At 41.5% G+C, this 144179-nt stretch overlaps 1 protein-coding gene and 2 long non-coding RNA genes across 7 annotated transcripts in view; 1 reads left to right on the top strand and 2 right to left on the bottom strand.

The window, feature by feature from the left end:
- Positions 1-3385, top strand: part of LOC147650684 (uncharacterized) — a 3449-nt gene extending 64 nt beyond the window's left edge. The window contains exons 1-2 of the long non-coding RNA XR_015275924.1: positions 1-1168; positions 1242-3385. The exon at positions 1-1168 is cut by the window's left edge and continues 64 nt beyond it. This is a non-coding gene — a long non-coding RNA (uncharacterized LOC147650684). The remainder of the gene's footprint in view (positions 1169-1241) is intronic.
- A 22312-nt stretch (positions 3386-25697) lies between these two features.
- ARNT2 (aryl hydrocarbon receptor nuclear translocator 2) lies at positions 25698-121425 on the bottom strand. 5 transcript variants are annotated; one of them, XM_086849541.1, is made up of 20 exons: positions 121172-121406; positions 98118-98229; positions 92484-92531; positions 89449-89493; positions 86679-86892; positions 84585-84798; positions 67454-67556; positions 65394-65459; positions 64941-65026; positions 57842-57918; positions 55795-55929; positions 54938-55012; positions 50835-50986; positions 44951-45023; positions 44670-44793; positions 40609-40708; positions 37898-38036; positions 35292-35457; positions 32608-32744; positions 25698-30228 (listed from the first exon to the last, which is right to left on the bottom strand). In XM_086849541.1, the coding sequence occupies exons 1-20, from the start codon at positions 121200-121202 to the stop codon at positions 30130-30132; spliced, it is 2196 nt and encodes a 731-aa protein (XP_086705667.1). In that variant the 5' UTR covers positions 121203-121406; the 3' UTR covers positions 25698-30129. The 5 variants fall into 5 exon arrangements, with proteins under 5 accessions (XP_086705667.1, XP_086705668.1, XP_023789678.1 ...); XM_086849542.1 differs by having other exon boundaries at positions 87891-89493; positions 121172-121230; XM_023933910.2 differs by lacking the exon at positions 121172-121406 and adding an exon at positions 102534-102624.
- Positions 121426-134804: 13379 nt separating this feature from the next.
- LOC147650683 (uncharacterized) lies at positions 134805-136818 on the bottom strand. The gene is made up of 2 exons (XR_015275787.1): positions 136659-136818; positions 134805-135745 (listed from the first exon to the last, which is right to left on the bottom strand). It is a non-coding gene; the product is annotated as an uncharacterized LOC147650683 (long non-coding RNA).
- Positions 136819-144179: the final 7361 nt, after the last annotated feature.

The following is a 144179-nucleotide window of genomic DNA, read 5'->3' as shown; positions in this document are numbered from 1 at the left end:
GGGGAGCCCCGGCTCGGCTCGCCCTGGGCGGTCGCACCTGCGGCGGTGGCTGCCCTCGTGAGGGGCTCCCCGTGGCCCTGAGCATCGCTCCTCGAATCGCCCGAGATGTGCGGCAGTGCCAATGGAGCTGCTCCTCCGCAGTGCCCAGCGCTCCGCTCCCCGGCTGCCCAGAGAGCTGCGCGTCCCAGGCTCAAAAGCTCTGAAGGATCTCTGAATTTGCCACTGGTTTCAAGAGATACCACGGAAAACTTAAAATAGTGCAATTGCAGAAGCCTCATTTCCTTAGAAAAATCGGGGTAATGATCCGTATCCCAAATAATTCGTTGAATAAATTAGCAAATTGCTTAGAGCGTATGGCAAACCCCATGGATAAGTGGTACTGTATCTCCAAAGTGTGCTTCGACCCTGAGAGCGGAGAGCAAAGATTGTAGCAAATTATGTTTATGTGTAACATTCTCTTGGTAACACAGGGTATAACTACACCACTTAACTAACCTGCTTTGCATGCTCACTGAAAAAGTCACATAGCCCAAGTGAAAATATAAGGAATATTACACCTCTGCGTTTACCCTGCAATCCTTACTAGTGTCCTGACTTGAAACATGGTGAGCAACCTTTGTATTGCTCTCCTATGGTTTGGCCATTTCCCTATGTGCTACCTATGAGGAACAAAGTTTCAAAAACTCCAGGACCGGGAAAATTTCATAAGTTACAAACCTGAGGTGCCCTTCCCTTTCATGTTCGTTGGGTAACACTTGCCAACTCTAAGAAAGCTCAGTTCAAAACCTGCGTACAAGAAGTTGGTCATGTGTGATACTCCTTTGTCTTTGGAACTGGAACGTCAAAAATGAGCTCAGCCCCTATCCACAGCACTCTTTAGTTTTGCTAACAATGAGAATTTTAGAAATGCTAAAATCAGCCAGCAATAATTGCGTCTATGCTGACTGTTAAGGGACGAAATGAAAGGGAGAAACGCTGGGTGGGAGTGTTATCTCCATACAGCTTGAACTTGTGGCCTCTGGCATGGACAGACTGTTCCTCTAGAGAACAGAGAATACCCAGTTAATTACACGTGTATCAGGCATGTCCCACTGAGAGGGTGACAGGGTCCACAGATCAGGCAGGGCAATGAAACATGTCCCACCTACTTGGTGCTGGGTTCCTTTGGGTGGCAGAGACAGCCAATGCACCCACACCCGTGTATGGGTCAGGAAACGATGAAAGGGCCTCCTACTCCACAGACTGTGATAGGAAAACACAGAATAGATAAATGAGGGACCCTGTGAAATTCCTTGAGGATGACAAACACCCTCAAGCTCCACCTCAGCTGTTACAAGAAACACTATTGATAATCTGTGGGAAGACTGATACAACCCTGAGAAAACCCCAAATATACCCTGAGAAGTGATTTGGCTGAGGAGAGGTGAGAAGAGCCTGTCTAGTGCTGCCACTATGCATCCCTCTCCCTGCACATACACTGAAATTCAGATAAGAGCTGGAATCTGGGCATCAGCACTAAATGAAACTAGCGTTTCTCAGAACCCTTTCGAAGGTTATATGACTTGCCCAGAGCCAGACAGCAGAAGTTGTTATATTGTAAATAGATTGCTACTCCAAAGAACAGGGAATTAAAAGGACAATATTTCCCATGCACCACCCTGGCCCTTCCTTCGGTCATGTTTGCAGTAGTGAACTAAAGAATTAAAATGTCCTCCTTCAAACAAAGGGGAAGTGTTATGAATTTTCTCCTTGAGCTAATAAATGTGCAAACCACATTTACTATCAGCCTTTAAGTCATTTTTGATGGACCTAGAAAGATGCCTCAGGTGAGCAGGGAAGATCTTCAAATAGCTAGCAAAAAGGCAAATACAGTAAACAGAATACCCTGTAGCTGGTTATGTCTTGATTATTTCCATGTCCTGTAGTCTCACCATGCCTGTTGCAAGGGCAGAGCACTTCATACCACACTTCCTTTTCCTGAACACTGGATAGACAAAAGAATAGGCCAGAAGACATTGAGACTGAAGCCAAAGAAGACAACACCTGGCAGCAGCTCTGTGAAGATTATGTATCCTAAACATTAACCGTGCCTGACTTCCTGCTGCCGCTGGCCGACTGTATAGCTGTCACAGCTGGATAAACACTCCACATCTCACACCTGCACACCTGCAACTGTCGTCTGCTTCACGACTGGTTACAAACACCAGACTCAGACCAGGAAGTTCCTCAAAGCATTTTTGCTTATTTTCTGGACAAATAGTGCATGAAGAGCGCAAGTATTATTTCTTACTGCTCATGTAATTTAGTAGCTGTGTATCCCAGGCCTGTTCTAAGATATGTTAAAGCAATAGCAGCACTGACAAGCAATAGATCTGTCAGCTGAAACACAAAGCAAGAGATCACACTGGAATCTACCAAACTCAGGTGCAGGGCAAATAATGAAGCACTATTAATGAGCATACGTGGCTGTGTTCTCATCAGCCATGTCACTGTCAAGTTCTTTGCAGTCTCTGGAAAAATGTATGCTTGAAGGAAGTATTTAAAATTGAAAAATTAGTTTGCTTTGGGAATGGAAGAAGACCCTCTCAAACACAAGAGAACCAAATGTAGTGGGAGGTGGTGTGTCTGGAAAAGAACACATGGGCAACAGAGGGTGGCATCAAGAGCTTACTGGAGACATACCCCTCTGGTGCTAGTGAGAAGATCATCAAATTAGAGTCATTTAGGCTGGAAAAGGCCTTTAATATCACAGAGTCCAACCATAACCCCAGGACTGTCATGTCAGTCCCTAAAACATGTCTCTTAATGCCACGTGTACACATCTTCTAAATAAATACCTCCAAGGATGGTGACTGAACCACTTCCCTGGGAAGTCTGTCCAGTGCTTGACAACTCAACCCCAGGGAAGAATTTTCTTTTAATATCCAATCTGAACCTCTCCTGATGCAACTTGAGGCTATTTCCTTTTGTACTATTATGTGTTAGTTGGAAGAATAGGCCAACCCCCACCTGGCTGCAACTTCCTGTCAGATAGCTGTAGAGAACAATGAAGTCTCTCCTGAGCCTCCTTTTCTCCAGGCTCTGCTCCCTGTATAGTCCAAACTTGAAGATGTAACACCTAAATTAATCACCTAGGGTAAGCAAGCTAAATACAGCCTTCGGTAGATGGCCCATACTTCTGTTTTTTCTGCTGGGTGTATCCTTCCCTACATTGTGCCAGCAGAAAGAACTTGGATTATTTATTTCTCTTTCTGCAGCTGAGCAAGACTGTAGCAATTTTCTGCCACATAAACCCATGTAGCAATAAACTTATGGGTCTATATGGACAAAAATGTATCAATTACTTTACCAGAATGAATAAAATAAAGGGAAAATAGAAAACTCATGGAGCTTGAATGATCAATTTCTTCAGAAGTGTGAGTCTGAGACAAAAAAACACTCTTCAGAGTTTAAAACAGCTTTCTTCTAGGTTTGCAGGGTTTTAGTCAAGACTCAGCTATCCTCAGATTTGCTGTGAATACAGTATGAGAAGAATGTGGAAAGGAAAACAAAGATGTACAAGCATCAAAACTTATGGGAGGGGTGGCGGGGGGAGGGTGAAGTGGCAGCTATGTGATAATACACAATGAGGGTTTAGAGTCTTGATTTTCAGTGACTGCACTTCATGCCTGTCACTAGCAAATTGACATTTTAAAGATATGTTCTTGACTGCTTTTTCTTGTCAGTATCTTTGTTCAGGCTATATCTAGGCTGATGAAAGGAAATTCAATTAAGGATGAAATCTTTTCCATACTGTATTGAAATGCACAGGGTGGGAGCAGAGGGAGAATGGAGCAATGAAAGCTCTATAGAGAGTTCTTTAAGGCATCTTGCTGACACAGGACAAGATAGTTTAAGAATGCCTGGGGCAGTGCACTCTGTAGTGGTTTACTGCGCCTTTACAAAGAAACAGTGTGCATTCACCTTGGTGCCTACTGCCTGAGGCCACATATAATTCAAACAGGGGGCTAAGGGTTTAATAAATCCCAATCCTCAAGTGAATAGCAGTCTGGAGTCATTCAGGAGTGGCAGGGAGGGTGGCCACATAACCTGTCAGGAAAAGGCTGATTTTCACCCTGTGTGTAAGCAGGATCCTGGGAAATGAAAGGGGTTATAAATCTGCATAGTGAAAGCCTTGGGGAAAAGAAATGTGAAAAACAGTAAGACATGGATATGAAGACAGCTCATAAGAGAGAGAGAGAGAGAGAGGAAAAAAGAGAAAGACAATAGAAAACTGAGAGCAGGGGGGAAAAAAGGAATACTAATTGCAGAAAACCACATCAAACCCACTTTACCCACCTACGTTGCAATCGCCTAATATTTGGGGTGAAAAACAAATTAGCTCCCACTGAGCACTTTCACAGAGATGTATTTCTCTTTGCATGCTTGTCCTTGTCCATCATTTTCAAAGCCTATGTCATGGTGAGAATTTTTAGTTTGCTGATATATCCAGAATGCTCACCCAGCCCTTCCAGCTGGGCTCCAGCTGTCATGGTGACCTCCAGAGAGCAGCTGAGCCACACTCCACTCCCACCCGTGCATTCAGAGTGGGTGTAACAGGGGCACTCCAAAGGCTCCTTAGAACCTCTGCATGCACCTGTCAGCCTTCATTCAGGTCTGAAGCTGGGCATTGAGGTGTTACTGCTCAACAACATCTGGACAGAGGCAGAGCTCTGTGTCACTGTAGCTAGACCCATAATCAAACTATCAATTAAAAGTCAATTTGTGTATGTCTACAGCACTACAGAGTCATTAATGTGACTGAGGCATAGACATACATTTCATTTACTACAATAATTCATCTATTAAGATGATCTGATTGATCAGCAAGAGCCAGAAAGACTGTACACATGGTTTACCCATGTCCAGTTTTTCAGGGCTGAGGCTGTCATATATGAAATCTTGATCTGAGCATTTGTGTACAGCTACCAAATCCCATGTATGTTACAGGAACTGAAGTGGAAAACTGCCAAATTCTCTTGCAATAATGTGGGAGCTCTGATGGTGTATCACACTGTTCCCTGAAAAAAATTAAAACCAACTGTTTTCTGTGTTTCCCCACTTTCCAGAAATCATCAGAAAACATATGCTTCATTTCATCATAAACCTCCAAGGCATTTTCAAGGTCAGTGGAGATGGAGTTCAGGCTCCCATTCATGAGTACTGGTCATGTAATTAAAATAGAAAAATGTATTTTGGCTTCTGCATGCTACTGTGTGCCAGAAATCAGCAATGCTTTCTTTAAGCATGTAGACTCTTCCAACTGAGTGTCAGTCTTCACATCCAAAGTCTGAACCATATTCTTCAGCTGGAATAAATCTATGATAATCAACTTGAATTTAATTTTTTAAAAGCACAAGCACAGAAGGGCCAGTGGTGATTATTTAAAATCTATGGAGATCTATCAGTTGGGGTTTATTTCAACATCACTTGAACTTGGTTTTCAGAAATCATACAAACCAAAACCAGCATTAGTCTGAGACCATCCCTCCACTCCCTGAGAGATGTAAATTTGAAAAGCAGGTCATATGTTTTCACCTGAAACATGCATTTGAGACTGAAAACCAGACAGCCCAATTCTCAAGCATTACCTACTCCTCCTTCCTTCTCTTTAAGCTCTTATCTCCCCTATTCTCCATAGAAATCCTGGATAAAGCCTGCTGTTCTGTTAACATGCTTTTATCAGTGTATGAGGAAGCAGAAAACTGAACTGGGGAATATATTCTCTCTTTGTTGCTGCTGGGCATTACTTTACCAGTCACTGGATGCTGGTAGAACTTTTTGCCTCCTATGGCAACAAAGCTGCCTGTCCTAAGCGTAATCTTTGATTTTGTAGCGCTCATCTGGAATTCTCCACCCTGATGTTTTGAAAGCAAAAAGGGAAAACTTTGAAGAGACACCCTGTCACAACCAGTCTGGAGGGAAGAGGTGAAGTGACCAAAACTGCTGCAGTAAACCAGCACATACTCCATATGCAGCACTGGCTGTGTGGACTGGGTATGTGGGGCCAGTGGAAGAAGTAGGGTTTGAGACAGATGAGCAGAGATGCTCCTTTCTGTGAAAAGAGTGGTAGGAGACAGCAGAAATGACACATTCTGGCTTCAGTCCTCACCAACTGCCTACAACTATTACCATTACTTAAAATCAAATATTGTTCCTTTTAGCTCAAGGACAAATTCTGAGAACAGAAGAAGATGAGACAGTGAGCTGAAAGTCCTCTGTGCTGTCTCAGAGTCATTTTGCGGACAAACTCAATTTCTCCACATTGCCTTTTAGTCATTGTGGTTTCCAAAAGGTCAGACCCTGATGTTCCTAGTCTAAGGGAAATTTCCTAGAGAAGAATTCTGTTTGGTCCCTAATGTCTAAAAAGCAGTACAGTTGCATCAAAGCAGAGAAGCCCACCACTGCTTTTCCTAAATTGATCTTCAGAATATTTTCTATTCCTCTTTACTGCAGTTATTTACATATTAATCATTTTCCCTATTCTGTAATTTCTTCAGATTTTTGCAGTTCCTTCTAATTTTTCCTTCTTCAGTTTCTGAGTCATTCTTGTTCTTCTCTCTCAAGCTGACCCACAACTATTCTCAAATGCTGCAGGCTAGATATGGTACCCAACTGTGGCCTTACTCATGGTGAGCAGAATAGTAGGATGAGCTCACAGCTTGTAGACTGCACTTTCACTGATCTACCCCAGTATGATATTTGCCATTTTTTTTTCTTTTTTTTTTTTTTTTTTTTTTTCTGTTTTAAGTAAGAGCTGCATGACACTGCTGGTTCCCATCAAGCCTGCAGTTCTCTCTCCTTTACCTTTTCAGCTAACTCCTGCTTGCTCTATTGGCTCTTTACTCCATTTCTTTGCAATTGATTTATCCTACCAACACACAGACCATGACTGTTGTCCTTATCAGGTTGCAGTTACCCACTTCTAACACAACACAACACAACACAACACACGGCATCTGCAGAGCTGCAAACAAACACTGAGCACAGATCCTTGGTCAAGTCAGCCCGGCCTTTTTAGGAAGCACTTCATATTCTTATTTTCAGACCCCTTGTCTACAGAGGACAAGTGCTGCCATGGCTGTTGGCCAGCCAGGATGACTGAGAATGTTTCCCTGGGAGCCCCTTATGCTGCCATGGGTGGGCAACTGCTGTGGGGCAAAGTGCCAGCCTTAGTCCAACCCATATCCTGTGAGCCAGCCCTCTGCTCCCGAGCTTTAAAACATGACAGGCAGAAACAAATCTTACATTTCTCCAAAGAGAACAAACATTTATTTTCTTTTTGACTCACAGGACATGAAAATAAAAAACAAATCATAGAAACTATTTATCATCTGATGAAAAAAAAATAACTATTTTTCAATTTTTTGCTGAACCTGTGATTCAGCATCTGCCGATATATATGGGGTACTTCAGGTCATATGTGCTTACTCAAAAAATTGTTTTTTCTGATGTGTATAAACCTTTCCACAGATTTGTCCCCCATCTTCCAAAATCTCACACTGTTTTGTATGTGTGCACACATGTGAGGGCTGGCAATACAGAACAAGCCTCGTTGTTCTTCATACGTTTTTGTGTGACAGGGACGTTTCAAGAGATGTGCTGCAGGAGTCTGGGTATGGAAGTACAAAGAGACTCATTACTTACTGGTGAAGCAGCAGTAATGAAATCCTGTGACAGTGACGTGGAGGCTAGACCCAAAAAGAGAATAATCCAAGCTACTGTGATAGCAGATTGATGTTAAGTATGTAATTAGAGAAGGAAAATGAATGAAAAAGGAAACAGATGTAAACCAGCTTAATAGTTATTTTGTATCTTCTTGCCAAACATATCTTATTATGCTTCTGTTACTGCTGTTTTTAAATCTCTGCTGAACAAAATGTATCAGATATTGAGAGCTATGACATTTTCCTTCAGGGTTACAACCCTGGCTGTTCTGCCAAGCTCAGCTCCTTGGAAGAACCTGCCAGGATGCTAAATAGTTAATGAGGTAACAGAAACTACATTTATAAGAAAGAAAAAATGGTAGATGGTCAGTTCCTTTTGGTTGAAGTCTTTAGGTTTTAAAAATTAACACCAAGGTACTGATAAAATTCATGGTAATTTCCTGAGGAAAGATTAGAGGCTTGTGTGGAAGATAAAACCCCCAAAGCATATGTTTCCCTGCCTGGGCTTTCACGTACTAATCCTACCTATATGGATTGATGGTGTAATTAGAACAATTCTGTGACAGTCACAATTTGATGAGCACCATCCTATAGCTAAGTACATATTCCTTATTCTCCCAAGACCACAGGTATCCAAATATCTCAGTGCTTTCACTTTGTCCAGTATTAAAAGGGCGTTTGGTGCTCATGTCTGTCAGCAGGTAATAAAGATTGGATTCCACAAATGCCATAAGAAATGATGCCTCACAACCCTCTAGAGCTGTGACCAGGCTGACAGATCTTTGTGCACTGGTAATCATGAGATGACCCTTCCTTCCCACAGCTCTCAGCCTGATTCACATCAGCAAGGCTTTCAGTGACTGCACTAATGACAGAGCTGCATCCTAGATCAGCCTCGATCAGCTCTGAAGTGATTTCTGCAGTGAAGGCACTGTCAGGAGATGGTCCAAGACTAGCTCATTGCTCTGTGCATTTGCTGGTCCAACTGCACCATCTCTTTTCAGTCTGACCAAGGCCACTCTTGGCTGGCAGGACAAGTACTGTAGAGCTGGAAAGCAGAGGAGGAAGGTCTGACAAGTTCAGTAAGATACAGGAAAACTTCCCTTGTGAAACAGCATTTGCCTCTTCCTGCACATTGGTCACTCAGGGAGAACAGAGGAAAAAAACCCTTTGTCTGAGTCATTCACACTATACTAAGAAAAGCACTTGGAACTCTACTCCAGAGAGTGGCATTACACTAGGATAACAGTACTTGGGTGAAGTCAGGTTCCTTCATTTTACAGCAAATATCACTACCTGCTGTTCATTTCCAGGCATTTTGGTGATTCAGCCAGGGAGGTGTCTGTGTTCACAAATTGCAATAATTTGCTATATTTCAAAAGGGAAACTGATACAATGCAATGCTTTAGTTGCACTGAAATGGGATTAGTTTTTTTCTTACAGAAATTGGATGAATTTTAGCTCTGATTAAGTACTTAATCTGGTGCTTAGCTTGAAACAGTTCAGTACTTCCACTGGCATGAATAAAATTGTCCACATCCAGTTAAGTAACTTCCCTGTTTTTCTTGACTGTGTTCTTTTAGAATTGAATAGTTAGCTTAGTAAATACTAGTCTAAGCATAACAGTAGTCTAATCTAAAAAGAAAGGGTGTTTAAAGGGTAGATCCTCTGGCTTCTGTAATTTTTGGTTTTTTTAAAAGAAAGCTTTCTGCTTTCCACTTTGGGCCAAAATGTAATTGTTCAAAGTATGGAATTCCTCTCTCAGGTTTTAAATTTCAACAGTGATGGCAACATTTGCAGTTTTGTTTGCAGTGATTTCTAACAGAAGGATTACTTCTCCCTCTTGGATCCATTTGTTTCTTGTAACACTTGATGTAGTACATCCATTTGGCAATAAACCCCTCATTGGGGAATTACAATCTGTTGGGTTTCTTTCTGTCTGAAGTTTCTCAAACAGAGTAAGTCCCAAGTTATATTTATCTGAACCAACATTAGCATGATTTGCACTGATGTTAAGTCACCAGACCCTCCTTTTCCTCACAGCACCTCCTAGGTGTTCCTCCTACAGAAACCAATCATAAGTCTGCTGAAATTGGGGTGAAAATGCAGCTTCACATGTCAGCAAAAAGGCTCCTCTGTTAAGAGAGAGCTGAGGTAACCTCCCGCTGAAGCCTCAGTGTACATGATGGATGGTGACCCACTTCTCCAGCTTGGGAGGCTTGGCCAGTCTTCACAGAAATCAGTGAAACCAGGTCAATTAACTGCAGTGAAAGAACTGGCTAAAGGACCAAACAGGATGGAAAAGGGATAAAGTGATAAAGGAGCTAAACACAGCTTGAGCTGAAGTGTTCAGGGACCACAATTCATGTGGCCAGAGGATAAAGGTGAAGTTCAATGACAAGGTTCCCTGGATCCTCTCTTTCCCCATCTGCGCACTCTTTAGTGTGACCCAATTTCCCCTTGGCTGTTGGCACTGGGTCCATTCTGATCAGGATTTTATTTCTAACCCCACTGCACTGAAAGGAGTCCCAATTTACACTGACAAGGTAACTGGGCCCTTGGGGTTAGATGGGGGCTCAACACCCCCTTTCTCTTCCCAGCAGCAGATAGCTCAGCAGGAAAATGGTAAAACAATTGGCTGGGCTGACAGATGTTCAGTCTGACTTCAGATGATGTACGAAAGCCTGGATCTGCAGATGTTGAGAGTTTTCTGATTAAAAATCCTCTACTGACATACAGATAGATTAAAAAAAATAATTCTTTCAAAGCACAGCAAAACATTGATTTATATATGCACACAGGAAAGTTGTCACCAGCTTTGATAGGCATTTCCTTCCCCAGAATCCCACCGACTGTGCAGGGCAGAGATCCAGCCTGTCTTCCACATCAGGGAAATGCTGGGATCTCATTACAGCCTCTCAGGTCGGGGCACTGGGCAGTGCCTGTCAGTCCCTGCTTCAGCACCCTGACAGGAACTGCTCTGCTGAAACCCAAAGATGATTGAAATGTTAATTGCTTCCAGAACAGTGTCAGCAGCCTTGCCTGGCTGAAAGAAAAGCCCCAGGGCATTTACCTGAAGGTAGCCGAGGATCCTCCTTATGCCAGGTCAAAGCAGACCAACTCCATTAATTTCAGCCAAGTCTGGGCTTTTTCCCCTGGAAAAGTGAAAGCTCAGAATCTGTTCTGAGTTCATTAGTACAGCCTAACATGGAGAAACCAACTCCACAAGATGGGAAGTTAGCCATGAAATGCACTGTTAATATAAGGGAGCAATGGCAGACATCAGAACTACTCTGCTATGCTTATGTTCTGGGAGATGCAAAATCCCAGCAGATCATTAGCAGGGGGAAATGAAGAAGTCCTTGAGCAAAATTTTGCCATTGCTCCCAGTAATTGCCTTTTAAGCAACTGGGAGTTTTTAGGTGAAAGGTCTTGTACAACCAGAATGAGCAGTTCGTGACTAAATTTTTCTGACTGTAAAACAGAAGCACTGAGACCCCAAACACTCATGGTTTTGCTAATGCTAACAGAGCAACACGGTCCTTCAGGGGCTGCTTACCGTTATTTTGGTTTATGTTGTACAGCCAATAGACAGATCACACCAGCTTACTGAAAAAATATATTTTCTTATACACAGATGGTATTAGAAAACAACTCTGTATATAAATTCTCCAATACACAATGAATTAGTGATCTGATACACAATAAATTAGTTTTCTGTGCAATCCTCCAAACAGGAAGCAACGTATGTCCAGTGACTAAAACCAATATTATTACTTGCTTAAATAGAGCAATGCATCCTGTTGTTGTGAAGGATAAGCTTTGATTGAAAAGGGCTGTTTTTGCAGCTTCAAATAATTCAAAACACTTTTTTTTTGTTTTAAAAAAGAATAAAAAAAGTAAAAAAAAAAAAAAAAGTTTTATTCACTTCTAAGCAGCAACTCTTGGCATATTTCCTTACAGAAGACACTGTTGTGTCCGGCTATTACTCAACCACTAACATTAGAGACATTAAAGTTGCAGGAAACACAGTTCATCTTTTGCGTAGTTAGAAAGGAGTTGGCTTCCCAATTACCCTGGAAACTGGACATGCTGCTGGGCAGAAAACCACAATTCACAGCGGAAAATAATAGTTGATATATGAATATCTACCTAAAGGCTAATCAGCAAAAGAAACAATGCATGAGGAAGATGACCCACATGACGTTGTTTGGAGGAAATTAGTCATCAGTATTCTCTAGCTTCCTTTTGTTTTAAAACATTTAATCACTGCTCCTCACCAGTTTAGATAAGAATGGGTTAATACAATCTGTTGAGGATAAGAAATCAAGCTGTTTTCAAGGGCCAGGCTGTATTTTACAATCGCCTGCTGTTGGCCATGTGCCTGTCGACTTCCAAGGGTCAGTGCTCCAGGCTAGTCTGTAATTCCAGATGTTACTGCACCTCATGTGGTGCTCAGGGTCCCAACAAGCATCTCCACCATGAAAGACAGGAGAAACTGAGGGTAGTAGACTTGGATCAAGTTGGTGCATGGTTCCAACATATCTTCTGTGGTTTCCTGCTGAGCATACCTTTAAAAGTTTTCTTTTCTCCCACTTCCAGCTTCACTGCACACTATTTAGGGAGGATAACCAGGTAAAGAGCCCAGTGAGATAAAACTCCATGGATCAGAGGTAACTGCAGTGACTCTGATTGACTTCCAGCTTAATTACACCAATGCTCAACCAAGAGCAACAGTCCCTCTGCAGCCAGCTGTGTGATGTAGAGGCAATAACTCTGAAAGGATATGTTTGCTTCCTTCTCCATTGAGAAACTACGCACAAAACATTCCAGAAATCAAGCACTAAAGGACATGCTTACCAAACAAACAAAGAACGCCATGAGTCCAGGACCCACTGATGTCAATGGAAGTTTTTGCTGCTCATTTCACCTTAGCCAGTGGTTTTCCTGTCCCCAGTCCGCACGGAAAGACAGGACAGAATGAAGCTGATGCTTGGGCCTGCTGGATGATGTGACTTCTCCTTCAAGGTGATTAACTCCTGTTTATTTTCAAAAGCCAGTGCATCCCTAAGTTGTCAATGCATGCTGCTCTGAGGCTGGTAGCCCCTTTGCCACTTACATTTTAATTAGGCTCTAAGTTCTATCAAATAAGCTTGATTGCAGATGTCCACGTAAGATTTAACTAACACATTGTTACAGCTTTCTGGCCGAAAAAAAAACCAGATCCAGACTCACTACTAGGCTTCCCGAGATCAACACATAAGCTCTGGTGGCTTTAGGTAGCTTTGCCCTATGCCCACAGTGCAAAGGCATGTGGCTCAGACTGAACTGGAAACTGCTGCCAAAACAGTCATTTTGATGTGTAAACCAGAAGAAAGATCACTGTGCTGAGGAGTAGACAGGCACCAATACCAGTGACGTGTGCAGGAGCTGGAAAAAGCATCAAGCTCTGCGGGTGAATAGGATGACAGGACAGTCTGGAGCAGGGCCACTTTGGCCAGTCTCACCCACCAGCCCTACACTGCTTTGGGCTACCTGGTATGGACAGTCTGAGCAAAGAGCAGCTCTGGAATAAGTTTGGGGGTTGTCAGCCACTGGCTTTTGTTTTCATGCTTTTTTAAAATGTAACTGTTTCAGTGAGAGAAAGAGAATACCCAAACAAAGGAAGAATCCTCAATCTAAATGTTAAAACTCTGTTTTAAAACTTTGAGAAAAATGCTACTTTCTTCCCCACCGCAGGAAGTGACTCAGTTCTAGAGAAACATCCAAAAAAACCCAGCTTGTCTGTTAGTGTAAAAATCAATTAAAAACCCCCAGAACATGATATGAGCAGCTGGCTTGGCTGAATGTGTCTCTCAGCAGTGGTCTTCCCTTGTCTTGCCTGTTTCTCCTTTGGCCTCCTACCCCACAGCTGTATCTGCTCTGCTCCCTCTCCTTCCAACTGCTACTTCTTCGAACAAGTCGGTGCTACTGAGTCATGGAAAGGCCAGGCTCCTTTCTCTCTCTCTTTCACCTCATCTCCTGGTGTCAGAAGCTCCTGTGGAGCTGCCTCTCTGAGCTCGTCTCCTCCTTCCTCAGCCACATCCCCCAGCACTGGAACCACAGTCATCTCAGTCCTGCAGGAGCTCAGGACAGACTCAGGGCTGCTGCCAGCAGCCCTACGGGAACAGGACCTTCCCAGTTTGTCCTCAGGCCATGATTTGCCTGTCCCAGCAGCAGTCTGTCTTTAGCAACTACTTGCTGGTTGTACTCCATGGATATATCCTTTAAACCCCATGATTTTCATGGCCTGATAAACAATGCAAATATTTCCTGTGATCACAACCCACCCAACATTTTCAGCCTCAGCCATCCACCAGCCCCACACAAGGCTGGGCAGGATCACAGCAGTCCCTATGGATCAGCATGCTCCCACACCGTGCTGTGGCTGGCTGTGCAGGGATAGCTGTGTGTGACTCGTGCAGCCACCACTGCTCCACACAGGGCCCTGGGGAAGGGATGCTCTGGCCCAAAAGAGACCTCTGGGAACGGGTCAGGTCCTTGCCAAGTTTGGCAGCTCCCCCAGCAGCTGTAGCTGCAGACCAGGACAGCACATCAGGGGTAATGAGCTTGTAGCAAAGTGTGAGTGTGCATCTGGTGTGGATCACAGGCCTGACTTCATTTCCTTCCTCCTGGCTCCCTTGTCGTGCTCTGCCTGGCCATTTGGCCCAGGCCTGGCTGTTATCCAGCCGCTACCTAGTTTCATCAGGGCAGAGCCACAGATAGCACTGGCTTCCCAAGGTGTGGGACAGCTAGTAATCTCTCCAGTGAGCCTTCATAAGCATATTTTCTTTCTCAGGAGCCACCAGGTCTCCCCAATGGCATCTGGAGAACATCCAGAGCTGATGGAGCAGTGAACAGGCACTTCCCTGTTATACCTGCCTGAACTGGAGACTGCAACCAGTACAACAGAGAGGAAGATTTCCAGTCCCTTGGCCCATGAGGCTCTCTTAAAAGCTGGAGACAGGAAACATTATCTGTTAGGCACTGATCAGTATTTGTACTGCAGTGGCTCTGGAGGCTCCCACTGACATCCTGCTCCTGTTATTCTGGGCACAGTCACCAGATTGAAAACAGTCCTGGCTGCAAAGCCCTTGCAGTTGAACTCACCTATGGGTAAAAATCAGACTTATCCAACCAACAGACCTGCAGCTAAGGGCTCAGCTCTTCCTTTATAGCCAGGATCACCAGGGATCTGTGGAACCTGCCCAGCCTATTCCAAGCCCAATGTACCCATCCCCAACCTGGAGGATGCTACTGAGTACCTGGAAGGACAGCAGCAAAGCTGAAGGAAATGCAGCCTCTTTCAGCCCTCCTTTTCCTCCCCAGCAGCTCCTCATTTGATGGATGTTTTTTACTCTTAACCCCACCAGCTTTAGTAATTCCCACAGGTAACAGTGTGAGACAAACAGGGATGGGAGAGAGACAAGGACCTTAGCTCGAGGTCACAGTGTCCACAGCACGGCCAAGGGCTGTACCCAGGTCATCTGAAACTCAACCCTGTGCCCAGCCAGCTGAGCAACACCACTTCTCATGCTTTTTATTCTTGTGTTTAAATGACAGAAAAACTGTTTCACCAAAGTAGTTTTCTGGGGTTTTCAACTTGGAATAAGAAGCTTCCAAACTTGCAGACCTGCCTATATGGAACTTCTTGTGCTTGAATGGTGAAAATCAAGTTAATTGCCAGGAAGTGGAAACTGTGCTATAATATCTTGGCAAAAGCATATATGATGAAGAGAGTTTGCTCTGTTGGACTTGCAGTGTTAATAACACACATGTGTCTGCTGGACTCTGAGTCAGCAGGAGTCAGCAGGAACTGGACGACCTGCATGGTGCTGGATCAATCATTAATCAAAACCTGGCAGCCGAGCTTGGGCTGGTGCAGTGAGGAATCGGCTGGGACAGGCAGAGGGATGTGCAGAGGGATGTGCAGAGGAATATCCAGAGGAATATCCAGAGGGATATCCAGAGGGATGTGCAGAGGCTCTCCACAAACCAAACGCTGCCTGTGCTGATCCATCCCTGCAGGCAGCACCAGTGTGAGACAGATCCTGCGCGCACACACACCTGGGACTGCCTGGATCTGGCATCCTTCTCTGGACTGAACAAGGACACCAGGGCAGAAATACCTGACCTTGGGATCAGTCAAGAACATGCATCTTAATTAATAAACTGTAACAAAGTGCTTATCAGTCCCTCATTAGTAAAGATTATTCTCCAATGTCTGCACCACTTGCAAAACCTGGAACTGGCTGGGTTTGTTCCTCCCTTATTCTTCCCAGGAGGTATACGTGCAGTCAGCACTATTTAACCATTCCCAGGAAGAGATGAGCTTTCCTGAAAGGAAATCAGTGTTTCATCTCCACCCAGAAAAATCAGCAGGATTGGATAAAATTCACAGTCCTGTAAGTAAGCCCAGGGGCACAGCTAGCGAGCAAGGCTTGTACAAGCACTTTTGGTCCAGATGAAAGGTTCATGAAAAAAGACTTAAGCCTCTGAGTTTCCGTACTTCCAGTGTGAAACAGAGGATGCCCAGCCTGGTTCTACTCCCCTTGATCTCTTTCATTCTCCTTGGCTTCCTGCCATTGTCTTTGGCAGAGCTAGGATGGCTGTGGGAGCGCAGGGAATGGGGGCATTTTCTTCTCTTGCCCATCACAGCAATTATTTGTAGCCCTTTTAGGTATTTTCCAGCTCAAGGGGAGCTCAAGTGTCCATATAAACACAGACATATGTATACACTTTTATACATGCACACACACCTACTTTAGATATAGATTCCTGCACACATTTTTATGGTGACCTTGGTCCATCAAAAAGTGTGGCAGACTCATTTCTGCCATGCTCATGTAATTCCATCAGCAAGCATTCAACTCCCAACGCTTTTCCTGCAAAATGATGACGCAGAAGGACAGGATGAACACACCGTGGGAGTGTAGCCAGCCCAGTGCTGCCTTACACACTGACAAACATGAAACTGGGGGGAAATGGGTGGCCAAACTGGTTTGATGGCTGTGAAACACAGCTTGTCACAGCTTAGCTCCTAATTGCTGTCCCCATCCAGGAAGGACTCGGAACACCTACATGACTTTTGCAACAGCCTTTAGGCCAGGCTCTGGGCTCATTGGGGCATTGCTGAGTGCACCTGAGGGCCCTGAAGCAGCTTTCAGCACCCTCCTTCCCCTTTGGCAAATCCTAGAAGCACTTCAGCTCCTGGATGCTGGTTTTTTTTGTGGCAGTAGCTTCAGTCCCCTCCACTGCTTGTACATTCCATGTTTTGGTGTCACAAACATCCTTTCTGGGCTTTTCTATTGCTTGGGAGATGCTGGGTGCTGGAGCAGGTTCCTGTAACTGTGGATTTTCAGGCAGCTGAGGTTGGTTTTTCCTCCCTTTCCCATTCCTGGGACAGGCCAAAGCACCTGGCTTTCATTAGTTTTGGTGCTCTGCTCTAGGAAGCAAATTCCAGTTTGAGAAAGTTTTTCATATCTTGCTTTGAAGAAACTACTGTTTAAAGAAAAATGTTTTCTCATCCAATGTCATCACCGATAATGCTGAAAGGCTGCTTTCAGCCTGCCGGAAACCGGCCTCAGGGAGACCTCAACACCTGCTAAAATCCTGCCCTGAGCTGAGGCCTCTACAAAACTCCTCCACCACAGTCCTCGTCAGCAGAATTCAGAGCCAGTCCATCACCTCAGACAGCTTACAAGGCATCTCTTCCTCCAGCCTCAGCATCAGGGAGAGTGGAGGAGCCCCATGTGAGAAAGTCGTGACAGAGGGACCCACCTGCAGCCTCACCCAGCTGCCAACAGCTGCCTGCTCAGGACAGGGCTGGGGAAGCATCTCCCGTGAGCCCGGCAGGACTCCCCAGCCTGCCCGCTCCATGCACAGCTCATCCTCACTCCTGCAGAGTGGCGAGACCCAGACTGCCCTCCCAGGGAGCAGAACACCTCTGGGGGTGCACCGGGGCCAGGAAAGAGGTTAATCCACCTCCCTGCTATCGCTGTCAGCTCCGAATCTCTGTACGTGGGGCAGGTACCACACTCAACACATCCACAGAGGCATTTTCTCACCCACCGGGTGGGGTCATCCCCTGGAGAGAAATCCAGCCCAGGGAGGGCTGGGGATGGGAAAGGGAAGGGCAAGGAGGAAGGGGAGAATCGTGGAAGCAATGGTCCCAGCAGGAAACACAGATAAGAAATAAGTAATGAGAACTCCCTACACATGATTTGTTCTGTGAGAAATATCCGCTCTCAGCACTGCCAACCCGGGCGTTTTCTTTAACGTCCAACACTCAAACTTTCTTCCTGCCTGTACCAGGCATTCCTGCTTCATTAGAACACCTGGAATTTCTGAATCATCTGTGATTTCTTTCACTGTGAGAGTGCCTTTTGATTTCTATTATCCACTGCCCAACATGATAGCATGAGTGGGAATTGCTGGCTCCAACACGATCCCCTTGAACAAAGAATAAAATAATTCCTTATCAATGCTCAGAGCCCCAGCCTGAGCTGAGCTGTGCTTTTTGCAGTGCTTGGCTCATTACTTACTGCTGTCATTTAGTCTCCAGCCCCAGAAAACCTCTGTGGACCTTGAAGATTGTCAGACAAGTTTTCTGCAGGTGACACAGCAGGTGAATGTTTCTCTTTCCTGCTGTCACTGTGCAGTCAGCAGCAGAGGAACAGCGTTGGATCTCCAGCCCTGCATGGGTCCACCTCCCTGGGGAACCTGGCTCTGCATGTAACTGCTGGAGAGGAACAGAGAAAGTACCACTGATAAGCACTGCAGAAACAACATGATACATATGTTAAGAGCAAAGCTGAGAGCCAGTCTGCTCCTGTGGTGAAAGCATTCCTGTGCTGTAGAGCGGAGTGTGGGGCGGTGGGATCAGGGAAATGCTGTCACTTAGCAACTGCATTAACACCAGAACCAGGACCAAACTGTCTGAAGTGAGAAATGACACTATTTTTCAGTGCAGCTGTGCCCACATGCTGGAGCAAAGGGAAGTGATTTGAGTCCTGGGATGCTGGTGCCACCTACACAGCCAAGAGAAGGGCCCATAACAGTGAACAAGGCAGGGAATGCAGCAGTAGTTTTCTTTTTAAGATGCGAATCCCACTACAAACTGAAACATTTTGTCAGAGGAATCACCCCATGCAAGTTCTGAGGCACTTTACTTACCCAAACCCACAGATTTCATCCTTTTATCCTCAGAGTGGTAGTAAATGGCAACCCATCCTCTGTTTTTTTATAACAAAACCCAGCAAAAATTCATTGTACTAAATGCTGCTACAAATGTGTTTGGGAGAATGGGTAACATTAGTGTTAAATGCATCCCTTGTTCTTCTGCATCCTGCAATGCACAGACAGAAAGAGGCATTTTAATAAAAGAATAAAGATTGCTTGTTGGCTGTGTCCTACAGCAGGCGAAGTTTTGTCAAAATACAGGCAGAACGAGAAAACACAACACTGAGCATTGAGAGTGCTCAGACTCATTAACTGATAGCTCTGATTCTTACAGCAATACATTTTTAATCAGGGGTGGTCATCAGCTGAGGAAATCTCATAAGGTGGAAAGAGGTGCCTTTCCTACCCAGCCCATCTGTCCCCAAAACCAGCTCTCAAATCAGGAACCAGGCTGGAAAGCAGAGTCTGGTAGAGAGGAAGAGGCTCACTGTTCCAGAGGAAATGAACTTGGTCATGTCACCCATAGCCCCAAACATCAACATTTTCTGTAATGCTTTTGTTTTTCATTTCCTTACTTTTTGTTTGTGAAAATATCATCCTAGAGGAGGGATTTGGGATTTGTGCTTACAAATAAAATAGACTGTAACTTGCCTAACGGGAGCAGTTCAGTTTTACATGGTTGTCTCTTGACATGTTTACACAGCTGGCCAGATACATTAAAACACATTTTCTCAGGAGGCAGTGTGGTCTAGTGGAATGAGCACGGGCCTAGCAGTCAGGAACTCCCACGTTGTAATTTTGGGTCACCAATGGTTTGGTTTGGAGCACAGTCATCTAACCCCTGTGTGCATCAGTGTCCCAAAATGACAGCTCCTCATCACATGCTGAAGTGTTAGTTCTGGGGTGGGAGAGATCAGAGCCCTGATGTGGCACCCAGGGTCAGAAACACACAAATAAAGACTGGAGAGGGATGGATTGGAGATGCTCCTCCATCTTCACCTCTGGTGGGTTTGGCTTAGGCAGTCCCTGAATTGGAAATGATGTATTTGACATGGTCCTGTGCAGGTTGTCCTGATCCAAACTGAGACCATCCATGAGCTCTCTGCAGAAGTTTGTCCCTCTGCCCTGCAATGAGCAAAACCTTCTTGGAGAGACCCACAGAGCTTTGCAGATCTGTGCAGAACTGAAGTGAAAAAGTCAACAAACAGCAGCGCTAACTTTTAGTTCAGGAATATTAATGGCTAAAACCCATCAATTTCCAAAAAGCTGATGAGTCTATCAAATATTACACCTGAAAAGGAGCTTGTACAGCAACAGGATTTTAAGTACCATAGAATGACTGGCTGTAGTTCTAGCTCAGGTGGTTAAAAATCAAATAAAACCTAAATTGATATAATTGATAGTTCAGTGATACTGAAGTAGGGCCTACACTGTGACACCACTGAAGGTACAGCCTTCCTTCTTACATTCCTTCAATCCAGGATACTTCTGCCACAGCATCAAGGTTACAGAGTAGCCTTCACATTTGTCCTACAAACTGCATGGACACCAATCCACAGTTCTGGGTGATGATCATGGAATTAATCCTATAGGAAAACATTTTATCTGGTAGCTAAATTGTGTTCTTACCCATTAAAGATCCTCCTTGTTTACTTCTCCCACTGGTCACCTGTGTTTGTGTTTGACTGCTGTTAAAAGGGGTTTTATTTGATGGGATATTGGAGATTCTCCAGCAAAACAACATTCCAAATCAGGCAACAGCCATTGTGCTATATCAAGATGATGTCTCCTTTCTCAGTGTCTAAGGGCCTGTAATAAAATGTTGCAGAATTCAGGGGCTGGCTATGCTGAGAGACTGCCTGGGCTTTTGTCAACAACTTGAGTCACTTTAGAGAGCTGGTCTGCTCTTTAAAGAAGGATGGGTGTGAGAACAGCTCAGCAGCAGAATATAAGACAGGTGGTGTGGTACAGAGAACTTTCTCAGGGCTTCTGGATATGAGGAAAGGACGAGCCAGTGGGTGAGGAGGTGGTGGCAGCCTGACTCTTGTGGCTGTGGATGTTCAGTCCTGGGGCAGCTCTGCCATGGGGACCTTTTAACTGGCTCAGGGTCAGTGACCACGTCAGGGTCATCGTGCTTCTCTGGCACTGTGGCTGTGCTGAGGACTGGAGCTGACCCCACTGAATCCCAGGCACACGAAGTACAGCACATGGAGCTCCTGGGAAAACAGGGCTCTCCCCAGCCTGAGACCTGGTCAGCCAGGGCTCTGTCCAGCCATGGATGGAGACAGTGGGACCTTTGGGTGCCTTTTCCCACAAACTCTGATAAAAGAAGTCCAAACTGCATCTCCTGCATGCTCAGAGCTGTGGCTGCAAAGCCCTGCTGTGACCTGCAGCTCAGCAATCAGACCCCCTCCCCCTCCTCCTCCTCCTCTGCCCAGCCCCACGTCGGGTGAGGAAACAGCTCCAGTGTTTGAAATGGCTGTGAAACATGCTCCTGATGGGAGAACAAGCACAAAACCAAGAGGAAAACAGGAATCTGTTATCTGGTATTCCCACCTCTGCCTAATAAAGTTCTCTTTTTTAATGCTGGAGTCTTTTCTGGTGTTAAAAAGAGTCTTGTAAAACTGGCTTGACACCTTATCAACCTTAGGACAAAAATCCACCCACTCTTCACTGTGGTGCAAGGGACAAAATGGGGATTTTACAAACCTGTCAAAGGAAATCTGTTGCCTGAGCTCAACAGTTCTGTGATGAAGTGTTGTGTATCTATAGTGATCTATAAATATCAAATGTTACCTTTCACTGAATTATATAGCCTTATTTATATAATCAACACTAGCTTCAGTGGGTTTGCTCCAGTATTTCATTACCAGCTGATATATCCAGGTCAGCCTTGGCAGGTTAGTGCAGAACCCCACTCCCTCAGCAGGATCTGAAAATTTAGGTCAATTCGCATAACTTTGATGAACCTTTAGAACTAAAATGATTAAAGTGACAACTTCCATTGACTCCCTGCTGAGGTCTCTGACCTTAAATCACAGAGGTCACAAAAAATATGTGAAGAATCTAAATAAACTCCAATTCAGAACTCCATTAGATTAAGCATCTCTGTGCAGAGCCATCAATATGGCTTAAAAGAAGTGCACAATGCTTTATAGTTTCTTAATAATTAAAACTTTTCAAAGGAATTTCACAAATTTCAAAGAATGCTTCTTTTTCTCAACCCCACCAAATGCAGTTTTTAAACAGACAAAGATAAGCACTTCAAGCTACCAAAGTATTGATTCTGCAGATTTTTCACAGAACTGTAACCATCTACTTTCAGGGTTTCACAGATTAAAATCCAAACATTATTCAGTCAGAGGGCTTGTTAGTTTTCCGTGCCATTTGTAAATGGATGTAAACATTCAGTGTTTGAGTTTTGTGGGTACAATGACAAAGATCCCTTCCTACATCACCAAATAAATCATCAGGCAGGAACTTCTCCTGACTCCACAAGGCAACCACGATGACACACGGGCCTGGTATTGAAGAGGCCACGGCTCCCTGACACTGCACAGAATCACTGTCCAAACCCAGGCTTTCACTACAGCATCGTTTTTTCCATTTTGGAACAGGAGCTGTGCTGGAGCTCTGGTGGGCTGAGCAGTCACATCCTGGAGAGCACTGGGGGGAGGTCCAGGAATGCAATCCCACCTCTGCAGGCTGTGCCAAGGGGATGCTGTGGGGATGTCATGAGCTGGTGTTTCCAGGTACCTCGTATGCAGTAAGTGGCATGTGCTCCATGCCACTCCCATTTCCCAGAGCTGACTCCATCTGCCCCTCACATCCAGGAACCAGACTGAATTACCTCAACCAACTCTAAATTTTCAGAGTACTCTGCACTCTCTTGGTGGCTGGAGAAGGCAGCAGCAGGTAACAGAAGGATGGGACACATTCACCAACAGTCCCATTTTAAAATGAAATATAATTTAATGCAGCAGCACTGTACAGTGTTGCCTACTGATGACTTTTGCTCTGAATTACGTGAACCAGAAACAATGTAACATTTGTTTGAGTGTGATTTACATTAAGGAAGGAATCCCACAGCATTTACAATCCTCTGTGAGTCAGGTTTTGGTATTCCTGGTCTGTCACATCCAGGAGGAGCTGAAATGACATGCAGGGAGAGGAGGGCTGCTTCTGAGACAATTCCACTGGACAAACTCCTGCACTGAGTGGGAAGTATCATTATCCAGTCTTTGTCCCCTGCTTCATGCACTGCAATGAAGGCAGTGGGTTGTGTTTACAAGTGCCAGGGCAGTGTCTTCTCTTGTCTGCTCATTTAGCAAATTGAAGGCCTCAAACAACAAAGCAAACAGCAACTCAGATCTTCAAAATCCGTCCTCCTCAGGCCAGTAATTCCAGTGCTAAATGGAAAATAACTATCCTGTGCTTTTATTTTGTAGACTGAACCCATCAGGGCCACACACAGAACTGCACTGAGCTCCAAGGAGGGGTCATTAGCCACAGCACAGCCAGGGATGGGCAGTGACTGGGGGGAGGCTCTGAGAGCCACCCAAAACACACTTGGGATGACAGAGTGCACCGAAGTAGTTCAACCTTGCACTGCTTCTTGTTTTTATAAATGTTCCAAGAATTTAAAACCTCACCTTCCTCACCTTAACTGAACAGAGGTATTTGCTATTTTTAACAGGCAGCAGGACACTGAAGTGTTGGGGGATCTCTAACAAAGGGTGTGAGTACTGGGGAAAGCTCCAAAGTTGGAGCTGTCTTCTGTCCCCAGGCCCCATCTGCACAGTTGTCATTGCAGGGGTGTGGGTACAGCCCTTACACTTTTGTCTGCAAAAGCCATGGCAATGCACTTCTGCATTGTCCAGGGTGAGACCAGCAGTGACATTTTTTTCAACTGTGTCCCAAATGGCACATTTTGTATATTAGCATTTAGTGCCAGCCTATAATTAGAAGATAATTTTTTCCAGAGCTAATGAAAAGATGCCCTACCAACCCCTGGATATGATCCCAGATCCACTAATACAGCTCAAGCAATTCCATTTCATTTTATGTGGGACAGACCATGAAGTCTGAAGAAAGATGCTGCCAAGTATTTTCAACCAGGAATATGCTGAAACTTGGTAAAAAATGATGGAAGAATTCATCCTGTATCTATCCCTGTTATATACAGCTTGGAGAGAAACTGGGAAAATTAAATGAGTAATACTTCCTGAACAATGACGGTATTTTGACAGAAATGTGGCTAAGAAATAGCTCCCATGGAAAAATAAAGAAAAATGTGTTTTTATCACCATAATGAAGACTTGACCTGTTGTTCTGATTCATTAGTGCCAGTGGGTAGAGGCAAAGACAGTGAGTGTAGTGACCCAGTGAGCCATAGCTGCATTTTTTCCCTGGATGGATTTCTACCACGGTGTCCTGCTGAGACCATCAGTGACCATCAGCCACCAAACACCTGGCTCCATTCCACATCCAGCATCTCCAAACCCAGATTCCACACCAAAATCAGTATCCCCCAGCACTCCCACACCCAGCTGTCACCACGGTGCCCAGAAGGACTCTTGGTTTAGCACGTGAGTGCACAGCTAATGATGACCCACATGAAAGGAGTGCTAGGAGGGATCTTAAAACAGCCCAACCACACTGTACCCTGCTTGGCATGGGTGCAACACCCATTCTCTGTGTGCCTTTCAGTTTGGATAATGTTCTTCAAAAGCAACTACGACCCTATTAAAATGCACCGGAAAAGCAGCAAAGAGCTGCCAGGATGGAAGTGGCTGCACTTCCAAATGGGGCTCAAGGTCTGGCACGTGCCTGCTCATCCAAGATGCCCACCAGCACCTGAGCAAATGCCAGAAGAACATCACTTCACTGAAAACCCCAATTTTCACAGCAAAACAGCACAAAAGGCCCATTTTCAGTGACCAGCCTGTGTCTCTGGGGTGAGCACAGGGTGAGCAGGGCAGAGCAGAGGGGGCTGCTGGCTGCATCTGATTAATCCCATCCCAGTGCCCCGTTCCCAGCAGAGCCCACACCTGTTCTCCACTGGCAGAGCCCAATAAATGGAGTATGAGCTGTGGAAACAACACCTACCCTGTGCCAGGAATGCAGGCCCTGGAGCACTGTGTCCTCAGCTCCTGCCATGGCACAGTCACCAGATTTTGGGTTTATGAGCCAGGTAAATCCTGCTCACAAAGTATCAAGAAGACAAAGAAGTAACAATATATATGCAATGAAAATCCACAGTGAAAGGCAAATGTGAATTACGTAGGCAATCTGAAAAGGTCACCAGAATGTTTGTGGCAAGGATACAAGAATTTTTAACTTTGAACAGTGAGACCAAAAGGTAGACAAGGAAACCACTGTGATACCACCCCAGGGAGTGAATAAATACTGCCCCAGACCATGAATTAACTCTAAACCAATTGTGTTCTAATGAAACCCTCTACAGTACAGACACCACTGCACACATCTCAGCATCATCAGTAGAACAGGCTGTTAATTAATGTTTTTCTGGAGCACTTTTAAAAGTTGAGCTCTCAAACTATCATTCCTCACCTGCTCCCTCTGGACAGCCTTTACAAGACAGATAAAAGGGGAACATACTGTCCCCAACCACACAGAACTGGAGGAGATTTCAAAGACAAAGATCAATGCCTCATCTTCTAATTTTTGGCATGGATCTTATAATTCAGGGTTATTTCTTACTTGACAATTCCCAACAGCATATTTTACTTATTTACAGAAAGACAGGAATTAACAACAGCTCATGACATTTTTATTTTAATGAAATTTAAAAAGGCAGTTATTAGTTATACATACACACAACTGATTCTGTACTTGTTAGTCATAAATATAGAACATTCAAAAGTACAAAATACACTTTATCCACAGCACAATTTCACATCAATATGAAGAGTTTAAACAGATACGTAACCAAGTGCCTAACAATGACAGAAGCCCATTTTTTGAGTTGTTTTCTTCTTATTTTTCTTCTTTCTCTTTCTTTTTTAAAGACCATTAATCTACACAGAGTAATCAGTGCCCACAGTTGTCAGTTTCATGAAATGCACTCTGGTTTAGAGTAGGAAAAGACTGACCTTTAAAAGACAATTAGATGCCATCACCTTTTCTTTGCTCCATTAACAGCAACAACCCCAAGCCCACATTCTCTTCTTCTCACAGTTAACAACTGTGAAAAATGGGGCTCTGGCAAAAATCACCTGAAGCCAAACTTGAGCACTGCCAGGAAAAGTGAAAACATCTGAACTAGAAGTTAGTCCACTCGATACCTTGCAAACGAAGAGCAACAGCAGTATGACACCGATAAGGCATTAATGACAAAATGGCTGTATTATTCTCGAAAAAAGAGTACACCTATGTATAAAAATATATGTCATAGCAATTGGGTAAATCCAACACTATTTAACACTGTGCCAAAAGTAATTAAGAGTTAAAAAGGCAGTTCTGCAAGAAGTATTTACAGTTTCATACTGTACTTCGAAAGAAAAGAAAAGGCAACAAAGCTACAAATGGAACTATCTGGTTAAAGCATCACTGTAGGTACTGCCAGTAGCACTTGTACAAGTAATGTGATGGAGTCTTGGACTGTTTGACTAAATAAACAAATATAAATATTTTAGTATTTAAAACTGTCTCAGTCTACATGTCTGCTCCTTGAAATAATACCCAGACCATCACTATTTGCAGTTTCTTGCTCCATCAGTTTAAAACCCAAAAGATTCAGTTTCAAGAAACACTGTGTTTGCAACAGTTCGATCAGAAATCACAGCTTTATTTCCAGCTTAGAAAAAAAACCACAAAAGGAATGAGAAATCCACCACCTATGAAATTCTGGAAATTGGAAGCCAAAGTGCCAACAAAGCTACACTGACAGCACGTAATAAAAACATCAGCATTCCCAATGCACCTTATAACTGCAGCTATAGGATAAGTTAAGTGGCTTTAGTAACCAAACACAAGATACAGCACAGCCAAGGCTACACAGCTCTGTCAGCCACAGGACTGGGGCTGTTTGGGAGGAGCAGGCACGGACACAGCAGGGCCAGGGCAGCACCAGCAAAGCCTCACCTGTAGCATCTGCTTGCTCAGAAGCACAAAGTTGCCAAACTCGTTAACTGCTCCTCTCTGCTGCTCTGGAATGGCAGCCCAAGGCCTCCCACCCAGGCTGGGGAGATGGGATGGCCAGGAATGGGAAAGGAGCAGGGCAAGGCTGGAAATGCCAAGAATAAAGTGCTGGTTTGGGATGGCACAAGAGAAATGGCTGGCAGGGAAAACCCAAACTGGCACTATCAGACTGCCCTGAACAGAGCAGCCATCACCTTCCCCAACCAGAAAAGCAGGGAGTCCACAAGGTGAGAGAGAAGCAGTCCATGCTCTGATCCCTCAGATGTACTGACTTCAAAAAAACAACAAGAAAAAGAGACATGTGCTTGAATTTCTTCTAACAGTGCACTTTGAACTGCATGACCAAAATCTGTACACGGGAAGCCTTCTCCAGTAGTAAAAAACCCACAACACACTGAGGAAGTCACCATTGCTGATGTCAGGAGAAAGAAGATGATTTTAAAAACCTTATTTTAAAATTTAATTCAGGAAGTAAAATAAACAATAAATATACTTAGAGCAGTTTGTTGGGTAAAATAAAACAGGAGAACAGTACTTTTTTGCTGAATTCATTATTCACTTTATGAAAAAAATTATAAAAATTTCAGAAGAATTGACATTTGTCATGTCAAGCATCTTCTGTGCAGAGACACAAACTGCTCACCTACTGCTCCCTTGCTCATAAGCAGCCCCTTTCAAAACCCTGCACAGACATTGAGCACTGATCACTGGTGCAACATCCAGGCACCTCTTAGAGACACCAGTGAACTTTTCTCTGAGGCAGCAGAGCTTTGCCTCTCCAATTCCATGAGCAGTCATTCATTTGAGCAGCGTGAGGGGAAAGGGAGATGGCTCCAAGAGAATAAATATCCACGTATTTAAAAGAAAAGTGTGTAAGCACATGGCTTGCTTGCTTAAGATGGCATTTTCCTGATCTCTGGGGGAGAAGAGATAGGAGATATTTTGTTTGTTCTCAGTGTGATTTGGTGAGGCAAGTGCAGACCAGGAGATCTGGGGCCTCTCTAATACCACATCTAGAGATATACAAAACTGTCCTAAAAAAAAGACTCCCTAGCCCCATTTGCACACAGGGTAAGGGATTGGTCCCAGGTTTAGTAAGAGAAATAGTAAGAAGGACTTTTCCTGGCTACTGAACACCACATGCTGACGTGGGAGAAGGCTGGGACAGCAATGTCAGATGAGCACAGCCCCATCTGTGTCCCTGGGCCACGCTCACCTGAAACCTGCATGGCCAGAGTGGGCTGTGGGGCAGGGCCTGCCTGCTCTCCAGGGTGTAATCCCAGAAATATGGACTGTGGTGATGTGCACCGTGTCCCCACTCAGAGACACCCCAGAACTTGACAGGGGCTAGGAGAAGACAGAGCTTAATCCTGTGAAGTCTAAGGATTGCTGCACACACTGAGATCTCCTGGATGGGGCTGTGCCCTGGGGCTGCTCTTTTGAGGTCTGTGATGGCCCCAGAATGTCAAGAGCTGAGGGAAGCTGCCCCCTCCTCCTCTGCAGAGGCTGCCTACCAACACCCAACCTCAAAGGTTATCAACAACCTGCAGGAAGGAACTTGGGGCTTTGTGAGTGATTCCAGAAGAAATGAGCAGGATAAAATCCTTCCAATCCAACCTCTGTAACTCATCATGCATATGAAATACTGAACAAAAAGATTCCTACCACATCTCTGATGAAGACACAGGGCAGGTGATTTGTCCAAGAGGAAGGTGATTAACTTACCTCCATGGGAAAGCATATTGCATTCAGAGCAGTCGAGAGTCCTCAACAAACTTGGTAAGCTGAAAATCCCATATTTAACAGAACAGGATTAACAGGGTTTAACAGAAGCATTTGCTTGGGAATCCAAGCAAAAATTCAAGTTATCACTGTGTATGCAGTGGACAATAGTCCAATCAGTATCTGTTACCAACTCACTCTAAAAAAATTATACACTACAAAACCATCTCAATGCTTGCAGCAAATGAGCTTGAATGATTCCCTAGTAACAGGCCACCACCTTGCACTGTTAAAATGTGAGGTTTCACAGTATAAAAAAGTACTTCACAGACAAGAAATGCAGCTAATATAGAAAATGCAATCTTGATGTGTTTACAGTAATTTTTTAAGAGGCAATATTTTTGGGAAAGCAAGAACAATTATAATTAAAGCAGCCAGTGAGAAATGTACAAGGTTATAGGCCTCAATTCAGTGCAAAACCAGACTAATAGCTTACGTAAGTAAATGTTTGTTCTGAATAGAGAACCACCTGAATTAAAAGTAAGAACACCTATGTGAAGTGATGGAGACTCCCACGATACTCAAATCCTTCACATACATCATCAGCCTTTTCAGTACACTCCAGAATGGACCCTTTGTAAAGGCAAAAGAAACCAGTACAGGATATCACTTCATACAGCACAAGATATACATAAAGTACCAAAATGTACACACATTCAAGTTTAAGTTAGAAAAGGCAGAGCTGAATCTTCTGGTGAGAGAGGCCTACATTATGTTGCTTAATCTCAACATTCAAAGTGACCTAAAACCTACAAGAACCAAAGAAAACAGAATACTGTGTCTGCTTTCAGAAACTTAAGCTTAAAGCAAGGCATCGAAATTGAGCAGTAGGCACTGTAACAAGACGTGACCTTACCTTTTCTGTTAGTCTTTGTTACTTTGTTATCTACTGAAAAATTACCATTCAAAGGAAATATTATGTATCATTCACATTCAAATATTTGAGACTCAGAGATTTTTTTTTTTTTCAAAAACAAGCAAATTTTTTATCTCTGAGGTAGATGACAATAAAATAAAATAAAAAAAAAGCCCAGCAAAACAATGGAGCTGTCAATGAACACTAACAAGTGCTGGAGCTCCTCTGTTGGCACTGACGCACCCCAAAGAGGAGAGAGCAAGCCCTACACCACTATCTGAAATGTGAGAAATGTGTCTTCTGGTTTAGTTGCTTCTAGAGAAATGCAACACAGAAAAAGCAGCGCCAAAATTACACTGAAATGGCCTTGGAGAAGAAGAACTTCCATTTCTGCTTCGCAAGCTACTCGGAAAATGGTGGAAACATGCCCAGGTCAGCAAAATCCTCAATGTTGTAATTGCCAGTACCCTGTGTCGGATCCCCCGGCATCGGCAGCATGTCCTGCACGATAAGGAAAAATCAAAGTCAAGTCTCAACTTGCCAACATGTTATCCAGACACAAACTGTTTCCTGTTCATCTTTGCAGTGTAAAACCAGGAAAGGCCAAGTTTAGATAATTAAGGTGAAAGGCAGACCTGTGCAGAGGGCTGGGCTAAGGTTTATGTGTTACTTATGTTTTGCTGAAGTGTTTCTGAACAAGAGGTGGGACTTAAGCAGAGCAGAAGTTTTGGATTGCTCCTCTGAAGGAAAACACATTTGAGCTGCCTCCTACTCCTCCCAGACTGAAACAGCTCCCCTTGGAGCAGGAGCTACGTATGGACAGAAGCAAACTCCCTGGTTTCACTGCACGGGGAGGATACAACATCTCACACACTGGAGCTCCAGCTGTGTCAGGATGGGTTTGGGCAAAGTCTCACCTCCTTCCCAGCACTCTCTAGGTGAACACTGCTCTGTGGAACAGTCAAACTGGACATTCACCCCAGCTAACGAGGCGCCCAAGCAGCCTTCATGAATGCACAGAGGCAGAGGAGTTAGCAGGAAATTCTCAGGAGAAATGGGATTTCGTGGTAATTGCTCTCATGTGTCTTGAGCCAAGTGAGGTCTCTGCAGGAGGCTTCAAAAAACACTCAACCTTTCCTCTCAGCTGGTGACTGAAGCCACAGGGAAAAGATATCCCTTGCTGGGAAAACCAGAGTTTATGCTTGCTTTTCCTGTCAGTCCTTACAATAATAAGCTCCTACCACAAAGCCAAGTCTTGCCAGGGATGGCTCGTTATCCTCACAATAAAACAAAACCAAAAAAACAAATAAGAAAGCTCATGGGATCTGCTCTGTGAAAGAACTGGGAGCTGCTGCATACTGGGAAGTTCCTCCAAAACAAAGACAGATTAAAATCCATCAGAAATCTTCACAGCATCCTTGTCAATGTGCTCAGAGAGACTGTGAACACAACTGGCACTGTCTGAGCTGCCAGGGTCAGCCTTCATTTTCTGACCAAAACTTGGACTTATCTGATGTTTTCCCACATTCTCTCCCAGCCAAAGTGAAGCTGTAGCTGCCCCCTCCTGTCTACATTTCCATCTCTGAAGGCATTTCTGCTGCTGGGGCCTCTGCGGCAAAGTCTCCTCAGGCACAGATCCAGCAAGCTCTCCTCTTGACTTTGCTCTCTCCAGCTAACCCAGGGCTGACTTTGGGCACAATCAAAGAAACTTCTTGGAGTCCTTTAAACTCACCCAAGTTTCTTATTCCATCTAGCTGTTATCCTAATTCCATCCAAAGGCATGCTCAACTCCAAGAGCTCTGCAGATGAGCCCAGCTCTCCTTTAATCCCATGGTCCTCCTTTCCATTAACTTCATGAGAAGTTTGTTAAGAAACAAGCAAGACAGTGCTTGGAGCCCCATGTCTGTGCTGGCCATCAAAGCATGCTGTCACCAGCTCCACTGGAGTATTACCCTGAATATGCTCTTGGATAGTGATTAACCCTTGCTAACACAAAGAGATGCAACAGACCAATCTTGCCTGGGCCGTGGGCTAAGAGCACACACACAGGCATTTATTCCAGATGAAGTGCTGTTGTTTGATCTTGTGTGAAAGCAATGGTTCATCCACACAGGAATATTCCCATGCTCACAGCTCTTCTGCAGTGTTCTTGCGAGCAGCCACACACGAGCCCAGTCTTGCAGGTGAATTTACTTTCCAAAAGACAAGGAGGCGCCCCACTTCTAAACCTTGCTTGGGGCTTGAACTGTCTTTCCTGCATTTATCTGCATTGTTTTCTTGTAAACTGTCTTCTTCATCTCATTTAAAAACCAGTTATACAAGGACAGATATGTTATTAGTCAACTTATGAAGTCCTACTCTATAGCAGGACTTTGCTATCTGCAGTCAAGACTCAGAATTATACTTAATTAAGTAGCTGAAGACAATTGTTTTCCATCTATCTGGTATCTGACTGGGTTTAACCTTAAAAAATTATGGTCCACTATCTTCTATGCAGGATCAGACTCCTTTCCTGCTTGAACTGTCGAAGAGAATGACATTGATATCTAATTGAACTTGAGATGTCAGAGGCCAGCACCAGGATAAGAAAGACATTCCACTTGGGAATGAATACTTCATGGGTTCTCTGCAAAAGATGAAAGCCCTAAGTACAGGGTGCAGAGAGAAGGGTAAACAGCATTCTACATCAGCAAAGATGGTGTTGTGTGGCAGAAACCCAAACCACCTCTGTAGCTAAGGGCAGCTAAGAGCAGTGTAGGCCTGTGCAGTGTGCAGAGAAGTGCTCCAGGCTCTGCTGCACCCTGTTCCTCCAGGGCCACGGCTCTAACTCAGAACTGAGGGATCATCAGAGGGACTCTGGGCTCCCTGAGCACTCCTCACCTGGAACACCTCGGTCTGGTTGGGCTGTGGGTGCGAGTGCTGGTCACCACTCTGCTGGTTGTGGTGTTGGCTCTGCCACTGCGACCACACCTCGGAAGGTCTCCCCTGGAACTGCCCACTGCTCTGGCCACCTTCAGCTGGATGGGGAAGAAAAGGCAGAATGGTCAGAGAGCAGCTCCTCCAAAACATCTGTTTGCTCTGGGCTGTCACCCATCAGTGCCTGGATTTGCAAAGAAGCCTTGGAGAAAGCCCTGAGTGACAGCAGCCCTGGGAGAGAGGAGGAAGCTGGAGGGAGTCTGAGCCCCAGAGCAAGGCTCAGGGCCATGGCTGCACAGCCATCAACTGCCCAGAGCAAAACGCACCGTGACACCATGAGCAAGCACTGGAAGACAATTCTCAAGCATCCCCCATCGTTTTTTAATCAATAATAAGGAGTATTTTTCATTTCACTTAAGAACCGAACTTCATCATCTGAATGCTGTTTCTCTTCAAAACACTGAATTCTTGCAGAGCAGTGAGTGCACAGTTTGCTGCTCATCTAAGAAGCATGTAAGCAGATCCAGGACTTGTGAAAGCAGATGTAGAAACAGTATGATCAACAGACAACAGCCTAATTAAATACAGGCACTGCGGGACTGTCTTGTCCTGCAGTGATACATCTGAAAAGTGAGTTATTTAATATGCAGTTTTCATAACAAATCATTATCCTGTGAGTATGGTTATACTTTCCTAAAAGTTTCAGGCCATTTACATTTGACAGAGTAACTCAAATAGCAAGGCTTTATTGTAAATACACTTAAAATTATGATTTCAAGGATATTAATTTCTTCTGAATGGTCTACCAGAAAAAAAAGCATGTTGTCACACATTAATTTGGTTACCTACAACACATACATTTTTCTTGAGTACACTAACAGGTAACACTTCAGCAGGACTCATTTCACCCTGAATTTCTACAGACTGCCACTGAATTAAAATGTTTTTGGATACATTTCCATTAATTAGTTAATTAATTAATTTGCATCTCCTTCTAAGAATTATCATTTTAGAAAGCTTGCTACCAGGCTTATGCTTCTCCTCCAAGTATTTTTTCCTCTTTTTTCTTGTTAATATTTTTCTCTGTAACTGCTCCAGCTATTTTTGCCTGTTTCTTACAGCAGAGGATCAAGCTGTGCATGTCTGGTTCTTCCTGATCACCAGCATCCTCTGCCGAAGGTGCCAAATTTCCTGTGCCAAACTTCCACACCTGTGCTGTGCCAAGTCTTTGACAGCCAGACTCAGTCATGTCAAATCAGCCACTACTTACAGTCATGACTTCAGAAAATACAGACACACATACTTGGCCCAATACCTTTGGCTACCAGCTAAGCCATGTAAAACAGATAAAGGGAAGGTTTTACAGGAAAGTAAACAGGCTGTAGTGATGCATTCCTATCACATCCAAAGCAGATGATTACAGTTCTTCCCTTACTGACATTACTACTACCAGCAATTCCACTAACTCAAAAACCCTGCAGACATTTTAAGAGCCAAAATAAAACTCATGTGAATTACCCCTTAAAAGCAAGCTGCAAGATTGTTTTGGTTTGTTTCCCTCCTCAGAACAACACATTGAAATTAACTGAGTGAAGTAAATGATGCTTCTTTTCAGCAGAACAGCTCTGGCCAGCCGGCGGTGGAAGCCGCTCGTCTCCGTGAAGGCTGGGTTATTAATAGCACCCAAACTGATGTAGGTCAGGAGATGTTTCTCATTAAGTGAAAGGGCTCTTGCCAAGTAGCTTAAGCCTGAAATACAAGGCTGTCTCATAAACAAATGTACAATGCCTGGTGGAAAAGGAGGGAGGAATAAGCAGTGTGGGAAGAGCTCCATCTCAATGCCCTTTTTCTAGGCACAGGTCTGTGCCAGACCTGCTCCCCAGGGATGGGAGCAAGCAACACACGTTAGCACACTGCTACCCCTGCAATTTGGGATTGCACATTACCATCACCCAGTGACATTTTTCATGGACTCCATTATGTTTTTTACTCTTGAGTATTATTCTTCTGGTGGAGCGCAGAAAACTTGCCAAGGGGTTACCCACTGGGTCACGGTCTGAAAGCCACCAAATTACCATGAAATAGGAAAAGAAAACCATTTCAAAACATGGTACCTACTCTGATTAGGTTAGTAGCACGGGGGATACACAATAAATCCTGTTGTCAGCCAAACTCCAACATGCAATCTCAGTGCAAGAGATGAAGAAGAAAAAAATAAAAAAAATAAAAAAATGGGGAAAAAAATGCAAATTTGTGCCTTTTAAGTATTCTCCTGAGAAGTAAAAATAAATTGAACCAGCTGACCACAATTTGGGAGGATGGTTACTAGTGATATAAGTAAATTTTGAATCTTTCAGTACATCATTTACTGGGAAAATATAAAAAAAGTTCCCTCATACTATAAAATGACAATATTCTGAAGTGTGTTGGATGTGGAAGATATGCAGCATGGGGGGAAAAGGTCAGTTCTGCCCTCTCTACTCAGCAGCAGAAAGCAAAAAACCCTTTCACCACCTGGGCTTCATAACTGACCCACCAAAAGAACAATGAAATTTTTACTGATTAAACGTTGGAAGATTTTTAATGATGTTAATGCTGAAGAGGTTAATTTCTAGGTGCATTTCTGTGTGCCACCATGTAAAACTCACCAAAGCCTGCACTCCGGTTGGCTAAGCTGGAGTAGGCATTCCCACTTGGAGAAGAGGTGGCTGGGCTGGACAGGGGGCTGTATGATGATGGATCAGCTGGGTAGGTGTGACTTGTTCCAATGCCAAAGGGAGACGACTGAGCCTTGCCAGACTGAGATGGAATTTGCTGACAAATTAAGCATAAGAGAAAGAAAAGGTTTTATTATTGGGGAACAGCACAGCAGAATCACTTTTAACAACACAAAACAAAGACTAAATAAACTCTGTGGATGCTAACAGGCACGTTTCTCCTGTCTCAGCCATATTTCATTTCTGTCCAAGCCAGGTTACTGCTGCAGAAGGAATACAACACACTATAAACCATCACTTATAGCTCTCCTCTGATTAGCTCACATGTACTCTGTAACAGAGCTATTTGGAAAACCAGGATTTCCTTCACCACTATTATGAGGATTCATCTTAAACTCCACAGGTATGAAGAATTCATCTTTATTTTCCAGGTGTATTGATTTCGCAGGGTCACAGTAAAATCAGTTATCTGAATGTCTTGCAGGGCACATGAAGGTCTCAGATGACCAGAGCCTCCAGTGCTTGGGACTAAATGGCTAAAGATGTTCCACAGGTAATGAGCTGCTTTCTCTCCCTGCCTATGAAATACAGGCAGCAGTTCTTTGGCCTTCTAAAAGGCTTAGAAGGGTGAATCACCAAGTCCTGGCAGAAGAGAAGAAACAGTCTAACATTGCTTTAACTGGGCAGCTGAGTTAATTCAAAGGTACTAAAATCCAGCTTGCTGTCATTTCACCTACATAATGTCTCTGTCACAGGATCTCCCAGAACATTACACAAATGATTAAATACTGCAGAGGTTGCTTTGAGACATGTACAACTGGTACACTGAGACCAAAGGGAGTGAAGTGTTCCATCCAAAGTCATGTGCTAATGTATGGTGCACAGACAGAATCTGATTATAAACCATTTCCCACGTTATGAGTAAGTCCAGCAGTCCCAAGAAAAACCCACTGCCTAACCAACCCCACAAACAGAAACTGAAGGTGATGTGCACTGTTACAGGCAATCAGTGCATGCAAAGGAAGCTGTTCCTCCCTGGAAGAGAGGGACAGGGAGCAGAATGAAGCCCCCACAATCCAAGGGGAAAAGGTCAAACCTGCTACACCACTCAGACACACTCAAGTGCATGGGCTGGGCAGGATCCACCCAAGGGCACTGAGGCAGCTGGCACAAGTGCTCACTGAGCCACTTCCCATCATTTCTCAGCAGGAAAAATCCCTTCACCAAAAGTGTTGTCAAGAACAGGAAGAGGCTGCCCAGGGAAGAGACTGAGTCATCATCCCTTGAGGTGTTTAAAAGCTGTGTAAATGTGGCACCTGGGGATGTGGGTTAGTGGTGAAATTGGCAGCACTGGGTTAATGGTTGGATTTGATGACCATAAAGGTCTTTTCCAAACTTAATGATTCTATGATTTTTGGGCAAATGCAAGGGAGCTGGGGGAGGAAAACAGATCCCAACAGGCATATAATATGTGGAAGATGCTATTAAGTCTTCAGTTCAGTTCCAAGCTAAGAAATTTTACATTTCTGAAGGTTTCCACAATGGAAGTGGGAGCTTGGCATGTCACTTTTGCAAGGTTTAGCTCCATTTTACTTTATTAAGATGGAAGAAATAGTTCCAATTTCCTTACACTCACATACAAACTCGGTTAACTTGGACAGAATTTGAGTAGTAAGAGGGATGAGTAATTTGTTTTAGTCATTTTCAGCACCTTTCATATCATTTGAAGAAATGAGATAATGTTGTGACTGGATTTCATTAACCAGGTGTGACAGATAACCATGACACTCTGAGGGCTGGGAATTATCAGTGATTAATGTGGAAACAATTCACTTACTGAAAATTTATTTAGTGACCACCCCAACACACCATTCCAGCCTGCCAAACAATGGCAACTCAGGAGGGATTAAGAGCAGCATTATTAAGATTGAACTTGATTATTTCATATTATTTGTCTTTTAATAGAGTTTTAAACCATTTTTTAACTGTTACATAGAACAAGAGGTGATTTCTGGGCTAACACTGACAAGCACAGTGCAGCTGATGGAGGTATGTGCTGCTTCCTCCAGCACACAACAGTGTGAGCTCCACTGGGCAGAGCTAATGGAGGGGCAACAGGCTGAGCAGCCTCTGCTCTCAATCTGTGCCTGGATTTGTACGTGCCCCTCCTGCCCACCCTGGAAAAGGTGGGTAACACTGCTGGGTGCAAGGTCCTGCTCTAAGACAGATTTCATTCACAGGCTTAATACTAAAGCAGAAGATGTGCCCTTTTTCCTTCATCCAGTGCACACATAAAATAAATGCAGGACAAGACCTTCCAGTGGGGTTTGGGTCAGTGCAGCTGCTGCCACCTCAAAGGCCACCATCCCACACCAAGTGCAGCTACACACAGGGCAGCTGCTCACATTGTCACAACTCCACCCCAACCACACATAAATTACACTGAAATTATAAATGGGTTTACTAACACTTTTGTAAAAAGCACTCAGAGTGCAAATCTTCAATGACCATGAAAATAAAGCACTTGAACTCAATACCTGTCCTGGAAATGGTGGGCGGTTTCCTGTCCAGGCCACCTGGCTCTGGTTGAGCTGCCGGGATATTTGTGTCAGGTTCTGGCCTGTTGAGGAGGAAGACTGGATGTCGTTGACACCAGGAACATGCACCACAGATGAACTAAGGGTTCAGAACAGACACAGAGCCTCGTTTGTAGGGTGTATTCTCAATGCACAAATCCCAGATAAAGAAATATTGACAATACATTAAAACTAACTGTTCAATCTGTCTTGACTGAAAACCATCACAAAAGTATGAAACACACTGGTGCTCTAAATGTCTAATAGACACAGTAGGCAAAATTATTTTGAATTAGCTTCAGCAATCTCTTGGAAAGAGTTTCTAAAAATAAAAACCATCTCACACAGGGTGCATACACACTTAACCCCACACCAGTTTAACATTTAATGCATTAAAAATCCAGAGTGAAGAGAGTATTTAAGTAGGTACTTCCTCACAATTTGTGCTTAAAGTCAACAGTAGTTAAGCATTTGCTTAAATGCCATTCTAAATGAAGATGGGCAAAAAAGATGATACTTGTAAGCACTTCCTTATTTGTTTCCTGCCTGGGAAATGAAGAATTACATGCTACAGATTAAAAGCAAGGGCTTTTAAATCCTTTTTTCACCAATTGATTCTAAAGAAGAGCAGGCAGTTATATACCCAGGCAAAAGAATAATCAAGACAGGAACTTAAACTCATGGAACACTAATAATAATAAAAAATAGTATATTTAAGGAACTTTTTTTATATGTTAGCTGTTTGCTACTTACTGAATTTCACTACAAAGAAATACCCAAAATTTCCTAATTATAAGAAATTATAAGAATTATAATAAGAATATAAGAATTATAGTAAGAATTATATGAAAAATTTTATGAAGGAACTGCTCCACTTCACCATTTTATTCTCATGGAATTCTTGAGCAACAGAATCTACACAACCACACATTGTGACTGTACTTTTATATATAAAACCGTATTTTTTCCACGTCATATTTAAATTAATTTAAATTAAGACAGCACACAAAACCACTTTTGTGGATCCACTGAGACAGCTTGTTCACTTCTCTAATCCCTTCTCTATTGTTTATTTTCACAATCTTACAGAGAGAGAAGAGAGCAGATTGGCAAAAGAAGTAAACAAGGCTGAGCAGAGAGAAAGCAGGAATTTGAATCCTCAGAGAAGGCTGACAGAATCCCTCCCAGAAAGTAAGCAAAATCTGAATACAGAATAAAAATAAAATTTGAATACAGTAAGCCATTTGAATACAGAAGTTGTTACTCTCCATTTCTTACTGCCTAAAAGCAAAGTGTATGTTTAGAAATTCTTTGTAGAGTTTTCTATTTTTTTTTTTTAAATCTGTTTTGTTTTTATTTTATACTATCATAGAGTCTCCAAAGAGGGAAATGTAGACCAGAAAGTCCATCTAAATCTATCTGGAGCACACAGCAGCTGCTGGGGAGGGCTGGCCCTACTGCCAACACCTTCTCAGCTGGATTGGCAAGTCCCATCATCTAAGGAGCTTGGACTGTATCTGGAACTGCACTTTGAAATCAGGATTCTGCAGAACAGTGCCTAGAGACTGCCCAGCCTCAGTGACTGAATGGGCCAGGCTGGAGATTATACAGAGGACAGTTCACTGAGAGTGGAAGTGCTGGCAGAAATACAAGCCATTGCTTGATGTAACAGAACAGCAGTGGGAAAAAAGCTGTAGTTAAACATCAGGAATTAGCAAAGGAAATGAATAGAACACAAGCCAAACCCCCAGATGGCAAGTCAGTCACCCAGTAGTACACAATATCCAATTAAAAGACATTTCAAGTTACTGTCACATCTCCCCAAGTTATACTTGGTTTTAATTTGACAAAATACATTCACATGGATCTTATTTCTCTTCACTGAGATTATTAGCAATTAGGACTTTAAGAGCACATTGGTTTAAATAAAATCAGTGTTTGCCAATGTTTTCCAGTTCGAGGAACTGACTGAGTGGCTGTTCCCTCACTTTCACAGCCTTGACTAGTTGCAACAGGAGAATGAAACTCCAGTAAGACAGTGGTGATATCACAAGGCACTAAAGTAAACACCACTGCTGTTATCACACTCTCCAAAAGTAACTGGAACCTGTATTGGCAGGCAATGACACACACTTAGAGTAACTGAAAAATGCCTTGGAATGTGCCAGACCACCACCTTACATGTATTTGGAAGCTGCCTTAGAAGAGTATTCATGTCCCTGTCCCAGTCCTCCCCTGGGACTCCAGATGCAGAATCCCTCTGCTCCCTTTGATACCCACATCAGTGCCCTTCAAGGCAGTCTGCAAGAGTAGTGACAGCTCTAAGTGCAAAACAAATCTTTGCACCTTCCCAGCTTGGCTGAATGTTCCTCAGATCTCTGACCCTGTCCTGTCACCTTTCAGAGTTATTTCCCTTCAGAGATTGTCGCTGCTTCTTAGCTTTTTTCCAATTATAATATCACAGCAAAAAGTACCTACTTACCAATCAAGATTTTTAAGAGAGATATCCAAATCATCTCAGCATCACCAGCACTGAAGTGTGCACAAAATAAAATCCATTCATGGAAAGAAAGCTCTTGCACCTTGGGTTGGTTTTGTTTCCACTGTACTGAAGGGAGACAGACTCCCCCTCTCAGACAGAAACTGATCCATTTAAGATCTGCATTAAATACCTGAAAGTCTTTCCCGAGTGTCCTGGCTGGAATGGGCTTCCCTGGGAGTAAAGCTGCTGGTTTCCTGCTGTGGATGCAGAGGCCATCATTTTTTTATCTGCTGCAAGAGAAAAACAAATCACAGAAAAAGAATTAATTTAGGGGATGAGATAAATAAGGAAAATTATTTAAAGACAATTGCAATGTATGATTTCTTCCCTTCATTAAGCTTCATGAAGAGGCCCTGTGGAACACATCAGGAATGACACAAAATGACAATTCAGTATGAAACCAGAGGCACAGCTGGTTTGTGTCTCCTTAATGCCATTGTTTGCATGGAACATTGTGCTGGTCGTGCCCTCTGGCCACACAGCCCAGACCTGCTGGAAGCTGCTCCTGACTGGACAGAGCACCAGCCCAGGTGGGAAGTGAGGGGTGCCCCCAGGCACAGACTGGAGAGAGCAACAAAGCTTTTCTGGAAGGAAGGTGTGAGGGTCTGCCCAGGGGGATGGAGGGGTGGCACACGAAACAAGCGTGGTCTGATGGGTGTGATGCACGTGCAGCCCTGTGGCTCAGGTGAGGGTGCATTTCTGGCACCAGGAAAAGTCCTCCAGCCCCACTGCTGTTACCACAGACTGTCTGCACTGAGGTGGCAGCTGAGGGCCCCCACCCTGCTGGGTAAGAGAAGCCAAGGAAGGGTGTCCAAGAGCTCTCTCCTAACCAGCTGACACTGCCTCCCTGGACAGCCCAAGGAGCACCACCTCCCCAGAGGCACTGCCTGCTCATCTTGGGGTGACAACCTGCAGCCCCACCTGCATCACAGGTGCCTGGAGCCACTTTGCTTCTGAGTGGCTTAGACATCTGAGCTGGCAAGGCAAAACACAGGTCTGTTGTGGAATTTGCTGTCCTTGTGTGGCTTGAGGGAGCCATGAAATAGGATGGGGAGCCATGAAATAGGATGGAAGCACCCCAGAGGGGTGGAAGACCAATGAGTATAGCGAATAACCTGCACAAAGAGATGCCATTAACTTTTATAGTCTACCTTTAATGTGGCAACTGGAGATTGATCTCTCATTGAACGGAATGAGACTGGGTGAACAGCACCATTTGGTCCCTTAATTTAATTTTCTGGTACTGGATTATTCCAAAGCCCAGGGAAATTTCACTACTACTACTCTTAGAATAATCTGCAGGTCTGCTACACCACCCTTTATTCACTTTCTCCATCTCTCTTCCAAGTGCAAAACACCCCACAACTCACTGATGGTTTTGCAACCATTTGTTGCTATGTACCTGACAGGCCTGGAAATCGAGTCTGCCCCCTCATTCTCCCCTTTGCCCTTTTCAGATTCCCACTCATTTCACAAGATGCTCTCTTGGACAAAAGGCCCACTCAACGCACAAGTAACAGAAGTATTTTTTAGGTGTTTAAAATATTTTTAGCTTTCCCTAGAAAGAGACCTCCTGAGTGTGACTCACCAAAGGCCTCCAACACACACCAGCTCTTCTCTGTTACCTAAGTTGTTCCTACATTATGTTCCTAACAAGAACCTAAGCTTGCCTCTCTAAAGAAAAAAGTCACCTCAAATTCCCTCACAGGAGCCTCAGAGGGTGAGTGTGGATGCCACTGATGCAAACTGGCATTGCTTGTCCCTTGTAATGCAGAAATTTGTAGGAATTGCTCCCTGGCTACCTACAGACAAGGCTGTAAAAAACTATGCTCTCATATTAAAAAAAAGCAACATGGAGAAAAAGGGACAAGGTATAGAGAAGGCTGTGTATACAGTAGGAAGAACAGAGAATGGGTTGGCAGATCTCTGAGAAGAGGAACAGATGAATATGGGTTTTTTTCTGCAGTAATGTCATTCTTGCATGAGATGCCCCATTTTCTAAGGCCACCCTTTGCAGGGACACCAAACTCTCAGGGCTGGAAGAGACTGAGCCAAAATCCTGCGGGTGCTTTAGATATTGGAGAACAACTCACCAGAAAAATTGAGAGTGCCCCAAATGAACTGGAATTCCTCAAGTGCAGCAGAGTTGCCATGGCAGCTACCAGGGTCTGTGCCACAGGATGAGGCCAAGACAAAGGGAGCAGCTAAACCAATAGCAAGCAGCTAATTCTCCTTCCTGAGTTACCCTGAATGCTCTTTAGCCTCTGAATCTGGCCCACATCTCTCCCAGCTGTATTCCTACCCAGGATTTTTCACACAACTCTCTGCTCTCACCTTTGGTACAGCACTGTTTTTTGGGATTTTTTTTTTGTGAATTTTTGTACATGACTGTACTGGTCAATGATGGATTTCCAGTATTTCTGCCTCTTGACTGACTCTCGCTCAGAACTGCAGCATCCCATGCTCCAAATCACTTGCATGAACCAGTAAAGTCAAGCTTCCTCTCCCAATTTTTGGGGTTTTAATTAAGTGTGGCCACTACAGGCAACAGCAGCAGCAATCTCCCTGTGTCAGCCCATGTTCTTACGGAATGAGATCGGGTATCAACAACGCAAATGTCTGGCAGGCAGCACGCAGGCTTGTCAATATTGATTTTGGACAGGGCATCTTATCCCTAACTGGGAACCATCCTTTATCATTCAGAGGAGACCTTGATCACAGCTCCCATGAGAAATTCAGAGAGGGAGAATGTCCCAAAAAAACCCACAGCCTGTAAATTGATAAGAATGAAAAGAGAAATGGCATTTCCAAGAACATAACCTCCCAGCTACCTCACAGCTTGCGACACCCTTAACCCTAACCCCTTCCCACAAACAGCTGAGAGCTGCCTGAAAGCAAGCCAGTAAGGCAGCCAAAAAGCAAGATGTTCTTGCTTGGAAAAACACATTCTGGTGTTTAGGGTTGGAGTCTTGCTACCTTCTAATGGACCCCTTTTATGGCCTCAGCTGTTGACTCCACTGTTCATGTAAACAGACAAGGATGAACAGGGATAGCAGAGAAGTCCTAGCAACAGGAGGACAGAATATCAAGTATATATTGCAGTCACAATGTCTTCTCCAATTGAAAAAGCCAATCCAGACATAAGAAACCAACAGTGAGGTCACCTTCCAACACCCCCGGAGTCAAACCCTGTGGGTTGTTTCCTCCCTGCACTGCATGACACTTGAACATTGATTTATTTAAAACAAATGTAAAAATTCCTCTTTTTTAGTGAGGACAGCTAAGAACAATAAACAATCAATGAGCTCTTCCACAAGCCATGGCATTAAGGAGCCTGGTTTCCTACAGATTTATTTCAGATGATCCCTTCAGCTGCCAGTCTTAGTGGTTCTGTCTGTTAGGGCAACAGGCAGCACAGGCCAGGGCTACTTTGAGACAGCTCCATCTGTCTGACTGACAAATTGGCTGCTACCTCTTAGAACAGGGCTGGGAAATCCTTTGGAAAGGGCATCACTGAAGGATGTCCAGGAGGATTCTGTCCTCACAGTAATTTCCAAGGAATATAGAACAACATATTGTTTCTGAGACTCCTATCACCCTTAAAAGAACTTGCTAACAAGTTTAAAGGCTGTGGGGAAAAAAGCAAGGACTCCTCACAACCAGGTAACGTGACTGGAGATGCCTCAACTGACCAGAGAACAAGTATATTGTTGGCAGCATATGACTCTGAAAGTATCAATACAGAAGCTGGTGATTTGATAAAAAAATGCAGCCCATCTTAAGACTATATGGTCACTTTCTTGACGTTTTTTGGATAAATATGTCCCTATTTAGAGAAATAAATGTACATATGCTTTTTAAGAAAGAAAACACACACTTAGAAATGCAATGTTCTGCTCAGTATATTTAATATCTAGGAGCACTGCCTAAGGCATCCCTGTGAAATGAAAAGAGAATCAAAACCAGGCAGCTCTGGTGACACAAAAGCCATCCTTCCCTCTTTGAATTTACTCCTATCATATTTAGGGGACACCAGCTAATGACAAATGCTAGGAAATGTCCCAAAGACCAATACTTAGAAAATTATCAGCCACACAGCAGTTTCTCTTCATTCTCTTGAAGCTGTGCTCTACATGATGTAACCAAGCTTAACACAGTATTATAAATTAAACATCAGGGACATTCACTTACAAGCAGTTATTCCAGCAAACATCTCAGCAAATCTAGGATCTCTCTCTTGGGAGAAGATAGCATCAGGCTTTTCCACAGACTTTCCACCCTCGTGAACATTAGCTGGTATACTTGGAACAGGCACCTGTTGAGAAACACAGAGGAAGGCAATTCCCTCTATTGTATTTGATAAAAAGGAATACAGGGACAGTCTCAATGTACTTTCAGTTTTGCTGAAATCTGCTGTTGTTTTACATCTTAAATGATCAGAGGCACAAAAAGAAAAATCTGAGAAATTTCACCTGAGACAAGTCATAGGATGACAGCCCATCTCTTTGATGTACTTCAAGTTCTGCTTGCTGTTGCTGAAGTTGTCTGCAAGGGAGACAAAATTACTTTCTTACAAAAAACCAATTAAGATACAAAAAGGAACAGTCACGGTCTCCTATTTTACACTCCCAGTGAAACGTGTCTCAGATGATTTACTAAATCCTTTCCTGTGAGATCCATCTGTTTTTACAGCTTTCTCACTGAGAAAACCTGCACCACAGGAATCCAACAGGGCACAGGAAGAATTCTGCTGTGATAGCACAGAAGTGGAGGTGGGTAAGTAATGGAGGATGGAACACAATCTCTTTATAAAGGATTTAAAAATCAACTTTTCCTAATTCATTGTCTTCCTCATGTTATTGATGAACACACCAGGCCCCCTCTCTGATTCTGCTGAAGGAAACAATAAGCTTGCTCTCCAGGAAGATACCTAATGACAGAACACCTCAGCAGCTGGAAGGTCATCCAAATGTTTTACACCTCTGATCAACAGTCACTTTCTGTTGCTTGGTCTCAAGAAGCAAGAAAATTTCTGGCCTGGAGATGTATGGGTAGAACACTCATCTTTGTGGGGCTCTTAGCTCAGTTAGCAAAGATAAACCCCCACAAATATTCTAGAGCTCAAAGATTAGGACAGGATTGGAGCTGGACTTACAAAAATACTTGGATTTGATACTTGTTAATGATCCTTGACTGTACTCACAGTTTGTGAATGTTTCTGGCTCCTTTCTGAAGGAGAAATCACACAAAAGATGGGAATTACACACCATGTGTGTCTTTCCCCAGAGAAATGGTACTTGGACAGGCAGGAATAGATGAGATTTTTGCAAAACAGCAAGATCATGGATTTGAAACTCAGGAAAACTACAGTGTATTTTTAGCCACAGGCTTAAATTTTAGATTTTCATCCAAATATTTTTTTAAGTTTTGAAATAGAGTCAAATGCCAAGGGACTGAGATACAAACTTGCAGACAAAGTCAAATGACAAAGTAGACACAAACTGGTGGAAATGTGAGGAATCACTCATGCTAACTACTGGAGGAAGTAACAGATTTGGCTATCCCTTGAAGCCTTTTCAGAAGTTGCTTCGGTGAGTTATTATGCTCCATGGCAAAAATCTGTGTCCTGCAACAAACAGCAGGTTGGAGTAAGTGGCCAAAAGCCTTGTGCAAGCCTTGTGATATGAGAACACATAATGCAGGGAATAACTTTTGTTCTAGCAGTGCAAAAAAGGCAGTCCCTCAAGCCATTAGAGCCATGGATTTTCCCTATTATTTTAGCAAACAGAAAATTCCTAAAAATTACCTCTGGAATGAAAAGACATTCTTTGTTCACAAGCATAAAATGCAAACTTTTCCAACAGAACTACAGGAGGCAATTTAATCGTGGGGAATCTATGGGGAAGTTTCTAAATACCACCCCGTGGACAATAAACACCCATTAAATCCCGTTGTTAACGTGAAAGCTAATTACACTGTTTCATTTGTTTTTATTACCACCGGCTTGGTGCGTGTGTCAATAAACAGCACATTAGGTTCTCCTCTGTTCCTTATAAAGAATGTTTTCTTGATCCAGCCATATACATACAAATGAGCCAAACCAAACAGCACACTCACTCGTTATTTGTTTTGTAGGCACTTCTCTAACTTAGTGCTCCTTCGCCCCTCTCTATCTTTCATCTCTAATACTCATTAAGCTGCAGTACAATATAAACATCACATTGTGTTAACAGCACTGAACTTTGGGAACAACCTCCCAAAATCCATTTCCTATAAAAACCAAATAGTTGCGTGTATCTTTACTGAACTCTGTGCAAGTTATGCTGCACTTAATTAAGACTGAAATGCAAAGCCAGGGTAGCATCTCCTGTTGTTGTTGGCTGTTACTGCATAAATGTCTTAAATGGTGTTTGAAAGCTGAAAGAAACTGTGCAGCAATTCATGGAGCAGCCAAGCAGGGAGAGCTCAGTGCTGCTGCTGTGGCTGCTCCAGACCCTGCCATCTCACCAGCCCTTCTGACAGCCAACACAGGCACGTCCCTTCAGTCACCCAACTGCTGACAGTAAAAATTAAACAGAATATGGGGTTGTCATCAGTTTAGGCAAAACTCAAAGCTGCTTTCTAACTTTGAACCCAAAAATTGTCCTAGGTTTCACTTTCAGTTTCAGGGGTTCGAGGAGTAAATGAATAATTTCTTGGTTCCACAGGATACCCAACACAGCAAGTGAGGCATTCTCTGGGTCAACAGTGGATTCTGTCTGTACTGACCCACAGGTTCAGTATGAAGCTCGGAAAGGCTTTGGCTTGGACAAGGAATGGTTCAGAAAATCTGAAGGCTTTGACAGTTACTTCAAATTTACTTTAGTAAATACACATGGGGGAAAAAGGAAGATAGTGTGGAAGTTATGACATTCGAGAGGATGTTAAGCTCTCTCTATGAAAACTGAAGTCATTGGTTCCTTTTCCAAGCATCAGAGTAAACAAAAAGTAATTTTAAGTTTGAAATTAACAGGCTCTTTGGTAGGAGAGAAATAACAGTATTGCATCCCTACCAAGCTATTTTTATATAATACAGGCACACTTGTTTCCTGTGTCTGGTTGGACAAAAGCAGAGTAGTAAAAGCCTTGGGGCTGTGGTTGTAAAATTCTCTCTCAGAAATTTTCAGTATCTCCCTCTTTTAGCCTAGAGCTTCAACTCACCCCTGCAAAAGGGTCTGTTTAACACCAGTGTCAGACTGACCACAGATGACACGAGAGCACGAGAAAGTCTTTACTTCACTACCACCAACTGGAATTTCATCAGGAGAGTTGACCTCTTTGGTATTTTGGCCCACGAGAATCCAGAGCAGAAAGCATCTCTCCCACAGGCTGATTCATCCAGCAGGCTGCTTCCAGCAGTGACCTGTGCCAGCTCACTCCAACACAAAAAGTCTCGAGACTCAGGACAACCACAGGACTCATAAATCCACACAGTGCAGCACAGGATTTGCAGCTTCCAAAAATGAAACATCAGATATTCCACACAGGTCAGAAAAATACATCTCTTCTTTATTTTGGTGTATATACATATAAATATATATACATATAGGACCTTTATATAACCTGTCACCACAACATTATTTTATTCAAACACTGCTCTATCTGTATAATAAATAAACATTGATAATGATATTTTTTCTCTTTGGAACTCAAGCAGTCCCAACTACACAGGAAGACGTGGTCAAACAGGGGACTCTTCTTTCCAGCCCAACACAGCACAAATGTGAAATGTTAAATGCTTCATTTCTCCAGGAAGTTTCTCTTGGATGACTACACACAAGTGAAACTGAGAGAAGTTTTTTCTTTTGCAAAGAACTAAGTGAACATTTGAACCTAATGTTTCCTTATCCTTCTGTACCAAAAGCAAGTTTGGACATTTGACTGTTTGAAGCTCCAAAGGAGTATCTTTATTTAAAAAAAGAAAAAAAAAAAGAAAAGAAAAGAAAGAAAAAAGAAACACAAAAAGAAACAGAATAACCAAACCAAGCCAACAAATAACAGTAAAAATCAATTAATCCCTCCACAACTGGAATCATCACTGCCCTCTACAGTCTTTTGGAAAAATGCTGTTCACTGCCCAACTTGAGCTTTCCATAACAGATGCACACACATGTAGGTACTATGGCTTTAAACTATCCTCAGTTAAAAACGGATTTAAACCCAGCTTTTTTTGGCTACATTGCCTTTACAATTTCATGCTGAAGTTTTAACTACTTCAAGCCTGTCTTTTATGGGGTTGCCTAGGTTACCACAGTGATAGGCAGAACAAATCTCCCTGTGCCTTCAGCTGGGCAGAGCAAGGCACCCCTGCCTGGTCTCCATGGGAATCACCTTGCTGGACCCAGAGCACCTTCCAGGAACACGTAAGGATGGCCACACACACCAGGGCTGCTGCCAAACCACCAGTCCCAGCAGCAGCTTAATGAGGAGTTGGAAATCACCAGCTACACTATGATGTACAACTCTTCAGGACAGCTAGGAAATCAGAAGTAAAAACATGACCCCAAATGTGTGTGTGGGGGGAAAAAGATAAAAAAAAAAAGCCAGAAACAGGCAGGAACTGCAGTACTTTACAGTAAGCCCTCTTTGGAAATCTGAGAACTGGGAGAGAATAAGAGGAAAAACAAAACCAGTCTGAATAATGCATTCTTTCTACTATTCAAAAGCAGGAGTATAATGGGCTGTATCTTGCCCATTTCAGAACATTTTCAACATGACAGAAAAGAGGGAACATCCTCTGTCAAAGTAGCAGCAGGCAACTTCCATATTAGGTCAGCATTTCTGGGTTGTTATTCAAAGCTAGCAAGAGAGATGGAAGCAGAGCCAGGAGCTGGCACAGTCCTATTCATCACAGTGAGTGCTGTGGTGCCAAGCTGAACTGTACAGAGCAGGCTCAGAAAAAAGCATTCCCAGAGTCAACACAACATAAGCCTCCAGCCCCACTTTTTCATCCGTGGCCTCTTGGGAACAAAGAACAATTAAGCCAGCCTGGGACAAACCTCAGAAGATGTTTTTTACTTTGCAGGCCTGGTTTTGCATATACAAATTATTTGGAGAAGTGTTATTGGATAGCAGAAATGTGGAAATAGCTATTTTGATGCTCAGTGCAGACAAGCTGTCTGATTTCAAGACACATTTGCCTGTTTTCAATGAGCTTGACTATACAGTTTTAGCCCAACTTTTTGGGTATGCAGAAACAAAAGAGGAAAACAACTATGATGCTGGGTTTCATGAATGTGAATGCACAGCCCTTGCAGTCCAGGTATGTTCCATGTCCGAAGGAGCAAGACAAGGAATGCCCAGAGGCACTTCCAAACTCCAGTGCCAAAGCCCCAGGGGTTTGGTTTTCAGTGGAGTTCTCAGCAGGCACCTCCAGCAGCAGACTGCTCGTTCAGCATTTCCAATATATGGTTTAACAGGCTGAGATCTCAAACCCAGCAATTTCCTCTCAGCTAAAGACTTGGCAAAAAATCTCTGGTCAGGACCAGAAGCAGATTTGGTTTTAAGAATAGATTAAGTTTATATTGGAAAGAAGAAACATTCATTGAAAAACCTCACAATATAAAGCAATCAAGGCCAGATTAGGTTCTGTGGTTACTGGCTGAGAACTCAGCAGGTCCTAAAGCATCTCTGCTCAGTCCACAGAGATCACCATACTCTCCACCTCCACCATACTCTGAGTGTGACCTCCTCCTAAGAAGCCAAATGAAAGATTTTTGAAAATATTAATTCCAAAACAAGATGATTTAATTTCCCTCTTAAGATAAGGAGTTGGATCACTCCCATACTTGGGGATATTCTATCAAATCTAAACTATCAGGAACCCTTCCCAATCAAACCTGACAGAAAATAATTCTGCCAGCTTCATTAGGTCCTAAGAATAGACACAGCTCAAGCAGAAGAGCCCAGAACTACAGAATGGTATGACCACAATGAACATGGAAATAGAATTTTCTTTTGGCTCAGGAGTCAGGCTAACCTTCTTCCAGTATCAGGACAGCTTCTGTGCTGCTGGAAGCTCTGCATTAGTTCAAGGCAGCCTGGACTGAGATCAATGGCCTTGTCTAATGACATAACAGATAAGTGACGTTTCCCCCCAGTGCAGCCAGGCCCTGGAAGCATCACAGGATAATGACACAGAGAAACAGCTGCACTGGGAGATCTCCTGATGCAGCAAAACCCTGTTACAGCCTTCACTGTTAAAGAGAAACAAAAGATATCTGTTAAAAAACTGGGATGTGCTTTACAGCGAAAAAGAATGGTTACAGTTTCTCCAGAACCACAAGCACAGAGATGATCACCCAGAAAGGCACATACTTTACGTTAGTGTTGGTGCAGATGATGTATTCGATCTCATCAGAGTAAGGATTCTGAAATGTGAAGCTGCTGGTTCTGATCAGCATCCACTCCCGGTTTTTGGTGCGAAAACGATACATCACAGACAGGACTTGACCTTTCAGTTTCACCACCTGCAAAGCCATTTGGAAAGGTTAATAACAGGAGATTGCTGTCTGCAGTGCAAATGAATAGTCAACAGCAGCAACTGGTGCATTTTAAACTTGAATTCCAGAAAACTACGGGCACAGCAGAGAAATTTTTATTTTGGAGAGAATATGCAAAATCCTATCCATGTTTACAGCTATCTCCTTCAGAATGAAATCCTCATATAAATCCTCATTGTCATATAAAATGCCAATTTCTAGCCTGCTTACAGAAAGAATATAGACTCAGGACAATCATCTGGTTGTGCTGTTATCCCAGCACAGAAACTTTAAGAATGTTTTAATGTGAAACACTTATCAAGAGATTGACAGAAACCAAACTGAGGATCTTTTAAATGTTTATATGGAAACCATAAACCAATCACTGCAGCTAAACAAAAGCCTACAAGGAAAGCCATTTTGAGGTTGACTGCTTTTCTGCTTGGACACCCAGCTATACAGTTAATATATGTGATAAATCAGCATCAAAATTTAGGGCATTGCTTAAACACAATAGTGTTTATTTTCTGTTTTTTAGAAACCACCAGAGCTTGGTTCCCCAAACATATTAAAAGACTCCCTAGGATGGCAAAATGCTAACAAGAGACACTTGCTTCTGGCTTTCAGAAGACAGAAGAGTGAGCCAGTGTTTGAACAGAGAGAACACCGATAAGCCACTGTCCATTTTAGTAGTATATATTCCTTGCTTGCACAGGCTATTTGTAACTAAAAATTCATATGTCTGGGTTTGGTAGCTGAAGTTTTGTTCAAATCAACAGTAGGGCACCAAGTGAGGATTAAGAAGCAGCCATCTAAAGTACATTCAAAGCAATCTTCTCACACTGGCCCTGCAACTGCATTTCATGTGTTATCCAACAATCTGGGGTTAAGCCAGAAAAAAACTTTCATGGTTTTAAGTCATTCAGCTGGCACTTACCTGCCTATCTCTGTTTATATTTTACAGCTTTTCCACCAGGCTATCTCAGAGTTGCCTCAAGGAAGGAAAGGGAAGGTCTACTGCAAATAAACGCCACATCTTGTGGATTCTTAATCATTAACATCTGGAATTTACTTTTTATTAGCTATCTGCAGCGTGTATTCTCCAGAAGTCACACTATTTACCCTCTGTCTTTATTGACCAGCAATTAGATTAAGAAAAATGTCCCAATCCTGTTTTTTTTCAGAGGTTTGCACTTCAAATTAATCAACTGGCTATAGGACTAAATGGAAAGAATGCAAATAGAAAACAATGCAAATAGAAGACACAACAAGCTTTAGCAAAGTCCAGGAAATCATACTGAAGTAAATGACTTTTGGTTGGTTTTGTTTGGGGTTTTTTAATGCTTTTACAGGGTTTTTCTGAGCTCGCTGAGCAACATTCTTTTATCAGCAATTTTCTACTACCACACCCAGGGTAGAAACCACAGAGCTGGTGTAGAGTGCACAATCTGAATCTACTGGGTATCCAATAGCTGTATACTGGACACTTTGATATTAACCTGTATTTGTTGGTCTTAGCCTTGAAACTATCTTATTCTGGCCTGATTTTTCCCACCCTGATGAATGAATTTATCTTCCCAAGGAAATAAAGCTCCGAGATAGATACTGGCAATTGACCAAAAATTGCAAAACCCACCCTCCTCTGTTATGCACCAGCCTGGTTCTGATACTGTCAGCAAATCAGAAGTGATAAGTTCTCAGGTTTTAGGAAAAAAAGAAAAAAGAGTTCATTTGAAATCACAGTTACCTTTTTAATTAAGAGATTTCTAACTCTGAATTAACAATAATAACACAAATGGCAGTGATCTATTACCCTGAAACCCTGATTAAGCAAACAGTAATTCTGTAATAATATATAAAGCAGAGAGATTGCTGGTGGGAAAATCCTGAACTGTCTTAAGACAGAGCACACAAACAAACCAGCACAAAAAAATTCAAAGCTAATGATTAAACTTTACTTTCTTATACTCTTTGGAAATAAAAACCACCTGGTGCAAAGGCTTGACTGTTTACTTCAGTCTTTTATTGCGTGATGGGAATAACAGCCCCAATCACACTGCTACTGTACTGAACAAAAATACACCCAAGAAGGCATTGCCTGCTAAGGAAACAACACAATATTTTCACAGACTGGACATAGATTGAGTGAGCAGGAACTTTCACTTCTAATTGTATTTTTTCCTGCTGTCTTTCTCTATGACCTTAAGCAAACCATGATCAGCAAATCACTTATGCACATGCAGTGAGTGGTGAGTGAATCCCGAGCTCAGGGACACGCTGGCAGCCTCCCCCAGCACCATCTCCCTGGCAGTGAACACAGGCAGGACCAAGTCATTAACTGCTCCTTAGTCAGCCCTGCTGAGACCCAGGAAAGCCCTGGATGGATTCACTGCAGATGGATGTTTGATGGGCCATTATCCAGCAGCTCTCTGTCACTGTCTCTTGGACAGATGAGTGGAATCAATCATTTGGGCAGCACTAAAAAACAGCATATGTGTTCTCACTGCTCCTGCGCTGCTGATGCCATCAGGCACCAGTTCAGGGAGCTGAAGCAGCCCAAAGCTGGAAGTTCCATGCAGAAGGATTTAGTGCCTCAGCCCTCCCAGCAGGGCCAGGGCAGCGGGTGGGTGGGGAGGAGGGCAGGCAGCAGAGGAGAGGGGAAGCAGGAACTGACTCCTGGTGACAGACCCTTATCATATCAGGAGGGTTCAGCTGCAGCATCACACCCCCAGCCAAGGTGGGGCAGAGATGTTCTGGGTGTGGTGACCTGTTTAAAGCATTGAACTCACACAGACTGTGGATCAATACCTTCAATTTAAAAAGGCTGCTGTTTTCACTCAGTCTGTGCAAGGGAACTGGAGGCACAGTTGGCCAAGGGGCTGGCAGTCCCTCTTGAAGGGGGGCATGGTGAGGAACAGCTCAGGACTAATATCTTACACTATCTCCAACACTTCTGCAGAGACCAGTTTCACAATCTGTTCTAGGGACAGCATTTAGTTGTTTTTTCCCAAGAGGCTCTGTCTGTGCATGCCACTCCTGAACAAACAGTTGGCTACACAAATTATTAGGAAGTCACTTCATATCCACATTTTACAGCTGAAAATACATCTCAACATCCAATGCAAGACGGATCAACACAACTTGGTTGAGCTATTGGCTGTTGTCAGAAAATCTGGAACCATTTAGGTCAGCTGAACCTCAGCAATCAGGTTAAACATCCTGTGCTGGGTGTTCTGGTGCAGCAGGAAAGGCACTGAAAAGCCCAGCAGTAAGAAGGCAGCTTGTAGAGAGCCCTGCTGATGCATGTCCCAGACCAAGCTGAAACAGTAAGCTCTGCAATGGAATAAATGTCACTGATTCAGCTGATGGAAATGTGGCCCACAGTAAAAATGAATCCAAAGTAAGCCTTCCTGTATGTTGTATTTCTTTTGTTACTTCCCTGTACATTTCCATTTCTAATAGAGAAAAATGGCCAAATTACCTGTTGATGTACAGTGGGGTAACTCCACTAAAGTACATGAAAAAGCAAATCATCTATGCTAGCAGAGAACTCAGTTACAAACAACCCAGTGGCACAGAGAGATGTAACTAATTCCTAATCAACAGCCCATCTTGGAAGTTAAATAATTTTGGTTACCACTTAACAGAGTGGGATCAATGCAGACATCTCCAAAACCGTTCACTCTGTGCAGTAAAAAAACAAATATATAACTAGAAGATTTACTTCTGAAAATGCTGTCAATCCATACTGCAGTTTAAGCTACCACTTATTATACAGCTTAACCAATTGATAACTGACCAACAAATTATTTTGTATCTTGCCACTCCTTCTCCTCCATAATAGAAAAAAATACCTTGAACTATAAAATAAAAACTACTTCTGTGGTCAAAATAATAACAAAAAATAAAGTGTGGAACAAAAGGAGCAGGACACAGCACCTGTTGGAAACTCTCTCGCAAATGGCTTTGATCTTCAGGATGGCAGAATTCTAAAATATCTTTCCCCAGAAGATCCTAGAATAAAACATAAAGCTATGTAAAAAACCCAAACCACAACACAAATCCACGTGCAGACCTGCAAGTAATTCTTGCAAACACAAGATCGGTAACACTTAATGGGACTAGTTAATCAGGGAGGAACCACACAAACAAGGTTTGTAGGCATCATGCCCCATGTTTTTACAAAAAAATTTAAGTCATTTTCTAATACCTGTGAAAAGGTGTCTTATAAAGACTAACATCTGCTACTACAGCTCATTTTACAGCACTAATTTTTGTAAAAACACTTATTATAAAGCAATTTAAAATAAAAAAATACAAATAAGAAAGTGAATAAGGAACTACTTCTGCCTCTAAATTGCAGCTGCTGGGAGTTATCTGAGGGAGAGCTGTGGTTCATTTACTATTCTACTCAGTTCTGTACTAGCCTCTTGCTCAGAGGAGCAGATGTAAGCCTAAAGGAAAATAGATGCTGTAAATTATGTTTGCTTACTGTTCAAGAGATTGGCAGAATCAAAGGTCTACAGGACTAAAACTCTCTCCAAGCACTGTTAACTTTCTATCACAGAAATGTCTTCACTGGAAAGATGTGCAAGGTTCAGAGCACTCTGCTGTTAGAATTTTAATCAGATCTAAAGGTATAAAAAGATACCCCACACAGGGGCGTGGACAGCAAAGAAAAACAAACAGCATTTAGTACACGATGTAGGAATTGTCAGCTACAAATACTTCATGTTTGCAAATGGGATTTTCTGCATTAGCTCAGCCCATTCTCCACATTCCCAGTGGGCACAGACCTGGGGCTGGTAGCCAATGACGCTGATGCACCTCGGGTCCACGAAGGTGATGACCCCATCAGAGTTGTGCCTGGACAGGAACTCCGTGGGGACCGACATGCCGTTCATGTCCATGCACACGGGAGAGCTCGTCACCTAGGGCCAAGCAAGTGCACACAACTGTCACCTGAAGCCAAAGCTGAGCCCACAGCTAAAGGACAGTCTGCCAGGAGACTGCTAACAACTGGAGGAAGTAAAATGAAACAGCACAGATAAATGACAGAACAGCCTTTAGTCCAGTTTGCAGGGCAAACATCTCACCCCACGGCATCTATCGAGGCTTAACACAGCACTGCAGAGAAACAAACACACCAGAAGTGCCCAAGAAAGGGGGATACAGTGAGGATATAAGTCCAGCTGGATTCATCTCACTTTGCAGCACATCAGGCATTGTGGTTCCTATCTCTGTCAATCAATGACTTGCAGTCCACTCATTTTAGGATAGGACAGGAAACCAACCCATTATCTGTAGACCTAACCAACAGGACTGCTCAGACTAAACACTCATGCTTCAGGTGACAGGAGCCTCACCTGAAACACCTACAGAACCTGAACCAAGTCCTCCAGAGGCTGAGGTAAGGGATATTAGACCAGCAAGTGGCTGCTCATAATGAAAAACACAGTCCTCAAAATATTTCTCAAATCTCACCAGAGAGAACTACGTGTTTTCAGCTCTCTGCCTGAAATCTGTGCTATCAGGCCACTTCATATCCATTCTTTCCCACTGGAGGTACAAAGGAGACCAGTGATTTTCTTACAGCTTCCAGAGCTATCTCTGCTAACAATGCAAAATGAACAAAATGTCATTTTTTTGCTAACTTGGAGCTAATTAGCCAGTTAACTGTATGCAAGGTTTCAATCTGCTGGTACAGAACAAGAGTTTTTAATTTGTACACCCTGATTCCATTCTGATTTAACCCACCACAGAACTTCCTCCTGCCCTCACTCACATACCACAATGGCTCCTCTAAAGGAACAGATATTTTGACATTACTTGGAAATCATATTTCTTTGGAAGCTGTAACACATGAACCCCCTTAACTTCTTTCTTTTTATTACTGGAATTTATTACTACTGATTATGAAAATATGACTAACCTAAAACCCATCCTGCAGTAGTTCTGTAGCTCTGCCATGGCCCTGGAGAGCCCCTCTGCAGACCTGCTAACACTTGCAGGCTGTTCACCAAGGGTAAGATGGTTTGGCACCTGTGAGAGGGTCATTCCACCTTGGCAGGAGGAGTGATCCCCTCCTAGCAGATGGCAGCGAGTGCAGGGATCACGCAAGAGGCTCAAACATGTTCACCCATGGCACAACTCCCAGACCAGGAAGATAAAAACTGTCCTCCCTGCTGTGGTGAAGGAGATTCACCATGACTGCTTTAGCTCAGAGCTCTGCTCAGCAATGCACAAAGGAGGAAATGCACCACAACAATTGTAACCGTCTGCACAAAAAGGAAGGAAAATTTTATTCTCCCAGTTCCTTCAGCTCACATCTCATCTGAATGCATAACACAACACACACTGAGAATAAAGCTATGATTTCTGAAGTGCCTCTTGACTACTTTATCTTTACCATTTTCAGAATAAGTCCTGCAATCACAGTTTTTCAAGTAGTTGATTAGTCAGAGAGTGAATGATGGGAAAGATGGCAGGGAATGCATCACTGCCTTTGGGGGTCACTTTAACCCAGCACCTGCACTGCCACGTTTCTCACTACCTCCAACACAGGCTAGAGAATGGCAGCTCTGTGCACACTCATCTTCAGGAGCTTCTCTGCTGTTGTTACTGGATTAAGTGCACATATGCACCAAAATCACAGTTTCATTTGGCTCTGCTGACAAGTTCTAGACAAGTCACTGGCTGCACAGACACCAAGGCACTTTATAAACTGAAGGCATGTTAAAAATTACAGTCTAGTAGCAAAACAGTGTGCTAATCTTTTACAACCACACAGAACAATGATCATGCTTTCAGAAATAGCTTGTATATGGAAAAAACTGGCATTACCTGAAGCCTTCCTATTGCCACGAGGCAGTATTTACTACCTTGTCCCACATCAGCATCTTCTTCTGGTATAGTCATTCCTGGAGTAAATGACAACAAATACTGTTATAATCCGAAAACTGGGATAAACAGAGATGCTGTTGTCCTGGCTCTGTACTTTTCTAGATTTTCTAAATGTTACAAAATAACTTCCTTTTTTTCTCTAAGATTCAGTCATTATTTCTGGGTTCAGATCAGATGATCCTTCTCATTTGTACTCAATCCCACATACTTCACAGGTATACACAGTACCCATAGCAGCAATTTTGGCTGCTGAAGACAAAGCAGATACTAAAATTCCATTATACACCAAGATAGACAGTAACATTTCCATGAGTGCTGCTCCACCAGCATGTTATGGAACCATGGGGTCACTTCATATGGTCAGTGAATGCACATTGTGTTCAGTTTGTCAATAATATTTTATAATGAGCCTTAAAAACAAGGCACAGCACAAATTAATCACTAAATCTGTGCTCATATTTAACAGCTGGTTTTACTTTTTTCTGTAATGGACTAAACCTGTGTTGTTACGTTGAAAGGCTGAAAAAAATGCGGATGCTTTGCTAACACTGCTCGTTCCAGTTGTGTAACAGGAGTAACTACCATAAACACAGGAATAGTTTCAAAACATACATGTGTACTATTTTCCATCTCAGTGTTTCACAAATAGGAACATTCAGATTAGCACTCTTTACTTGCTTGTTGGCTAAGCCTTGAGTTAAGGCTGTTTCTCAACTCCAGCACTGAGACACCAAGTTCGTATAAAACACTGGAAAATACGTCTTCCAGGAGTGACACCACTGACCTATTTTAAGTGATCTGTAAACTCTTTCACAAGGACTTTTAAGGAATTCAATCATAACAGGCAGTGAATCATTTAAGAGGCACTTAAAAGCATTAATGAAATTAATTGCAAAGCAGCTACCATTTCTGAAACAACAGCCACTTTATTTTTTACATTTTTAATCCCCAATGTAAGTCAATCTTTGGACAGTCCAGAGGACGACAGCACATCACTTTCTTAAATGACACCTCTGAAAAAAACCTGAAAATGCTGTTGAATGAACTGGAGTCAACTTCAAGGATGCTATTTTGTATCGAAAGAGTTGAATCTTTTCTGAAAATCAGGTTCCAAACAGCACTTTACAGCTATTTTTTGGTCCTCACTAAACAATACAATAAAATGAAATACACCACGTATGAAAGAACCTCCCCCCCATATTTTTGTATAATATATTGAAACTTGTTCTGCAATAATTTCACAATATGGGGTGTACAACATTGATACCCTATTGATAACTAGAATTTTATCAACAGGTCTGAAGAGCTTTACAAAGGAGGAGCATTATTGTCTCATCTAACAAGTGCTGTTTTAAGGATATAACTCCAAGCATTCTAGTTGGATAACCTTAACCAAAAGATCCCTTTCAAATGGAATTTTTATTGGAGAAGGGCACTTTTAAAGTATATTCCTTTGACCTCAAAATCTTTTCCAATCATTGCCTTAGTGGCACAGAGTATTGCAAAGGACAGCAAAGATATAGCTGGACAGTTTCCACTTTGCATAATCTTTTTCTCTGTAGCTTTCAATGCTTTCCTTTTTAGGAACTTGGTCCATGCTTGCTACTGCTCAAATAAAATCAAAGTAACATAAACAACCTCCAAAATTAAACCTAGCTAAGAAACATTTCTGATGTCACTGTTGACAAAGGGAGGTTGTTCTAATTTTTATCTTTTTTTTTTTTCCCCTTTTACCCAAGATGGATTACATTTGGTCTGTATAGCACAATGGAAAATGCCTTTGTTGGGTTATGCCACAAGACTCTCTAGGAATAAAAACCAATCTGCTTGGAAGTAATCAATACATGACCCAGTGGATTGTTAACTCCTTCCCAAAGTGCCTTGAGAAAAAATATGACAAAAAGATTGTCTGCTTCTCTGCAGTGTAGATGCTACTACTGGCAGCATTCCATAGAGAGAAATTATTTTCTTTATTCTTTAGTGGATATTTCCAAAGATTCAACTCTGGGTGTTTTTATATGGGAGGGTGCATTTGTAGCTGAGATTGACTTTTGCTTTAGCACATTTCCTCTTGAATGCACTCCAGTATGGACAGGTAAATAAAGATGTGCACTGCACATTCTCCCAGTTTGTCCAGTTCTATCTCTACAAAAAGTTGCAAGAGCTTGGAGGTAAGCAGCCACAAAACTCATCTTTAGGGGGCATCAACAAAATAAACATACTTCAGTCATTCACATTCTTTATGTGTAACCCTGGTAGAGGGTTTATTTCTCAACATCAAATATACACCCCTCTCAAATAATAAATACAGTTTTTCGCTGGCCTGAGTTCACATCAACAATTGGCACAGCTAAGCTGCAACTGAGCATCACAAACAGAATGCTGTGCTGTCAGAGGTTATATTTAATTTCCAAGTGTCCTTTATACCAGCAAACAGTTTCCCACAGGGCAACAGCATGTGTTGGTGTGGACATAAGGAACTTTTTAGTTTTCCCAATGAGCTTCCAGTTGGCTCTAACAACAGAAAAGCTTCATTTTCTGCTTTCTTTCTCTATCCTGCTGCCTCACATTTTCTGCAAGGCACACAACAACATGAGTGGATTTATGGTTTTATTGCACTACACTAAAAAAGAAATTATTTGTAATTCTTTAGAAAGATGGAATTTAAGGTTCCAGGGGTCACTAGCAATCCCCTGATAATGCCTGTCTCCATTAGAACCATTTCTGATAGGTACTTTCCAGGGAAGGAACTACACTGTGTGACTATGTCTCATCTCATCCAAAACGATGGAATAAGGCTTTCACAAACAAGGCTGTGGATAGCATACTATGGATAAAAATCTCGTGAAAAATCCCAATAAAAACTAAATTAACCATTCCTTAAAAAAAATAAATAAAGCCTTTAAAATGACAGCACTGCAAGGAATATTCAAGCAACTATTTTGTTTTGTATTGGAAGAGGGAGTACTTTGCACAAACGTCCTGATTCTGGCCAAAACTTTAAAATAACCTAACAGCTTTGGCATGCTGTGGTTAAGACGTTACCGTAAGTCTGACTTGGAAGACTAAAATGTTTCTTTTTTAACTAAAGAGAAAAAAAAAAAATCAACATTATCTGAATTTGACATTATTCTCTGACTTTTTATTTGAAGTTTTCAAAACGTATCTGTCTCTTTTCTTCACAATGTGCTTTTCTGCTGATCATGGCTTTGATTTACAGAAAACTACCAACTTCCTGACAGACTTTATCTTCTCTCTCCACCAAATCTTATGGCATGAAAAAAAAGCAAAACAAACCTATTAGGAAAATATCACATGGACCACTGAAGACTCATTTCCTTCCAGGAATGAGATACTCAGAGGGGAAAAAAAACAGAAGAAAAGCAAATCTTGCTTAAGTTAAAAATGGGGAAAAAACCCAGGAGAAGGTCAGCACTTCTCAGCTTTATGAGCTCTGAACTTGAAGCACTGTCTAGGCTGAGGATCACAAGCTCCATCTGTGCTGCTTTGCTGGGAAGAGAGGGACAAAGGCTGGGATTGCTGCTCAGCCAGTTTCAAACAAGGGGTCCTTTCACCTCATTCAAAAGAACCCAACACCACACTCTCATTATTTAACCAAACATACAACATACAACATTACTGGCTGGAACATCCATCTGAAATATCTGACTCCTTCTTCCTTTGACTTCCACACCAACTTTACATTTACACCCTGATTACCTGAGGCCAGCAAATAACCCATGGGGATAGAAATGTGTAGGTATCATATGGTTTTTCACTTAATTTTATCTGTCCTTTTAGGGACAATGGCCATTTACACACAGCCTGAACGGAGGGTGAGGCATGATGTTTCCTCTGTTTTCCCTCTCTCAGTGAAGAAGGGGCTGAAGACTGCCAGCACATGAGCCTTGCTGCTCCACACAGGTGAGAAAAACCACAAAGCTAGGCTGGATGTGCCAAAGTGTTTTCATGCTGAACACAGACCTGAACAACAAACCCAGTCCTTAAAATATGCCACCAGCTGCCTGTAGCTTATTCATTTTCACCCGTTTGAAGTACTCAGACTACTTGATTTGCACAGACCCCTCCCTGCAGCAGCACTGTCAAATAGTCTACCATACCAATAATGATCACAAAGTAATTCTTCTCTTGATGCTTCTCTATCAACACTGATTGTTTTATTCAGTGTGGGACTGAAAACCTGAACTCTGGCCACAGACAATGCAATTCAACCCAGAAAGAGAAAGCACCAAGTGCTAAACAAATGAGACCAAGTACAGATTAAAGGCATTTGATAATATTGGTTCTTTTGCTTATGAAGGTACACTTTGTACTGTATATTAGCTATATATTTCACATGCTGAAAGAAAAGGATCTGGAGTTTATACCAGTGTCCATTTGCCAACTGAAAAATAAATGAAAATTATCTTTTTGATCACTGAATTTTTAAACAGCTGTGATTTAGCACAAGCCCATTTATTCCCAAGAATCCAGAGACCATGCAGGGCTTGCTGATTTGAACAAAGTAATTTTATTACAGGGTAGAGAAGCCTTGGCAAATTCCATTAATGCTGCAGTTATCTCATTTGCTTTGCAGATTATGGTTGGATTACCACTGGAAATGAGAACAAATGCAGTGATGTTGTCACTAATTTACTCAAACATATAGGGGAACAATTCAGCCCATGGATATTCCCATTCAGCTCTGAAATTCAATGGATACATGACAATCACCAACACAAAGTGGAGAAGACTGGGAGGGCAAGTAAGCACTCATGAAAAAGGCCCCAGTTCAGTTCTGTGTGCCCTGGAAAAGGCACTCAGACGTGACTAATAGGAGTAACAATCTGGATGGTAACATAAAAGACCAATGGAATTCCACATAAGGCTGTCAAAATCAAAAACATCCCTTAGGATTGTGCTATAGTTTGGAGGCATTAACACTGTGGAGGAGCACTGGGATATCATAAGGGAGCACCATGTGATTTTGAGGAGTGGAGTAATAGAAATGGGATGATATCCAACATTACTAAATGCACAAGCATGCACTTGGGGAACAGTAACAGTCATAAGCTAAAGCAACAGAAATAGGATGGAACTTGATATTACTAATTGAAACATCACACAATTCAAAGCAAGATTTGCAGCTGACAAATGAGAAAAAGGCAACCTGGAAGACATACAAATTTATATTAGATTTCTCAGGATGCCTGCAGGACACACCACACAAATAAGAAGGATGCTGTATCCTACACTGCCAGGCAAGACAGGAAATACTGTTTGTGTTATCCATCACTACAATCTCATCTGAAATAAGAATGTGTTGTGCCAGTGACCTACATGTTGAGAAGTGAAAACAGGAAGAATTGCAGAGAAAAGTCACAAGGGTAAAGAGAATGCATTCTGAGAACGAAAAGCAGAAGTAGGCTGGATTGTCTTTGTGAAGTCCAGGCTGACAGGATATAACCTCCTTCTGGAAACACAGCAGAACACTGGAGAGACATACAGGCACAAGGCAGAAAAACTCCCATTTGATCTTCAGTGAAGTAAAAAATTCCCATAAAGTAATGAGGACTGAAAATTAAAGAGGTTTCTAGGCATGGGAAAGCAGCAAGGTTTTGGAAGAGTTGAGATGGGGAAAAGACCTCACTAATGCCAACTGGGATTTGCAATGATTGATACCTGGCCACTGGGTACAAAGACCCAGAAGATCTTTTTAATCCAATGCTGCTGTCTTGCAGAACTGGTGGCTGAAGGGCACACACTGCCAACATCTGGAGCTAGAGCTGATCTGAGTTCATGCACCTGTAGCTCTGCATTAGCAACATACACCCTGAGAATTAAGATCTCTTTAAACATCCCATAACATGCAGGAAGATTCTCATTCAAGCTAAACAAAATATTATTTGACCTACACCTTCTTGAGAAGGCATCCTGTATTTCAAGGCCGAATTCAATCACATCTAGAATTACTAACAGAAAAGTAAATCCTTTTGCAGAAGAAAACAAAACAGAAAAATACATCTATTTTCAGAGCACTTTACAGATACTGTGGTCTTACACTTTTGAGACAGAAGCAAAATTGAAACATCTTGACTCCTATTAAATCCTATTAGCAACAAGAGGGGCAGTTTTCCTCTGCTTCCGAAACCGCATTTCAGCAGAAAACCAACAAGAAATTCACATCTGCATGTGTGTCTGCACACCACTGCACACATTTGGTACAAACCACCTCTTAGGACTCATAATCCCTGGATCAATGTGATTTATGGCCATGGTGTACAACCACAAAAGGGCAGGACAGCTCCTGGTTTGATTTGTGCCAGCAGGCACTGTCACATTGCAAACAACATCTTCAATTCCTGCAAACGCCAAGGTCAAGTAACCCTGCTCATAATGAGGTCTGGATGAGTGCCACTGTCTCCTCTTGGAATTTTTCAAAGGTAAATACTCCCATATGTAATACTGAGTTCCAGCAGGTAAATGTTTTTCTCTGTAGATCAAAAGCCGTATGCCAAGACTTGATTCCCAGAAAAACAGCCTCAAAACAGAATTGATCACAAATACTGAACATTCTCAGCAACACCATTACTGAGACATCCATGTGGCTAAACTGAAATTACACATTTTCTACATAGGCACTCACAATTCAGTACTTAAGTATAAAAGCATTAACTGGTGTTTATTCTAGAGATACACAATCCCTTGCGTCCACCTTCTTAAAATGAGACCATTTTTATGTTGGCTTATCAATGTAAGCTGAAATCTCCTGGCCCCAGTTTCTGGACTCCTGCATTACTGGCAATTCCTACAGGTCCTCTGTGACAATGGAACTGAGAAGGGTGTCATGGAAAACAGACATGCTTTGAGTGAGTAACAACAGCTGATTTATTCTGATCTAAAGCTTCTCAAGGTGAACTTTAATCAGTTACCCCACTAAAATTCTCCCTGTTTTTCTAGCTGCAAGGAAGCCAGAGCCAGGTTTTCAGCTGTTCCAAGGACAGATTGGTGCACACTACCTTCCACAAGGGATACAAACCTGCTGGTGGCCAAGCCTTGATATAGCCAGTGCAATGAACAACTGCATATTGTGCTTCACCTTCTTTCACTGGACCAAGGCCATTCCTGAAAGAATGAGGAACACAAAAACATTACATTGATCAACATGCAGAACAGCTTTATGCCTTCAGACTATGACTACTAATGATTTATCAGTATTTGTAAACTATGCTGTGAACAGGCAAGAATCAACCCAGGGTTCTGTACACTGCCAGCTCTGTTATGTTGCTATTCAAGCTGTACCTGTTTTCTGTAATATTTCTCTAAAAAAGATAACGAAGATTGATTCAGGGATGGAGCTGGTATAAGATAAAGAATCTGAATGACACATCCAAAGAGATTTTGTTTGCAAAGGATCCAGTGGATGCAGGACCAGGTGGAGCATTAACCCAGTGGCAAATGAGAGGGTTTAGGGCAAGTACAGCAATAGTACCTGTATCTTTTTCTCATGGTGGTTATTCTGTTCAGAGGTAAATGATCCAGAGGAGCATTTCCACACCTAAAAGTAAATTAATATTTTGAAGGGCTCAAAAATTAATATAAATACATGATGAAAATGCATTTTGAGATCTTTATTACCATCTATAAGTAGCTAATAATGGATACTTATTTTTGGAAAAAAAATGCATATTTATGTTTAATTAGAACATGCTGCTTCCATAGGCTGAGCTTTTTAGGTGTGCTATAAAAATGTTCTTTATTTTAGAAAAATAAAAGAGACTAGAAAAAGATTCCCTTCCACATTCCCCCAGCATAAAGACTATTTGAAATTGATATCCCAAGGGTGGCTAAAGAAAAGACACACTTCAAAATTCCATAAAACAGGAGTGAAAACTAGAGAAAAATATATGTCAGGCCCACAAATATCCACACAAACCAATCTCTGCTCCTATAGCTTTCCTGGACAGAAAAATTCCACTGCCATACATCAGCTACAATGTCTGTAGACATTAAGATAATGTTTGCAAGTTCAAACTATTTACACTGTCAAATAACTTTGTTTAACACTTGTTCATGTGATATTTACACTTGTATTTTGTGATATTTATAAGTATGCCTAACTGTAAAATTTCAACAATCCATCTGAAGCTGAGTAAATAGTTTGAAGGGTAAAAGCAGTTCATTTTTAATGGAAAAATAACAACAATGAAAGAAACAACCACAAGGAAAGTTCACATTATCTGAGGCTCATCCTTCCCAGAAGGTTTTCTTTTTATTCCTTTATTTTTTTTTTCTTATCAGTCACTGCCAAGGAGAAGAAATGAATAACTAAAATAAGATTTAGAAATACAAAAACAGTGGGGTTACTGGAATGTGTAAAGTCACTCTCATGCACTGGAGTTTACAGAATCAGGGTGCTAGGAAATAACTGCAATCTGAACTGTTTGGAAAGCTGGGAAACAACCACAAGCAGGACACTAGGCCTGGTTTTCTTTGCACAAACAAGTCCTCCTAACATGATGTGCATCTTGAGAGGAAGAAGAATCAGTGCTGCTCTGCTGGGCTCTATTTCTTCCATCCCAGATAAGAGATGAAGAGGTTCTATAGCTCTGAAGTCTGATCTTGCAGGTATAAAGTCTATAAACACCTTCCAAAGGCACCCAAGAGCCACACATTGAGCACCCTACAAGGACTGGAAAAAATCCACCACATTACCAAAGGACAGGTAACTCTAATTTGTCAAAAACTGTGCTTTGTATGTTTCATTCTGTAATGAATTTTGCAGTGCTGTTATCAGCATTTATAGTGGACAGAGCCTACAGATGCAATTATGTACTTTCCCCTCCTAACAAAAGACAAAAATGTATTGCAATAGCAACAGGCCTTTTAGCCTGTTAGCACTAAAACAAGAAAAGTGCTCACAAGCCCCTGAAAAAAGCACTGGGCAGACAAATCTCTGAAGAAGCCCAAACAACGCAGGAGAAGTTGGAAAATGGCAAATCAAAAACTCTCTAACAATTACTCATTTATCTAGCATCAGCCAGCTGACATCTGGTTAATTCATACCAGGCTTAGGTTAATTCCTACGTAGCTGGCAGGTTTGCAACTGAATTCCTGTTTATTTTCAAGATTCTTTTAATATTCTTGGTTCACTGAAAAAATACACAGAGCTGGGTGTTCATTAGACTTGAGAAAGCTTTGTTCCCAAAGTATCGATTTGAGCAACTTTACTAGAATAGACAGTGACTAAAATTCCATTTAAATTCCATTCCATTCACAGAAGTGAAGCTGTAATGAAGTTCTCTGGAAAAAGGAACCTACACCCCACACTGGTAAGAATATCTACAACAGAAATGAGATGCTGGTTTGCCATTAACTGTTAAGGAAGACTGGTTTCAGTTTTCAGCAGAGCAAGGATTCTAGAAATACTTTGTGTGAATGTGCCATTACCGCTTTAGTTTGTAATCAGAGTTGAATTAGTGCAACAAAACATCTGAAGTCTAAGCTGAGACAGGACTGGAACTGTTATGGGAATACAGGGTAAATGCATACCTCATCCTGCAAATGAAAGAGCGCCTGGATCCCATGCACATTCTCATTGAGGACTGCTGGCCTTCTTTCTTTACTGTCCCCGTCTTCAAGTCCAGGATTCGTCCTAGAAATGCCAGGGAGAGCAACTGGTGTTCAGTACATACATTTAATTCCATTCACTAGAAACTAAATAACAAGAAATTCACGAGCTGAATGCCATTAGCCCAGTTAGGGGGAAAAAATACCAAGAAAAAGAATCTTGATCCTGGTTTCACAGGGGAGGATCAGTTATGTGCTGGTTTAACTGATTTCAGCAAAGCTGACCGAGTCACAGGAGTGATGGCTCTTTTCTTGGCTGGCCCAAGACCAACTTCCAGGGCAGTCAAACGCCTGGAGGCAAACAAGGCAGTGACAGCAGGCACAGCTTTTGACTTGATCAGCTTGCTCCACTCTTTACCAGAACTGTGGATAAAGCAACATTTATCAGTGCCCTGACAGCTGCTTCTCTTTCCCTGAGCTTGTGCCTATCCAGAGCACTCTCACCACAGTCAGAACTGTCAGGATGGTGAGATGCACAAAAGACCAAACTTTTCTCCTTGAAGATGGGACACAGGATTTGTCACAACCCCTTGTGCTGGGATTCTTTTAAAGTTGCTAAGAAACTGCCACATCAAGAGCATTTCTAAAGTTTATTTTCAGACACATCAGTGAGATGATCTGATTCACCACACAGCAACACAAGCCTGTGCAAGGTCCAGGGCCAGACCCTGCTCCCTACAACCCTCAGAATCACACACCACAGACACAGCTTGGAAAAGGAATGACAGCCACTAAGTCAGCTCAAGAGAAGACAGGACAGAGGGAATGGAATGCATGCAAAGGGAGGAAGTGAGTGACATTAATTCTTTCATTTAAAACAGAAGACTCGTTACTACAGACAGGTTCAGATCAGGGATTTCAGGACACTGGGTATCACTCAGAATCCTTCTGCTAATCACCAAAGAACTCACAGAATGGATTTTTACACCTACAGCTCAAGTGCTGACTACAAAACCTAGCATAGACTAGAAATGAATCACTGGACCAGATCCACAATGCTCAAGGGCTGGATGCAGCCACAAAAGTGACAGTGGGCCAGAGAAATGCAGTGGAACAGCTGCCAGGCAATGAAATGACAGCCACCAGTGCTCACAACACATGGCCATGAGCAAACCCAAATGTTTAATGTGGCTATCTTTCAGTAACTGAAACTCTACAAGCCTAAGTCTTCACTGTGGTATAAGCAGCCAGGTTTACAGCAATATAAGGAATATAAATATTCTGTATGTACTGAATTGAAAAAAACATGCAGAATTCAAAGTCTGCCTCACCAGACTGACCTAAAAGTCTCTGTCCAAAAATTAAGTTCTGAAATAAACCTACTGCCAAACACTAAGCTCAGAATTACTCTAAATATTTACTTCCACCCATGAATGGGAACAAAATCATTACAAAATACTTTTAAGATAAAAAACTTAGCAGCATCTTAGTTTTAAGGTATACTCCAGATAACTCCTTCTGGAGGAAAGTCAGCCCTGCCAACAGAAGGTCAGATGTTATTTGGTGTTACCTCCAAGGTTTATCTCAGATGGTTAAGAAGGCAGCAAGCCTGGGGAACAACTCCTAAAGGTGCTTCAATTTAAAGCACTGAGCTCTATATTAATCCTGGTCTATGACTCAGGTGTGAGCTGGGAAGAAATCACACCACATGTCCCAGCTCAGCCATGCTGACCCCAAGATGCAGGATGCATTGGCAGTTCTAACACACTTCCCTCCCTGCACTGGACAGTCTGTTGCATTTTCTATAGCCAAAGTCACAGTCTATTTCCCCATCCCCCCAACCAATCAGACAATTTGGAGAAATAAAATACCATCAGGCAGGAGGCAAACTCATTCACAAATGAAGGCGTTATACAATAAAGCACATAAAGACAGAATATAAGTGCAGGATCCAATGGCTGTCCATGTCAACAGTCATGGCCAGTCAAATCAAACCACTAAAAGCAATTTTCTCTTAGGTCAATAACTTTGCTATTCACACAAACAAAAAAAAAAGTTGTTTTCTGTGCACTTTCTTTTTTCATTACAATACAAATTCTTGAAGAGACACCAATATTAATCAAAAAAGCACTGACAGTGAATGTTACTCACACAGCTAATAGAAATTTCTTGTTTTTAACATCCAAGAGCATCTATTACAAAAAAAACACAAAGGATATTTCACAATTACGTGGCCACTAAGTCTAAAATTGCTGACACATGTTCCTTTGGCATGTCTGGTACCCCCAACAACAAAATTCAGAGTTTTTAAATTTAGCTTTTTGTTTGGCAATGTCTTTAAAATATGTACCAGATAACAAATAGAGTTCTAAATTTTGCCTTGACTTACAAAATCACTGCAGGGGGTATGTGAGTCAGAGAAATGTTTGCTGTACTGATACAATGACAAAGATCTCTCAGCAGCTTGTTTCAATAGTCCAGTGTGCATATGTCAGCCTTGTAGAGCTCTAACAATATACTGCACATTTTGAAATAAAACAAGCAGCTTGTGTCTCATCTGTTATTAGAATTTTATGATCAAATTATTTTAAAAAGAGGAAAAATTAATCATAGCTAAATACAGATATATAGAACTGTAATTAACTATAGATTATTAGACTAAATCAAGCAAACTAAATAAATTGCATCTTAGTCACACTGGCAGCTCAGTTCAAGGAGGTGGCATGTCCTGATGACAGTATTCCTATCTCTGTTTGTTCCAGCATCCTCAGTGATAAATCCTCATATAGATTTCTCCATGGGACAAACACAAAGCACATCTGATGTTAAACTTGGAAATTACATTCTTATTAATAAGAAATATTTCAGGATACTCTGACAACTTCTGTTAACTGAACAGTGCATGTGTGTATTTTTTTTTTTAATTTCTCCTTCTAGTTTCTTCAGAAGAGCCATTTAACAGCCCACTGCCACCACCAGCTGGATCCCTTACGAGCTTCCCCATAAACTGTTAATTGCATGCAGCTCATTTTCCTGTTAAACTTCTCCCCTCTCCAGCTCCAGACACAACTCTGGGATGCAGAAAGTGCAGGAGCACTGCTGTGGCTGACACTGCTGTCTTATTGCCCTTTACAGCAGCTGCACAACTCAGAGGAAACCACAGTGTGCTCTGCTGAGAAGGAGAAAGCGAACAAATCAGCACAATGATAATTAAAATGGGCACATAAATCCCTCTGGCTGGTCTGGGTATAATTGACAATTTGTTGTAATCTCCCCACTACAGTCCCCATCCAGAAGGCAGTATTGCTTCAACCTGTAATAAGCCAGTTGTTCTGTGAGCAGGAAACCACTGTGTGCTCCAGGAACCTGATGTCAGCTGTTGTGACAGGAAAGGGCTGGCACACAGGCACACAGAGGCGAGGACAACGGGCAAGTTCATTATCTGGGTAGAATTAGAGAAGCCACATAAAGCTCTTACCAGTAAAGAGATAACAGATTCAAGTACTGAGGACACAAGCCAGAAACATATCCTGGAGGGTATTTTCAAAGATGCTCTAAAAACATTCACATGATGATCAATGGGGAAAATGTTCATGTTGGCACTGCTGCGCCCCTTGTGTGGGCAAACAGTGACTGGATTATGCACAAACCTTCCCCTTTTAGATCTCCAATTGCAACTGAAAATGTTCAAACTTGTGTTCTGTGCTTGCAATGTTTTGAGATGAACCTAAGCCAAGGACTGCTCTGGGCCTACTGAAGTTCATGGGGTTTCAAATCTGGGAATTTGGCTCAAATCCATTTTCACACAATAGCACCAGCCTGTTAGAAAATGCTCCTCCATGTTTATGCACTGCATGCTAAGGTTTATAGCCTCGTAATCAAACACAGTCTGTTCTTTTTACTTTTTTTGAGTTTGGTGTTTTGTTGGGTTTTTTTTATTCAGGACTCCATAAACTTCAACACCTAATTCTACCACAAATGCTTCCTCTGCTGGTCTCCCAGTTCCCAAGAATGCTGCAGTCTGTAACTAAAAAGAAGGGCTGTTACATAAGGGCATTCTTCTGCAAAAATTTCAGTGCAAGCTGAAATGGTTTGGCCTGAAACAACCATACATTGCCCACATCCATTCTGAAACATGGAAAAACCCAGCTCTTAGATCTCAGAAGAAATTAAGCTTGGCCTCATGCTCACAAAAATTCTGCTGGCAAAGTACATGATACAATTTTCCATTTCCCTCTAACTCATCAGTAGGTGGACTCCTGTCTTGTACAGAATCATGGACCTGATAGGGAAACAGTCTGAATTAATACATGGATTCTCACCTTGACCTCCATACCTTCAGCAACCCAGCAAGCTTCACCTTTTAGATGATAATGTCTGGTCATACGAAGACAAAGCTAAATATTTCATAATTATTCTCAGCCACTGATTGTCCACATATTTCCTTCCAGGCAAAATAAAATAAAGGATAAACTAAGTTTGGTTTGGACAAGATAACAAAAGATGACTTTGTGCTCATCAAAAATACTCCACAGGCTGCTCAAGGAAGACAAACAGAACACAGGAATACTGCACCCAAAAATCCTTATGAAAACTAAAACCATCTTTATCTTACTGCAAAACCGGAAAAAGCAAGACCAGGATGGAGGAAAACAAGAAGAAATAATTAAAAATGAAAACAGTGATGGTCAAGGTACTGTTGCTGCTGAATACAGCTCCAAATGTAAGCTCACCCTCAAACTGAAGGGTCAGAGAACAAAGGATTTCTGTGGTGATGCTCTGTATTAGTACATTAAGTCTTTAGAAATTAGCAGAAAAGATCAGCTTAAAAATCTTTGAGTGTTCTACAGTTTGTAGAGAATCAAGATCCAGGTCACTGTTTGGGATAAACAGCCAAGTTTATGAAAACAAGGTGAAACTTGAAACTGCCATTTATCAGTTTACACATTTGCACTGACTACAGCTGAGCAGCCAGCTTTACATCGAGGTGCTCAGCTGACAGGGTTCCTCTTCAAAACAACAGATGCATTACAAATGCATAAACAAAATGTCTCTAATAAGACTAAACAGCCTAAGTCTGATCAATTTATATTAAATTACTCTTGGTATGCTTATGCCAGAGCAATTATTCTGCATTAATTCAACAATTAAAACAAAATAAAAAAGCTTTACGATGTATGCCTCACAACTGTAAGGGATACAATTTTATCTCATGTTTAGTGCAGCTCAGTAAGTGCTTTAAGCTCTATTAAGTGTAATAAATATACATCCACCCTGTGGATTCCAATAGAAAAAAAAAATTACAGGACACATTATGAATCACAACTGCCTTGCAAGCACAGTATTTGAAGACTCTCCTTCCAGGACATAAACCAGATGTTCGCAAAATAGAACAATATAAAAATTTTTTAAAAAACCCCAAAACATGGGCAGCCTTTTTTTAGCATTCTGGAGTTTACTATTTACATAAAGGCAAGGCTCATAAAAGCAAAGACTTACCTACCATGCATATACCCATATCAGAGTACACACAAACAACAAAATCCTAATAAAACTCTACTGACAAAAATTGCATCCTTCTGCCCCCTCATCAAGAGGAGAGCAAACACAAGAGCAATAGGAACAGCATCAATACTCAAAACACAGGTGAACTTAACAACATCCTGACTTAAAATTACAACCTAAGGGCAGAACCACAAGACTGGCATCAGTTCCCCAGCACACCCAGAACCAGAACAGATTTTTACAGCCTGCCTGTCTCACATCAAGGTTACAGCGCAGATCCCAAAGGCAATGCCCACTGAGCTGCTGGTTACTGCAACACTCCTTCTCATCTGTCAAAGAGGGAATGGTCTGTTCTCCAGCCTGTCTCCTCTGTGGTGCAGGAGCCCCTGGTTCTGCCTGGAAGGTGTCTGGTGGCACAGGTCATCCCTTATTGTACACAGCCTTTATGGACCAGAATCACCACCTCCATCCCTGCCTTATGGGAAACTGAGGACATGGCAGGGCTGAGGTGTGGGAACAGCGACAAAAATGAACATGTTCCTATCACATGGAGATGGTTTATGCAACCTAAATCTTCCATGATATTACAATAATCCTTTCAGAAGTTTCAAGGACCAAGAAGCACTGCAGGTAGAAATAAGATCTGTCCATGTATACTTCCCACTCTTGCTTCCCAGCTGATGAGGATGGGACCTGCCCACATGGGACTGCACCCTACCAGCCTGCTCTACACCTCTCCTCTGCCACACAGGATTTTGTGCCTGTTCTCCACAAGAACGAAGCCAAGGGGACACTGGTATACAAATAGCCCTTGAGAATACAGTAGAACTGTAAAATCAGCCAGCTCACAGAGCTTGGAACAACATCAGGGACCACACAGGGCTTCCCAGCTGTGATTATACTGCACACATACCAACCAAGAAATCTGTGGGATGGCAGGGATAAAACGCAGTTGCTCCTGCTCCAAAGCTGGCACTGCCTTCCACCCAAATATTATGAGACTGCTTTAGATCTCCCAGGCTGGGGCTTCCCTGGCCTCACATGCTTGTTTTATCCAGCAGCAGGAAGCAGCCCCATAACCCTACCCCACTGCACACACCACTACATTGCAAATACACTGATAAATAAATGTATCAGCATACAAAATAAATAACTGGCTTGGAAGACGTATTTACTGTTAACAGACATCACAGCAACTTCCAGGACTTCCACACCTGTACTGTTACTTTAGAGGTGAGGACACTGAACTCAAGGAATGATTTCTCCTGCCTGCAGTCAGTCAGCAGCAGAGGTGCAGCTAGGGATAGGGTCCAACCTCACTAACACAAGTTCTCAACATGCTGTAGATCAATAATACAATGCACAGTGATCCTCAGTAAGTCCCTATAAATTTCATGACGCCTGTATGCTTAACAGGGCACAATCGGCTTAAATTTATGCTCCCAAGAGAAGGCTACAGGTTGAGTGTCCTATTTATATGCAGTGGTAACCTCTGGATATATCAGTATAAAACCTGCAAACAATTAGCTGAAAGAAGATGCTCAGAGGGCAGGAGCACCTTTGCTATGGAGACAGGCTGGGAGAGCTGGATTGTTCAGCCTGCACAAGAGAAGGCTCTGGTGTGGCCTTAGAGCCCCTTCCAGTACCTAAAGGGAGCCTCCAAGACAGATGGAGAGAGATTTTTCACAAGGGAATGCAGTAAAAGGACAAGGACGATTGGCCTTAAGCTGAAGAAGGGCAGGTTCAGATCAGACATGTGGAAGAAATTTTTCATTCTGAGGGTGGCAAGGCTTGGCACACTCTGCCCAGAGAAGCTGAGGATGCCCCTTCCCTGCAAGTGTTCAAGGCCAGGTTGGATGGAGCTCTGAGAAACTTGGTCTAGTGGAATATGTCCCTGCCCACAGCAGGGGGGGAGCGTGGAACGAGATGATCTTTAAGGTCCTTTCCAAGCAAAACTATTCCATGATTATAAATATAAACCATCAAAGCTCACTCTTCTCACTAGCCTAACTTCTCAGGGGGATTACTTGAACCTCTCTAAATATGTTAAGGTTTACATCATCTAATTGCAAAAGGCGTTGTATAAGCATTAGAGTCAAGTTGTGACATTCCTACAATAGAATGAAGAGTTGATCCAATCAACAGCAAAGTTAAAAAAAATAAAAAAAAGAAGTAATGCAATTGAAATGTACCTATTTTTAAATATCTGTCTGTTCCCTACTTACCAACTGGAGACATTGGCCCACAAGGGGGAAATTGAAAAGCTTTCTCACCCCCTCTTGTTTTTCAGTAAGAAACCCCTCATGTTACACAGTTGTTTGCTTAATACAACTTGTTATTATAAAAGCTCATGAGGCCAAAAGGTCCCTGCTGTGCCTGCCTTCATGTCTGAGTAACCAGTCTGCATCATGTCATTCTCCACAGTGCTGGGCAAATATGCATCATTTTAATTAAATTAAAAAGGAAACTATGTGGGCTTTTGAGACTTGCTATTCAGTTAATTTTAAGGGACTATCTGAAGGGATAGTGTTACAGATCACATGCAAGTCTCTCTGCTGATGGACCTGGAAAAACTGGACTTGAAACTGGAGCAAATAATTCAAAGCATATGTTGAAAGTTAAGTTATAACACAAAGAAAAATCCTCAAAAAATCAACCCATAAAACACTTCAACAAAATGTATTTTGAACTCTCAAGAATGGTTACTCAAAGTATGGGGCACGTTCAGAATATTAATTAAAACAGCTTATTGAAGCCCATACAGATGTGTAAACTCTCTGTAGACATAGATACACAGCATCTATCTGTGAACTCTGCAGGTGTTTCCATTCCCAAAACAAACACCCATGACAAAGTTCATGGCCCCATGATTTGGGCAGTTGGGGTAGCCCTTCTGTCACAAGTATCAGATGTACCTGAAGGAAAGACTGAGCCGTAGAAAACTATCACAGTAACACCTGCCAGTGACCCAAGGTACAAACAGCTCCTCAAAAGACAGACTTTCTAGAAAAAGGGATGGAAACCCCAGAAACTCTAAAGCACCATCAGCAGATATTCCCAGGACAGAACAGCTATCCAAAATAACACTGGAATACATAATTTATTCTTTTACCATTCACAGCTGCATAATAAATCAATACATAAAGACTGTAAGTAGCTTCTAAACTAACCTATTTGTTTCACTTGGATGCTCAGTAGGAAGCTTTACTGAAAAGCTCTTTGGCCAAAAAAGCTTCAGCTCCTGGCATTCTATATTATTCATACTTCATTATCAAACTCAAGTAACCAAAATTTATGCTTTGTTAGTAAATACTAGTATTGTCTGGTTCTGATATCTGGCTGTGGTGACACACCACGGAATAGTTCATTAGAGAAAATAATGACCACAAGATGACCTTGTAAGATACTTTGCTGTGGACAGAATTAAATTTAAACACATGAGAAAGAAAAGAGAGAGAGAGGAGAAAAAGGCTCAAGGATGCTGCTCAGTTGTTTTTACAGGCTACTTCGTTAGTGCAATTAAATAAGGTGTGTGGGACAAAACATTCATTATAGGTTTTAATTCTCTTTTTAAAGACTCAAGACACTTAAAAACCACATGCAAAAGTCTCCACAGTATGAAAACAGAGAGAAGAATGTCTGAAGACTTAAGTTCACATCCCAGGGACTGCAATAAAACAGATCCAACTAAAGAACACTGCCTGTTGGCCATGTGCCCGCTCTGGTTGGGAGCTGCCACACGGGAGGCTTTTCCCTCCACACAGCTCTGGGCAGGGTATCAGAGAGGAGCGGGTGGGAGCTGTGGTCTCAGCAAGCTGGTGGAAACCAGGGAAGGATCAAAGACCAAGAAGTGCTGTCTTTGCTGCCACAGAGCTGAGCCTCAGCTAAGGATGGAGAGGCAACAGCAGCAGGGGATAAATCAATTAGGGGTGGAATTCTGCTGCACACGAGGCACCCCTCCTTCCCATGCCTCCCTAGGCTGCTACTACAACTCATCACGAATAATAAAATATTTTAGTGTCTTGTATTGACTCCATTGAGACAACACAACATTCAAAGCTTCTGTTCCACAAGGCAGATGCTAAGGCTGCATTCTCCCAGCATCTGCTTCCATCTAAGCACTGAAGCACCTGAGAGGGACTGCAAGTTTGCCAGTGCCAAAACCCTCCAGGCACACTTGGACAGCTTTATTGCCAATGTGTTAACCAGAGAAGTTTGTAAAACACCAGTATGTTTGAAAGGGGGGAAAACCCCACTAACTATATATCTCATGGTGTTTAACAAAACAGAGGAGGTTGAACAAATATGGAACATTAAAGAAGTACCCACCACCCTTGAAACCCAGCAAATGAAAGTGATCCAGTCCAACATCTGGGATAACAGACCCAAGAATGCAGCAGTTTCCAAGTGGGAAACTCGAGGTGAAGACTGAATAGGAACAGCAACCACAAAACCTACTTGCATGTGCATGTCCAAACACCTGAAAATTCACCCTAAAAGCATTCCCTAATGCTAATCAGGTGTAGCAAGTTTGTCTCAGGAGTACTAGGCTAAAGTTATTTCCTTGGTAAAAGCATGTACTGACCTCTTTAAACCATCATTATAATTACCAAAGTAATTTTTAAAAAATGCAATTTATTATCACTGGTTTTCCTTCCAGTACTATCCACCCCAATGGAATGTGTCAGCAGCAGGGAGACCACTGGGTCACTGTGTTTGTGTAGGAGTTACTTTTGAATTGCTTTATACATAGTTGGCTTCTCCCAACATTTGGGGATTTCTTCCCCCCCCAGAAGCAGTCCTAGAGACCAAAGGAAAACAAAATTCTCTTGGAATGTTTGAGAGATTAAATGTACCATACATTTAAAATATAATCACTTGAAAGTACCAATTTTTTGAGCTCAGACTGTGTTTTTCCTTATTTCTGTGTCTAGTGTGTCAAAGGGCAGGAATGGCACTCCAGGATGTCCTACAGTCACAGGTTCCTTGCTTCCTGCACTAATTCATTTACTTGCAGACCAAATGGGGATGGAAGAAGCAGGACATTAATCTCCTCCATCCTGCATGTAAAAATCCTGCAGACTAAACAGACTAAAGCTGAAAATCCAGATTCCCATGCTTGGCACTGCCCAAGTTCTAAGGCCATCTCTGGCTGGCATGGTGACCTTCCTGCTATGAGAACAAGCAGTCCACAAAAATGTGGGCAGGTCTTTTTCTCTGGAACAACGGCACAGCAATGGGCTGGTGTGGATGGAAAGTCTCACATCTGAAACATCCTCTTCACTCTCCACAATGCCAGTGGGACCACATAACTCTAGTGAAAAACAGGTATCACATGATGATTTGGTAGTTGTCAACAACAAGGCAAATCTCTTTCCAGATTTCACACTTAAAAGACAAAAAGATGCCTTGCCAAAATGGGCTTTTTCTACAGTCAAAACAGACTGGAACCTGAAATATGCTGTTCACATCACTCATTCATATGCATTCTATACATGGCAGTATGTTTCAAGAATTGTTCCTTCTTTTTCAGGGCAACCATAGTGTCAAAGTATCTGTTTTCAGGAATCTCTGTTACCTTCCATTGCAGGTACAATAATCCTGACACAGCTGTCTCCAGCCTCCAACCCTCCAAGGAATAAAGTGGGGGCTGTGTGGGTATGTATGGGTGGGTGGAAAATCCCATTAAAAACTGAGTCAAGTCTTGGACAGTTCTACAGAGACATAAAAGAATTCAGGACATGTCATGTCTATGGAAACTTTCCTCCCCATCCTACCAGCTTTGCTGTATGTTGTTTACTGGGTGCCTGCTTCTCTTCACTCTACAGGTTGTGGTGGTTTGTGGACATTCAGTGAAAACCTCCGTTTTATCCTGGGATAAAAAGCACAAGTACCTATTAACTCTATAAACAAAATATCATACAACTCATTCCCTACCTGCCCACAGACAACAGTCTTTCTACTAGGTCAGTCATCCTGTACTGAGATGTTAAAATCAAAAATGCTGGGATCTGGTTTTAATTCTCTGTTCTCTCACTTCCTAATCTGCTGGGCTGGGCACGTTTCAGAGACAGATGGTTCTTCAGGGTTCATGTACTTAAAAGAGCTCACAGACAGAAGTAAAAAAAAATTATAATAATAAAGAAATCAAGTGCTGTCAGTTGAAACAGCCCTTCACACGCAGAGTACCTTTCTGATGCATAAACCTCTGACAAATGTGCTCTTCAGAACCAAAGGCTACAGAACAAAGTCCCAAAGGAGCTCTATGACAGCTTCTTCTTTAGCCAACTATCTCAGCAAAAATACATTTCCCTGAAAAAAGAGATTTCTTTTCATTTTTTTTTTTGCCAGGGAGTTTTAAGAACTCTGAGTAAAAAAGTATCAGTCTTTGACAAGTATCTTAATGTCTACAAAAGACAGAAGAAATATAGACCTTCTGACAATATATTTTTGCTATAGAACTTCTGGCATAAATACCTGCAATAGACTTTTTTACCCCCTTTTTTTTATAAATAGGATGATCCAATTTTTAAGTGGATGTGGAGAACTAATACAGTGGTTTGCTAATCAAGTGCAGAACTCAACCCATATATTGTTTTGATAATATATTACTTTTCCATTAGACATGAGTTTTACTATTACTGATGATGACGTTTAAGGCAGAACAGGATTGTATTTGCCAGGACTGTGTTTCTTGTCATGCCTCAACTCAGTCTTTGAATTTCTTTGGAGAATTTTATATATGAAGCCAAAAAGGAGTCTCATCCAGCTCTTCTCAGTATTAGCTGGAGTTCTAAATAATTCATAGAAAGTCAGAGTTCAAAACACATTTGCATTCACTTGGCTGGTTGTCAATATGAGAACTACCCCCTTCCTTCTAAGAAAGATCATGCAGAAATCAGAGCTGGAAAAGAGACATGGCAGTATAAGGCAGCTCACAGCACAAAAAATCCTGTGCTGATTTTCAGGAAGATTGTATGTTGAGGAGAAAAGTTATCCCCATTCTTCTCTTTCACATGGTTATTTATCGTCTGCTCAGTGCTGTGAATGCCTTTACTCTGCTTCTCCACTGGCCAGCCCCTGCTCTCTGGCACTTCCCTCTTTAAAGCTGAACACTAGTTTCCTCATTTTTACAATCTGACTCTATCTATAACATCTGGATTTTGTGGCTGTGTCTACAAACTGCTTGGTAACAATGATTTGCAGCTGGACAGAAAACTGCCTAAGCTGAAATCATCACTGCAAGACAACATGGAATTAGAAGGTTCTGTGGGACAGGTTCCCCAGCCCAAATCTATGCTTGTATAACATGGAGTGATGCTTCCATAATATATATGAACCACAGGAAATTGTCACATAATTCTCTCTTCTTCTCAAGGGATATCTATTAGCCCAACTTTTGCTGTGGTCAGTCACCATTTCCATCATAAAGTTCTACTTTGTTGCACTTAGAAAATATGGCAATAAAAGATCATGCCAAGATTAAACTTGGCACACAAGTTCTGTCCAGAAGTAACCTCAACTAATCTTTGTCAGCTAGCAAGTGAAGTGATTTAGTCATTTTAAAATCACTTGAAAATGAAAGCTGTAAAGGTTCTGGTTCTCATAATTTTCTTGCAGTCACTGCTCAGCACTTTCAGCACCCCTTAACTGTTCAGCTAAAGAGTTTGCAAGGACTCCTAGAGAACCTGACTGTCCTGAGGAACCTTTGTGTCATGGGTGTGGTGTCATATGCTGCTCCCTGCCTTGGCTAAGCAGAGAGGCTGAGGCCAAAGGGAGATGTTACAGCTGATTTTTATGTGCCCTGCTGCCTGCAGCCCAGGATTGAAAATAACAAACCTGGGTGTTTCCCATTTGCACCACTGGAGATGCTGGGTGCAGGAACAGGGATCTTACAGTCCTTACAAGCACATCTCAGACACATCATGGAACCACTGGGAGTACTTCCAGGCAACCATACAGAGGTGTCTGTATTCATCACTCTATTCTTTCATTAACTATTTATGGAGAATTAGATTTGTAGAAATCAGTCTTGCAAAGTGCTCTGGAACACTGTATTTTAACAGAAGGACAGTCTACAATATTTGTTCAATCATTTCTTGAAAGCTAACGTAGCAGAGGAATTCTTCAAAAGTGTATTTTCTCTGCACTTAAATCTAAGTTGTCTGTTCCCCTGTACCATTAGAGGTTTGCTGTCTGCAGCAGAGAGGCTCTCACTTGCACTGGGACTGAGCCTGCACCTGAACCCGACATCCACCAAGTTCCACCAGTGCTCTCTAAGCACAAAGAGGTCTTTGCTAATGGATCCTCCCATGGGATCTGATCTTCATCCATATTTGAAGTGATTTATTTTGACATCTGCAGATTTTCAAGAACAAAGAGGGAAAATGAATTATCACTCTGAATATCTGCCCCATTCTGATTAATCATGCACATGACGCACATAAAGACTTCTTGGGAGCTCAATTTTTTGCTATCATCACGGCTCAGCTGCTCTTCTCTAGGTCATTTCTAACTGTTCATACACTTCACAGTTCAGCTTCCCTGTTGCTACAATGTGTTAGCAATTAATGCACAATAAACAAGCAGACAATTGTTCCATTTCCAGGGAATAAAATCTCCAAGGACACAAAATTAAATAGAAACTATCTGTCCTTCCCCACATCCTACGACTTCAAGGAAGAGCAAGCAACTTACTCCCCAAACACACCATGTAGCTGAGCCCATGGTTAACAGGCACTTCAATTTGACATACATTTTACAGCTCCTGAAAACCTGTCTCCTCCTAACTATTCACTTCCTGCTTCTGTTTGGTGTTAGAACTCAGAAGAGTTTGAGAAATCCCATGATAAGGTGGGCCAAAGAGTTTTCTCTACCAAAACCAAAGGGTTTTAGCTTAGTTTAGCTTTCAGCAGGTCAACCCCTTGATGTGACTCATATGTAGTACCACAGAAATGCCAGAGGAGGAGAGGGTGAAATGAGGTGAGGATTGCATAAGCTGTGTGACTGCCAAAGAAATGCTCATGTGAGCACAGCCCCAGTCCCAGCCTTATTCCTGGGGGCAGAAATGTGAGCAGGAGCCTGCTTCCTCCACTGGCTTGCTCTCTGTCCCTCCTCATTGGCAGTGGCAGCCTCCCAAGTTCTCAGGCTCTGAAGCAGCATCTCTGGGTAGCAGGACTGCTAAGAGGTGCTGGGAAAATCTCAGCAATATTGCACTAATGATCAGCACTCATAACAATATAATTACAACCGAAGGACACTGCTCGGATCTGCTGAAGGAAAAGTGAAGTTTCTCCTTAGATAAAATGCTGTCACTGCTTTACCAGTGCAAGGGCTGGAGGGGGAGGTTATAGCATTGAGAAAATGGGCCCTGAGAAAATGAGGAAGAGAGCAAAATTAAAAATCATAATATACTGTTACACTTTCACTTGTAAATCTCTTCCCTAAGCTGATCCTGTGCTCAACAGCCAGACACCACTAACAGATGAGGATGTTTCTATAGCCTGAAGTGAACTTCACTTGGAGCAAAAAATATTTTAGATGCAGCTGACCAGCTTGTGGTTTCCATCACTTTCAAACTCTTCATTGCCCTTTGTTCTGCATGAAACATGGCTTTGTAAAGCCAAGGAAAACTTGGTTTAATAAACACCAAATTAGAGGAAATGCATTTGCCTCCTTGACATCTTTTAATATGTCGCTAAGACACAAATTATTTCAGGCCACTGCAATATTTCATTCAGTACTTGTTACAAAGCTGCTGCTCTCAACATGGACTGTGTTACAGCAAGGGAAGTGTAGCTGGATGAATGGACTCCAGAATCACCTTCCTCCTAGAAAGGTATCCCAAAGGAGCAAGAATCGTGGTGCTGAAGTCCTGCTCCCTGCTGCTTATAAATGAATTGAGGCTGGACTGACAGTCCTTACAGGAGATTCCTATTTAATGGTACCTTGTGGAGTTGAGGAAATACAAGTTTAAAGTAACAAATCTAGAACTTTCAGGTTATCTATATGCTCCACAAACTGACAGAACTACTTGCATACAAAACTGATGTACTTCACCAGCCACACCTTCAAAACAAAAGCACTCAAAAGGCTGAGCAGGAGACCCTGCTTTCCTCATGCTGTGAAAATGTTCAGCTGTCCATGCACACCAGATTTACAGGCCTTCTGTGTCAATCTGACAACTCCAAAAGATTCAGACAAGGAAAAGATTTAGCTCTATAAATACAATTGAACTTCTCTTTCCACTGGCCACAGATCATTTCAGTGCAGAAGAAAAGCCCATAGCTAAGGCTGGAAAAAATAAAGAGCTGGGCTTTCAGAAGTGCTCTGCATTTGTCTAGTCCAGCTCCAGCTTGAGCAGGTTAAGTCCCATAACTGAGCACTTCTGGAAGTCAAAACATGACTGTTCACTGAGGCTCTGGAGTAATTGCTTCTTGGACAAGACAATACGTATGTTAAAATGTATTACAGGCTACATAATAAAAACAGAGGTTGTGCTCCTTTGTAAGTCTCATGGTATGAAACTCAGCTGTTCTGCCCTGCACAGGTTCCCCTAACTGTTCACTTGGTTTCTATCCATCTGGATTTTCACCACAGAACTTTGCTTTGAGCTTCCAATTTGAATACATGAAAGCACTGCCAAAACCACATCACATTCAAACCACAGGAAATCATGAATTTGGCACTGTTTTGACATGGAAGCTGTAAACAGTGTGCAGGTTCACTCAAAACTGGATCACTATCCTTTGAGTTATGAAACACAACAAAACTTCCAACAAACCAGGTCAGAAATCTTAACTACTAAAGCAGAGAAAAATTATGTGACTTTTGCAAGGGTCAGGGTTTTTTTAGTATTATCCCCTATATTTTTTCCTTCAGCTAAAAGCATAATATGTGAAGAATAGAAAGAGAAGTTAAATTTCTATCTTTCCATGTTTGAGTTACAACAGGATTTAGCTAATTCTCACAATTCTAACATACACGTATCCTATTATAGACAAGGCTGTTTCCTACTGGCAGCTTTGAGCATGAGAAACTGTAAAAGCCAGAGTTGTAGAGGAGATATGAATATGATTCAGTTTTACATGATAGGTAATCAGCTTACAGGTAACTTACACTACTGCACAGAAGCCTCGTGATTAAAATCCAGTATAATTTCAGTTGCCAAACACTGGATTTCTTCCCCTCAATATTCCAATCAGCAAACCATGAGGAAGTTGTATGAAAACAGAAAAGTTTAAACTATGATATCTGACTTCAAATTAAACACTGCTCTAAAGAAACACATACTTGTAAAGAAGTCACAAGTTCATTGAGGATGAAATGAAAACAACCTAGCTTTCCAGGCCGAGCCTGAGAACAATCCAGATTCAAAACCAGAGTATGAATACAGAGCTACATAAAAGTAGTCTGACTGAAGTCAAATGAATAAGAAGCAAAGTGCAGTCACTCAGAAGATTTATATTACTGTACTGCCTGCAAGAAAACACAGTTTAATCTTGCTGAGTTTCAGTTTAACCAGATTTTTACACCAGGCATTCTGAATGTCAGGAAAAGCTCTCCAGGGATCCTGAACACACAGAACAATATATCAGATATATCTGACCTGTCATAGAGTTTTCAGATGTACACAGTTGCTCTCGCAGCTTTTCCACGTCGTCTGGATGAACCTGCTCATACAAAGTGCTGCCAAACCATTCAGACTGAGGCTGGTTCAGCACAGGAGTCACAGAGTCCGATACGTAGATCACTCTTCCCGTCTCAGCTGCAACTACAAACAGGAACCCATCTGCAGCCTCCAGGATAAGGTGTTTCAGCTCCTTCCAAAGAAAGGATTTTATTAGAATGCCAGCAAGGAAAGGGAATTAAATATAACATCTGTCACTGTCAGAGAATGTTGTTTTCTTGTGATCTTCGTAGCTGATCAAAACCTAGACAGAAATTTTCACTGATGTAACAATACAACCAAACTTGCAGCAAAGTATAAATTGTCCATCTCAATAACAACATTTTATTTTCCATTATTGCTTTTCATCTGGTGATCTCCATGCACTTTAGGAAAATAAACAGCTAATACTCACTGCATATTCTGTGATAGGGATCTAACATTAAAAAATAAAAAGATACTTCAGAGTACAAACACAGGAAATGAACAGCTCTAACTCATGGCAAACTCATCCCTTAATTAAACGTTCTGAATAATTTAACTGGAAAGAAACCAGTAAGACCTTCTAGTTTGGTTCTCCCTGGCCCTGCTCAAGATGAGCTCTGTTTGTAAATTAAACAGTCACTGGATAAAAGGCAGAAAGTGTAATGGGAACGAGGAAAGAATCCCCAACCTCTTCTTCCATTAGGGGCCCTGAGCCACTACAAGAAGGTTCTATTGCTTTTTGCCTTCTTTTTCCAACCTGTGAGTTTGAAGCCTCAGCATCACTAAGAAGTATTTCCTTTCCTTAACAGAGCTTGAAAACCTCTCACAGCAAAGGATGACAACTACCACTCCAATTCCTGGAAAAGAAGCTTGAACAGCCTTTGGTGGCTCCAGTGACCACCAGAGCTTGTTATGATACTGCACTCAAAGACAGAGCTCTGAACAACCTGAGTCCCATTCCAGGTGAGACAGCTCAGCAGGGTTAGTGTGCAAGTGGTAGATATTAGCTGATGAGGATAAAAATCTGGTGAACTGTTAAGAAACAGATAACCCATCTCAAGAAACGCTCAACAGACTGTCAACTTCTGCTGCTTATAACAAAACAAGAAAAAGTACATTGATCCTAAATTACTGAGAAAACAAAACAGCTCATAGCACAGCTGGCCACACTATACTAAGGATAATATAACCAGTTTTGCACATTATTAAAAAAGACATAAACAAACTCTGTAATTCAGCAAGATTTAAAAAAAAAAAAAATTGTATTGAGAAGTGACTAGGGTGTGCCACCAGCAGAAAGGCACAGTCCCTCCAGAAACACACTCCAGGAGAGCTGGAATAAGCAGTCATGAGCACTGAGGGGTCACCAGCAGCTGCTGTTTATCTAAGAGAAAGAAGTATTGCCTCCAGCCATAACTTCCATGTGTAAGTGCTTAAATCACTTCAGACCACAAAAATGAACATTACACCCATAGGACTTCAAAAACAATGGAGGTGGTAGGAATTTTCAATGTGCTCAGTAAACACAGTTTCCCTTCAAGCATTGGGTGCATTCTCCTTCTTCTATCAAAAATGTAACCAAGGAAGTACCTCAGCCAGTGCAGATGGCATTCATCTCTGCCCAGTTCAGCTGCTGGGAACTCCAGCATTAAGACTAAATGATGTTTTTAACCTTCCTCTAATCCCAGAAGAGAGAGGCAGGTCTTTCCAGACTCATTTTTACTTATTTTAGAGAATCTTTGCTAGGATGGGAAGAACCCAGATCTGGAGGTGAAAATTCCTTTCTGCGAGGCAGTGAGTGACTTGTTTTTCAGGCAGACAAACCTCAATTTTAAGAATGCAAATTTGCTTCTCCAAAAAGAAAGATCTGTCACAGTGTTAAGATCAAGTCCAAACAGTCACAAAGAAACTGTCTGTATTCACACCTTGACTGGTACCAGCTGCTGCACCACAGTGAAGGATCGAGCTGAGGCTCTACTCCTCTCAGTATTTCCTCATACCTTTTATGACCAAACAAACAGGGAAAACCAACATTTTTGTATATTCTACCTGTTCTGTAAGAAAGGAAGGCTTGTAAGCTCCATCAGTAGATTTGTTCCCAGTGCCCCTCATGGATTTCATGTGGGAAACAGCCATGCGAAGAATGGTCAGCTTGTCAGGCTTACGAGCCAGGGCGCTGCACGTGGGCACCATGTCCGACAGCTCCGTGATGTACTGGGTCATCTTATTCCTCCTGCGCCTCTCAATCTCACTGTGATTCTCCCTGAGCATTTAAAGAAACACCAAAGCAACAGAAGAGAGATGTGAGCAGTGTAAGAATCTGAATTGGAGGTCATGTATCATAATACTTTGCACTTGTTCTGCTGTTTGCACCCCGCAAGAGTAAAGCGCTTTACAAAGCCAACCACTGTTATCCCTCAGTTTACAGACAGAAAATCCAGGCCACAGACAGATAAATATGATTTGCCCATAGTTGTGAAAAGAACCTGTATATCTATTTATTGGCTTGTAGCCTTAATCTCTTAACCAGTTTAATCTCCTTTGGTTTAAGGATCAAAATGAAGTAGAAATATGTGAAGAGGTAACATCTGCCAACTCCAGTCAAACTCCCAAATTTGCTGCGATGCATCTCTCAGCTGCTTATAAAAGGTGTCCTTTAGAGGAAACCTCTCACTAACAACTGCATCAGGTCAGCAGAAAATGTCAACACTGACTTATGAAGAAAACCCACTTAGTGACAACACAGATCCCAAACAATGCTCCCTTGGAACACCCCACATTCCTGCAGGGAGTCACTACCTGCCTGCAGAACCACACTGCAGCACTGGGAACAGATATGGGATAACAGTACATACAAAAAAAAAAAAAAAATCCCAATAAATAAATAAAATGGGTATGAAAGACAGCAAGTAAACATCTGGCTTGTCAGACATAGACTGGAATTTATATTCAGGGACAATTTAGCACAGCAGGGAAGCAACAATGACAGTACTTGATGCTGCCCCAAGTTGGGCTAGGTTGAAATGTTCTCATTCTTTAGAGGAATTATATGGCTGAGGTGGTGAGTCTAATTTAAGAAATCCCAAAATGGACACCCACCAGAATCTTTCAGAAATAAACATCTCAGAGTTCAGTTTTCCCATTCTGGAAATCACAACTGCTCAATCAGCATTAAGGAATCACACCAATATATACATCTGAAATGGTCCAAATGGACCTAGAATGCTTCAGTGCCCAGCACTTATTCTTCTCATACTGTACCTGTCAGGTGGCAGCTAAATACAAGTACACGACAGGTAGATGATGCTTCAGTTGTCAAAGCAGCATCTTCCACTGATTTCAATGAGCTGTGCATGGCATTGTCTTGTGGGATCGCTGGCTGATCCAACAAGATGTGAGAGCTGATCACTTGGAGAGTCCACCAGCATTGACTGATGTGATAACACAACATTAAAAGAACTGCAACATTCTTTGGAGCCGACTGCTATGAAGACTGACCACGGAAGCAGAAGCTAGGCTTGGCACACTTTTTGGATATTTTTAGATATTAAGCCTTTTCTTAAAATGCAGGAAAGAATTGTATGCTGTTTGCTGAAACAGGGGAATGCAAGGGCTTGCCCTGCTTTGGGTATCCTGCCCCTGCACATACAGGTGTTACATGCATGAGGCACTGCCTGCAGAAACACCACTTGCTAGGGTTACATGCAGAGTTACTATTCCTGTGCTTACTGTGTGATATGCAGAAAATCCAGCTATGACAACCCGTGGCTGCTCAGTAAATTACAGCCAAGCCTTGCCTGAGGTCACGGTCTAGGACACTGTAATAGTGAACCTTTCATTTCACCTGGCTGAGGAACAGCCCTTGTGTGGGTCTGCACAGACGCAGGAGGAACAGGGGGAGCTGGATCATACACACACCGAGCACAACAGCTGGTGTGACAGTGCACATGTACACAGAGCACAGTGTGTACATGCCAGCTGCTACATGCAGATAGATATGGACACAGGGAAGATAAAAGCACTTTTACATCATGAAAGCTTGCTCTAAGTTCAGCATTTTCACAGAAGCGGTGGTTAAGAGAAAAGAGAGAGAGACAAAGAACAGACATATTCAACATACATTTCACACTTGTAAGTACATAATACATTGTCTATCACACAAGTATTTTAGTACTTCTGAACATTGAAACCAACCATTATAGAAACTAAACAGACTGTAAAACTTCCTGAGAGAAAAAGAGTATCCCAGCAGTCCATTTCATTTATGATCTTACAAGCTAGACAGTAATAACACATTAATCTGCTGGCTTTGGAATTGTTCAAGCAGACAATACCCCAAAAGTTTCCTGAAACTAGTTGAAATTTAAATCCTTAAAAGAGGGGCTCTGCTCCTCTTCCAAAGTGTGTGTTCTAGGAACCCACCATGTGAACTGGCATTCACAAACTTGTACAGAATGACGTCCTAATTCTGTCATTTCTAACTTTGTTTTTATACAGAAATTATGAAGGAACATTAAATTTTGCGATACAGGGGGAGCTGATCCAAAACCACTCAGGGTTTGTATTTCTGACTTCAAGCAATTTTGGAACAGCCAAAAGATCAGTATGAAGAGCGTTAACATAAATGAAAAATGGTGGCAAGCCATATTTGACTTCCCTTTTTCCTACCATTCCCTTCTGTGCCAGCAGTACTTTGATCATCATCCCACCTAAAACAAAATAACCATCTCTCTGAGCTAAGGCACACGTACTGAGATTCTTTGGACACGAACATCCCCCTCTTTTCTCTCAGCAGAAGAGCTCTACAGGACACGCCTACCTTGCAAACTTTTCCTTATCACCAGTGATTTGATCACCATCATACCTAGAAACAAAAGATAGTACATCAATCAACAGGGGTTATGCATTGCGTGATAGCCAGCACACAGCAGAAAGCAAAAAAATTCACAACTGCAAACCATTACAAATAACAGCAAGAAAAACAAGGGAATGAGAATGATACAGCAAGGAAAACACAGAGTCTGATGATACTTCCAAGCCATGCCGATTCAGAAACTTCATTTGTATATTTAAAAAAATAGAAGACACATTTCAGTGGATTTAAGCAAACACTTTGACACACACTGATTTCTTGGGAAACTTAACAAGCAGCACCAGTACAGAAAACACCAGTGAGCTTTTATCCACAGCAGGCCATGAAATATTCATTGCTGTGCTGGAAGTGAATGGGCTGTATCTGTTCCAGCTTGCAACCACAGCTCCCTCCATTCAGCAGAGGGCACTGATGGTCCACAGATAACACAGGAGGGCAGAGACACGGCTGAAGGGCGATGCCTTATGTAAGGGAGCCTTCAGGAAAAAGTTGTGTAGGTTCAAACACTGTACTGACTGTCATGGAGGCTGGCAAAAGGCAGGCAGGCAGGTGAAACTGCTGGGTAAATAGAAGTGAAATTTAAACTGGCTAAATTCCCTAGAAGTAAACAGGTACCTCATTCCTACTCAAACCAACAGAAGTTGGATGTCCAGCAAGGTATGTGTGGTGTTTGAGCAGCACCTTTATGGAGGAAATCCAGACCAATGGGACTTCTGTCCTGTGGGACTAAAGCTTCACTGCTTCTGAAGCATTGTCCCAGAGACATGCAGCAATGTGACATTTCAGTAAAAATTACATGCTGCTCCTCTTTCTCTTTCCTAAAAAAAGCATCAATCATTTGAAATTGGATTTTGCTAGCATAGTTATGGAAAGACTCATTCATTTGAAACCAAACTGCTGGTTCCAAAACACAAAACATTTGTTTTAGAAAACACAAAAATAATGTCTTTTCTAGACATGAAGACTATGACTGCTCAAGAAGAGTTAAATAAGATTTTGTATTAGAACTACACCTTTCCAAGATGATGTAATTTATTACAACAGAAAGCCTAGGAAGGTCCCATGTATTAGTTAAAAAACAATACAGCTTAAATAAGCCTGTTCTTCCTCTTCTAACAAATCAATAATGAATTTTTTCTTTTTTTTTTTTTGTCTGAAATTAATTAAAACTAGTTTTAGGTAATGCACCTATTCAAGCTCCTCATTCAAACAGTGAAGACAAAGCTTAAGCAAGTCTTGGGCTGTATTTTTTTATGATGTGCTCAACACCAGCAAAAGACATTCAGGTGACACCACTTTAGTCCCTTGACTCTGCCCGGAGAACAGACTGAGTCCACGTAATTTTCAGCAAAAAGACTGATTCAATGAGGAATGGGCACATTACAGGGGAAGCACATGCACAGGCCCCATGTGAGGATGAGGTGTCATGCAGGGATACCTGAGCTGAGCTGGAAGCCCTGAGAAGCAGAGTCTGTTACCTGCCATGGAGCACTGTGCTAACACCACTACTCCTCTGCTCCCACCAGCCTGGGGCTCTGCTACTCATCCTTCTCTGCTTGACTGGGCTGAAGATGTTACTGCCTCCAACTACTGGTTTTTCCCTTCCAGTCTCCCAGCTGACTCTGCACACATGCTCCTTCAGGCACTTCAGTCAAAGCCAGCTGGGTTAGCTTCAACATTTAAACAGCAGCTCTTTGATAACTAAATAATTTTGACTGAAACAAGCTAGGAATAAGTCATGAGAGAAACCTGAAGAAGGGAACAACTAGAAGAAGATTTCTGAACATAGCCCTGGGTATCTCTGCATGGCTTTTCTGTACTCTAAAGACAGAACAATCTATACAGCATTTAAGACTTAAATATCAGATTTTGATCTGACACCTAAAATCAACTGAGTCTAAGCACAGGACAGCATAACTCTCTGTTAAAAGCCGTGGAATTATTGGCTCAACCCAGCCCCAAGCTTTGAAAGGCCAAAACCAGAGCGGGGAAAGACCAACACACGTGCATCAGTGTGCCCAGTAACCCTGATGCTTGTGCAGGCACAAATCAGGCCCCATTCCTCACAAATCTTGTTCCCTTAACATGTGTCTTCTAGCAAATATTAGGATCAAGCTCTCAAATCACCAGTTTTAACCCCAAGGACTGGTTCTATAAATGACATCAACCAAACAGGAGTGCTGCTGGTCTTGTCCAGTAAATTATGATATGGTGCCACAGTGTATCTTCAGCACACTTCTCTTTCTGCACTGGAATAACCCTGTTAAACCCTCCAGTGACAGCTGTGTTTCAACGTGGCTGCTGCCACAGAGCTGCAATTACAATTTGGATAATCAGCAGTTACCCACAGGCCTCGAAGTATCTACACCCCTCATTGCAGCTGCTTGATTTCTAATGAAAAAATGCAAACAGTGTGACCAGAAAAAAAAAGGAAGAGTGAAAAAATGGCAATGAGGCTTTACTGTTTATTTCTAGCTTTGAATATTCCATGTTAATTAACATTTTTGTCAATTTTTACTATTCAGTTACACCTAATGGTACATAATGTAAAGCTCATTAACTTTAAAAAAAACAATCCACCTCTAGGATCTGTCAAATTGTCTTAACAAGCAATTAACATCTGCAATAAATTAGAAATGAAATAGCATTTTCAGTGGCTGAAAGACAACTTCAGCAATGTCAAATAACTGAAGTTTCATCTACAGCAGTTGAAATAATAAGCTAAAAATCACAAGTTTTCTCATTTGATATAGCTGCAGAATGAAATTGTGACACACACGCTGTCAGCTTTATAAGCCAGAAACTACATTAGGCAGATTTCTGCTATAAAGCTGATAAAAAGAGTAATTAATACTTGGGTCGAGTTGTTGGCAAGTTCTTCACCCATATTTATACTGATTTTAAAACATCAGTAACGAGACAGCTGTCTTTCCCCACTGAAAGAAGTCAGGGATTTGGCCAACTCTTTTGTAAATGCTCACCTTGAAAATTTGCTGGGCCCCTCCCCATCTTCATCATCAAAGTCCATTCTGTAAAAGCAAGATTTCCAGATCAGCAGTCAAGGCGTTGGCAGTGGTGGCATGAACATTCAAGCCAGCAACATGTTCTCAATGTTGTCAGATTTGTGTTTTACCTAGAGGTGCTAATGACTGAGGATTCCAGCCTTGCTCACCCTCCCCAGGCCTAGAGCTCATCAGCTGATTTATGTCCCAGACCTTCTTAGGGCTGTGGAGGAGCTGAGTTCTTCCTTGGGCCAAATCCCAGCCCACCAGTTTGGCTCCTCCAGGGAGCAGGAACATCTTTCTTCACTTCTTACACAAACTAGGAAGATTATCTTCCTAATTTAGACATATAAATTAGATTCCTGTATTAGGCAGTGTGATTGTATCATAGATATTATCACCGCAAAGTTATACAATAGCATAATTTACAAAGCATTTTAGACATTTTTATACCTCTGGATATTTATATCCCCAATTATAAGTATGCAACTCTGCCATTAGACAATCAAGCTGATATAAAACTATCATTTACAATTATTGCATTAGTGTGTTTATTTAAATAAAGAAATACAATAGTATGATATACAAACCCTGATCAATCACTTTTAATTTGCGTAGATAGGAAACTACAGCTGTGTTTTGCAAACATTTTTTCAGATTTCTTTAACATTCTAAGCTTTCTAACCTTTCAGTGTAGTAAAACTCCATACAACTACAGATTCCATGTCTCTAACACATTTTCATATTAACAGGTCTAAGTCCTATTAAAGGCAAAAACCTTTCAAAGTGACAAGGATATTTATTTCAGTATTAAAAGGATTCCTACCAATGACAAATTGAGATTTGTATGTCCATATTGTGGGAACAAAGATGCAAAAACAGTCTCTAAAACTACAGCAGTATAGAGAAGTAGAAGTGCCAGTCAGGCACTGTCTTCCTTCTTAAATTCAGACAACCAAGGCAGACTGGCCCATAAAAGATGTGTCTGAGCCACAGCAACCTCCACTCAACTGGAATGAGGGCAGCAAGCGAGCACAGGAATTGGACATGGCATCTGAAAAGTTACAATAATATTTTCCAGATGTTAACAGTGGTTATTCATTTCTAGAGGAAGCAGAGAGAAAACCATTTTCCCCAAAGAGCTTTGAGAAAAGCTGAGTATTTAACTTGCTTAACTTTGATGCAATCGTCGTTTTCACTATGAATTACACCTCTGCTCACCTAATTACCACCAAATGCGGTTCCAGAGTCTGTGATCCCTCACACAGAACACCACCGACCCCCAGTGGCCTGTGCCCTCACCTGTGCTGAGACAGGAGCCAGCTGCTGCTGGCACCCCAAATGTGGCCTCCAGGGCTGGCAGCAGCAGCCTGAATCCTCCTGACCCACAGCACTCCCAGAAATTTAACATTTACACACCACGGTGTAGCCCAGAGTCTCCTCTCTCCTACCTGCTTCCTCCCCATGTGTAGTAATGTGCCTGCAGGTGACATTCCAGAAAAACCTTCCCAGTTATTAGAATTGGAATGTTTCTACCTGCACTGAAAATGCAAAATTCAGTGTTACATGAGAGCTGTCTGTTTAAAAGTGGAGGACTCCACCTGAAGCTACTCACAAAAGCATCACATCAGGCACATCCTTACTTGGTTTCACTGGCAGCTGAAACACATCTGAGACAAACACCCAGTTTCAAACTGGGGGAAAAGGGCTACAGAAAAATTTATACACCTGTGGGGGAAAGCCTTTTCTTCAGGGATTTTATGAGACACTGCTTTAATCTGGGACAGATTAATTTTGGAACTCTTTTCCTTCCTCTCCAGTACACTGAGATCACATGCCTTGGTGGATATAATTCTAGGATTTATTTAGCTTCCAGCCAAATACTCCAGCTGAGTGCTAAGGGATGGGTTTTCCCCAAAATCAAACATTAGCTGTACCGCATTTAATCTCGTTTAGTATTACTGGAATGCAATGCAGAGAATTAGAGATGATGATAACAGTTTAAGGCTTGATCCTGCTGCCTGCACTGTATGAGGGAGTAAGGGGGACTAACACACCTATTTATTTAGATGGTTGGATATCAGCTTATTAACTTTAGGAGAGTCTTGATGGGTTAACATCCACAGGTAACACCTCCCACATTTACAGTGGGCTCATCACAGCAGAATCAGAATGCATAGGGTAAAACATCAGTGCACCAGACTAAGTCTTTAAATAATGCTTTTGCTTTGTTAAACTACCCCAACCCTTTTATTTCATATGGAAATGAAACACAAATTTCATTTAAAATATCAATACTTTTAAAAAATGCAAGAGCAAATATATCTCTGTTCCACCTTTGTTAGTAACACATTTCCTAACTTCACTCGGCAAAATGAAAAAAAAACCCTTCGAAACATTAAATAAAAACCCCTCAGGTATAAAGTCATTGATTCCAGTGTCCTGCCTGATCCACTGTGTCTGCTTTACAGCGAGGCAAAGACAGTGAATCAGCTGTAACCTTTAGTAGAACACAGCAGAACATGTAAAAATAATATTCCATCAACCTCCTCATACCCTGACAGATAAGATCTCCTGTTTAGATAGAATATACTGCACATTAGCAAAACAGTAGAAGCAGCCTCCCAGAAGACAAATGACATCATTTCAGAAGATTCAGAAAGACTATCTTTTATCTTCATTTAAAATTCCCATTAAAAAGAGGCTTTAAAAAAGAGCTGCACTCTGCTCTTTTGTTTTGAAGAGACAGCATAAATCTTGTTTTCCTCATTCATACTGTTCACATCAATTGTGAAAAGGCCTGATGCATGAGGTACTTATTAAAATGTATTTTCCTTAGAAGATGTGGGGCTACCATAAATACAGTGATAAAAATACCTTTTAAAATTTAATTATTCTCAATTAGAAACATTTTCATAAGAAAAATCAACAAACTAAAACATCTCCAACAAGGTGGACCTGCACAGGTTAAGAAAATTGACATGTGAGAGGATTTCAACACTGCAACAAAAATTACTATATAAAATTCCCAAGAAATGTCAAAAGATGCTTGCCATGATTACACAGTGTAGGAAGAGGGCAGGCAGGAATGGTCAGGAGCAAATGCAGCTGAGAAGCAGATGGGGATCTCTATTAGAGCCCTTCATTGAGAGCAATATTGGGGGGTAGAATGCTGGGATGAGGTCTCTTTTCCCCAGATTTTGACAGTTCTGGTTCAGAGAAAAGGCAAGACTATACTGTGAACCAAAACAAAACCAATGCAGTTGAAACCAGCTCATCAAAAAAACCCCAACCCTCCCTGCCCAGGTACAGATAGCCCAGGAAGGAGAAAGAGCCCCTTATCCTCTAATACAGCAAAGCCTAAATTAAAACCACATTAAATAAAGAACTAAGGGTGCATTAATCTAAGGTAGCTATTGACCACTGCAGTGCATTATCTTATGCTGTCACTTTTTTCTATGAAATAGTTGATATAATTTATGGAAAGGAAAAATATTTTTCCAAGCTGTCAATGAAGGCAAATGCCGACACGGCAGAAACACCTTCTGTATAGCCAATGACTTTAAACTGATCTACATTCAAGTCCACACAGCAATTATTCTGCCAGCTTGCCTCAGCAATTATGAAAAAAGAAACAATTTTCAGAGATAACCAAAACTAGGAAAGCTGGCTGTGTATGCTAGCTCCACTCCTTTATGTTTGACACAAAATTCACTTCTAAAATGCCCAAGGATTGAGGTGTAGGAAGATGTATCAACAGAACAGCAGTGAAAGGGCCAAGTGTTAGCTGCAACTTTGTTCAAAGAGAAGCTCAGAGGAATTAGACACAGCAGGCATTCTTTCCCTCAAGGTCTGAATACACACACAGAGAATATTAAAAAAAAAAAAAAAAAAGTACTTTCAGCTCAGGCCTGGAGAAAGGCCATTAGTTCACAGCTATGGTGCACAGATGAAATACCATGATCCAGGTATAAAAGTGACTCTGTACTAATTTACTCATTGAATTAACATGTTAAAGACATTTAAAATAATTTGATTTTATGTTCCTGCCACCCTCCCCTCACTTCACTTTCTCACAAATAGATGACAATACTTAAAATGCAACAGTTAAAGCATTTCAATTAATATCAAGTCAGTATTTGATATCAGAATATTTCACAGTCAGCAGCATCAAACCTTGGCAACAGTAAATTGCAAACTGATATTCAGAGCTGACATGGTTTATGATCAAAAAAGAGATCAAATATCCTGCAACTCAAGTACAAAACCTTATCCATGTTAGGTAGCAATGAAAAGATGTTAATGCTTTGTCTTTTCTTTTGAGTGCAAGTCTAATAATGTTTTCTCATTGAGCAGCTTGAAAATAAAAATGTGATGCTTGTCAAAGCTAGATTTTAGGAGTTTCTCAAACCAATTTCATACAGTTAGATCAGCATAAGAAGAGCACTCAGTGGGGGGAGATATTAAAACTGTTCTGTACAAAGAACACCCCTCAGAACAACCACCCGGAGTGTTCACATCACACCAACCTCGCCCCACAGTCAAGGCAAGGTCAACCTCCTCCCTTGTTAATTCAGTCCAAGACTGAGACTCCAGCACTGTCACTGGAGCAGACACACAAAACTGGCAACCCACCTTGGTGAGCAATCCCTAGAGTAACTCTTGCAAGGAATAATGTCTTCCTTAGGCAAAGATTTTACTCACGCTGTCAATCCTGTTAAGCCCCACCACTGCCTTATTTAGGACTAAATAGAAGACTAATCAATCTCCTTTGAAGAGATTCTCAGATCAGTTATCTCTGAGAAAGCATCACCCAAAGACCATTACTATTTGTGATCAACCTTTGATAAAAGCAGGAGGGAGCTGTCAACGCTAGAGAGTAGTTTTCTGTTCTTCTCAAGCTCTTGCTATACTTTTGTTCTAACAGAGAATTACTATGAGCTGCCACAGAGCAATCTGATGTGGGCAACTACCCCTATACCACATCTGCCTCTGACACTTTTTAAAACAACTTTTCTTCTTTAGCAGAGCCCTCAAGCTTGTGCAAGGGCTGAATTTGATTCAGATCCTTCTCCCAGAAGAAGACTGTGCTGCGCTTCCAGTGAGACCTGGAATATCGTGGTCCACAATCTCTGAAGAGTGAGCCCTCATGCTATTTCTGTACCTGGAACTATAAAGAAAACATCTTTAACAGGCCTCTCTCTAAGAGATTCCAAGTGTAAACTCCAGATGAAGTTGAGTAAGTCTGCATGTGCAATCTTGTTACCTTTATACACTCGATAAATCACTGTAAGATTAAACAGATGTAGGCAATACGCATTCATTATATCTACAACAGCCACACATCCAAACTCCTTTCTGGATACCTTGCCAAACCTGAAAATCTTTTGAAAGAAGCAAAACAACAAGCCATATGCTTATCAGCAAGTTTGATCTTGCAGGAAGAACAGATGCAGTGAATAGAAAAACAAAACATTAGTGACCAATGTTGTAATGCAGGTTACATAAATATAACGTTACATAATAAACACACACATATATACAGGTGCATTTTGAGTTTTACAATACAAGTGATTTCCAGTTTCAGCCCTGAAAAAAAAGGACATGGCTTACCCAGAGCGACGCTTTCCTCCTCTGGAAGGCATGGATCCTGCCATCCTCACTTGTCCACTCGCCATTGGAGCCACTGGCAGGGCCACCGAGCCAGGAATATCTGATGCCATTTCTGGAAGGCAGAGGTAGGGGGAGAGGTGGGGGAAATCCCTTAATCCATTACCTTCAATGAGAAAACTCTGCTGATTAGAGACAGGCCCTTCCCAAAACAGATAAAGCTTTCCTTTTTATTTCTAAGGAAAAGTAAAGCTCTCCTACTAAAACCCAACAGATTCCCAGATCCTTTAGAAAATGCCCAGCTCAGTAGACATTACAGTGCCTGGGAGACAGGGAGAATTGCAGGTAGGTATCTCTGTAATTCCACTGACCTAATGGTTCTCATTTTAAGTCTCAAAGAGGCTGTCAGATGAAGGCCAACAACCTTCTACAACAGTTAAAGTGCCTTGTACAGAAACACAGAGCTGAATTCCCAAGGCAAAGGAAGCTGCAGATCATGGTACCAGGGCACCAAGAAAAAGAAAGTTCAAAAACACAGTTTGCTCGAGAGACCAAGAGTTGAGAGCAGAGATGAATTATCAGGTGATGCTGGTTTTTATTATTGATATTCTGGAGGCATTCAGAGGGCCAGACTGAACTGGTGTCTGTGTGGTGTCATGCAGAGCAGAAGTGAGCCCAAGATCCAGGCTGATATGTTCACCCCTCTGCCATGGCTCAAGGTATAGCCACAGGTTAATGAGATCCTCAAACCTCAAAACTTTGATGTGAGAAACTGCAAAAGCTCACCTTATGCAATGGTTTTTAGAACACTAATGGCAAGTACTTCAATATCTATTAATAACAGTTCATTACAATTCAAAAAAGAAAAGTGGAATATAACATATTTATATCCTTTTCTTCTATCCCATTATTAAGCATGGGTTTAAGAATGTTTTTCCTCTGTATAACTCTTATAAACTATATGAGCAATTAAAACTTTTTTCTAATGCACGTATACTTTATTCACTCTGGAGGCAAAATCTACAGTCAAAACATTTAATTATCTTGAAAGAAAATGCATCTTCCTTCCAACTTTAAAAAAAAAAAAACTTGGCAAGGTATCTGGAGCTATAGCTAAATATAATTACTAATGGAAAGAAAATCTGCTTAAAAAATCCTTCTATTTTTTCCCCAACAGATAAGTATGAAATAACTTCAATTATGGAGACAGGAATCCACATTCCTTCATTATGTCTGGAGAGCACTTCCATCTCTGCCACACTTTATACACATCCATTATGCAACATTATGCATTTCAAATAATAACATTTTATCTGTTCACTGATTTCATGAATTTCTTCTAGTACATTTAGTTTTATTAACTCCTTTTCAACTAAAAAGCAACAGAGCAATCCAGTATTTTTTAACAAAGTCCACAAGGCCAAACAGTGAGACCTCTGCCTACACCCACACACCACAGAGAGTTCCACAGTGGCTAAAGCTGCAGCTATGTGGAAACACAGCTTTAATGCACATTAGCATGCCTCCAGACAAATAAAAGCATCAGCATGCAAACAACTGGTAAACCACTATTTCCAGAATAAATACCCTTAGCTGCCTAATGCCCATAATTCACTCAGAACATTCAAACTTATCTCTCACGGATAGAACCGAAGGTCATTTTGAAATGCTCTGCTCACTCATTTATTAAAGCAGATGGTAAAAACCGTAATAAATCTACCTGCAAAGTGTCCCCGTCACTCAGAAACACATTTAAGTATAGATCATCAAGGAGATCGGATTTTTTTTAAGTAGTAACTGTAATACAATTTCAGATCACCTCTGAGCAGTATTTTAAGAGTAAGAACATACCGTATTGTGATGAGAAACTCTTGTAACCTTATTTTCCACAATCTAAACCAAAGATGATGAAAAAAGACACCAAGGGTTGTATTCATCTACTTTTAAAAGTCCAAAAGCCAAAACTAATTGCTCAAGGTAACTTTACAGCTCACCATGAAAAAAGGCAACAAAGCCCCCTTGCTCTCCTTTATGCATTCCATGCTTTGAGGTGCATCCAAAACAGGTTGAGCAAACCTCTTTCTGTAGAGCCCTTCGCCCTTCCTCTCCCCACTGACAGAAAAATTAAAAGACATGCTGGGTCAACAATCATAAAGATCATGTTTTCAGGCTTATCTAAACCCATGTCCAAATACACATTAACAGTGCTGTTCACAGAAGAGTTTCAGCAGCAAGTGCTGGGAAACAAGGTGTTCTCTTCCTGAGATTGAATGTTCAAAGAGTGGACTTCCCTTTTGCCAATGGAAATAATACAAGTGTTGCTTACTCTACCCAAAATTAAAATACATAAACGTAATGGTAAAATTCTCAGGAAGTGAAACAACATCAAGCTGAACATTCACAGAAATCATCTGTAACCATCAAGGCAGCGTTCTGAACAAATTTCTTTAAAATCTTTAAAAGGTGCATCTTAGTGTCAAATAGGAATAATTTTTTTTCTGAAAAAATGCATGCACTCTTTCATTTGGAGCTTAGAGAGTTCCTAGAGATCTGCCAAAGAACACAGAAATGATATTAGAACAAAACCCAGCACAACACTCACAACCTTTAGTGAACATTCCTCCAGTTATATCACAGTTAACAGCTCTTGTTATCACTGTCATGTCTGGGAGCAGGCCAGGTCCTGCCAGTAATATTTATGTTCATCTTGGGGATCCCTGAGGAGCCACATTAATCCAGGAACAATGTAAAAGCAGAATTAGTCCCTCCATTTCTGTCCAGACTTAATTTCACTACTGAGCATTCAAAGTTTGGACATTACACTTTACTTCAGTGCCACATTTAGGTCAACCCCAAAATATTCCCGCATGTTTCTGAAATAAAAGTTTATCTGCAAACGCACATTAAAATACTGGGTTAAAATACAGAGATTTATTCCTCCAAAAATTCACATTCATCTCAAGCTGTTACATAAATCTGCAAAAGAAATAGCTGCTGTGCACTTCACAAAGCAAAGCACAAAGAGCAAGCTAAATGCTGCACAAGGATACCATGAAAGTCCACAAGAACCCAAAACAGAGCAAGAATTACAGAAATGTGCAGCATGCCAGGATGAACCTGGACTTCACTTTTTCGCTAAGGAATTACTAAAACATGGCTCTCAAGCCCAAACTTTAAATCTTGAGCCCCACCCCAGATCCACTGCCTGAAATGCAGCTCTATCTTGCCTCTGACACAAATTTGTGACTTGCTGAGGTATCCCCCAGAGAAGGGCAGCTCTTTGGCCAGGTATCCTCACAGGGAGCATCACACAGCTCTGGAGGTGCTGGCCCCTGCTCTGCTCCTCTCCACAAACCACAGCCATGAATCCTGCTGGGAAGGTTTGAAATGCTGTGCATGACAAGACTTCCTAAGTCCATCATATAAAGGTTCTGTTAACTACACCATTTTCAGCCACTTGAACCATACTCCCCTCACCTAAAATACAGCAACACAGACAGGGCCAGGTTATAACCCGAAGTCTACTGGAGAAATGGTTTTACTGACTCCCAAAGACTTTGAATTCCTGACATTAGCTGTGATGACCAGTCCCAGGTTTGCTATTCCATGCCAGGTACCACTGAGCATGCTCTCCACATGGCTCCTTTATCCTTCAGCATCTACTGTAATAATAAACACAACTCAAGTCAGATACCAACATCTGACTAAACAAGTGTAAATTCTACTTTTATCAATACAAATGCGACAGATTTCCAGCCACTAATCCATAGAACTGCTGAGATGTCAATCACCTCCAATTAAATGTGAATCTAAGGCTAAACACAGAATTACAGACATGCCCAATCCCATCAACAGCATTGTACACAATGATTTCAAAATGTTCTTTTAAATATTCTAAGAAAGGAGATTTCAAAAACTTCTTTAGAAACTGCATTTTTCAATTACCCTGAAGTGATACGGGAGCTAGATGCATTTCAGCTAAATGGTTTTGATTGCAGTCAATTGCAAGGGGGATTTTCTGCTTAGCACAGAGACATTTAAGAATAAACTATATCATAGCTCTTACTTTAGAATATGCCAACAAAAATACGAAGCCATCATGTAGTCAAAAATATTTCACAGAAATATTAACGCTAAAAATCTAGCTGTATACTTAGTCATTGCTTTTATGTGTTAACCACAGAGATTATAAAACAGAGCTCACTCTCAAAGAATATAAAAAATCCCCGTTTTTCATTGTTCCTGATAACTCTATTAATACTGTTTTACTTGCATTCCGTTGCCAGACACTTTAAATAGACTCCACATCAAAAAACATCTACTGTACAGAGAGGATATGCAGAAAAGCAAAAACATTCCTTGCCATGCTCTCGACAGAATTACGATTGCAAATAAATCACAAAATATAAGAAATCCCACCTTTAAGGAAGACTCTTACAAAGATGCTATTTCTTTCCTGCGAACAAAACCTTCTTGGAGAGAAATTTTATCCGCATATAAGAAGAGTCAGAAACCTCTGGGAAGAAATGTAGCAGCATTGGTATTCTGCTCAGAAAATGTCATCACAGATCTGTTTACCTTAACTGTGGACCATGATTCAGCCGGTGACAACCGTCTTGCATACTGATCAATTTATTTGCAGCAAAATTACTAACATTTTCTACTTTAACCATTTAGGTTCTGGAAAGAGCTACTAAGACAGGAATAATATAAAAAACCTAATTAAATAAAAACTTTCCCCTCCACCACAATGCTCTGTGCTTTGGGGTGTGTGCAGGGGGCCCACCCCTAATCCTGAAGATAAATTAGGGCATGTGGTGAGCAGTTACTAGAGAAACGCTCTCTTTTTCAAAATGAAGATCAGAGCTTTATCCTCTGCCTGCATCACAGGTGAATGCTAAGCACACTCAGAGAGGGGGGAGATGATGAGATTGAGCTGCTCAGTTGAAGGGGCACTGCCTGTTCAGCAGAGACTGGGACCAAGCATTTAAAGAGTGGCCTAGCTGGTGTTCCAGAGGCCAAACACAGTTACCTCACTCCCTGCCTTCCCTGCTGGGACTCTGGAGGAGATGCTAGAGTCAGTGACACACATAAGAGGTATATACCATATGCCCCACCAGCAGACTGGAAGAGCAAGTTTTGAAATCAGAGGTGAAACCCTCTGTGGTGCCTCCACACTTGACTTGTGTTCACAGAAGCCACCCATGTGGGATTCCCTGGGATCTCACTGCAATCCACACCCTTTTGTGTGCCCCACAGTTCAACAACACCACCTGGATGTGCAAAAGAAGGTGGGATGCAGACAAAGAATTGGAAATAAACTGTGACAAAAGAGAGTTTTGGTCTACTTGAGGGGAATTCTTGCTGCAAGTGCTCAGCTTGAGGGACAATGTGAGACCCATCACTACAGGATGAGCAGCCAATGCTAAAAACCAGGATGCTCTAAAGCACCCAAAATTAAACATGCCATGCAGAAACCACTGTACCCAAAAACCCCAATGTGGAAAAATCAGTCTTATGATCTGTAAAACCAAAGAATTATTTCATACATTACTATGTGATTTTGAATGTTATTTTCACAGTACTTCTTATTTTAATTTCCAGTTTTCATGTTAATCACCTTATTCATTCCAGTCATGTTGGTAATTCCATTCATCCATATCCACACATACCCTGTGATCAACACACAAAAATTTCCAGAGCCATCATGGAGCAAGGAAAGGATGTGGACCACATTCATATTCACTGCCTAAATGACCAATACCACCTATATATGACTTAATAAACTCAGAATGCTCTTTAGCACAATTCAGGAGTCACAACTCTGCACCTACCGCAGAGAATGGTACAGACTAAAAATTAAACTTGAAGCACAGACAGAAGATGCACTTGGCTACTTAAAGTTAGGCTGGGAAGAAGGGAAAGGGAAAGGTTCATTCCTCCTATCTTCCTGACAAATGGCATGGCACCTTATGCCCCTGCATTTTTCCCTGGCTATTTTTCTGCTTCTTATTCATAATTCCTTGTTACCTCTTTTTGACCTATTCAGCCTCTGACTGAGGTGAACTATTTCTTGTACTCTCTTTAATAAGCCAATGCATCCAACTGCTGACAAGTCCTGCCAAACTATGACCATTTCCCTCAAAAGAGGTTGCTGAAAATCAAAACAGGGAGCAAAGGTGAAAAAAGAAGCCTTAATGGCTTCTGTTCTGAAAGCATGTCTCTAGTCTTGGAAAACAATAAACCCTCTAGGAATTAAAACAAGGCTTGTATCTGCACTGCAGAATGAATGTGAAAACTGACCTGAACCTGAGCACTCGGCCTGTCTCTGAAATTTGATAATCTTTCCCCCTGCAGAAGTGGGGGCTATAACTCAGTCAGAAGAGCACCCAGGTCTCCAGCATGATTATGATGGACTGATGCATTAGAAGAAAAGTATTTCTCACATCCAAAGTCTGGAAGTGCATGAAGGAGAGAGCCAGAAGCAAATCCAAGGGCCTGGGGTAGATTCATATTGAAAACACAACCTGGGCCTCCAACACTTGGCAAATGTCTCAGATATAAATAGTTACAAGTGGGAAAGTGCACATGCAAATCGGGCAGGGAAGTAGGGCAGCTACTGTAAAAGGCCAGTTTACAGAGAGGATGAAAATCTGACTTTGAAAGGCTGTCTCAGGATTGATGTAAACATTATTAAAAGAGAGGCAGGTGCTTAGTTTACATGAAGGGTCACAGTGAAACAGCAGACAACAGCAACAGGACAATTTAAGGTGTTTTAATGTGACCCTACCCGGTCTTCGGCCACTACAGACGTGATAATGCAATCATACAACATAATTCCACGCTTAATTGTCTCTGAATTAATTTGCCCTGGTTTTACTGACATTATTTTGGCTGATATTACTGACATGTGGCAAAAGTGCCAAGCAAATCAACAAAAAACAAGGCTCCCCAAACTATGCATCATTTCCATTTGAAATGAATGGTGATTCTCCCTTCTTCTCTGACATTTTGTATTTGCCAAAAGTAACTGCATAATTATAAGTTATGTGTGAGAAACAGAAGGTAACATTCAGTGTTATTTTCCATACTTTTTACTGAGCATCAGACCTAGCAAACAGCATATATGGCTGTTCTCTTATGTACAACCACTCACAGCTGACCCATTAATGAACTCACAAAACCTGTGCAAGCACACACCCAGCCTGGGCAAACAAACATGAGGAAAAAATAATAAACTCTAAGGTCCTTTCCAGTTTCTCAGAGACAAATCATGCTCAGTTCATTAATTCTTCATTTAACAAGTCTGTTTCATTTAGCTTGTTTTGGTTGGCATTCAATTAGAAATCCATGTACAGGACAATTTTTTCCCTTTTTAAAACAGAACACTTGCTGTATTTCATCCAATAAAACATCAGGAGGTAAAGTGGAAGCTGCAACACCAGCTAAAGCCAGGCACAATAATCCTGAATTAGGCAAAACACCTGTATATGGCCCTGTCCACAGGATTATCACTAATCATTAAAAGGGCTGAGTAAAATTTGTTGCTCAGTAAATAAGCAAAGAGAACAAATTGAGAGTTACCCAGCTAGCAAATGCAAGTTAAAAAAAAAAATAACCCACACAGCCATGCTATCAGCTTTACTGTAATTTCAGTTATGGATGTATTTTGTCATACCTGCCTCTACATTCTTAAGATTTATTGAGATTAGACTTCTGTCTACACAGAAAGAAAAGCCCTCCCATCCAACCACTCCTCATCTCCTGCCTTGTACAGCATCCAATTTTTGCTGGCTGCTCTCAAGACTATATATCAATACATATGTCCATATATATATATATATACACACACACACATATATACATATATATATATGTACATATATACATATATGCACACTCAGGTATAGATAAATGTACACACATATATACACATGTGTATACACACATATATGCAAACCAGAAGACTTAAGCCTGGATTCCTTCTCCCACTGCACTGCTTGTTGCCTCCTGGGAGTCTCTCTAAGCCAGTCCACTCCTCAAAGGTAGTGTCAAAGTATTTCAGCCACTGTCACACTATCCCAGAACTTGCCCCTTCTCACACCCTTAATATTTTTGCTCTCCTGCCCAATCACAACTATCTCTGGATGCCCCAAACTACCTACAATGGGAATCTGGGGATGCAAAGAAAAACTATATAGGCTTTATTTAGAGCCTATTTAAAACTGTGGGAAAGATATTCATTGAGCTCTATGAATCAAAGATCATGCCTGGCTCAAGAAGCCTCTGAGTCCCACGTGGCTGGAGGGTGGGACAGTAGCCAGGGGAAGCACAGCACCTGCTTTTGGCCAGTGCTAGAAAATACATGCTGGGTTTGAAAAATTTTACTTTTTGGACAAGACAGCATGTTTTTACATCAGGAGCAGCAGATGTAGCATTTCTTTAGTGTATTTCTTCTGCAAAGGTAAGTAAGATAGGAAATTAACCAATTACTGCTATTACTTTATTTCATTTACAATGAAATCAAGCATTTTCCATGGTATGCCCTTGCTCTGGATCACTGATTATTAGTTTTATACCATCACTGCTATTTGTTCTTTCCTAAATACATTTTGTTTCCATTCCCTCTTCTATAATTCTCAAAAGAATATCTGCAAGCAAATTTCTTTTTATAAATTCCTAAACTGTTCCTAAAACTGTTTTATAATAAAAAGATAAAAACAGTAACTGCTCAATAGTTTATCTGCACTAGGTCATCATTTGAGGCTTCATTTTTGTTCATTCATCGTCAAACTATTTCTTTTAAAATAATATTTCCACAATTTTCTATCAAGCAGTCTGGCTTCTTACTATCTATCTAGGCATTATTTTCCAGCAATAGAAGCTGGTTTAGATTTCAAGCATTTTCAGCACCTGATAACAAATCTATTTTGTTCATGTACAAGTTCAACTGCTAATTTGTGGAAATTATTTTGAAGCTGCTATTAAAATATTTGTAGTGGTATACAGAAGGGTAAAATTCACTGAGATCAATACTGTGGCTCTCCAGAGTTTACATCATAACAAGATGACAGCGCTCTAAACTCCTATCAACTACATAAAACTTAGTCAATAGCTGTATAAATGCAAAGAAATAAAGCTAATTAGCAATAAATCTGTTCAGAGCATTCACTAAAATGGATTTTAACTAAATGTAGATCAGGGGCAGCCTAACTTTCCCAGAAATCCAATATCTTCCTCAATTATTTCATTTTCTCCTCTACCCAAAAATGCACAGAATTCACATGAAAGTCATTGCCAACATCACTTGTCCATATTTTCTGTTAATTACAGAAGTAATCAGCTATCAGATTTCAAGAGCATGAGAGGCAGTATTTATGACTGTAACTTTTGGTTCACATTTGAAGAAATTTGACAACATATTTCTTAAGTAATGAGCAGAAGTGTTCAAGTGAATTAATAAATTCTTGGTCTCCTCTTATAATTATTTCACAAAAATTTTCTTATAATGCATTTGCAGTGAGAAATCATTGTTCTAAGTTCACAGGTGCAAGCAGTTATATAATTTATCCTAAATGTAAAAATTTGAAAATGCATGGAGCCAGACCAAAACAGATTACCCTTCCCCACCAGGAGGAACCTCTAGAGTCACTTTGCTGAGCCAAGTCACCCAGGGCTGGCAATGAAGACCATGAAGGCTTTGTACATCCTCTTTCTGAGGATGTGGTGACTGCCAAACTCCATTCCCTCAAACCCAGGCCCACGAGCTGCCCTGCAAGCCACAGACCACACTGGGGTCACAGACTGGGGTATTTGTGGGGCTCCCACCACACCAGACCGACACATTCGCTCCCCATCGGCTGCAGAAAGCTCGGGAGCAGCGCAGTCCAGCGACAAAGATGTAAAATGTGGACCACTCTGATTCAAATTATTCACTGAAAATTACTGACTCGTGTCCTTCAAATGCCTTTATGACAAGGATTTTTAAGTGTGCCTCAGAAGGGCATGTTAATTTTAAATTTCATTCAGAACAGCAACTTGCGTTACCAAATACTTAATTATCAGTAAATTTACACTGTCCTTGGGCACTGTTGGGTAATCAGAATGCTATTGTTTTCATTAAACAGCATTCTATTGATAGCACTAATGACTTCAGTTCTGCTTGATCAACAAGCAAATGATGCTTATTTGATGTTATGATAATTAATTGGCCTTTCAGGTGTTTTCACACCCCAATTCATTACTAAGAATTAGAATTTTTATGTTAAACACCTTAAAAAGAATATCACTACTCCTCAAAAACACATTCTAAAAATAGGGTGTGGTTTAGTACTTCTTCCTTTTCTCACGATTTCTAATACAACATTCTCTGCCTAAAAACTGCAGGGAAAAAAACCCCACATTTAACTCCCTTTCAAAAACCCAGCCTGAGCATTGTAAATACTCAGTTCATTTTATGTCTATCTGAAATTCCTTTAAGTCAAAGGACATTTTCTGATTAAAATTTCTTTTATTTTTCTTTTCCTCTATAGATTGAAGAAAACAGCCAACCTCACTTTCCCATAGTAGCAAGAAGGATCAAAAAATATGTCTCCAACAGGGTGTACAAGTGAACAGGCTCCAGCCATTAATTCTCAAAGTCCCTGCCCAGTTGATGAAACACTGTACTCCAGCCTTCAGACCATGGAAGAGGGCTATGAATAAGAAAATTCCAGATTCAAATTGAACTGAACCTTGAAAAGCCACCTGAAAGGAGTGCACCAGTCTTCCCACAATGTTCACCTGGCACCTGTCACCAACCTGGATGTGTTCAGTTCAACCTCCCAACAAGGACAACCTTCAGAACACCTTCTGATGTCTTCACTAATGTGATACACCAGCCCACAGCAGCAGCTACCCTCCTCTCTGCAGATGAGTTTCCCAAATTCCCTGAATTTTTCTGCAAGCAAAAATCCCCCAACATTTCAAATAAAGGTCTTAATGATTTTTCTACTTTTCATTGCCCCTTCATTAAATTATTTTTAGAACATTATTCTTTTTAAGTAATTTCACATATTAAATATTTCATGTCTGCAAATAACAAAAAAAATAATAAGACATTCACAAGCTTTTGGGTGCTCAAAGGTAACAGTATTTGCTGCTGTGTTGTTACTTTATAGAATTTTTTGTTCCCACAAATGTTCTAAATGGTACACTCCAATGTTACTGCATAAGGGAAACCTTCATAGGCATGTAGAAAATATAAAATACTAAAATGTTCTGCTGCAGAATATTCCTTAGTGTTTCTTTAAGTTTCCTACACTCCCAACAATTTGTCATGAATTTTGTAACACCTTTTTTCTGTACCTTCTTCCCAGAGCTGCTTCCTGAACATATTTTTTAAAACTGAATCTCATGCTTTCTTTTTAGAATTACCAGTTTTAACGTAAGAGAAAATGCTGTTTCCAGGTAGGCTGTGCCAGACTTTCTGAAGTGATCAGCAGTAATAGCTATGCTCTTACTTGCTTTTTCAGAATTACAGAATACAAGATTTGCTGGATGTTCTACCAGTGAACCACTAAACAAAAAAAAAAGCATATGACAACAAAGCATTATTTTTCTATGTCCCCATATTCACATTAAACACGATTTGACATCCATTACAAGCCACTTGTTCCCAAAAGCATACAGACAGTCCTGTGTATATATCAAATGCAGAAGTGAAGAATGATACAGAAAAAACCCTCACTGTAAACAAACTGGATGTTTGTCAAAAAACAAGCTGATTGTTTGTCTGTAAATATTGACCAAAGTAAGGTTTTAGCTTTGCTATTTGCTGACTGAAGAGCAGCACAGGCAAGTACACAGGACACACAAGATTAGTCTGAATTTCAAACCTGGCAATCAGGTTCCAGCTACTACAGGGACTCTACGCAATAAAACAAACAGCCAGTGGCAGCCACATGCATTTACCAAGAAATCACTACAAGTACTTTATACTTACATTTCAACATTAGAAAGAATCATGATTTCATTTCTGAAAATGTATTTACTTCCAGGGATAGTTCACTGATTTGATTTAAAGAGCAGTTTGAGTTAACCCACTAACCAAATAACCCCATATAATACTTTTTCCTACTTTTTAAATTTAACTTGCAAATGCACAGCAAACACTTGAAACGTATCTCATAATTTTAACTCAGTGCAACTGTGTTTCTGATATAGTTTGATCATCTCTGGTGTATGAAGCAATGTACATTTTGCTCTCAATCTTAATACAAACTGTAGTTGGATGAGAATAAACTAATGCATTTTCAAAGGCAAATTTAAGTGCCATAAGCAAGCATAAGACAACAAGATATTAGTAGTAAAACCTATATTAATACTTTAAAGCCAGGTCAATTTTTGCTAGTTCAGCACTGAAATAACTATCATGTATATTCTGCCAAGACATTTAAAAAGCACATTATCCAAATATCCTAAAACTCTGGAAAGAAAATACAAATTAATGGTTATTCATGTGCCTGGAATAAATAACTGCTGCTTCCAGAGAGATAGAAGCTGTATATTTTCCTTTTCTCTCTCTTCCCGAAGGGGGGAAATTTTTTGCTAATCCAACATAAATGCAGTTGAAATAAAAATCTATTAATAAACATTATCAATTAGTACATCACAATGAAACACATTCTTTGCTTGTCCCAGCATAGGCATCTTACAAATATGTAATTTTTACAACTGACACATAGGAAAAAAGCACCTCAAGTATGCAGTCTTATGAACAGGACTTGCAAACTGGTGCTAAGATAAATGAAAACAAAAATCAGATGACTTAATTGTGGCATGTGAATGTTATTTGTCAGTGATTCAGTAGAAAGCCTGTAGAAAACTTGAAGCCTGTCCAGGGCCTGTACCACAAGCCTGCCTTCTTGCCCTGGTGGATTCTCAGATGAAGCAGTCAGCCAGTGATATGTGCAAAATGTGCAGCCAGCGTGCAACAGCCGGGAATTTGCCTGCACAGCGACAATTCACTGCTCTCTGAAATTCTTATTCATAATTACCACTTTCATGTTAAATTTAGCAATGACGAAATGTCCTTAGGACCATCCTGAAAAAGCAGGAGAGGGGAGTAGGTGGAGACACAATGAACCCTGGAGCCAATCTCGGATGCACCATCATTAACCTCCACACGTACCACTCGGAGATGGAGCCAAGGCTCCTCAAACCCTCAACTGTTCACCACACACACGCCCTTCCTAGAGCAAAGTGAGGATTGGCATGCTGCCTGTGTCTCACTCAGCTCTGCCAAGGGCAGAAAGGCTTTTGCACATCAGTAGATGAGGCAGAACCAATTCCTTAATGCCATATCAACCTTTCCATCAAAGTCGTCAGATACTACTTTAGAGAAGGAATAAAGAGGCATGTGCCAGCTCTGAGACTAATGAACAGCTTTCCTCCAGCAAAACATAATTCAGCATGAACTCCACGTTACTGTTCTTTCCACCCACTCACACATCTCCAGCTGATAGTACTCAACCAAAATGCCGACAAGTAAAACCACACACCTTTTAATTCAGCTATTGCACACCAGCACTAAGATTTCATTTCACAGCGCCATCCTACAGCTGCCCAACCTCAAACATTATTTACATATTTACACACTTCCATTTTTTTAAAGCATTCATGGAGGGAGAAATGCAGGTGACAAAAGGGAACACTCTGGAAAGCAAAGATATTGAGACTGGCAGCTCCCCCTAAAACATTAAAGACCATGATAAGCCTCAGTCCCATTTAGAGTTCAGAACCAAAGAGTTCTGGAGGACACCACTAAAACAAAATATGATTAAGTCTTGAGTCAGGAATCAGTTTGGAAATGCATAATGTTAGCTTGTCTGAAGAGCGAAAGAGCATCAGGATATATTTAAGCAAAAGACTAATAGATCTCAGAAAGGCACATGTTCACTGAGTGTATCAGGAACAGATCAGAGAGTACAGAAAGTCCAGGAACACTCAGGTTTTATTTAGAAGAAAAACAACCCAACATCTGTGATCATTCAAGAACCAAGTCTCAAGTATGAATAAACTACAAGGAGCCCGAAGACTCGTATACATCCAAGTACTTCATCAAGTACATCACCCAAGTGATCATCAACAACAAAGAAGGGAGAAAACTTCCCCTATTGCTGTCTTATTCTGTAAGTATCCATAATGGAAAATTTATACTTCATTTTAAAGTTCTGTAATGGGCTATTTTTGGTAGGGGTTCCATGTAGTCTGATCTAGAACTGTCCTTAGTGAGAATCCAGTTCCAGAGGACCAACCCTAACTCACAGATGGCAGAGAATCCACAGAGACATTACACATTTTTAAGAACATGTTTCAAAACACTAAGAAATTTGGATTCTGTAGGCCTCAACATTTTGTTGTTATGGTCACTTAAGACATTCTTAATTCCAGTAGTACACTGTCCCCTTTACTGGAGATGCAACTAGAAAGAATTCATATTTTCCAGTCCTAATAAAAGAGTTTGAAAATGCCCCTATACTTTTCTTAGTGATGGTTCATTTACTTTAATTTAAACAATGAAAATGCATATTTCAAACCTTCACTGGTAAGAAAAAAAAACCCACTGCAACTACTGTTCCTACAAACCTTCTTGCACGCCAAATAAATTTACTTTTTCTTTTTTTCCCTTAAACCAGAAATATTGCCTGTTTTAAATGAAAATATAAAAAACTTAGCAGAGAAACTCTTATCTCTGAAACACTGCTCAAATAATTTGCCATTATATTCCTACACTGAAAATCTCATTACAATAAAAGGAAATTTTAATTATACAGCCTCGTTTTCGACTGGTCAAATCACTGCTTATTACAGAAGGTGCAAAGTATTTTCAGAGTGAGACATCTATATACAGAGGGCCAGGGTATCTCTTAAAGATACTTAAAAATAAAATAAATCCAAGAAAAACACTGGTGTCCCATATATTGACATGAATATGACTCACAGGAGTAGTCAACAGACCGACCACTCTTTTCCCAAACTCTCACAGGGCAGCCTCCATGGATGGATGCTAAATGAGCCACCTCTCAGTGACAGGGAACACAAGAATTTATCATTTCAAACTAAGCTTTTTTAGCTATCACTACTTTAAGTGTTTAAAGCTGGGCTCAAAATTGAGCTAGGAACTTTGGTAGCAGCTTCACTGGACACAACACAATGGAAACCCAGCTCAGCCACAGCCTGGCAGTGCTAACAGCAACACAGTTTTTTGTCCATGAAAGGCTGAAACGTGAGGCAGAGGGCAGTGATACAGTACCCAGTGCCTTTTAGCAGTTAATTTTATGGCTATAATCCACTTTGCACAGCTACTTTACAATCAGCACCTCATTTCAGGGGCTGACTTTTGCCAGGTGTTGAGGGCACTGTGTTGGGCTGATTTAACACTTTCCATGTGGCAGAGGCTCAGCAAATTAAAATACCAGCCTCACACTCACAGGCTGGTCACAGCAAACCTGCCACATGGCTTTAGCAGCCTGGCCCTCTTCAGGGCACACTGCTGGATGGAGATATACCAGACACAACCTGTTTTTCCTTATTGCCATAGTATGTGGAGACTGGAGAAGGAGCTCTGCAAAGCACAGTCCAAAAAACAGGAGACAATCTCCATTCTCAAAAGAATTAAACAGTCAATTGAGTAAGATCTGAGACTACTGCTGTGATCTATTCATAAGTTACTTAAACTCTTCTTGAATTCAAAGTAACCAGTTCCATCCTGAGTTCTAAAAGCATTTCAGTTTGAATTTTCCTTCCAGATATTACAAGCAATACAGTTTTAAAATATATGCATTTCAAGGACATTTAACAGCACCCAGATGTTCACCTACCTTCACTAATAGATCCAGCAGTAACAAGTTCCTAAAAATTGCCTACTTACATGGAATTGTGTTCTGGGTTAGTACTGGGAAAGTATTAGAGACCATTTTTCAACATCAGGCCTGCAGGTTCCTCAGAAACAGGTTTTGCTTTTACCTCTGAGGAATACAAATATGCAGTGTTTTTGTTCTTTGCAGCTCAGTGATTTACTGGCATGCCTCTTCCCATAAAATATTTGCATATATCTGAGAGTCAAACTGTTCTGATACATTCTGTGTTTGCCAGGAAGTGAACGCTTCAGTTCAATGTAACTGAACATTTAAAGAACGACAGGCACCAGGACAAATGGCAGCATAATTAACATACCAATGAAGAGCCAGTTGTTAATTACTATCCATTTTAGGCATTTTGTATGAGCAACTTACCTGAAAAGCCTTTCCATCTGCATGCTGGAAAAGCCAGTAATTAAACAATTCAACACTCCTTTTGCTTGATTAGAGAAAAAATTACAATTATTTTATATTATTCTACTTGTCACATGCAGTTGACATTTAGATGAGAAAAACCTGCAGCAGCCCAGATCTAAGCATTTGAAATGAATACTATGAGCTGCCCTTGAACAAAACAACAACACACACACACACCCAGGGCAGATGCAAGCTAACAGAGGTTTCCAATTTGACCCAGCTGATTACACTTCACAGTACCTGCTGGGCTGCAGGGAAGGCAGCACAGTTGCCACTTGCAACAGAAAAAGTACCACTTTTCTCTAAGGGGGACTTCAGATGCTCCCTGCAGAACAAATCTGAATTTATAAGCTGTTGAAAGACTTGGGAGTAGCACCAGCACAATGCCAGGATTCATTTACATTTCAACAACACTGAGAAGTCAATACAAAGCTCAGCACAGAGAAAATACAGTAGTTACAGGAGTTGTGAGAAAGGTAGAGACACCTAAGTGTGAAAAGCAGGATTGAAACCACAGGACAGGAATACCAAAGATAAGAAAAAGGAAACAAATGCTGACAAAAAAAGACAGAGGAAGCAGAAAGTTTAGAAACATTCATCAATATGTAGAGTGTCCAAAAGAAAGGATTTCTCTTTCTCCCTGTGCAGATGGCTTCACTCAAGGAAGACCGGAGTGCTCTGGGTACAAAAAAAAAAGGAAATTACATCTATCTTGAAAAAAGCTTCTAATTCATTACACATCGCATGACTACGGCCACTAATCTGTGCCAACAATAAAACTGAGAACCATTTGAAATTTTGACTATCCAAAATAAACTCTGAATCAGCTCTTGCTAAAAAATTGTCATTCGCGATTTCATCCTGCACTTTCAAACCATGTAATTTCTGCACATTAAAGGCCAGATCTTGCCAAAATCCTGTAACATTTTGTGACAAAGTAGTTCTTCCCTGAACAGACAGAAAGTGCATGGTCCGTGGGGGTTTATTCCATCTATTCATTTTCATGTGGGTTTTTATTTGAAACAATGGAAGATGACGAAGGATTATTTTTCTGGGGTTTCTTCATTGCATCTATCTTACTTGGATTATAATCAAAAGTCAAATAAAATGTACATATCCAGCCTCATAAAATTTTTCTTTTCCTCACTTGACAGAATGATTGATACAGATGAGGTGACAGGAAATGCTTAAGAGCTGAACAAAGAAAACAGTTAGCAAGAAGTAAACTGTACCAATGGTTTCTAGAGCAAGCATCCACCCACGATCCCTGGAATGTCACATTTTTGCCTCTGTCGTCCAGCAAATGTAATGTTTTGCATGAAATATGTTGCAGAATGGTGAAGGAGCACCTCTGACTTTAGAGATTTCCTTCCCACACAACCTCTATTGAGCAGAGCCCTAGTCAGAGAAGCTGGCGTTGGTATCTGCACACTTCTGCACCCAGGGGAGCATCTCTGCTCTCCCCAGAGCTGGCGAGACAGAACAGCTCATCCTGAGCTGATTCATCCATCTCAGAACTCTGCTGGCCAGCCAAAGACACTTTCCTATAGATAGACTGGAAAATCTGCCAGAGATCTACAAGAGCCACGATCTCAATTCCCATCTCTTAAACTCAAGATCCCTCTTTCTCTTTTCTCCTGCAAATTTTAATAACATTGTAATTTCTGCAGGTAGCACTGAATTAATACATTTTTCCTTCTTGCTTGTCAGTTATGAAGCAGTAAGACCCCCAAAATTACTCTGAATGACACACATATCTGATCTTCACTACCATTTAAGCATAATCTCTGAATACATCTTCATAATGACAGCCCCATTTCTGTCCTCTTAATAACAATAATCACTACATCAACAGGGTTATTTTGCCTTGACTATTTTGAAAAGGCTATTTTTTTTTCTTTTCTACCTAATCTCTATTGCAATTTTCCTTACTGCTAAGAAATATCAGCAACACCATATGGTATTACAGAAATCAGCAATATCTCTTTTGTTTTGCATTTTTATTACAAAAATGGGGAAACATTATTATATTGAAAAAATATTTAGAACTAACCACAAGCTACATATGCAAATTTTAAATAACTATTTTGTGATAGAAGAGATGAAATCTTGCCCTATACCTATATATTAGAAATATAAAAATAGTGGCATTTCTTCAGTGCCAGTTACTGTTCAGTACACAGTCCTGAAGGACAAAACATTATCACAGAACAATTCAAGAGGCATTGGGATCTCATTCCATAGTTTGACTGAATTAAGGACCAATTCTGCAGTACAAGAGCTACAAAAACACTGGAAGAATAAGATCTGCAATGTAAACCTCCCATCAGCTAATGAGTGTTATAATTTTGAAACCCTTTTTTTTTTTTAACTTTATCTTAGAATGATGACTACTTTTTTGCATACCAGAAACATCAGAGCTCATTATAACCTCCATCACTAAAACACTCCAGGATGCTGTTAAATTGATTTTTTTGTTTACTGGGTAGTCTGTATTGTAATGAAGGGCAGAGCGGCAGCAATAAAACACAACTTTTGGGCTTTGAGTTGAATGACTTTGAAATCTAAACACTGAAGTAGATTCTTTTTTTTAATCATCAATTTCAAAGCTGTTTGAAATCTAAAGAAAAGAATGACCAGATTGTCAGAAAGCCAGTTCCTTTTGGGAACATGAACTGCGCAGCATCAAAAAAATTCTTTCACAAAACTTAATATCTTGGTAACTTCAGCCCAAATGTAGGACTGGGTAACAAATTATTTGGTTCTCAGAATATCTAGTTCAAATAGAAGAATAATTTATCTCCACTTAACTCCCAAGTCAAACAAACACATAAAAACCAAAACCAGAACCCAATGCACTTACCTAAACCAAGAGCCCAGATGCAGGGCTGAGTTACAAGTCCTCATGAATATGACAGAAAATTTGCTGTTAACTCATTACAAACTGAAAGCAAAGAGAGCTTATTTATTAATCTTTAAGTTAGAATGCCATTTTTTTGTATTTGGATTAGCCATAGGTTGAAAGTACCCTCATGAGTTGCTGTGGTTGCAGCAGTGATGTCCCTAAGCCCCAACAACTCCTTCTCTCATGTCACACCATCTCCCTCTACACATTTCTAGTAGATGTCCTTTGGAGGGCATGCTGTTCTCCAAACCTTTGTATTTGAGGCTCTCTGCTTAAAAAGAAATCACTAAAAGGAGCTTTAGGGCTTACATGGACAACTCAAGTTACATTATTTTTTTTTTTAATGAAATATAAAAATACAACCCTAAGGATTCATAAAATCGTAACACATAGCCAAAAATGCATCCTGTGGGATCTTCCCTCTAAAGTAATTCTCAGTAAACTCTAAAATTTCATGATTTCTCTTGACTTGACTTATAAGTTTGTGGCATTTTTGGCAATACTTTTGCCAAAATACTATTGCTATTGGCAGTACTATGTGTACTACCTTCCATTCAGGGTACCTCACTTGGGAGAACTAAAAGGATGCCTCTCAGTTCATTCCTCATCACCTGACCACAGCAGAAAGTTGCTGCTCACCCATCAGACTGAGCCAGACTGGAACTCATCACCCCAAACCAGGTGATGTCTCAGGAAAAAAAAAAATTCCTAAACTCATGAAGAGTTTTATGTTTTCATCCCACCCCGGCTAATACAAGAATCACCATTTCAGATATTGCACTCAAGTAAAATCTGAACCCAAAGTAGCAACAGTTACGGACAAAGTTTGCATTCCAAAAATAATACATGTAAAACAGACATGGCACTAAGTAACTTTGCTGCAAGCAGTAATTTACGAAATGCTTGTTACACCTCCACAGTTTTTTTGTTCTTAAATCCCATTTAATATGCCAATCTTATTTCAGGAGGAAATAAATTAACTGTGATGCTTTGTGCCAATGCAGATGAGCTTCCCACACACCTTTATTGTTTCACACTTCAGTTCGTCATCCAGAGTACGAGAAACCAACAAAGTACTCCCAACCAGCCCCGTTCCAAGGCTGAGCGTGCAGCGAGAGGAAGCAGCTTATCCCACACAGCTTATCCTTCAGCTGTGTCAGGGTGATGTCCAGCTGCTGCTAAGCACAAACACCTTCTCAACAAAAAGAACTACCAGTGCACATCTAACACAGCTCAGGAAGCCCACAGAGCCAGCCTTACTCCCAGCACAAATCTGCTTCCTGACACTGCAGCTCCCGTGAGCCTCAGACGGGAAAGGATGCAAACTGCTCTTGCACCTATGAACTTCCCTAACTGAAGTTCTCCATTAAAAAATGATCAGTGGAAAAGAGGATAAATCTGCACCAGACACACGAGAGAAGATGCTGCCACAGAGTATTGCATGGTTCTGTAGCAGGAGATCTCACACTGAAAGACCTTCACATGGTTAGAGAACACCCAGCTTTTCTCTCTCCGCTAATCCCCATTCCACTATCTAGAATATGACTAAAACCACATGTATTTGTATTGTGGTAGCTGCAAGTTAATGTCCTGCCTAAATTACCAACTGTTATTAGAACCCCAGACAATTGCTTAATAAAAATTTAATCATATTGTAATTTCTAATCATCATTAAAGATGCTTAACAAGTTAATCTTCTATTGTGCTCCCCTAACATCGCAGATCAGAAAGTCAACTGGTGCAAGGTGGCACAGCTTCACCAATACTAATAGGGCTATTCTCATGTTATTCCAGCTGAGGATCTGTCCCCAAGAGAAAGCAACAGGATTAAAATCATTTCGCTACAGATTTTGACTGTTTCTCTGCACTGCTTTGCAGTTACTTATTAAAAAAAACCACGAAAAATTATTATTTTAAAAAGCCACAGTACAAGTTCAGCATTCCACAGCTCTATCTTCTGCTGTCCGTGGTAGAGCAGAGGAAGCTCTCTGCTACAGATCGAGGGTCTCCTTTCCTCACAGCTTCCCATTTCAACTTCTCCCCGGTGTCTGACAACACTCATGCACAGAAAACGTGGGAGGATCATTAACAGGCAGCAAGTTTGTGTTTCAGCTCAGATCTGCTCCAGCCACCCAGACAGGAGCGGAATGATGCTCTGCAACCTCAGCCTTGCAGAAGGTCATCTCGGTTCACTTCAGGAAACCAACACGTTTCCTTATCCTTCCCAGGGACCGGCAATCTGTGCTTCAGAGAGTCTGAGAACCACACTGCAAGTCAACTTTCACCGTGTCACGTGCACAGAGATGCCCACAGACAACACATTTGGCTCCTCTTTCCTTTTTTCTTTTACGTTTCCTCAATTCCATTTCACTCCCTCAATTCCCGAGGTGCTGGCAGGAGAACAACGGTGCAGCCCTGCTCAGAGTTAGGAGCAGTCCATGCATGCCGTACCCTCCTGCCAACACTGCTTTTTGTGGGTTCAGCCACAGGCAGGTGGCTACAGAAAGTGGAAAAGGTGTGGAAGGGGCACTGGGCTCTGCTGAAACTCAGCAGTTTCAGACCTCGAAGCGGACAGGGCTGCTCCTTCAGTGTGTAGCCTGGAGAGCAGAGGGACAATGGCAAACCAAACCCAAGTGAAAAAATGCTGTTTGTATCCTCCTCTGCCTGCAAAACTGATTGTAGCTGTGAGTGCACACAGGGAAACTCTCTGTGATGATGCACAACAGGGTACCCTGGAAGCTAAATGGTTTTAATTTCATAACCTTCCTTTAAGTGTTGATTTTCATTTAATATGTAGAATTCTGATATTAAAACCTAATCTGACTGACAAATATCAGTTTCTGCTTACTGTGTTGGCACTTACTGTACCAAATTCATTGTTTATATCATAATATTTACTTTTAGCATGACAACTACACTACCAACTACAGCAGGATTTAATCTAATGAACAAGCTCTAAACATTAGCTGGCATTTACTCAAGCAAGCCTTTAATTGTAAGAGCTCAACCTGACTCTACAAAAAAATGACACAATGCAAGCACGTATTAAAAAAAGTAAAACTGGAATTGACCTTTAATAGCAATATTCTTCCTTAGTATTCTTCTTTCCCAGTGCAAGATCCGTTGTCCCGCTTGTTTTTAATGTCAGATACTTGTTGATCCACACCAAGTTGACCCAAGTACATCTCCAAAATACTACTCTGCCCTTTCATCGAAACTCACTTTATTCCATCAAGCACTGAACAAAACAGATGTCACATCTCACAGACAGGTAACAAAACATCGGGGAATGCCTTCCCTCACGAAAAAATTCATGGGAAAATGTCTGTAAGTTTCTTTTGTCAATAACTCTAGTATTAACAGCAAATATTTACTGCATCCTTTGGAAAGGAAACAAACACAGAGCACATGCCGAGGTGCCCTTGGTCAGTTTCAACACCCTGTTTTGGCTTCACGAGCCGACAATAAAGCTGACAAACGTAGAGGCGGGGAAAGCCGATGTTGCTACTCGTCCCCAGGGCAGGCACGGCTCTGCCCGTCCCCGCTGCTCCGCTGCCCCGTGCCCGCCAATGCTTATGCACAACTCTTCATTCCTGCGGGGCTGCGGGAGCGCCGGCAGCCGGGCCGCGAGGGGCGGCGTGTCCCGAGCAACCCCCGCGGGCTCCCGGCTCCGCCGGCCCGGCTCTGCCCGGCCCGGGGCCCCGCGGGGGCGGCGGGAGGAGCGGCGGGACCGCCCCGGGGCTGCGGGGCCCGCGCCGGGCCGGGCGGGGGGAGCCGGCGGCGGGGGCGTGTTGTGCGGCGGGGCCACTTGGGGCGAGACGGCAGCTACTCACCGGGAGGGTTTACCGCCGCCGGCGTTGCCATCTTGTCTCTGAGAAGAATTAAGACAAATGCAAGAGGGGCGGAGGGATGCTCAGAGCAGCCCGGGGGAGGCGCGGGAGGGGCAGGCAGCCGGCGCCAGGGCGGGCGGGCCGGGCGGCGCGGGGGCGGCGGCTGCTCCCGCCCCGGGACCGGCGGCGCTGCCCGCTCCGTGCGGGGCGGCCCAAGATGTCCGATGGCCCCGCGCCGCCTCTGCTCATGCGCCGCGCTCAGTGAGCATGTGCCGGGCGGCCGCACATGTGCGCTGGGCCCGCGGTCGCCGCTGCCCGGCCGGGACCCCCCGCCAGAACCGGCGGGAGCGGCCCCCGACACCGCCCCGGACCGGCCGCCCCCCTCGGGGCTCGAACCCGCGGCTCCGGGGCGCGAACTTCCCTGAGCCAGGGGCAGCCAGCGGAGCCCGCGGGCGGGGGCGCCGGGCCCTGGGTGGGTGCGGCCCAGCGCCCCCAGAGCCAGCGGGGCAGTGGGGCCCTGTCTGTGACCTCCGGCACCGAGCGGGACTCACGGGGTGCTCTGTGGCACCCCTAAACTAAGGGAGAAAATTGGGGCACTGTCTGTGACCTCCGGCACCGAGCGGGACCCACGGGGTGCTCTGTGGCACCCCTAAACTGAGGGAGAAAATTGGGGCCCTGTCTGTGACCTCCGGCACTGAGCGGGACTCACGGGGTGCTCTGTGGGAGCCCTAAACTGAGGGAGAAGACTGGGGTGCTGTCCGTGACCTCTTGCACCGAGCAGGATGGTTGGAGTGCTCTCTATCACCCTTAAATTGAGAGCAGGGTTTGAGGTGCTGTCCATCACCTCCAAAGCTGAGGGGGGAAGGTTGGGATGCTGTCCATGCCCTCCTAAATTTAAAGGGAAGATTGAGGTGCAGGTCACCGCTGCCCAAAACTGAGCAGATGCCGAAGGGGAGCTGTAGAAGGATGTTGCCACCATCCCTGTTGTCCCCAGACAATGGCATCCCTTTTCCCCTGAGGTGACAAGGTTCTCTGGAAGGGGGACAGAGCCCCATGAATTCACACTCATCAAGTGTACAGAAGTATCCAGGAATTCGGACATTCTTTGCCCTCCAGGTGGAGTGTATGAATGGTGTCATACTCCTCCAAAGCCCTTGGTTTGCCTCACACTGCGCTTGCTTTCATGCTAAGCAGTGAAAGCGAACAACCAATCCGTTTTAGCTCACATTTCAAGGCTTTGCATTACAAACACAAGGACAAAAAATACACTTTCAATGAAATTGGAGATTCTTCTCATAACTCAGGTCTTCAAGGGGAAAACCCCTCTCTATCCCAGAATTAAACTGCAAGATTGCTGAAAAGCCACTGGTGTAATAACTGCAGCAGTCACATGTAATGTGTGTGAAATACTGGAAAAAAAAGAATGAATTTTGATGGCTTTGTCATCCCCCGGAATGCTGCAAAGCCTTGTTAATCTTTAAATTCCTGCCCATGGCTATGCTCAGTTGCCCTAAACAGTCCTTCAGAAGTTGATGGGAGCAGCCAAAATGAAAAGTTACAAATCAATCCCTTGCTTTGCCAAATGAGTAACCTGAACCAGTTTATCCATTAAGATGTAAATTGGCAGAAAGACGGGGAAAGCATGGAGGCTGTGTTGACTCATTTCCTGTAGAGGAGTTTAATCAGAACGACACTAAATGCTCCTGGTTATCTAGAAAGTTTACTTTATCTTTGATTTATTGTGCTTCTCCCTATCAGATGTGGAGCTGTTTTTCCAAGCGTCTTACTGCTTCAGTGCCTGCTGATGCTGTAGAGTTTTGGATGCTCAGCAGGCAATCTTAATTCTTATCTCAAGGCATTTACCCTGCTAATACTAGACTGTTAATACAGCAATTTTGCAAATGCAACTTATTTCTGTTCTGATAAAACATCGTGATTTGAGGGAATCTTGGTCACAGTTTTTCTAGACCCTTACCTTTTATGAGGAAGGTAAAATTTGGAGTGACCCTGCTGCAGAGTCATAGCTCAGTTCTTGTAGGTTTCTGCAAAATCTGGTGTTCAGATTGCACAGGTAATGCTGGTCATGAAAGCTTTTCCATGAGCCTCCATTATGTCAGGTTATGTACATGCATAAAGGTTAAAAGGTCAAATTCCTAATACTCTAATGATAGTAAAATATCTTATAAACCCAGAATTTATAGCATTAGGCACTTGTGAAGTGTCCTCTGAAGACCTTTACAAGTGTTCAAAGGTTAAACCTTATCAAGAGAGATAAGAAAAAAAGAAAAGCACTAATATTTATTTTGTTCCTATTTTAGAGATAAGCAAGCTGCCCTAAAAAAACTGGAGAGATCTGACAGTGCACTGTCATAGCTTTCAACAGACAGATGGAATAAGCCCTACAAGACTGAATATAAACCAATGAAACCACTCAACTGCCTTTGCTGTCCCCTTGCGTGATATCCCGTGAGATGTTAGATTAGCCCAGAAAAAACACATTACAGGGTATTTGATATTGTGCTCTGCCTAAATAAGACCTTGGGGCTTAGAATGGAACAGGTTCTGTCAAATCTTCTGTGATTCAGACACAATTATGCAAAATAAAACTGCTGCTCTTTTTTTTGTTTGGTGGGAGCTTTGTTGACACGCTCTGTTCAGTTTCACACGCGATTCTTTGTTCACTTAAATAGATTGAGAAATGAATTGATTTTCTCTCCTCCCCATCTTCTCTATCTTAATAGCCAGTATTAGCAGAATCTTTCAGAATCCCTGAAACAATCCATAAATGAATGGAATTATTCTCTGTTTTTCTGTAATATGCTACTTCCTTGCTATCTTGCTCTGAGCCTTTCCAGATGTGTGGGGAGATCCTTAACACTGGCAACTGGAAAGACAAACCATTGCTGCTTGTAAAACTGTGTTCTAGTTCTGGTGGAAATGAATACTCTCTGTTTTGCTTTGACTGTAATTTTAAGGAACATGTACACAGCAAAGCAGGAAATCCATTTAGTTACTGAGTGAATTCATGTTTTGTTAAGTTCATGCTGAGCTATGTACCTTGAAAGCCTAAATCCTGTGGAATGGGACTCCTCGCAAGAAGAGCAGGACTCTACCCTGGCACTTGCAGGGAGATGAAGCAGGGCTGTATTAATATCAAGCACAAAATATAATGGACATGCAAGATAGCAATATGTAAACTTTTCACTGTTCCTGCATCATAACAGGGGGTGCATCACCATTTTAATAAAATTACAAACGAGTGTTGACATCCTATGTAGCAACAGGAAAATAAACGAATTAAGAAAAGCGATTTTTATCTCAATCTTGTTATTATGTACCAGAGAATGTCTGCTAGATGTCTTTACAATGATTGTTTCCAATTTAAAGGGCTATTACCACTGATAACAGTGCTCAGCATATATGTGTATTCTGTTTCTTGGCTGGAGAGGCAGAAATAGATCAGCTGAGCGCTGCAGCACGCAGAAACTGCTCCCCATTAACACCTTTCCTTGGGAAGCTCAGCACTGCTCTGCCAGTTGGAAAAAACTGGACTTTGTACTTTTCTATGTGTTCATCCCATGCTGTAAATTAGTAATTTCTAAATTGTTTTATTTTGCTTAAATAGAGGAAAAGTAGGGTTTTTTTAATTATTATTTCCTTTGAAAAACTGAAGTCTTTCCAAGATGGATGTAAGTAAAAGCCAGAAACAAATATCACAAAAGATAAAGGAAATAAATTGAAGCAAATGAGATAATGTATTCAGTGTCATAAATTAATAAAAAAATCTTTGGTGTTTTTTATCAATTAATGAAAATTCAACTTTAATAACAACACTGAGAAACCAGGTCTGAAACTGTGAACTTACAGTTACCCAGCAGAATTTTCTTTTCTGGGGACATGAAGAAGTGAAGTGAATTTTCAGAGACTTTAATCCAGTATAATCAAAACCAGTGACATTTTAATGAAGTCTCATACTTTAATAAGACCTCCCAGCTACATTCTTTGATCTGTGTTTCCATTGTAATTGAGTTAATATATTGCACCCAATTCATCCAAAGGTCTTTGATAGCTTGCAAGAGTATGATACATGTATATTAAGCAACCCCATCCACCCAAGTACTTGAAACTGGAACATTATGTGCCCTTTTTAATTTGTTTCGTCACGTATGGGCGGCCAGACTTGCCTAAATAAGCTATAGAGACAATGATGAAATTTAAAACATGAACTATCATAGGAAGGTCTTAAAAGCATTTGTTAAGGAAATTACAACCTTGTTCTTTAAACTAGCCCATATAATTTAAGAGAAAATTGTATTCTTCCTATAAAATGCAATAAAACACCTCAATAGGAATGTGTAAGTTATATTAATCTCTATTCAGTCCTGCAGGTATAGAAATGTAATTTCTATGATGTTCTCCACAGTTATTGCTGTTAAATTCTGCAGTGCTTTTCCTTAAGGGAAAATGACATTGAGTATTAGAGAAACCCTTCTAAAGGTGAAATGTGTGTGGCAGATCTTTCTTACCTAAGAAATTCAACTGAGATCAGACAAGTGTTCCTATGCTAGTGGAAGTATGGACTGAGAGCCATACACCTGACAGACATCTTTTATCTCTTAATTTCAGCTCTATCATTTTGAGCTTCTTCAAAGTTTGTATAAATTTAACCATGTGTGAGCAACCAAAATTTAAACAACGAAACTTGAAAGCCTCAGAGAGGAATAGCTGGAGCAAGAACATTAACACATAACCCGTTTTCTTTGCAGTGTTTACTAAGCAGATTTGATTTTGTTTCCTGACATTAACCTCACTCTCTGGCAGAAACATTGCCAACAGTAGACATCATTAAGCTGAGAGATGCTGTTGGTGGTTACCTCAGGCAGAGCTGACCAAAAAGCATCTGGGAATACACTTTTCACACTGCATACCTAATGATATCCCTGAATCCATTCTGTAAAGCAAACAGGTAAAAAACCAAAATGTTACAGACAATTCTGGTTTACTTACATAAACTCAAGTCACGAGCAAAAAGATATATCCCAGAAACAGCACTGAATCAGCAACTGAGATCAGAACTATGCAAGTCAAACCTTTTTTCCCCAAATGCCATACATCCTATGTTGAACTAAAAGCTTTTTCTTCTGAAGGGTTGTGTTGCTGGTATACTTTAATCAGGATATAATGATTTAAAGCATGGAGACCTGTTGGATTGGAGACACAGAAATAGAGTTCCACATCAGTAGAGAGTCTTGAAATAAGAAACTAAATTCTGCAGAAACAAAAAAATACACTCATCACCAGTAGCTCCAATACAGTGAAGGCTTTTTCTTCAACAGTTTTGCCACTGTGTGACATCACCCTGCTCACTAGGGCTGTAATATTAGATGGAGTAAAAGATCAGTGAGTTTGGTAAAAATGAGCCATAAAACCAGAGCTGGGGTTTTGCAGGGAAAAGGACCTTTTTCTCTCACTGCTCAGTGTGGGACCAAACTGCCATTTTCCCAGATTCCTGCTGCCCCATCTGCTCTATTGCAAAGTCTGTGAATGCAGTAAAATCTAAAGGTTCAAGTAATGCAACATCCACACTACGCATCTTGAAAAAGGTATTTAATTTCTTAGTTTGTGATTTCTAGTTTTTTAATATTTCTAGACTTGACCTATTTGTAACCAACAGAAGATTGATATATTCTGACATACAATAAAACCACTGGGAGGAGCAGGACACATTTACATTTATGGCAATGCAGTTTGCAAAACTTACTGTAAGAACATGGTACATTAGAAAAATACTGCTTCAAACTTAAGAGACACCTTTGCCTTGTTTGAAATGAGAATTTATGAAGAGTGTTTTGGTAAGCTTTATAAACAACATTCTATCCTCTTTATAGGGTTTTCTTTATTGTCAGCAGAGAGATTTAATGAGTATCATAAACTGTAAAGAGACTAAAATGGCAGAAAATCTCTCGCAAACTAAAATGGCAGAAAATCTCTCACAGTTAATTGCAGCAAAACCATCTAAGTCCCATGAGACATAGAAAGCAACCTCTGTCCTAAGGAAAATAAGAAATTCTGAGGAATGTGGAGCATGCTGTGCTATTTCAGTTGAGCTCAGGACAGCTAGAAAAAACAAATATGTGGAGGAAGTGACTGTCTGATATTTGCCCTCTGTTCTAATGCTAATTCTATTCTAATTCTTCTCTGCTTTCTTTAGCCCCTCTTTCTCCAGCTACACAAGATAATGATTTCCAAGAACCATAAAAGAGAACAGAAACACATGCATTTAATTGTTTTATAAATTGAATTATGATTTATGACAGTTTTTACATTTCACAAGTAAGATATTATGCAAATTTTCAGCATTTAAAGAGCTTTTATTTAAAGAGCTTGCAGAAAATATTTTTGGTAGCTCGCTACTTGATTTTATTTCTGAAACAGACAAACTGAACACATGTACCTGTGTCTCAAAGACCAGGCAGTGCACACTTAATTATGGTCAAAAATCTAATCCCTGAATTATGAAATGCAGCATAATTAATTTCTGCATTAGCAGAAGTGTTCTTTAAAAGTGATGGAGCATCCCTTACCATATGCTTTATGGTTCTTGCAGTTGCATTAACAAGAAGGAACAAGCATCTTGCATAGCTGGATATATAGCCATAAATAATTTTTCTTTCTTATCTATTCTTCCAGATCACCTTCAATATAATAAATGTCTTTTACTATATCTGTTAATATAAATAAATAAGACTGTATCAGTATATACTTATATTAAAAACAGCTGCCAACATATAATATATACATATAACATGTAACATATATAACATAATATATACATGTATACATGTAAAAAGTACATATAATATGTAATATATACATATACATATAACAACTAATCAGACCAAAGATTCAGCTGGCTGAGCATTTTGTTTCTGACAATGTCCACCAACTCTGAAACAACTGAGGAAAGGCAGAGAAAAGGCAAATACTGATCTATACTTCCCTCTGCTGTACTCTTGCAGCTTCCAGCAAACTGCAACTATAAGAATTCATGCAGTGGGAGGTTTCATTTGCAAAATAAATGCACTCTGAGCATTAGCCCAGTGCTCTTAGTTTATTGTAAAATGTCATGTCGATTAATTTCTATCCATCCAGCTCAGATCATGTATTGATTCCCCTCAAACAGGAGGCTGAGTGTCAGGATTTTAAACAGTGGAGTGGTGGAGTTGGCACACAGAGTCCTGTTTGGTAGCTGCATTTTTTGGGGTAGGAAGTAATAGTGCAGTGCAAATAGCACTGAAAGGCAACTGAAATAAATGTTTATAAAGAAAAAGACTATGGAATAGCAATGCCTGAGGTGTGTGCTTTGGACTGGACAAAACAGTGAAAAAATTTGTCACTAAATATCCTGGGTATCCAGAGGTTGAAAAGCATTTTTACTGTGTTCATCTCATCTGAATTCACAATGTCCATGTTCACAGCCACAGAGTTTTGAGGATAAGGATCCCAGATAATATTAGGTAAACGAGTTTTTGGTGTTTGGAAGCTGGAAAATCAGCATCTTCTTTTCCCACTCATCCTAGTTTAAGAGAACAAGAATAAAAGAAGTAAGCTGTTTCACAATTGTCTCCATATTTCAAAATGGAATGTGATGAGGGCTGGGATATTATATTTGGCTTCTCCTGTTTGGCTCGTGGGACAATTTACACTTCTGGAAGAGCCACTTACTGCCACTCCAGAGCAACATTTTTCCCTGAGTGCACATGGATTTCACTGCAGGGCTGCATGCTCACAGCTAGGATGGAAAGGGCATAGCTTTAAAGCTTTGTTGGTAAGGGGTAAGCAGGACACTGTTTTTTTCATACTGCCTTTTTCATGGTGTATTTTATTCTGCCCATTGGTGTGAGGCAGAAAGACAAAGCCAAAAAGACCAGAAGAATGGTGGCTTGGGGTCTGATTGCTCAGAGCCTGAGCTACCCTTTTGTAATGTGATGTTTACAGGTTTTGTCAGAGATTTCCTATTCTAAGCACGTTGTGCTTCACCTCAGAGTTACCATCTACCAATTAGAGTATTGAACGGTGATGGAAGGCAAAATCAGAGAGCAGGATTTTCCAGAAATGCCCTTGGTGCATTGGAGCTAGAGAGGACCACAGAGATTATGCTAATTCCCAACCCCCAGGAGGGAGGATGTTAAGGCTCTGCAGCTCTGTCTGTCTGGACAGGGCCACACATTTCTTTCCCCCATGTTCCAATTACATGGGCAGAGCCCATGGCAGTGCCTGTGCTTGATGGAGACAGAGCAGGGCACTGAGCAGGTGCAGGCAGGAGCTGTGCAGTGTTAGGGCATAAGCAATGATATGGGATCACAGGAACTACTTCCCCCAGTGCTTCCAGCTGGAATGGTGCTGGTCCTTGTCTAAATTTGCCTTTAATCATGCTCAGCATCAGTCTAATGTTTTCTTCTGCTGCTCCTGTTGCCTGAAACAGATTATTTCCAAGGAGAACAGGTAAGACTTCCCAGTCATTATCTGCCTGCCTGAAAGCTGCTCAATGTTACAGAAACACGTGGCTGGAGTCACCTCAGGATCAGTCAAGGTCTGGGAATGAGAAAGTTAATTTAGACATTTTCCAATGCCAAAATGTGGATTGGGTAAGTTCTGCATTCCCCTATTGACCCTCAGACACCTTACTGAATTTATGATCTTCAAAAGGCTTGAGCAAATCAGGTCTTTGAGAATCTCCTCCTGAAATGAAAGACAGCCTTTAAAAATAGGATTGAATACTCTGTGTCTCATTCCCAGTGAACACGTTCTTCAGTATGTGTTTGAGATATTTGTTGTGCCTCTCACTGCCTTACCCCTGAGCACAGGGGTAAGACTGAATAATAGGAATGTGTCCTGAAGACCAGAATCTGCAAAATGCATCTTTTCTTGCAGTATTTCCCATGGAAAAAATATTGACATTATGTTTTCATACTACCATGACTAATATCAAGTGCTGTTCTCAGACATTTTTCAAATACTTTTAAATAAAGAAATGAACTTCTATTACTACCATATGGAATCAGATTAGCCCTGCTGTTAAGGTATTCACAAGGAAGGCAAATCCTTCTATTTTCTCCTGCCCAGAGCAATAGCAAAATAGAAATAAGCTGGGTGATTACCAGTCTGTGGGTGATGGAATTCAAGGTCATGTTGTATTACTAATCATCTAAGCATCTTTTGGAACACAAAGTTTCACATGCAAAGCCAACTCTGCTGAGCTGTGCTATAACACCATGGAGGTAACAGGGAAGAAAAAGAATTTCTTAAAATGCCAATGTGTTTTCTGGCACTTACAGTATATGTACCCCACATTTTTATCTACAGATAAACTTTAAATTTTCTGGTTTTCTGTATAGTATCTTCAGAAACAAAACTCTGCCACAGTCAAATGAAAGTTTAGGTACCCACAATTCAAAGGCGTGATTTGGTGGTTTTAAATTCTTAAGTGTGATGCTGTGGGTCATGCCAGAGGATTTAAATAGAAGACAGCTCATCAGTAACTGCTCATTTATTCCTGTCTTCACTGCCAGGAAGCAGAAATAATACCCAGAAAATTCCTGCCTTTCCCTCACCGCGGGATCACATGAGGTTGGAGCTTTGCTACCAAATCACCTGACATCCCTCGCATAGCTCATCATCATCATTTTCATCCCAAGGAGCACAGGAGCACTTCTCTACCCACCTGGGCTTTCTGCTAATGCTTGGGGCTGTTACAGTCTAAGATTAATGAACTCTGAGCTTCTGTTCTACCAGGATTTGGATGTGAGACATGTGCCTCTTGCTGTCGAGGTGTGACCATTTGTAGGAATGGTTTTAAGAGACTCCTTTAGCATCCAGTCCTGCATAGAGCTGCCCTGGGTTCATCACTTTCAGGCATACATGCTCACATAAAGAATGAGAATTTTAGTGCCAATTAACAGCTAATATCAAGTACTTGGCATGATGCCACAGACATCCTATGGTGTTAGAGTTCTAGTGTTTTCCAAAATTAATTTCCCTTTAAAAAAATGTATCGCTAGTCCTTCTTGATTACAAGTGTTAGCTTTTGTATTCATTAAATTGCCTGAATGAGCCCCAAGATAGAGGTTGATGACATTTCTTCAATGCAACAGCTTTTTCCAGAATCTGCACTTTCATCAAAGTACTCCTTTGTAACACGGTGCCTTCTTTTTTTTTCTTTTTTTTTTTTTCTCCCAAAAAAAGTTTTTGCAAAAAGGTGGAAGAATTTTTTGCTTAAAAGTTTTATTTCAGTCCTATGGAAATCATTAATTTCAAAAGTCAGCATCAAATAATTTCCATCCTGTTAAATGAAGCAAGTCATGACAGCTTTCTGGACTTGAATACATTGCTGCCACACCAGCCCCTCACCTAAAAGTCAGGGGTTTTAAACTGATACTGAGGGAAGGCCTAAAGATGATACAATGCCCTGAGGAACTGCAATTTTATTTTATGATCATCTTTTTGAGAATAATACTTCGGCTATCTTTCCAAATGCCTGCATTTGGAATTGATATTGTTATTGAATTTTTGACAGTATTGACATTTTTAATTAGGGCCATTAGGTTTCAGAGTAAGCAATTAAATTGCTGTTATTTTCAACAGGTTTACCTGGCTGCTCTGCTTGTCCAATGGTCCCGAGTGCCTCCAAACTCTGTCTCATGGCAGAGAAACAGCAAAAATTCCTGAGACAACAGACACAGAGTTGACAGAAATTATCAATATGGAGGCCTGAACAATAATGAAATTGTGGAAATAACAGTAAAAGATTAAAAAAGTAAAATGAAAGTAAATACAAGTGCAGTGTATATATTACCTCATCCATCTGCATTCAGTGAGATTCTCAGTTTTAAATATATGTTAAGCTGCTGCACAATTTCCTTTTTAACAGAGCAGATTGGGAAAGAACATCTAAATTCTTCCACAAAATTTATGTTTCCTTCTGCTGCAAAGCACAAAGTGCTCTAATGCACAGCACAAAAATTGTCATGTTCTTGTCTGGGGAACAGTCTTGAACTCATTAGTCAGTTTGCCAGCATAAGGAACATAACACAGAACCTGTGAGATGCATATGGTACCAACTTAGAGTCTTATGACCAATATGGTTTTTGTAATAGTTTGTGAATACCTCTAAAGTAAATTAGATCTATTAATCTATCTGGTTTGGGATTTTTTTTTAATCTCATGTCAAATGTTTTTTTTCAGATTTGGATGTTTTCCATTTTAAACATATGTGCTGTGATTAGAATACCAGAGTGATAGGGATCATTAAAAAGACATTTATCATCTTAAACTGTTATTGTTGGGTTTGGTGCATATCTGGCCATTTTAATGTGCTCTCCTTAAAAGGAGATAACTTCATTTTCCTGGGATAGTCCAGTCTGGTTTTGAGAAAGCTTTGCTTCAAAGCCAACTATAGTGTCTGCTTGGTTCTCGTAATCCTTGTTGTTGCTGGGTTCTGGTTTGGCAGTTTCCATCTGCAGGAAGCAAGTTTTGCCTCTGGATGAAGACTGACACGTGGCACGCTGCAGGGAAATGTGCACCTTGCCAGAAAGGCCAAGTCCCATGAGAAAAATTGTTTATGTAAAGGTGTGCAGCACAGCTTTCATTTGGTCTAATTAAAGCATAAATGTCATTGTTCTCAGGTTCTTTAAATTAGGTTTATTAAGGTCTGTGTCACATTTTAGAATGCAATTAATGTGTGCCTAAGCTTTCCATTTCCTTTAATGTCACAGGGGATGTATTTGATATAATAATGTTATTTAATATTTTAACAGAAGCTAAAGAAACTGAGATTAGGCAAGTTTGTTATAAATTAAAAGCTCAATAGAACTCATTGAATCAATCTTTTTTCTGGCAAGAGTAATTTCTTCTGCATGTTATATTCCTTCTATATATAACTTACATTTCAGAATCCTATGCCTGACATTAAGGATTTATACACAGTTCACTCAGTTTATGGTCAAGATAATTTTTGTTGGTAATTACATGAACACTAGCATTCACACAAAGGTCATGGAAGGTTATTTAAATTATACAAGTGTCATACAGATGTAAATTAATGCCCTGATACTGCTTTCAGTTGCAGGTTTTAGTCCATCAGCTGAGCACTGCAATGGAGCTATTACTTGAACACAAGGTGTAAATGCTGAAGTAGAAGAATCAGGTCCCAGAAAATTGCATAGATTTGTCATTTTAAAGGGCTAGCTAAAAAGAGTTCATAGACCAGTTTTAGAGCAGGTTAGCACGAGTGCTTGCAGGATCCCATGCCATGAAATTCTTTCATTAAAAATAAAATGTAAGGATGGTATGCCAAACTGTACCATGACAGGCTGGGGTGTGGCTCTCCCAAAGCTGACACTCACCTGTGGGCAGCAGCAGGATGCACTCGGAGTTCATGGAAGCGCTGGACAGACTCCAAGTCCCTCACTGGTGTGAACAGGGAAACCTGCAGGATCAGTTCCTTTGGACCTCCAGGAGTTCTGAGGAAACCAAATTACCCAAAGATAACATTACATCAATTTTTGTACCCTTGGTACAAAGGATGAATACAAGATAAATAAAAGAACTACAATTCAAGGGTAAATACAATCCCAGTGCAAAGATTTCTCACTGATCACTAATCCATATTTGTAATGAAAAGGAGTTTTGGATCCACAAAAATAAATTCCAGCATTGGTGGTGTCACCTCTCATATGCCTCTTGGAGACAAATATCAGCCTGTTTGTAAGAGCTTGATCCCTAAATTTGAGGAATGCACAGACAGTGATATTGTTGTATCACTGTCTTATCTGGAAAGAAATGTCTACCCAGACGTGAATTTGGCTTTGACATGCAACTGCACAAAGACAAAAAGTATTTTTTTTCAACCCAGCAGAATTACATCTGACCAGCATTTCCAGAAATGCCTTCAAAAAATCCCCTAATAAACTCAGTGGGTTATGAAGTAATGTTGGATAGCAGACACAGAACAGCAAGAAGTAATAATACATGTTGTTAGATTTATTTACTTATCACACAAGATTACTGAAATATGTGCTGGGAGAGGGAAAGGCAGGGACAGATACAGAGACATTGTGTTTCTATCCTGTGGATCATGTTGGACCAATCTGGGGGATAAAACAGGGAGCCAGATTGTCAAAATAGTGTAAGTGGATGAAAGCAATTGCTTTCTCGGAGTACCTTCTTTGAGAATGACTGTCAGGAGACAGAGCAAATACAATTTTACCTTGCTATTCAGTGACTGTGTGTATTATTAGATAACTGTGTGAAAAGATATTTCAGAATTTCATGGGAGCAGCCTTCCACAGGACAGCCTTCTCTCTGCAGCAAAATTAGAGATCAAAGTGAAGAAATGTTTGTTTCATATATATCAAGGTGCTATGTTTAGTGAGCAAAGAGACATAAAAGTAGACTGTTCTGATCATGTGCTGTCTCCTGGACAGTACATTGTTCCTCTTGCCAAAATCTAAAATTCAAACTTTGAGTGGATTGAGAGTTCTAAATACCTTCAGCAAGGTGTTTTGAAGTTCCTGATAACTCATCCTACCTATTTAACCATATTACCATTATTTTATCTATTCAGATAATTATTTAACCTTTGTCTACTATGTTCTATGTCACTTTTCAACAAGGCACAGATTTAAAAAAAATGTATATTTAACCATAATGCACAACTTCCTGTCCTTTATCCAGCTATAAATGATACCAGTGTCAATGGGAAGATTCCTAATGACATTAGTCAGGGATGCTGAGCATTTTTGACGATTAAGAATGTTTCATAATTTATTTGTAATTCCTTTTTTCCCAAGGAAGAAAGTGGTGAGTTTGAACAATTCATTGCATTTGAAAATGAAACACAATGCTTGGTCCTGTTATGCTGAATAAGAGTAGGAAAAAAGCAAGAGGATACATGGGAAAGGTTAAAGAGCTGGAGCCAAAGCAAAAGTGCAGCAGCAATCCTGAAAAAATCACTGTTGATAGAACACAATGAGCTGCCCTGAAGCCAGATGTGCTGTTCCCAGCTCCCACACCCTTGAAGTGACACCCACTGGTGCTGCAGAGGGCATTCCTGTGTTTGCAGCCCCTACACAAATCTCTGTCTTGGTGGGCAAAGGTCCCTGAGCCTCTTGGCTGCTGCAGGGCATTGGAGCATTAAAGTGCCCAAGTCACAGGTGACTCCCCAGCCCTCCCCACTCGCTGCACACACTGGGCAGGTGTCACAGAGGGCTCTCTCTGGGTACTGTGCACAGACACAACCATTAATCCCATTTCTTTTGTTCTGTCCCGCTTCAAGGCTCACTTTTTCCAAGCCCATGTTTCTTCCAGCGAGGATCCTGTTGAGTAACAAATCAAAGCTGTAAATCGGTGATGATTTAAGTCCTGGCCTTCCCCTGGCTTTCAGGAGGCTGTCAATGCCTCCACTGCCATGGCAGTTTCTTGGGAGCAGTCTTGGAGCCTTCCTTTTCCCTGCCTTGGGCTGAGAACGTGCTTGGCCCATAGCCAAGATGCAGAGAGTTGCTCAGGTGGATGTTAATTCTGAGGAGACAGATGAACAAGGATAATGAATTGCTCTGAAAACTCAGTGCCACAGGATTTCTGATAGACTTTATAATCCCCTTCTGCACGAGCTGCATAGTTTTATCTTGAGTGGAAACATTAAACTAGTTCTCTGCAGAGATGGAAAAACCCAAGCTCCTGCACTGCCTTCAATATTCCATGCTAACATTAATCTGTGAGTGGACACATGAAAACCAGACTGGCACAAAGTGGGGCAGGTGTTTGGCTCTAAAACAACATCCATGTCATGGGGGAGAGGGGGGACGGACTCAGCTACACCATGAGGGCCTGTGGGCAGCCACACAGCAAACTGGGCTATTGGCAAGGTCCACCAGCAGGATTTTATGCACCCATAAAAATACAATGTTTATTCCAATATTCATCAAATATTCAGTATAAAATGTTGGTCATTTGACACAGTTTAGCAGCATCACGTGGAAGTCACTGTCCAGTAGTCCCTGTTCTGCTGTGGGCTCTGACTGTTTACTGCAGAGGAATTTCCTCTCAGAAAACGTAATATTTTCCTGAAGGTCTGAACAAGAAATTCCAAATTCAAAAGCAATAACTCAATACTTAAGTGAATACCACTTGGATGAGCTGTTATTATTGTTTTATAGCAAATATTTTTGTAGCATGTAGTGGCCAGCTCATTGAAACATGAAGATAATGACAATCCATGGAGCCTGAAGCTTGGCTGACAAGCAATAGCAGACAACACAAATCTGTGGGATGAGGTAGGAGGCAGGCACGATGGGGCTTCAAAAATATCCAAAACAAACCCCAGTCAGGGAAACAGCTTCCAAAATATTTATTAAGGTTTTCAAGGCTTCAAAGATAAAAGAGTCATTCCAAACATAAACTCTCATCCCACACAGACAGTGCTTGTACTTACATGCTGTTGTCTCAACAAGCTTTTGTTTTCAGTAGAAAACCTTATTGTTTCTGGATATAATTGCCAGGAGATGAATTTGGAGACATGGCACTGACTGCAGGGAAGTGCTGCATGTGGATAATCACAATTTACCAAAGGGCTGAGTCTGGCCTGTCTTGGCCTGTATGGCAGAGGAGCAGTGTTAGAGGAAGGAAAGAAAAAGAGGAAAAAGGGAGGAGAAAACAGTGTGTCACAATCATGTTCAAACAAAATACATTATCCAGAAAAGTTCAACTTAGAGGCCCTCACTTCCTAGAGAATTTAAACAAAATAAATTATTTTACTTATTTTAAGCATAACTTGAAGACTTTTGTTTTTGCAATAATGGATAGAAACACCAGTTATTACTGAACCTCAGCCAACACGTGGTGGTTGATGAACATTCCTTCATGAACAGAGATGTAGCACTCTACAGATCCTTTTCAGTAGATAATTTCTCCACCATGTTGAAAGAGCAGTCTGACTAGTTCAGTGAAATATTAGCACAAAAACGTGAATTCTAAACTACAAGGGAATTTCAGCTCCAAAGTCCAGTTTTAGTTTGCCCTCTTCCACTGAAACTCCATCCCTGGCTATCAGTGCCAATCCCCGTGGTGATCAGGTATTTCTGGTTCCTGTGTGCCCAGGTGTGCTGGGATTTACCTGCTGCTGAGGTTAAGTTCTCTGCCCCCATTTTCCCTGTCTGTTCAGTTATCTGCATCTTTGGGCTCAGCTGCATTCCTTTCCTTTCTCAGACTCTCACCCTCATTCCCAGGAAGCTGCTCACAACTCACTCCTCCCTTTCTTGTTCCAACACAATCCTTTTAAAATTCTTTTTTTTTTTTTTTTCTCTCCAGGCTCTCAGACTTGGCAAGCCAGCTGTGTAACTGCCTGGGGCCTGGAAAACAGCACTTCCCCAACTGATTATTGAATTATTGTTATTTTAACTCCCTTGAAGTTGTTTAACCCAGGTATCATGTCTCGATCACTGTTTTGTTGTTCATTGGTTTCCATCTTCTCCCAGACTAAACAGCTTTCTTGGACTTAAATCTATAAATAATCTTCAGATGCACAGGCTGAAGCACATAAACTCTTCATGAAAGCAGTACACTTAATTCCCCTGGTTCTCCAAACCACAGGAGTTAGGATTAGCTATCTAGAATGCTACACTAACAATTCCCAGACTTATAGGTTAGGTCAGTGGTGGAAAAGGCTGATGTGCTGCAGAGTCTCCAACTGCTGAATTTGCTCTCCTTTGTAGGTTTTCTCAGCTATTCACATGAATAGGGAGGTGAGGGAGTAGGTGAGTTGCCACCTGAGGTATTGTATGAACAAGTGTCTTCCTTCCAAAAATTCCTAGCAACCAGATCTTTCATGCTTTGTGCATTCACTTGCTAAAAATTGTGCCTTTGTTTAATATTTTCTAGTTTTCCAACACTTCTGTTTTCTCATCTTTCTTTTCTCCTCCCCTCCAACCCATATTATCATACAACTTCTTTTTATAAACCATTTTATACAAGGAATTTTTCTGCAATATAGCCTGAGGTTTCTTAATTTGCTTGTATTCCTTTTTAAAAGTGGTGGGAACTCTTAGAAGAAAATGGAAAATATTTTTAAAGACTTCCTAAAATACACTGTGAGTAGAGCAATGCACTGAAAACAGAAAATTATCTGTTGCATCTGTATGCATCTTACTTGTTTGCCTAATTCCCCACTTCTGCTAGTTGCAATTAAGACAGCATGCACTTAAAACCTAAGGAAATAAGCATAAATGCCTGGAAGAAAAAAAGAAACTTACAAATCTATTTCCATTTTTCTGGAGAAATTTAGCTTCAATCAGTGTGGATATCATATATATCAGCTGTCATTTATCAGCCAGCTTGTGTGGTGAGCACCTCTGATGTGATGCTCCAGAAAGCTGCAGTGTAAAGGAAAGAGGAGAAAAGGCTGCAGCAAATGTCATTGATTCCACCCTGTGCAGGTCCACACAACACTGTACTAAAATCTTTTGTGTCTTTGCAAACCCTGAGTATGGCTGTGCCCCCAGGCACTGCTAACAGGGTGACACTGAGAAAAAGCTTTCCTGAAGTATCCTGGATCCATCTGGAGTCAACTTCCACCAGTGCCTGGGGCTCACTTCATACTCTGTGCAAGGGGATCACTCTTCTCCAAATTTAGCACTGAGGTGGAATTGCAACAGCAGAAGTTTTGTGGTACTTTGTAAGGAACTTTTGGAGCCACTACAAAATCTACCCAGACAAAGCTGCTAGGTAAAATGCAGCGTTCCATTGCAGGGTTGGAAAATGTTCCTTTGCAATGCAGGAAAAGCATTCAGCATGTTGGTATTTGTAAACAGCCACGCATCCCAGTCCTGAGCTTCTGGAGAACACGTTGTTTCCAAGAGGAATGTCAGTGTTAACCCACTGAAGAGTGAGTGGGTGAGTGTGAGGCACAGTGTGAAGGTGTGAGCACACTGAGGCACAGTGTGGAGGGATGGAGCCTGACTCTCCTGGTGGAGAGGGAATGAAGTTTGGCTCCCACACAGCCAGATGCCAGGGCTTGCTCCTCCTCTGGCCCCTGTGAGGTCCAGCACTGAACCCCTGGCACTGGTACTGCTGGAAGCCTCAGGTTTGATGATCTGGGCTATCCTGATAAAAGAGAGATGGATGAGAGCTGCAGCACTTATGGAGTTTCAGGACCACTCCTGTGCACTGATGCTATGGCAGGGGAAAGTCCTCTTCCAGCCTTTGAAGGCTTTCTCTCGATAAACATTTATGATAGGACGTGGAAACAGATTTTGGGATGCCCTTAAGTCTGTGCTATGTCTTCAGTTTATCCTAGACAATGGGACTCATTGAGAGGAATTCATTTTCTTTTCCCTGGCAGATGGTGAAAAAAAATCAATCAGTGTGGGATGAGTAGCAGAAAGAAATAAAATTTGTTGTTATCAATGGGAAAGGCTCCTCAGGAAAGGTCAGAACAAGCCCTGATTCTCTTTTTAGCTGAATGGTGAATGGGAAAGTCCATGAAGGGATTCCCATGAGGATTTCCATCAGTCACATTGGAATGGCTACTGTGGAGCAGACAGGCTCACACTAACTGAGATAGAACTCAGATTTTCTGGACATTGTGTTTTCATTACACTGAAATATTTAGCAGCACTAAATAGTTAATGAGCATCACTTACATTTTCAAGTGTGGAAAAAAGTTGCAGGTCACTAAAAAACTAAAAGATCAAAAGCCTTAAAAACATTGTATTACAATAACAAGGCTGAGACCAGGGTTTGTTTTCTGGTCTTTCAACTTGTGGTAGAGATCTAAAAGTTATTTTAGTAAAGGACAGATAATTCCAACATGAGCAAAAATTAAAAGAAATTTGTTCAGTACTGAGCCATCCACAGACAGTTGGTCATAAACCAGCAAACAACTCGCAGTTTTTAATATTATTTTTCTCTGGGGAACGGGGTTTTTTGTTTGCTATAATGAACTGTTATAATTGAGCTCAGTTTTACTGGAGTAGAGCTTTTTTTTCTTCAACAGAAAAGAGAGATGGAGATTTATTTTGATTTAAAAAGATTGTTGCAACAGAATAAATATACAGGCAATATAACCAGGACTTTCTAAGTATGTAAAAACCCTACATTTGGTTAAGTTTATTTTCTGTTTCATTTTTCAAGGAAAGACATTTAATTTTCATTGCTGATATATGCTGGCATAGAAGATCAGCTGGCAGATATTATAATGAAGTATTCTTTGTTTACAGAAAAAAAATTGTGTTCATGATTTTTTAATAATGTTTGACAGTCTCATCAGAAAGAAATGGAGGTCTCAACTGGAATTGTTGTTTGTCGTATGCCTGAGGCCTGAGGTTGATTTATTTTATTCCCAAGCTGGACTGATTTTATTTGAACTAATAACTGAAAGTTTTCTTGCATCTTTTGCTATGACAGTGCAATGAATGAAGTTCTAATGAATGAGCTGCATTTCTCAGAAAACTCCTCATTATCTTAGTGCAGCTCTTCCCTGCACTGCCTGGTAAGACTGTAATGTTTTATAGGGAGACACAGGTAGTAGGTAAATCAAGATACAGAGGTAACTTTGCTCTTCCTTCTACATCTTCAGCTCTAATCAGAGCTGATCATTTGTGCCAAATCAAGCACTGACTTACAGAACAGACTCATACATAATGGTATAAGGGTGAAATAACAATCCTTTTCATGCAGCTTCATCTCAGGCCCACAGTGAGGTTTGTGGTGTGGCTGGATAATAAGCCCACAGGTGCAATTTAAGTATCTTACCAAGCACATCAGCTAGAAAACCCCAGAGATAATAGTTCTTATCTAAATTGGGCTTGGCATACAGTTTTACTGCACCCCTTGGAAATCACAGAGGATGAGTCTGGAAAATTATTTTGTGTAATGAAAAAAGCTGGGAGCATTAAGTGCTGCCTTTTAGAGGACGAAAAAATGCTCTGCAGATGAAACAGGACTATTAGAGCAAAACAGAGACATGTCCCACCCAAATCCCATCATCTCTTAGCTCACTAACTCAAGGCCAGTTCCTGGCTTCATTCCTCTTCCAGAGGAGCAACCCATCCACTGAGGGGCATTCCCAAACAACCAGTCATTTTGGGGTTTATGGTTTCTCCATTTGGATCCTAGATATTTTTAGATATTCCCTTTGACAATAGGACTGGAAGATTTCTCTTTGAAGATGTTTTCCCTGCAGTTCTCTGAGCTGCATCAAGATGCCTGCTTCCTGCACAGAAACCCCAAAGCATCCAGGCAGGAATGCAAGGTTTGCTCTCTAGAAAAAAATCAAAAATACAAGCAACTTGCATTTGGCATGATGAACAGTTTTGTGTTCCAAGTCCATATTTTCATTTTTGTTCTCCTGGTCATAAATGTCTTGTGATGCTGAGTAACAACAACATAATCTGAAAATTATGCCCAGCTGAATGAGATTGTTCATAGCTGTTATTCCTCATCTATGACTTACACATTCCAGATATGATGCATTTTTTACCTGCATGCTGCTCCAAAGGATACATGACATGGGCAATGGCAAACACTTGAAAGGAGCCTGGCATAATGTATGACCCTATTACCCCCAGTCTTATGATGCATCCTTTAATAACCTGGTTTTGGTTTGAGATTCTTCCCATCTCTTAAGAAGGTCTAACTTGCTGTAATTATTTTTTGATTTAGTTTTGCTCCCCAGACATCTTAATTCACAAGTTTTAAGTTGTTGCTTAATACAAAGCATTAAAAACAGATTCACACCCAACCATTAACTACTTGATGTATTCAGACATTAGCTAATAAGCTAAAATTCATGTGTTGAAACCAATTTTAATAGTCAGTGTCTGCCCACAGACGCCATCTGAGATGACAGATGAGTCCTTGCCATCACTGTAACGTCAAGTCCCTGGTCACCAACCCCCCAGAGTAGGAACCACACTCATTTTGACTGCTCCACTGAGAGACTGAGCACATTTTTTTGCAAAGCAGCAGGAGCTCTCTTCTTTCATGAGGGCTCATTAACTCTCTGCTCAGAGCTTCCAGCCTCACCAAACACAGACTGTAAAGAGAGGAGCAGTCCAGTTCTGCCCTGGATCAACACTGGGCCATGAATGTAACTCACATATTCTATAAAATATATATTCTATTCTATTCTATTCTATTCTATTCTATTCTATTCTATTCTATTCTATTCTATTCTATTCTATTCTATTTCTATTCATCAGTATTTCTTAGTAGATTCTTCAAAGCATTACTGGCATAAGACAAGCATCAGCCATGTCAGACAGCTTCAGAGAGCATTATGGACCCTCAGACCTGAACTCCTCTCTCATCCCAACTCCTGACTAAATTAAGTCAGGAGAACATTAATGGCACAGCACAGGCATTGCACTCGCCTTTCTCTTTGTAGAAGCTGGCTGCATAAAAAAAACATTTTTCTAACTCCTTAATTTTCAGCCAGATTGCTTTCTCTGCTATTGCAATTCTTTTGACCCAGGCTTTTGAAAGTTTGACTTCAGCTCTGAGGAGAATAAGAATAAAGATGCACAGATAAGGAGCTCATCAAATCATGAATTTCCCCAAAGACACAGGAGAAAGAGAAAAAATATATTTCTCAGAAGATCCCATTCACTTTTTATTCTCTTGGAGGCTTTTGGGGACTGGCTAAAAAAAAAATTTGCTTCATTCCTCAGAGTTCAAGACCAAAGGAAACTTGATAGGTACAATTAATGCCGTTCAAACGGGAAAGAAACTTTGTTTTCTCCCACTGCTGTGCAATGAGTAACTATCACAGAAGGACAGTAAGAGACCAGTGACCAGTCCTGGCTTCATCCCATGACCTTCATCAGGGCTGGGAATTTCCAGCCTCTGTCCTGGCATAGTCTGGGATAGCTGTGGTGTGTTCACACACTCCAGGTGTGACTTTACTTTTTATTTCAGGCTATCCAAGGGCCAAGCCACCCTCTTGCACACCCCCACCCTCTCCTCAGCTGCTGTTCGGGGCTCTCAGTACCTCCAGCCTCTTGCCTCAATTGCCTCAAGTTCTCCTCCCCATGCTGGCAAAATCAAACCTGCACCACATAAACCACCCTTCAGCCTATGACAGCCTCTTTCCAAGCCAAAACCACCTCCAAAACGAACACATGAGCCTTCAGACTCAGTTCTCCAAAATTCCAGTGGCAAGATCCAAATGCAGAATGTGTTTGGAGAAAAGACATTCTCTGATCTCATGGACAATCAGGGCTGTCTGCATACCTCTCTGTTCACATCATCTGCTTTCCTCAGTAACTTTCTGCTCTTTTCCCTCTCATCCTGAAATACAAAACCACAGCTTCCCATGGCTCCAGAGCACATCACCTCAGAGCACATATCTTTGCCAAACTGAAGGGTTTTTTAGGGCTGGGCCTGCCCTCTCATCAGCTGTGAAGGATCTAATGCATTTTTTGGGCACAGAGACTACAATTTATGTAAATTGATTTTAAATATTCCATTAGATCAGGTTCAAATGCCATGATCCCACTTTCAGTTTTACTGGGGACATACCTGGATTTGTGTGACAGGAGGATTTCTCCTAATTCCTGACCTGAGAGAGAACAAGTGTATACAGAGTATGGAGAGTTCTTGAATTTGTGGGTTTAACTGAAAAACATTATGGATGAAAAGTCGTGAATTAAATAATGCATTTTATCTGTACAGTAAGAGTAAGTGCAGCCAGAGAAAGTAAAGAAAAAAAGCTGAAACAGGTTATAGAAGAGTATGGAATCTGCTAATTTAAGAGAAAAATATAAGCTAATTAAGATATTGATACCCACAGTTAAATGTCCCATTAAATTAGAAAGCATGTCTCTAATTCAAATGAGATGCTTTGCTGGCTAAATACTCAGTTCCTTTTTCTCCTCATCTGCAAGAACTGTAGTATCTCAAATGGAATACAATGAAATGTGTTTAAGAAAGATTTGGGGATGTCCTGCTAGAGGAGGCA

This window comes from Cyanistes caeruleus, chromosome 13, assembly GCF_971803275.1.
Source record: "Cyanistes caeruleus chromosome 13, bCyaCae1.hap1.1, whole genome shotgun sequence".
Taxonomy (NCBI): domain Eukaryota; kingdom Metazoa; phylum Chordata; class Aves; order Passeriformes; family Paridae; genus Cyanistes; species Cyanistes caeruleus.
This window is presented reverse-complemented; position numbering and strand designations above follow the sequence as displayed.

Bases quoted from the DNA above. Each gene is read 5' to 3' on its own strand.
- ARNT2 (XM_086849541.1), bottom strand. From the start codon at position 121,202: ATGGCAACGCCGGCGGCGGTAAACCCTCCCG. The intron at 67,557-84,584 runs GTCAGATATATC...TGGCATTTCTAG, and splicing joins ATCTGAAAACTCTATGACAG to GACGAATCCTGGACTTGAAG. The intron at 55,930-57,841 runs GTAATGCCAGTT...GCTTGGCCCTAG, and splicing joins TGGCAATAGGAAGGCTTCAG to GTGACGAGCTCTCCCGTGTG.